At 50.5% G+C, this 136,992-nt stretch overlaps 5 protein-coding genes and 2 pseudogenes across 14 annotated transcripts; 4 read left to right on the forward strand and 3 right to left on the reverse strand.

The window, feature by feature from the left end:
• The first annotated feature begins 13,832 nt into the window (after positions 1 to 13,832).
• DUSP9 (dual specificity phosphatase 9) lies at positions 13,833 to 22,221 on the forward strand. 2 transcript variants are annotated; one of them, XM_045845453.1, is made up of 5 exons: positions 13,833 to 13,988; positions 18,580 to 18,784; positions 19,387 to 19,794; positions 21,130 to 21,579; positions 21,888 to 22,221. In XM_045845453.1, exons 3-5 carry the CDS (start codon positions 19,422 to 19,424, stop codon positions 22,211 to 22,213), a joined length of 1,149 nt encoding a protein of 382 aa, XP_045701409.1. In that variant the 5' UTR covers positions 13,833 to 13,988; positions 18,580 to 18,784; positions 19,387 to 19,421; the 3' UTR covers positions 22,214 to 22,221. The 2 variants fall into 2 exon arrangements, with proteins under 2 accessions (XP_045701409.1, XP_045701408.1); XM_045845452.1 differs by having other exon boundaries at positions 18,583 to 18,784.
• Positions 22,222 to 38,195: 15,974 nt separating this feature from the next.
• Positions 38,196 to 52,871, reverse strand: PNCK (pregnancy up-regulated nonubiquitous CaM kinase). 7 transcript variants are annotated; one of them, XM_045845426.1, is made up of 18 exons: positions 52,793 to 52,871; positions 52,024 to 52,074; positions 51,712 to 51,743; positions 50,727 to 50,966; positions 50,241 to 50,297; positions 45,975 to 46,010; positions 45,753 to 45,841; positions 41,216 to 41,285; positions 40,875 to 41,006; positions 40,560 to 40,634; positions 40,337 to 40,475; positions 40,059 to 40,182; positions 39,797 to 39,872; positions 39,588 to 39,700; positions 39,416 to 39,494; positions 39,231 to 39,318; positions 38,912 to 39,056; positions 38,196 to 38,555 (listed from the first exon to the last, which is right to left on the reverse strand). In XM_045845426.1, the coding sequence occupies exons 8-17, from the start codon at positions 41,281 to 41,283 to the stop codon at positions 38,919 to 38,921; spliced, it is 1,032 nt and encodes a 343-aa protein (XP_045701382.1). In that variant the 5' UTR covers positions 41,284 to 41,285; positions 45,753 to 45,841; positions 45,975 to 46,010; positions 50,241 to 50,297; positions 50,727 to 50,966; positions 51,712 to 51,743; positions 52,024 to 52,074; positions 52,793 to 52,871; the 3' UTR covers positions 38,196 to 38,555; positions 38,912 to 38,918. The 7 variants fall into 7 exon arrangements, with proteins under 7 accessions (XP_045701382.1, XP_045701381.1, XP_045701384.1 ...); XM_045845425.1 differs by having other exon boundaries at positions 52,024 to 52,158; XM_045845428.1 differs by having other exon boundaries at positions 45,765 to 45,841; positions 52,024 to 52,871.
• Positions 52,872 to 53,025: 154 nt separating this feature from the next.
• SLC6A8 (solute carrier family 6 member 8) lies at positions 53,026 to 62,447 on the forward strand. The gene is made up of 13 exons (XM_045845432.1): positions 53,026 to 53,908; positions 55,521 to 55,652; positions 56,690 to 56,939; positions 57,397 to 57,529; positions 58,540 to 58,674; positions 58,757 to 58,860; positions 58,952 to 59,076; positions 59,656 to 59,768; positions 59,856 to 59,993; positions 60,072 to 60,174; positions 60,265 to 60,365; positions 60,441 to 60,611; positions 60,966 to 62,447. The coding sequence occupies exons 1-13, from the start codon at positions 53,647 to 53,649 to the stop codon at positions 61,104 to 61,106; spliced, it is 1,908 nt and encodes a 635-aa protein (XP_045701388.1). The 5' UTR covers positions 53,026 to 53,646; the 3' UTR covers positions 61,107 to 62,447.
• Positions 62,448 to 66,587: 4,140 nt separating this feature from the next.
• BCAP31 (B cell receptor associated protein 31) lies at positions 66,588 to 98,406 on the reverse strand. 3 transcript variants are annotated; one of them, XM_045845422.1, is made up of 8 exons: positions 98,264 to 98,406; positions 97,047 to 97,182; positions 95,276 to 95,376; positions 85,324 to 85,471; positions 69,889 to 70,024; positions 68,893 to 69,001; positions 68,002 to 68,102; positions 66,588 to 66,988 (listed from the first exon to the last, which is right to left on the reverse strand). In XM_045845422.1, exons 2-8 carry the CDS (start codon positions 97,136 to 97,138, stop codon positions 66,950 to 66,952), a joined length of 726 nt encoding a protein of 241 aa, XP_045701378.1. In that variant the 5' UTR covers positions 97,139 to 97,182; positions 98,264 to 98,406; the 3' UTR covers positions 66,588 to 66,949. The 3 variants fall into 3 exon arrangements, with proteins under 3 accessions (XP_045701378.1, XP_045701376.1, XP_045701377.1); XM_045845420.1 differs by having other exon boundaries at positions 98,215 to 98,369; XM_045845421.1 differs by lacking the exon at positions 98,264 to 98,406 and adding an exon at positions 97,741 to 97,891.
• Positions 98,407 to 98,676: 270 nt separating this feature from the next.
• ABCD1 (ATP binding cassette subfamily D member 1) lies at positions 98,677 to 120,904 on the forward strand. Its single transcript, XM_045845490.1, has 10 exons — positions 98,677 to 99,978; positions 102,814 to 102,994; positions 111,888 to 112,030; positions 112,123 to 112,297; positions 112,903 to 112,997; positions 115,695 to 115,840; positions 116,350 to 116,495; positions 118,962 to 119,046; positions 119,297 to 119,422; positions 119,613 to 120,904. Exons 1-10 carry the CDS (start codon positions 99,070 to 99,072, stop codon positions 119,818 to 119,820), a joined length of 2,214 nt encoding a protein of 737 aa, XP_045701446.1. The 5' UTR covers positions 98,677 to 99,069; the 3' UTR covers positions 119,821 to 120,904.
• LOC123823130 lies at positions 106,914 to 107,521 on the reverse strand (annotated as a pseudogene).
• Positions 120,905 to 132,618: 11,714 nt separating the features above from the next.
• On the forward strand, positions 132,619 to 134,723 carry LOC123823084 (annotated as a pseudogene).
• Positions 134,724 to 136,992: the final 2,269 nt, after the last annotated feature.

Genomic DNA, 136,992 nt, shown 5'->3' on the forward strand with positions numbered 1-136,992 from the left:
CCAAGGCTACCAGCTAAAGGGGCCCCTGTCAGGAGTGAGAGGAGCACTGAGGGGAACCTCCAAGGACAAACGTGTCTGGTTTCTACTTGACTGGCCTGCAGAAGCAAAGAGCTGTGTGTGCATGCCTCTGTGTGTATGTCCCAGAGATGAGATGAGCTGGTATTCAGGAAGCATCTTAAGGCTCTTGAACAAAGGGGACAGCCTCTATTGTCTCCCTCCCCAAAGTGTTCTCCTCTGATGTAATAGCTGTATGGCCATGTATGGCCAGCTCTCCTATGCCTCCAGCCTCATTTTTTTTACCCCAAATACACGCACATTCATACGTGCCATAGGGAAAGTCCCTGAACAGATTAAGCATTTTATGCCTCCGTGCTCTTACCCATGCTGTCCCCCCATCCAGTATGACTTTCTTCCCTGCTCCACCCGGTGAACTATTTCAACACTCAGTTGCAGGGCTCTTTCTCTGCAGAGCTTTTCCTGGTCCCCTTATCTGTGGAGTTTGTGGAACACTTGTTGAAGGCAGTCCTCTTCCTCCCAGGTCCTCAGCTACCATGTCAGTAATAACGCCCAGACTTAGATTATTCCTGGAAACCAATCGAGTTAGTTAATTCATTCATCCCACAGGCATGTATTGGATGCCAATTATATTATGCTTCTTCCGTAATGATAAGCTCTTAGTTAACATAACTAATTATCCATTACTAGGTCACAATGCATATTTTTTTAAAAGCTGTCATTTAGAACAGGGTTGAAAGAACTGCCACCAAGTAAGAATAAACTAAGGACCTTGTTTCATTGTCAACTATGAACAGCTGTTGCTTGTTAAACCTGGCTCTGTCTTTGAGGTGGAATAAGCAAACACCTCTTCATGGAACTCTAAGTTTCCCATCAAAACCTCCAGCCCCATCCGTGCCTCTCTCATGTTGGAGTTCCCCAGCAGATGGGAACAGTCACTGGTGGCTTTCTCCCTGTGCCATGGTGGGGGACAGAGGAGAATGCAGGCTTCCTTGCCTTTTCCTTAATCTGGATCTAGACTAGCCAAAGAAAGCAAAAACCATCTCTTCTGAGTTGAGTTCCCTTTCCCTCCAAGACCCTTTTCTGCTGCTGGCCCCTACATTATGAAAACTAAAACTGCTCAAAAGAAAATTCATCTGCATAAAAATCAAAAAATCCACTTCAGTAACAATGAAAACATCATGATAAAGGCCATTCCACCAAAAAGACATAACACTCCTAATGTGTATTTACCCAACAGAGATGCAAAATATGTGAAGCAAAAATGAGTAGAACTAAAAGGAGAAAAGAACAAATCTACAATTATAGTATTTGGAGACTTCAACACTCCACCCTCAGCAACTGACAAAACAACTACATAGAGAGAAAAATCAGCAAAGATATAGAAAAACTCAACAACACTATCAACAAACAAGCTCTAATGGACATTTATAGGACACTCTACTCAGCAACAGAAGATACCTGTTGTTTACAAGTACCCATGCTACACATGCCAATATAGACCATATCCCAGACCGTAAAACAAGCCTTAACACACTGAAAACAACTGGAATCATCAGACTGTGTTCTCCTGCCACAATAGAATCAAACTAGAAATCAATAACAAAATAGTAACAGAAAAATCTCCAGACACTAAACAACACAGTTCTTTTTTTAAGACTTATTTATTTATTTTTAGAGAGAGGGGAAGGGAAGGAGAAAGAGAGAGAGAGAAACATCCATGTGTGAGAGATACATTGATTGGTTGCCTCTCATGCACTCCCTTCTGGGGACCTGACCCACAACCCAGGCTTGTGCCCTGACTGGGAATTGAACTGGTAACCTTTTGGTTCGCAAGCCAGCACTCAATCCACTGAGCCATACCAGCCAGGGCAACAACACACTTCTAAATTAACCATGGCACAAAGAAGAAGTCTGAAGAAAAAATTTTAAATACACCAAAATAAAAGAAAATAAAACTATAACATAACAAATTTTGTGACATTCAGCTAAAGCAGTGCTGAGGAGGGACATTTATAGTAAAAAAAAATGAAATAAAATAAAGATTGTTTCAATCTTAGAAAGGAACTCTAGCAAGGAATCACTTTATCAGAAGTAAGACAGTGTATAAGATAAGGGTGGGCAATTTGCCTTGACTTAATCAACAGTATCTGTCAGGCTCAAAGCTTGAGAAGTATGCACTTTAAAATAGAATTAAAACCTGTTGATATCAGAAAGCCAGGAAACTTTCGAGCTCTTACATTTCATCGGGTCTAGATTTAAAATCAGAAGAGTTGCCTGAAATCCTGGGCCTACCTCAAACTGACTGAGTTAGTCTGAGCTAGTCATTCAAATGTTCTGAATCATAGCAAAATGCTAAGACCATCTACCTCATAGGGATATTTTGTCATTAAAGAGTCCAACAGATGAGAAAGAAAACAGTAAAGCTCTATATGAGCTTCCTGGGGCTGCTGTAACAAACTAGGTGGCTTAGAACAACAGGCATGTATGGTCTCCCAGATCTAGAGCCTGGAAATCTGGGGTGAAGTTGGCAGCAAGGCAGTGCTCCTTCTGAAGGCACATGGGAAGGATCTGCTCAAGGTGTCCCCGAGCTTCCGGTGGTGTGGTGGTGATCTGTGCTGTTCCTTGGCTTATGCAGGTCTGCTTCCGCCTTCACATGCTGTTCTCCCTCTGTGCATTTGTGTCCACATGTCTCCTTTTCATCTTTTCAAAAGGACACCGGTCAGATTAGATTAGAGGCCCACAGCAATCCGGGATGACCTCATCTCAATTACATCTGCAATGATCCTATATCCAAATAAGGTCATATTCATAGGTACAAGGAGGTTAGGGCTTCAAAGTATGAATTTTGGAGGAGGGGGGAAGGGACATGATTCAAACCATAACAAGCTGTATACTAATGTTATATTAGAATATTTGAGTCTTTTTATTGTTGTCTCTTGTTAGCTACAGTTTATGTGGTCCATTAAATTAAATTATTATATATATAATATATATATAAATTAAATTATATATACAATTTAATAATTAAATAATTTAATAATTATAATAATTAAATTATTATATATAATAATAATATATAAACATACTTCAGCATGGGTGCTTGTGTCTCAACTGTCATAGGCGGCCCCCTGCCAGTCTTCCTGGATGGCTCGGGCAGTGTATTTACACCCCGTGAAGGTGTGTGCGCACCCGAGTTTAGACACTATATCGCTGCCCTGGTTCCATCTCTGTGCTGCCACAGCGGTGCTGGTAGTTCAAACCAGCAAGTGCATCTAGCCTTCCCCCTTAGGTAGGCAGCATGCACAGGCCTGTCCCACCCTGGGGCCTCTGCAGCCCTGGAAGCCAGCCAGGCTCCCAGAGCACACGTTTGTGTCCATCCAGTGGAATTCTGAGCAGTCACATGGACACTCTGTCCCTTGTCTTTGGCAGAGGTGTGCTCTCTTTGTCTTCTTATTCCCAGATGATAAGCACTCACAGGAAGTTTTGGTTTCCGCAGTAACCAAGGCCTGTGGCTGACTGGTCACAGAACCTGCAGCAGAGGTGGCCTGGGGACCACCAATGGGATGACATAGCAGCTTGTTCTTCCCCTTCCCTGTCTACCTTTCTTCCTCAGCATATGTCCAGTAAGCACCACAGGGCTAGGCAGGAGACAACCAGCCTCGTCCTTGGAAAGTACACACTCAGCCCTCTGAGCAAAAACAAAGGTGAGGACAGGAGTAGCCACAGACCCCAGCTGACTACCTGGTGTGGAATCAGGATGTTGTGGGCAAGTAAAGGGCAGGAGAGAAGGCTGAAGAATACCTCAGGCCAGCAGGGGATCAAGGCCACCTGACACTGCCTGCAGGCTCCAGAGTACACCAGAGCATGAAGGAAGGGCTCAAAGACAGCTAGCTATCTGGGTGCTACCCCAGGAATTCAGAATCCTCACCTAGAGGCAGGATAGGACCACAGGAATGAGGAGGCTACATTACATGTGCCAAGAGTGAGGGAAGAGGAGGAAGGCAGCCCCAAAGCAGGGGAAGGACCTGGCAAGTGGCAGGAGCCACAGGAGCCAACCAGGTGACCAGATAACTCTGGGCCAGTGCTGGGATAGTGGAATGTGCCACTAGACCTACACATGGGCATCTCCCAGAGGCAGTCCAGGATCCCAATCTTCTCTGTACCACAAAGGGCTAGCTCAGGGCCAGGCACACAGTAGGGCACTGTGCAGGTCTATGAACTGTCCGAACTCAATGTCATTCATTCAGGAGACATTTGTGGAGTACTTGTGGTGCCCAAGCCCGATGCCAGGTGCGCTGGAGCACAGAGGCACCCGCAGTGTCTCTGGGCTCGCCAGCTGGCTGGGCACAAAAGGATATGTCAGGGAAGCCCCATAACACATGAGAGAAGAGCAGGGTGACACCTGAAACATGTGCTTTGAGCTGTGAGGCCAAGGGGAGGAGGGGAGGGCTCTGAAGGCAGGGACACCCTTTGTGCCAGGGCCCCAAGCCAGGAAGCAGCCTGGTGAGGGTAAGGACCAGGGGTTCTAAGAGGGAGTGGGGGGAATTGTACAGAGGCAGGAGGGCCTTTCTCACATCAGGACACCTCAATTCAATGATAAAATATGGGGTCTGAGTTCCCCCTTCAGGGTGCACCTCCTGAGGTCCCTGACCCCTCTGCTCATGGCCAGGTGCCCACTGAGGCCAGATGCTGAGAGAGGGGTGGCACACGGTAAGGGAGAAGATGGGGCAAGTGGAGCTGGGCTATACAGCCAGGGAGTTCTGCCCTCAAGCTTATCCTTGTGATCCCCCTCTGGGGGCCAACTTAACACTGCCTGGAAACTGGGGCAGGGGGTCTTGGTATGAATCTTCGTGAGAGGGCTGTCCCTAGCTCTGAGGAGAGAGGACCAAGAGCCCTGACACTGCCACCTTTGTCCTGCCCACAGGCCCCTCCCTGTTGCCCTACTGCAGGTGCTGAGCCACAGCGGGTGGGAGCCTCCCTCTGATGGCAGGGGCCGCCCCCTCACAGGGCAGGGCTCAGGGACCCCAGCAGCCTGAGGAACCCAGACCGCCTGGCCCTGGGCCACCTGCACCCTTCCCAGGCGCAGGGCTGCCAACCAACACGGGACATTTCACCCCAGGTTCTTCCAGGAAGAATGGAGCAGAGGCCCGTGGTGGGGGGTATCAGGGAAGACCCCCGGGACCTGGTGTGGCAGCTGGGTCCCAAATTCGACCCAGGAGGCAGGGGCCCGGACCATTCCCCACACTGGGCAAGGAGAGCTCTGAGCACTTTCCACAGGGCTGCTCCACTGTGGAGAAGGGTCCTCCCCAAGTGGTCACGCTCCGTGCCACCATCCTGGCCTGTGTCAGGGATCACGTGGATGGCGGTTCAGCAGAGCCCGCTGCTCCACGAGCCTCCACCCCGGTTCAAAACTCGGGCATGTAGGATGCCCGATGTCAGGATAGTCCAGGGACTGATGACGTTGCCAGGCCAGGTGAACAAAGGTGATCACGATGGCTCTTTAGAATGTGCTTTAATCCCAAGCAAGCCAGAGATGTGACTCTCAAGGGGAAGCAAAAGGACCAAAGCCCTGTCCTCTGGGTCCCCAGCAGCTAGAATGGAGCTGGCCAGCAGTGGCTCCACATCTCCCTGTCCCTCCTTCTGGCTGCCAGCTTTGTTTTCTGGTGATCCTATTGAAGTCATATAGCAATTCAAGCCAAACTTTTGGATTCATTTGCTCCTGCGTCTACACACATGGCTTGAGCCCCATCCCAGAACCAGGCTGGGTGCAAAGTGCTGGAGACAGATGCCAATGTGACATGGCCCCTCTCCTCCAAATGTTCTGTCAACTCAAAGAGGTGGCTCCCCAGCCAAGGGCTGCAGTGATCCAGGGCTAGAAGGACACTGCCAACCTGTGCCAGGTGGTCCCAGGAAAGGGAAGAAAGTAATATGCCAGGCAGACAGGGCTATGATGGTAAGAGGCAAACAGGAATGTACTCTACACGTGGGCTGGACATGAGCTGGGGGCAGAGGGCAGTCTGTAGTGGGCTGCAGAGAAGCCCCGCAAAACATATGTCTACCTCGAACCTCACAGTGTGAGCTTATTTAGAATAAGGCAAAGGGACATGAGACATCCTGGTACATTCTGGCAGCCACCTACAGCAACCTGGGGCTGGAGGGGTGATCTGGGAGAAAAGGACAGGAGAAGAGACAGGAGCTGGTCACACAAGGCCATGTGAGCTGGCCACAACTCTTGGATTTTTGTTCTCAAAGCCACTCAGAACCATTGGAGGGTGTTGAGGAGGAGAGTGCCTGATGGCCTCTGCTTTAGGACAATCACTGTGTCCACCATGTGGGGGATGGGTGACAGGGCTGAGCTGGAAGGCTTCAGAGAGTGAAGGGGGTGGGCCTGGCCAGGGACAGGAGTTAATGAACTTGCAAGCTCTTTAGCTGGTAAATCCAGCAGAGATCAGCAATGTGAGGGGGTGTTGGAGAGAGAGGGGATCTGAATGTGATCCCCAAGGTTAGAATGACTGGGGGAAGAGACAGTGAGTTCCCTGTGGGTCACGATTCATCTGAAGGGCCATGGGAACCCAGGTGGCAATGGCCAGCTGGCAGTTGGCACTATAGGCATGCCCCCCGCCAAGAGACACTGATGTCACAGTCATCATCCAAGAGAACAGCTGAGGTCATCCAGTGAGATCATGTAAGGGAGATGAGGGCTGTGGAACCCAAGAGAGATGGGACAACTGGCCAGAATGATGGGAAGAAAACTGGCACGTGGGAGGGCAGAAGGGCTAAGTGTTTCAAAAGGAGGGCACTGAAGCTCTGAGAGAGCAGGACTGAAGTAGGCACCTGGGCAGCAGCACCTGACCAGTGGTTGAGGCACAAGCGGAGAGGCCTACTCAGCACAGGACCAGGACTACAATTGCTGGGGGTTTGGGGTGAGGAGGGACATGAAGTCCAGGGAGCTCTCACCTGACTGGCCTGAAGTTTCTTTTTTTTTTAATCCTCACCCAAGGATATGTTAATTGGAGAGAGAGAGAGAGAGAGAGAGAGAGAGAGAGAGAGAGAGAGAGGGAGGGAGGGAGGGAGAAAGAAACATCCACGTGAGAGAGAAACAGATTGGTTGCCTCCCATATGCCCTCCTGACTGGGGACCAAACCCACAACCTAGGTATGTGTCCTGACTGGAGATCAAACCCTCAAGCTTTTGGTGTACAGGACGACACCACAACCAACTGAGCCACCTGGCCAGGGCTGGCCTGAATGTTCTTGATGATGTGGGTAGCAAAGGCACCTACTGGGAGAGATTGGCCTGAACTGGGCTCTGGGAGATTGATAGAGTTTGGGAGTGGCTGCTGAGGATTGCGGAAAGGAAGGTAGCCAAGAGAAAATAAGAGGTTCTACAGGCAGAGATCGAGGTCCCAAGTGGAGATGGGGCTGGCACCAGAGAAGCAATGAGAAGCAAGAGCTCAGGTGAGCCATAACAAGGATGAGGGCTGACATGGAAGGAGGGAGGCTGTGAACCCAGAGCAAAGGCCCTAGGAGTGGACCTACAACTGGGGGAGTGAAGGGGTGGCTGGGAGGAAGAGCCTCCAAGACCCTGGAGTTTGACAGGAAGGTGGACAAGTCAACTGGAGAAGCTAGGTGATACTAACTAGCATTGGGCTCTGGGTGGTGGGTGTGGGAAAACATGCAGCGCCCAGAGCTTAGGAGAGAGCTGGCCACAGGGGTATCTCCACTCCAAAGGCACAGATGTCATGGGAGGATTTTGAGAGCCATTTAGGGACTTGGGTGGAGGCAAGGCTGGTGCTGGAAGGACAAAGGCCAGAGGTGGTGGGGGGACATGATGATGAAAGCCATGGGGGACAGGTAGGCTTGGCTAAGGAGACAACATTCCAGCCACCACAAGGCCCCCTACTTGAAGACAACTTCTGGTTACTTCTCTCCCTTGTAACCTGCAGAGCCTGTCCAGGCCAGCCACGGTGGACGGGACCAGGACTGAGACCTGAGGCACAGGAGATTTGCTCCTGGAGCTTGGCAACTTTGCTCTAGTGATTGGCAAGCCCTCCTAGGAGTATAGCCTTGAGGACCTTGATGATCCTCAACCCCACCCCCATTTCCGTTCTGGACTGCAGAGCACAGGCAGCACAGGCCAGAATGCCACAGGGAAGCTGAGGTCACAATCACAGTCCCTGTGGCTCTGGCCAGCTCTTCAAGGACAGGTTGACAAATTGAGCCCTGTGTTACCCTCATGGTCCCCACCCATGCTGGCCCAAAGTGGGGATGCTGTGAAGAGAGGCTTCCACTGCTAGAAGACCAGTCTCAGTCCACTGCTCCAGGCTGGTGACAGCAGAGTCAAACAAGACCCTAGAGCAGCTTGGGCTGAGCTATGACTCTCAGAGACCCCCAGGGGCTCTGTGATAATGAAATGGTAGTGGCAATGGGGGAGGCAGGACCCAGAAGGCAGGTACTGAGCCGCCTCCTGAGTGTCGGGATGAGCCAGGAGACAGTGAGGAGCTGACTCTCCACACTGCCCAGGCACATAGTGACTAAGGACTTACAGTCATCTACACGCAGAACTGAGGACCCCTGCAAGAGGCTCAGTGACTCATTACAGCCCCACACTGGGACGGCCAGTGTAGAAACCAGGCTCTATGCCTGACCCTGAGTGAGGGGCCTTGACTGTCTCCTTCCCACTCATGGAATCTCTTGAGTCATTCTATTGATCCCTCCGGCTTTGCTGCCACAGGGTCCTAACGTCCTTTTCCCTCTTCCCGATCTCTCTCTGCCCAGAGGCTGGCCCGTAGGGGCAGGAGGCCACATCTGTGCTGGGTGCTCTCAGGATGCAAATGAGTCACCAATGTGGGAAGCAGGTACTGTGGCAGGGTAATAGCTACTCTAAATTTAGACACAAAATCCCCACAGAGTTGACACAAATATCCCAAGCCTTCCTGGTGGCAAGATTCTCAAGCAAGAAAGTGGGGAGAGGGCATTAAGAGCTGGGGGGCTCCATAGAGGACAGGGGGAAGGGCCAAGAAAGAGTGACAGAGGAGAAGGCCCTCATCTGGGCTGGGCTACATCTGCTCCAGAGGCCCATCTGTCACCCCAGACCACAGGCTAGGTCTCCGCCCTGGTGGGGTTGGCCTGGCCTCAAAGATGAGCCAGGCCCTCTCTCTCCACAGTCCATTCAGACTTCACGGACAGCTCACCAGGGCCCCTCGTGCAATCAGGAGCTGCCTTCTTCCTTGCTCTTACTAGGTCTTTGGACCCCCTCCTACTAGCCCCCAAACTCCCAAGGGCAGAGGCAGTCCCCACTATGGAGGCTGCAGCCTAGCTAGGTCTTAGACCCTGTCTCTCTGTGCCTCAGTTTCTTCATCTCAAAGGTTCAAGTGCTGCCAGAATGGTTTAGTAACAACATGGCTGTGCTCATTGTCCTCTTTACTGGAATGGTGTCCAGGAGCTTCCATTCTGGTCATCCAAGGGCCCCACCTGAATCTCCCTCCCAGTGACCAAGCAGCTCTGTGAGCTGGCCCTGCACAGCACCCTCCTGAGACCTGGGACCTGAGGGCTCAGCCACAGTACCTGGTTTGGTCACATCTCACTCCTGCCCTAGAAAGTGGTCCCTGTCCCCTGCAGCTCTGGACTTGAGCTCCAACTTCACCAACTAAGCTGCAGGGCTTCCGACAAGTCACTGTCTGGGGCCTCGGCGCCCTCCTGCACTCAGTTATTTCAGTCTCTGTGAGAGACTGACTAGGACTTCCAGGCCCAGGGCTGGGGTCACAGAAGTGATCCCAGACCAGACCCCAGGATGGAGACCTCCCCCGTACTCCGAGATGGCTCCAGCACTTGGGGAAAAGGTACAGAGAGGTGCTAGTACACCCTAACCCCAGAGCAGCACATGACCCATCCTGACGACCAGCCTTGGTCCAGGTGCAGGGAGCCAAAGGGGGCCCAGGCTGGGCCTTGCAGTGTTGGGAGGGGCACAGGGAACCGGTGAGGGAAGAGCCAGATGGGATGTTCAGTGATGTGATAAAGGAGGGTAGAGCCCCTGAGGTAAGAAAAACCTGAAGCATCCCTAGAAGTTGCCCCCCCACCTCCCCTGGCACACATCTGAGCATCAGCCAGGGCAAGGAGTCAGAATGACCCTCGCCTGGACCCAGCCTCACTGCCTGTTTTATGTATTGTTTCCGGTGACGAGATGGCCTAAGTGGAGAAGCACGTTGCTGGAGGAGGAATGGAGAGAGGTGGCCAGAAAGGCAGGTAGGCCACTCTCAGAGGCCTTCCTTTCAGCAACTGGGGGTCCGTAGCAATTCCAGCCTTCCACCCTCAGCGGCTCCCCTCTTGTCTGCTCCCATTTAGCCCTCAGTTTCCTTTGGACAAGCCAGAGAAGTCGTCTGCTTCCTTCTCTTCTCCCCTTCCACCATGTGGGGGCTGGAGGGGCTCCTCAGTCTCTCCCCTCTTCCCTCTCACCTTCTTTCACCTGTCCAGCCAATGGACATGGGTGTCTGGCTCTCTCCTTATAGAAGTATTATATCAACTGTAATATATACCCAGACACACGCACTGCTGCTTGGGAGGACAAGACAAGGAGACGGAGCTTGCGCAGCTGGTCAGAGGGGCTTTATAACCAGGTTATTGAACCTGAACCTGAGCCCTCCTGGAATAGGGGTGTTAATGGCTCCCAAAGAACCAGCCCCTCAGAAATCAATTGTGGTATGGCTGGCTGTTGGTCTCCCTCCCTCCTCTCTTACTCCCTCCTGCTCCTGCCTGGCACTGCATCTCACCCTTTTACCTCAGCTGCAAGTGCAGATCTGGGAGCTGCCACAGGGCCATTGGTTTAAAATGTCCTGATGTAGCTCCTTTGGGAGCTGCCACAGGCAGGTGGGGCACTCTGGAACAGGGTCTAGAATGTGCTTCTGAAGGCATGGCAACTGGTAACACTCTACAAAATGCTGGCTAAGGAGCCCCTCAGATAGGGGAGGGGCAGAATGAAGTTTGTTACCCAGTGGTGGAGCGATGGCAGCCTGGGGGCCAGTTGTCATATGAGCAAATGTCTTCAGCTGCAGATACTGCTTTCAGTAGGACCAAACGTTTGCCCAGAAATAAAGCCTCAGGTGTGCATGCACCCTAGTGCCATGGCCCCCCAGATGGAAGCAGGATCTCCATGCAGGGGCCAGATAGGGTGATGGACCTCTCCTCAAAGCTTCACTCACTTGTCAAGTGGCCCAGAATCAGAACCAGGAAAAGGTGCGTCTGAACAGGGACTGCGCTTCCAGTGAAACGCCCACTGGAGCAGCATGTGAAAGCAGGGCCAGCAGTTGGGTCGGCCATGTTAAAGACTTCTCCATCCCAAGCAAGGCTCAGCTCTCTGCACCCCCTCCACCTGTCAAAGGACTGGCTGAGAGCCTTGCGGGAGGGGTTTCTCCTGGGAAAGGGGGCAGGACCTCAGAGAAGAGGGTGAGAGCTGGAGCTGCCCAATCACCCTACTCTGAGATTTCTGTGATGGAAGACAGGACCCCAGCGCCTGGGCTTGGCTGCTTCCAAGAAGGAGGCCCAGCTGTGCCTTTAGAACAACCTCAATTCTGACATGGTTGGCCTCGCACTCAAGACCTGTTCAAGAAGGTTCTCCAATTTTTTCCTCAACAGGGCACAGGCCAGGCCTTGTTAGCCAAGAAAAGTCTCTGGGGATGAGAAGGGAGGTCCCATTTCCTGAGGTGGAGCAGGCTTGTGCCTTTAGAGCTCCTAGGCCTGGGCTGGCCATTGTGTTAGCATTCTTTTCCTCCAGCACTGGTGGGTCTTGTTGCCTGGAGAGCAGCGACACTGTGGGAGGGCTATAGTGGGAGCTTTGCGGGGGGGGCAGCATCATTCAATCCAAATGTTCCTCTTCCAGCCGTTCAGCCCTGAGTCACTAAAGCACAAGATGGGGTGGGGGGTTATCCAATCTTTCCAGAAACTCCTCTGTGAGTCAGCTCACCAAGCCTTCGCCAGAGGCCAAGTGAGTGTCCAGGGCCATGGGCACAGCCACCAGACACGTCTTCCCTGAATGTGAGGGTCACCAAAGGGTGAAAGCCAGTTTCATCTTTTTTGATCTCCATGTAGTTTCATGTTTTTGCTGACAAAATGGCCCTACTGCCGTATAGCACAGCTTTTAGCGTGTGATTTCTTAGCAAAGGCTCCCAAACTTCAGGACAACCGGCAGCACTGTCAAAGCAGAGTCCAGTGGCAGAACCCACACACAGTTCTGTTTGCTCACTGGAGTGGTGTCATTTTGACGGTTGGGTTCCACACTGGACCCCAGAGCCCTGATGCAGAAGGGGGTGAGAAATAACAGTCTGGGGGGTCGGGGTGCACGGGGCCTCTACCTGGCAGATGCACCAACCAACAGGTACAGCCCCAAAGGCCCCAGGCCCAAGTGTGAGTGGGCATCTGCTGAGGCCAGAAGGGGACAAAGAGCAGGGCAGGCATGCTGGCTAGTGGCAGCAGAACCCTGCCCTGGCTCACACATTACAGATTAAAACTGCCATGAAGCTAGGAGGGCCCTTGAAGATCAAGGCCCCTCTCCCTCCCCAAATGTACAGATGAGGAAACTGAGGCACCAGAAACAAAGCTGTCTCTCTCCTCTCTTTTCCAGGGGTAATGACTCAGGGGAATCCAGTGCTGCAGTAGACGCAAGCCAGGCAGCCAGGCCTCCCTTGGCTGCCCCTCATCCATGGAGTGGCTGGCAACCCAGCTCTGCCCATCTCCTTTGAGATGTCATCTCAGCCTGGCCTCACCTCATTCTGATCTCCCTGGGCTGAGAAGGGAACCCCTCCCCAGCAGGAAGCCTGCCCTTGAGGGCCCAAGGCCTCGTGCATCCCTCATGACTCATTCCAGGGCTGAGCCCCAGCTCAACTGGCTACTGGGCTACTGGCTTGGAAGTCTCTGTGTGCTCCCGGCTGCCCCACAGAAGTGACCCATCCAGGAACCAGTGGGCCTCCATGTCCACACTCAACTGTGGTTCTGGAACTCAGCCAATCTGAGCCCACTCAGGCTCTGCCACAACATTATTGCGTGACAACCGGGAAACTACTGCCTCAGTTTCCATAGCTATCACATGGAAACAGACTGGTGTAAGGACAAAACGAGTTCCTTGATGGGAATGCTGTGGCCTTTAGTGCAGAGGAAAGCACCCTGGGCCTAATGACCCCCTCCCCAGCCCTTCCCCTACGTCTTGGCTCCATCCTTTCCAGACACCCAAGCTCAAATGCTATTACTATTAGAACCTAATATGTGAGAATTGGGAGAAGACAGTGCAGGAGGACCTAGGAGTTGGGGACACTTGCAGTGCTGTCAGGGGGACCTTAAGCCCTCTCCCCTGTGGCGGCAGGAGGTGGCCCAGGAGGCCAAGCTGTACTCGGTCCTCGATGAGCCCCTCCGCTTCTCTTTAAAGAAGCAGGGGTGCCATCGGAGATTCTTTGGTGCAACCCGACCCCAGCCCAGGCTCAGCATAGGTCAGGGCCCTTCACCTCAGGGGGCCCTGAGACTGCTCCCCAGTCTCAGGGCCCCCACGCAGCAGGGCTGTTGGGGGCCAGGGGATGCAGTGGGTATCCAGACAGGGGCCTCGGCAAGAGGAGTGGGCAAAGGCTTGCAGGTGGGAGGAAGACGGAAGGAGGTGGGAGAGGTGGAGGGAGACGCCGGGCAGGCCGCGGCCCCTCCCCGCTCCCTCCCTGCGCGCCGCCGGCGACAGTGCCCCTCCTGGGCAGGGGGCGGAGAAGACGGCGACGGGAGGGGAGGAGGCGGCGGCGGAGGCGGGATTTGGAGTTTCCCTCCGCAGCGGCGGCGGCGGCGGCGGCGGCCCCTCGGCTCCAGGCGAGGCCGCCGCCCGAGGCTCCAGTGGCGCTCGGCGGCAGTGGCGGTGGCGCTCCCCGCCGCCCGGGCCTTGGAAACTTCCCGGCCGCCACGCGCGGAGCCGGCGCAGGAAGCCGAGCGGAACAGAGGTGAACAGAGGTGAGCGGAGCACGCGGCGCCAGGGCACCCACCCCACCCCACCCCCACCCGGCCTGGCCGCCGTCCGACGTGCGCTCCTCCACCCTGCACCCCCAAAGTCTTGCCAATGCACATCCTGCGGAGCCAACCACGCGCCCCTGCGAGACCCGCTTGGTCCTGCCACCACATACCCCCGCATCCCACCCATGCACCTACCGTGTCCTCCGCCACGCACACCCCCTGCCACTTAAGGCGAGCGCACAAACCGTGCACCGCGGGCCCAGGTCCCTACAGTGCAAACAGCTGCCCCTAATCTACCACTCACCACTGTCCCCAACTCAGGCCAGCACCCATCCCAGACCCTGCCACACCTCGAAAACACACCCAGGCACACGTATTCCCAAAACATCTCTGCACTCTCTGCACTAACATAGCTCCCCTCACTGTGCCCCCACCATCTCTGACTCCCCATATGCTCATTACAGACACTCCACCCACATTCCCAGCCCAGAGACACTGCAATCCACCCACCCCAAGTGAAGCCCCAACACTAACCCACACCCCAGTGGCCGACACTCCCCACTTTCTGCAGCTAGGCCCACTCCCCAACATGTAATCTCAGACACCCCAATATGTATGCACACCTGCTGGATTCCCGCTCTCCAGCACCCTGCACCGCCCCCATCACAAATAGCCCTCAGCAGCCCCCAGCACATCCCTGAGTCCCTCCTACCACCACCCCCAACACCTGGCACGCGGGCTCTAGAGGCTGCAGCATTTGGTGACATCCCTGCCAGGTGCCTGTGGCTCGCCTCCGGCAGCGACTTGCCATCCTGAGGGCCACCAGGTGACTTCCTAAACAGACCTTGAGTCTCCCCAGCGACTGGTTTGGCCTCTTCCCTAAGAGATAAAGAAGGCTCTTGGGGAGCAAGGTACCATACTTAGATATGGGGGCGCTGGTGGGGGACGGGAGGAAGCCTAGAGGCAGGCACTGAAATGGAGGCAGAACACTTAGTAGGTGGGTTCCACAAGCACAGGAATTCACACAATGTGTGTGTCTGTGTGTGTGTTGGGGGCAGAATGTGTGTGCTTGTGTGCTTGTGTGGGAGGGGCATTGTGCAACACGCTGAGAGAAAAAGCAAAAGCAGCACCCTCCTAGGCTCCCTGGGTGCAACAATTGGTTTCATTCATTCATATCTTCGTTGTAAACGAGCATTTCTTCCGTGAGCTCCCAGCTGTTGCCAGGCCCCACACTGGGGGCTGAGGCCAGCTTGGGGCCGGGCAGACACCCGCTCCTGCCTTGGAGGAACTCCCAGTCCCACGAGGAGACCGACCAGGAAAAGCAGAAAGCCATCCCCAGCAAAAAGTGAATTTGGTGGAAAAGACACAGGATTTGGCAGAAACGCTGTCGCTGGGAGTTGTGCTCCCGGCCATGTGACCGGGCCGCGACAGCCGAAATCCTGCCACTCGGCCCGGCGGGAACCGTACATTTCGGAATGGGGGGATGGCGGGAGAGGCGGGGCGCCGCTCTCCGGAGGCTCTAGAGACAAGAGGACACACGCGACGCGCAAGGGGCCTAGGGCTGCAACATCCCCGCGGGCTCCTAGAGGCAGTGGCGAGGTTGAGGAGGAGGCCAGGGGTGCCCCGCGTGGGCTGGGGTAGCGGACGCAACGCCCACCCTGCGGAGAGCCTTGCTCCGCCCGCCCGCCAGAGGGGGCCTAGAGAGGCCCAGGCGCGCAGCCCGCCTCCCCCTGCCCAGCCTGCCGGAGAACAGGCGCGGGGCGGGGTGGGCGCCCCGAGTGGGCTCCCAGAGCAGGCGCTGCCGGGGGCCCGAGTGCGGGCGGGCCGGCGAGGGTCGGGGGAGGGGGGTTTGGCTGCGCTCAGCCCTGCAGTGCGGAGGTGGCAACAGGTTCCAGTTCGTCCTGCTGCTGGCGCAGCGGGCGCTGCTGGCGCCCGGCACAGAGCACTCGCTTTTCTGGTTGGAGGGCTTGCCAGCAGGATTGGGAGAAGATGCAGGGGAGCCACTTTTCAGGCGTTGGGAGACAAAGGCCCCAACACAATCCCACTCTGGGTTGTTTCTTGGAGCCTAGCTTCCTCTCCCTTCACTACGGCAGAAGTTGCCTCCCTCTCCATCATCTTCCCAGCCAGCTTCCCATCACCTCCTCCAGGAAGCCCTCTCAAGAAAGCATACCTGGGCATCTCAGGAGCTCCTACCTCTCTGGGGGTCCAAGACCTTCTCTTCAGCCACACTGAACCCCCGTGACAGCGTGGGTGGGGGTATGTGACTCTCCACCTTCCTGTCAGATGACCTTTCCACCTCACTGCCTACAACACAGCCAAGCCAGGAACCCCAGGCTGGCACGTTGCAGAACCACTTGGTGCCTGCAACCCCTGGCCACCCCAGGGTCCCACTCACAGGTGCAATGGGCCTGGAGGGAGCCCCCAGTCTTGGGGCCCATAGCCAGGTGGCAGCCTACTTCTGCCTGTGGCAGCGAGGATGGAGGGATAGGAAACACTGGAAGACAGAGTCCCTGCCTAAGAGCACGTGGGACAGAGGGAAATGGGCCCTGCTCTGACCTCCACCCTCATCCCCAGCTTCCCAAACTTCAGTTCTTAGGCAGTGCAGCCTCAAAGAACTGAGGTCTAGAGCACACAGGAGGGAGACCACAAAGTCCAGGAGACAGAGAAAGGCTGCCTGGTGGAGAGCACCTTGGCGGGGGGCGGAGGCGGAGCTGAAAAAGGAACAGAATCTCTACAGCATGCAAAGGAGGGAGGCCTGGGCTGAGGGAAGAGGGACACAACCTAGCTGCCCAAGGCCCCTGGGTGCTAGCAGTGGGACTCATCCCAGAGGCCAGGAAATGGTGGGCTATGGCCAGAGACTAGACCCAAGCTAGTGACCCAGTGCACCAGGGATGAAGAGAAGATGGGGTGACTGGAGGCCCCTTTGAGGAGGCCTGGCTCTGCCCAGCATTACCTCCTGAGTTTTCTCATCTTACTCTGGTCTGAGAGGAGTCTTCAGTAGCCACACTAGACTTAACTAGCCTAAAGCTGGGGCTTCCGGTGGCTTTGAGCCCTGTTCTCCTTTGTCACACGGCTTGTAATGCCGCATCCTATGTGCATAGCTCTGCCTTCTTTTGCTTAACTCCTTAGGGTTAGGGTACATTCCCAGAAGTGGACATAGGATGTGCATTTCTTCCTAGCCCTAGATGCATATTACCAAATTCATTTCCAAAAGAGCCAATAGAGAATCCCCCAACAACCAGCAGTAGAACAGCAGGCCAGTTTCACAGCACCCTCACCATCACTGGGTGTTCTCATTTTGAAAACATTTTACTAATATAATAGGTGGGAAGCGTTATCTTGTTTTCTGTTGCTGTTACCTTGGTTTTTAAATTTGTTTTCCTCCCATGTCTGAGGTTGAACCTCCCCCTTCTCCTGTTTCCTCCTTCATGCAGTCTTTTCTGGTTCCTTGCCTATTTATCTATCAGAGTCTTAACCTTTCAGTTAATTTGTATCAGCTTTGTCTTATCTGTTGTACATTTTCTTTCACTCTGCTATTTGCTTCAGATGAGTTTTAAATAGAAGGGACATAGAACCAGACTTTTCAGAAAACTTCCCCACCTCATTTCAATGTCTCGGCACTTATCACACCTGGTGTCTGGTCCCCTGTTGGTGACAGGCTTGTCCTACTAGCCTGGGAGCTGTGTGCAAGCAGAGACCCTGTGTGTCTTGCCGGTTCATAAGCCTGTGTCCATGGAAGGTATGGAGGCCACCAGCCTTTGCTGAACAAATGTTCTGGTGCAGGGCGGGGCAGAAGGTAGTTGAGGCAGACAAACCTGGAGTCAGGGAGAGAGAGCTCTGGAAACTCTGTCAGCGACCTGGTCAAGAGCTGGCAAGAGCAGGGCAGAGGAGAGAGTACAGATGTGGGACTTAAGTAGAAACTACTTGGCTCTTGACTAGACAGGAGGCAGAGGGAGAAGCTGGGGTGACTCCCAAGATCAGTAACGTGATAAGAGCAGAGTACCAAAGTTTGGTACCGGGAGCTCAGGGCTCCTGGGTGTTTTTGGCCAGGCCTGCTCCAGTGAAGCCAGTGGGGGGGTCCAGAAACTGCCCTCTAGCCTAGTCCTCTAGCCAGCCTTGGGTAGAGTTATGGACCAGAAAGCAGCAGTGGATTTCTGTTCCTGTTTCCTCCTCCCCTCCATGATTTCAGTGATTTCAGTGACAGACACCCCACTGTAACCCAAGGTGGTGGCCATGATGAGCCACTAGATAGATGGGGCCACTGAAGTCTACTGCTGGGACATGAGAGTCCAGGGTCACCAAGCGAGTAGGGCTGGAAGCAGCCTCTGGGGCAGGGGCACTGGGCTCTTGTCCCCACCCCTCCCCCTGCCTCCGGGGCCTGACTGGCGCCGGCCAGGGGAGCTGTGGCTGGTCCCCTGCTGGGCCCCTGACCTGCCCTTGGCCTCTGCCCCGGCCCTGTCCCGCTTGGGTGGAAACCTAGGCTGGAGGGAGGGGGCACCCGAGTGCTTTCGCTGGCACCCGTTGGCTCGCTGGACCCCTGACCCCGCCCACATTGCCCCGCCCCTCTAAACGGTAACTCCTTGTCCAAAAGCAGCCGCTTCCCAGGTGGAAATCAGTTCCCTCTGCTAGGGAGCAACCAGCAAGTGGTCAGCGAAGGACTCAGGACTTTGCTTCCACGTGCCCGTCTGCTCGGCAGCACAGCCCTCTTCCCTTCGTCCGAACCCAGGAACATCCTGCCCGGAGACCGCGCCCGTGTCCCATCCTGGCTACCGCGGAGACTTCGGATCAAGCCTCAGGTCTCTCTTCTTTTCATTTTCGAGAACGGGGTAGGGACTATAGCTGGGTCAGATCCGAGAGGGCTAGCCAAGGTCCATCACCTCAGTTTCACCTTTATTCTCCGGGCCCAATTGGCCGTGGAGAAGATCTCAGCCTTGAACCCCTCTCGCACGCACATGCTCCCAAATTCGGAAGCGCGAACGTGGGGAGTGATTTCGGGCAGGCCAAGGGATAGAAATCTAGAAACAAGGTATGTAAGGAGGAAGGTGGCCGTGGCCTTGGAATGTCCCGGGAGAGGCTGGAAAGTAACCCACAGCTCTCAAAGGGGCCGTTGGATGCCCAGCCTCCCTCTTCTTCCTTTCCCGGGGCAGTGAGCAGCGACCAGGAACCCAGGTGGCTGCTTTGGGTGTTTTTCCTGGGGCGCTGGAGCGCCTTCGGAGTGTCCTCACTGTGGGAGGGGCGCGAGAAGAGAATCGGGAGGTGGAGAGTGTCCCTGCGGGACCCTGGGAGCTTGTTTTCAGGGCACGGGGGTTGGCTTCACATCTTGACTCCCGAGCCCGCGCCCTGTGGCAGCCAGGTCGGAGGACGCAGGCTCACGACGCATGCTTCCCTCTCTCCGCAGCACCAGCGGCCCGACGTGCTGAGAGCTGCGAACCCATGGAGTGTCTAGGTCGCTCGAGCTTGTGGCTGCGCCGGGAGCTATCACCCCCGCAGCCGCGGCTGATGCTCCTGGACTGCCGCAGCCGCGAGCTGTTCGAGTCGGCGCGCATCCGCGGGGCGCTGAGTGTGGCCCTGCCCGCGCTGCTGCTGCGTCGCCTTCGGCGGGGGAGCCTGTCGGTGCGCGCGCTCCTGCCGGGACCGCCACTGCAGCCGCCCCCACCCGCCCCAGTGCTCCTGTATGACCAGGGTGGGAGCCGGCATCGGCGCGGGGAGACTGAGGCCGAGGTCGAGGAATGGGAGCCGGAGTCAGTGCTGGGCACCCTGCTCCAGAAGCTTCGGGACGAAGGCTACCTGGCCTACTACCTACAGGGTAGGTGCAAGCAGCTGTGGCTTGGTGGCTTGGTTGGGCACTGGCCTTGGGAGGATCCTAGCCCAAGAGTCAGGGCCCCCCCCCCACCTTCCGAGGGGATTGACAATTCATTTGATTTTGAGCAAGCCCCCTTTTTGTGTGTAAAGTGCAAGAGAGATACCCTCCCCTGAGTATGACCTTGGGCAAGTCCTTTACCTTTGGGAGACTCAATTTCTGAGTCTGGAAAATGGGGAGAATCTTGCTGACCTGACTTAGCTCACAAGATTTTCAGGAATGTAGTACCACATGCGGGCTCCCGGCATTTCTGAGATAGTGATAGCACCTCCTCCAGCTTCTCAGCCTTGGGCAAAGGAGGCAGGGGACACAAGAGGACAAATCCTGCTCTGCAAAGGCTCTAGTGGGGGGAGGGGAGAGAGAGAAGCAGCGAAGACAGAAGGAGCTTGTGGAAGCAGAGACCTGCCCTCTTACAGTCATGACAAGGCTGGGGGGTGGAGGAGAGACAGGCTGATACAAGCCTGTTGGCTCCTTGCCGACACACACACACACACACACACACACACACACACACCCTCCAGAAGTCCAGGGTAAGGACAGGGTTCCCATGAATCTACAGAGCCAGTCGTCCCCACCACCCCATCAAAGAGGGTCTTTGGTCTTTGTTCCCTTGCTCCATTCTGAATGCCCGAGGATATAGAAATATCCATGTTGGGTTTCCCGGCCCCCACCCCAGCCCAGGGAAATAAAAGTTATCTGTAGACCAAGGAAATGCTCGCTTCTTGGGACTTTGGAACCATCCAGGTGGAATGCTGCACACTCTCCCAGGCTCCCCTTCTCTTGGGGTCCCATTTCATCCCTGAAGAGAGCACAGAGATGGCTGTGACCTGACCCCTGCATCGGGTGCTCCCAGTTGAGCTGGATAAGGAGACACTCAGGCAGAGAAGTCACATCTGTATCTTTCCTCTTCTTTAACTGATGGCCTCCATCCTCCCCCAAACTAGCAGTACACCTAGACTCTGTTGAGCCCTCATGCTTGCCTCAGCTTGACCCTGGAGGTTTAAGATCCTTTTGGGGTGGCTTTGCCTGGGCCCAGCAGCCACAGTGGGCACTTGCTATCCAGAAAAGTAGCCAATAGTACTAAGTGAGGGTGGCTGGGCTGCCCATAGCACACCACACAGTGACACCAGTCTAAAACATTTGGCTTTCAAGTTCTTTTTGGGGACATCTGCAAGCCCCCTCAGGTGTCGGGACTGTCTAAGGTCAGTTCCCTATTCCCAGCCAGGGGCACTTAGCTGCCCAGGAGTCCAAATCAGCAGGACACCCCCTCTCTTCCCTCAGGTGGCTTCAGTAGATTCCAGGCTGAGTGCCCTGACCTGTGTGAGACCAGCCTCAGCAGCCGTGGTGGCTCGAGCCTGGCCATGGCACCCAGCCCTGTAGTGGGGCTGGGTGGCCTGTGCCTGAGTTCTGAGTGCTCTGATGCAGAATCTGAGGCCGACCGAGACACCATGAGCTACGGCCTGGATTTGGAGGCTACCACACCCCCGCCAGGGGGTCTGCTGCCATCCTTCCCTGTCCAGATTCTGCACAACCTCTACCTGGGCAGTGCCCGAGATTCAGCCAATGTGGAGAGCTTGGCCAAGCTCGGCATCCGATACATCCTCAATGTCACCCCCAACCTCCCTAACCTGTTTGAGAAGAACGGTGACTTTCACTACAAGCAGATCCCCATCTCGGACCACTGGAGCCAGAACTTGTCCCAGTTCTTTCCGGAGGCCATTGCATTCATTGGTGAGTCCACCTCGCCCTCCCCTTTCTCCCTCCTCCCCCCAGGTAGACTCCTGGCCTCTCCCATTTCTTCTTCCTCTCCCTCATGATGGCTCCTCCCCAGCTTAGCTGCCATCCCCAGAGCCCAAAGCCAAGGTGGTACTTCTGGGGTTGGGCACTGCTGGGGCCAGGAGTCCTCAGCCCAAGCAGGGCTCCCAGGCAAACCTGGCCAGGGCCATCTGGCTTGGAGGGTGGGGCAGGGGCTACAAGGATCCCTCCAAAAGGCCACTAGCCTGCACCTCATGCTGGACCCCACTTTGCCCCCCACCTAGATGAGGCCTTGTCCCAGAACTGCGGGGTGCTTGTCCACTGCCTGGCGGGTGTCAGCCGCTCCGTCACCGTCACTGTGGCCTACCTCATGCAGAAGCTCCACCTCTCCCTCAATGATGCCTACGACCTGGTCAAGCGGAAGAAGTCTAACATCTCGCCCAACTTCAACTTCATGGGGCAGCTGCTAGACTTCGAGCGCAGTCTGCGGCTGGAGGAGAGGCGTGCCCGGGAGCGGGGGAGTGGGGGGCAGGAGTCTACCACCTCTGACCCACCCTCCTTCTTTACCACCCCCACCAGCGATGGTGTCTTTGAGCTGGACCCCACATAGGTCCCTGCCTTGCCCCCCCATGGGTGGTGCTCCCAGCCACCCATGTGCTATGGGGGAGATGGAGGGAGGGGGCTCAGCTATAAGCGGGGGGTGGGGGGAGGGTTGGTCGGGAAGCACAATACCTCATTTAGGGGCTGTGGGAAGAGGCAGGAGCTAGGAGTCCCTCCAGGGTAGCCACCAGGAGAGACCTGTCCTGCCCACTTGAAACATCCTCGGGAATCCTATTAAATGTGCCTATGGGCCGGCCAGGGACCACCGGCCTGACCCTTGCCGCTTTGGGGCGGAACCATGCTCCAGAAACTGCCTCTTCTGCGACTGTTACTTTTTTCTTTTGGGGAGGGTTCCCATTCTGAGGGACCATTCCAGGTGGCTGCCTGTTCCCAGGCCTAGGCCCTGCGTGCTCTGCCAATTCAGCTGGGCCCTGAGCTGCCCTGTGGTTTCCCCCTTCAGGAAGGGCGTGTGCCTGCTCCAGCCACCTCATTTGCCACAGGGACCTGCTCCCAGTCCCATCCCCGTCCCCAGATGTCTGTTTTTGGGGAAGGGTTCACCACTACCACCAGTGCAGTCACCTCCCTGCTTCTCTTCCAAGAGCTTCCCAGGGGATGTGGACTCAGAGGTGCAGTGGCCACCCAGCGCCCATGGGGACAGGCCCTCTCTGGGTGGCTTCTTGCTGGGCAGCACCACTGGGGAGAGTGCTAGCCTGAGAGCCTTTGGGAGGGTTCCCAGCCACACATCTGGCGCCCTGACTGTTTATCCACTTGACATTTAAAAAGATGCTTTTTTTTCCTCTTTCCCAGATGTCTTGACAGGATCACTGGGGCTCTTTGTGACTGAGGGTGGTCAAACTGCCACCGAAGGAGACGGGGTCTCAGAGCAAGAACTGGGGGTAGGGGAGGGGAAGAAGAAGGCCTGAATTTTGATGCTGCGGATCCCACACAGCCACACACACACACAATCATTCATTGCAGTACACGCCCCTGGCGGGTGGTGGGCAGCAGCACTTACACACCTACCCTAGCCTGCTTACGTGCCCGGCCCAGTGACCATCTCACCCTTGGGAACCCACCCCACAGTTCCTTTCTTTCTTTGTTCCTGAATAAACGGTTTATGCAAGATACTGAACTGAGGGAAGCTGCTTACTGAGCACCTTGGAGGGTTGGGTGGAAGGTGGGGAGGGAGGCCTAGGAAGTGGGTGGTAAGCTGGGCTGCTGCGGGACTCAAGCACTGCCCCACCCCCATGTCGTCACTTCCCACCTGGTGCCTGGACTGCCTGTTGGCCCAGCCTCTGGCCAAGTCCCCCATTTACTCACAACCCATTGAGCCTCTATCTGTCACACACAGCTAATGACTAGGACAAGGCAGTGAACCAAAGGGGCCTGCCACTTGGAGCAAACTTCCTGGGAGGGAAGACACTAAACAACAGACCACATAAAGCATAAATGACATTGAGTGTCTGAAGTGACAGATCACGGGAGCAGGGACCCGGAAATGACCAAGGAGTTTGACGGTTGCACCCCAAGACTTGGTGTGGAATCAGACCCAAGCCTCAGTATGAGGCAATGGAAGCCACCAGAAGGATGCAAGCTGGGAAGGGACAAGGACAGACTCACATGTCCCAACACCTGTCCCTCTGGTTGATAAAGTGTAGAATTGGACCAAAAGCCCCAGGCCAGAGGCAAGGAGAGCTTGCAGAGGCCACAAAGCCACCTCAAGTGACAGATGGGGTTTGCTCCTCCCTGGCCTCCTGGCCTCGGCTCTAAATACTTCCAGTGCCTTCCACACTTAGTAGCTGGAGTGGGCCCTCAGAATTCCCAACCACAGAGACATGACAGGAAGTGGAAAGTAAGCTGCAGGGTGGGTAGGAACAAGTGCAGGATGAGAACGCAGCAGTGACTTTGAGCATATCTGGGAAAATCTTCCCAGTGCAGAATCCCTAAAACATATGACAAAAACCCCTAAAACAAAATCTAAAAACATGTTGGAATGAATGGTTTGCCTGGTAGGAAAATAAGAGAAAACCTCCGAAGTCAGAAACTATGAGGATACTTGTGTCAAGAGGAGTGAGCCAGCCCTGGGGCTAGCACCTGTCTGTGGGGAATCTACACCCAGGAGCCCAGGGCCACCCCCTTTCCCTTGAATGCCCACTTCCTGTACCCTTCTGGACACCACCCATGGTAACCTAGAGAAAACACCTGGGCCCCGCATATGGCCCATACTCTGGAAAGCTGATGCTCACAATAGGTGTGGATGGCAGAAAACTGGCCCCCTCAAGATGGCCACATCCTGATTCTGGGACCCTGTGAATATGGTGCATTACATGGCAGAAGGGACTTTGCCAATGTGATTAAGTCAAGGATCTTGAGATGGGGAGACTATCCTGGATTTTCCGAGTGGGCCCTGAATGCCATCAAATGCATCTTTGCGAAGGAAGGAGGAGGCATGAAGGTGAGAGAAGGAGGCGTGAGGATAGAAACATGGGTCAGAGCCAGAGAGAGATTAGACGATGCTACACTGTTGGTTTTGAAGATGGATGAAGGTGCCACAAACCAAGGAATGTGGGTAGCCTCTAGAAGCTGAAAAAGGAAAAAAAAAAATGCTTTCTTCCCTTGAGCCTCCTCAAAAAAAAAAAAAAAATGCAGCCCTACTGACACCTCGATTTCAACTCAGTGATATCTATTTTAGATTGCCATAACTGTCACATGATAAATTTGTGCCGTCTTAAGCTACTAAGTTTGTGATAATTTGATATAGCAGCAACAGAAAACTAATACAACCGGTGACCTAGGAAAAAATACCCCACCAAAAGAGGTGAAGATGTCTGCCTATCTGGACCTTGGATCTAAGTAGAAGTGGAACAAAAGGAAAATGTTGACCTGAGAATTGATAGTCACAAGCTGAAATTTTAGCTTAGAATGGTCTCGGCATAGAGGAGTGGATTCCCCAGAATTTCTCTTTCAGGGACTTAGGGAGAGTAATCTAGTTGGGGGGACAGCTCCTAAATTTGTCTTGAAGCTGATCTGATTAGCTTGCACACAGATTTTACTTAGACTGTGACAGCCCAATAAAAATAGAAAAGTTTAAAACATTTTTTAAAAGTTCTAAATTGGTTGGTCCAAAGGGAGTATTGCCCAGCAGTATGTGGCAGAGGCAAGCGTAGGTCCTCTGTGCAGGGGTGTTCTTCAAATACAGGCCTCAAGGGATTCCTATAGAACATTCTAAAAAAAATATAATAAAAAACACAAAATGTACAAGGAAACAATTCACCATGCATTACAAAAACATATACATTTAAGTACCAATCCTGCAAAAATAGATTTTTAAATTATATGACATAAATGAAAAATACACATGACCAATATAGTTTTAAAAAATGAAGTATCGCCCTGGCTGGTGTGGCTCAGTAGATTGAGCGGCAGCCTGCAAACCAAAGGTTCACAGGTTTGATTCCCAGTCAGGGCACATGCCTGGGTTGTGGGCCAGGTCCCCAGTTAGGGGTGCGTGAGAGGCAACCACACATTGATGTTTCCCTCCTTCTTTTTCTCCCTCCCTTCCTCTCTCTAAAAATAAACAAAATCTTTTTTTAATGAAGTATCAAAAGTATAACAAAAGAACAAGAGACTACAAAATGACCAAGTACTATTGAAAGATGACCAAATAAAACTTCTAGAAATCAAAAATATAATAATTAACATTAGAAATTCAAGATATGGGTTAAATAGCATATTAAATACAGCTGAAACTGGTGAAGTGGAAGATGGATTTAAATAAATTATCCAGCCCTGGCTGGCATAGCTCAGTGGATTGAGCGCGGGCTGCCAACCAAAGTGTCGCAGGTTCGATTCCCAGTCAGGGCACATGCCTGGGTTGCAGGCCATGACCCCCAGCAACCGCACATTGATGTTTCTCTCTCTATATATATATATATCTCCCTCCCTTCCCTCTCTAAAAATAAATAAATAAAATCTTTAAAAAAATAAAAAAATAAATTATCCAGAATGCACAACAGAGACACTGAAGTCACACAAATACTTACTTGAACTTGTAGAAGAAGAAAAATGAGAATAGGGACTATGCAATAGTAAAAAAGACAATGGCTTTTTCCAAAACTGATGAAAAGACACTGTGGAAAAGAATATTAAGTATCCCCCAGTATGCATCTTCCCCTTCTTGCTTTTACAAATAAAATCCCCAAAGGTTAACAGCACATCTGGCTTCCCAGCTAGAAACCTTATTTCACATTCTCCCTGGTGGCTAACTGTGGCCATGTTCTTACATGTTGTCTACTTTCTCCATTAGAGCCATTAGTATATTAATCATAGTATTTCAAATTGCTGGTCTGATAATTCCAGTATCTCCACCATATCTGAGTCTGGTTCTGATGTTTGCTCTTTCTCTTCAGAGTGAGTTTTGTTTTCTGGGTTTTTTGGGGGGGTTTTGTTTGTTTGTTTGTTTGTTTGTTTGTTTGCTTTCAGTATGCTTTTGCTTTTTTGTTGAAAGCCAGACATGATGAACTAGGTAAAAGGACCTGCAGGAAATAGGCCTTTAGTAATGTGGTGATGCAGTGTGAGGGCAGAGGAAGCATTCTGTAGACCTGTGTCAGGTCTGTCTTTATGTGAGCCTGTGCCTCTGCACTGTGAACATCACAGTGTTTCTCAGCTTTCCCCTCCTAAGGTGAGATAGGACGGGCAGAGGGGATGGGTGTAGGGGATTTATTTCCCTTCTCCCAGGTCTGTGAGACTCTGATAAAACCTCCATAGGTCAGGCTTTGATATAATAATTTATCTTGAGGGTGGGCCTTGTTAAGAAGAACAGAGTACTCTGGTATATTTCAAAATATCTACTTTCCCCTCTCCCCCTGCCAGAACCATGAGATTCTTCTCCAATCTTCACTGTGAGAACATGGTGAGGCTCCTGGAGGTAAAACCCACAAAAGTGCAAAAGCTTCCCTAAGACTGTCCCCCTCCCCCCACCTGGAGTGTTTAACTCTCAGACTTGTCTGCAAGGAGCCTCCAGAAATTCATCCATTACAGTTCAGGTTTTCCTGCCCCAGCACTGTTCCCAGCTGTGGGTTTCACTCTGGTAAATTGCAATTCTCTGTATTCACCTGTCTCTCCAGTTTTGAGGGCAGCAGTTTGCCCCACAACCTCAATTCTCTGATGGATCTAAGAAGAGCTGTTGATTTTTCAGGTTGTTCCATTTTTACTCATTATTAGCATGGAGTAATGACCTCTAAGCTCTTTGCATGCCAGGCCATAAACGGGAACTGCCCTGAGTCCGTTTTGATTGACTGATTTTTATCATTACCGGTTACATTCTTATGTTTCTTCAACATCGGTAAGAAAGTCTGGGTGGTGGAGTTTGCCTACTTGTTTCCTCTCTTTCAGGCAGCACGGGGTCCTCACTGACGGTTGTCCACCATCTAAAAACAGTTGATTCATACTTTTTGCCAAGTATTCCAGTTGTGTATGATGGCAAGATAATTCTGGATCTTGTTACTCCCTCGTGTCCATATCAGTATTAAATAACTTTAAACTTTGTTAAGATAAATATGCATGCTAAACCTTCCAGAGTAACTCCTGAAAGAACACAGAGTGTACTACTTCTAAATTAGTAGAGGAAAAATAGCAAATAATGAGAAAAAAATCTCAATCCAAAAGAAGTCAAAAGAGAAAAATGAAGAAACAGAAACACTGGAATAAGTAGAAAGTATAAAATAAGATTATAGAAATTAATCCAAATATCACTAAGCAAAATAAATAAATTGACTTTTCAACTTAAAAACAGGATTTTTTAGCTCTGGCCAACTAGCTCAGTTGGTTAGAGGATCATCTAGATATGCCAAGGTTGTGGGTTTGATCCCCAGTCAGGGTACATGCAAGAATCAACCGGTGAATAGGTGAAACAAAAAAACCAACGTTTTTTTCTCTCTCACTCTCTCTTGCTCTCTTTCCTTTCCTCTCTCTCTAAAATCAATAAATAAAACGTTCAATAACCTCATAAGCATATATTTATTTTAAAAAGACAGGATTTTTAAAAAATCTACCTATAATCTATTTATAAGAGATACATCTAAATGATAGGACAAAAAAAAAAACAGATAGAAAGGGCAGGACTTCCAGCTATGGTCAAGTAGGTATTGACAAAAACAACCTTTATGACCTGCAAATCAACCAAAGGTATATAATAAACTGAGAAACTGAACTTTGGGAATTTGAGTCATTCTGGCCTAGGCAACTCCCATCCCTCCCAGCTTTCTTTTTTTTTTTTTTAAGATTTTATTTATTTATTTATTTTTAGAAAGAGGGGAAGGGAGGGAGAAAGAGAGGGAGGGAAACATCAATGTGTGGTTGTCTCTTGTGCACCCCTTACTGGGGACCTGGCCTGCAACCCAGGTATGTGCCTTGACTGAGAATCAAACCAGCAATCCCTTGGTTTGCAGGTGCATGCTCAGTCCACTGAGCTACACCAGCCAGGGCCCATGCCTCCCAGCCTGATTGGCATGGAGGTTCTGCCCAGGCAAGGCAGCCTGTGAAGACCAGCAGTTTTCCTGCCTAGGTTTGAAGAGGACTTAACTCAATTTGAAGTGTTGGGCAATACCCACACCCAGGGGCATCGTCAGTAGGAGTGACTTCTCAGAGGCTGATCAGCAGGGAAGGACCAACAGTTTAGCTCTACTGGATTGAGGTGGTGAGTGTGGTTGGGGCAGCATAATCCTGGCTAACCAGAAAATGGAGAGGTCCCAGGCTATTCACACTCTCCTGGATTACCTCGGGGCTGTGCACATGTACACAGGAGATTCAAAAGGGCCCAGCAAAAAGAAAATCCACAGAAGACCTTAAAATAGCTTAACCATCAAAAGAACTCCCTTGCCCAAACATAGATCCACCAGCAGAGCACTACTATGTTTGAGCACAGTTTCTGTCCAATAACTGGCTGGCCACTGAGTTAGGCAGATACAGGGGTAGCCCCTAGGACACCAGGCTTAACAGTTCAAACTATAATTTTTTAAAACTAAGCACAGACACTAGTAACTGCATACTGCAGGAGGATGGATTTCAGAGATTCCATCCAGAAAAATTATACAACAAAGAAACAAACAAGTTACAAAACACATGCACAGCAAAAATAACAACTCCTAGGGGGAAGAGGAATATCAGAATCCAGAGTCACTAGAAAACATTATCTAAAATGTTCAATTTTTAACAAAAAAATTACATAACATGCAAAGAAACAGCAAAGTGTGACCCATATTCAGGGAAACAACCAGTCAATAGAAACTATGTCTACGTGTTCCCAGATGTTGAACTAGCAGGTGAAGACTTCAAAGTAGTTATTATAAGTATGTACAGTGTACTAAAGAAAATCACATTTAAAGAGTTAAAGGAAGGTATGAAAACAATGAACTAACAAGTACAGATTTTCAATAAGAATCTAGAAATTCAAAAAAGTAACTAAATGAAAATCATGGAGTTGAAGAATATGATAACTGAAATGAAAACTTCTCTAGACGTATTTAAGAGGAGGCTCAAGATGTTTAAAAAAATTAGGAAACTTGAAAACAGATCATCCAATCTGAAGAACAGAGAGAAAAATGATTGAGCTTCAGAGACCTGTGGTATAGCAACATGCATACTAAAACATGTGTAATGGGAGGCTTTGAAGAAGAGAAGAGAGAGGAGGGGATAGAATAAATATTTCAAGAAATAATGATGGAAATGTCCAAACTTTTATAAGAAACATTACTGAGATCCAAGAAGTTCAATGAACCCCAAGTGAGATAAACACAAAAGAGCTAGCTGTAGATGCTTCATAGTGATACTGTTGAAAGCCAAAGATAGACAATTTTGAAAGCAATAAGCCCATGCAGAGGGAACCACAGTAAAACTAAGTTAACTTTTCATCAGAAACAATGGAGGCCAAAAGACAGTAGGATGATGTAATTAAAGAGCTGAAAGGAAAAGAACATTATCAAAAATTCTGTATGTAAACCTATCCTTGAAAAATTAAAGGTTACAACAAACAAGTGTTGGAGAGGTAGTAGAGAAAAGGGAACCCTAATGCACTGTTGGTGGGAATTCAGACTGGTGCAGGCACTGTGGAAAACAGTATGGAATTTCCTCAGAAAACTAAAAATGAAACTGCCTTTTGACCCAGTAATTCCACTGCTGGGATTATACCGTAAGGATCCTGAAACATCAATCCAAAAGAACCCATGCACCCCAATGTTCATAGCAGCATTACTTACAATAGCCAAGTGCTGGAAACAGCCTAACTGCCCATCAATAAATGAGTGGATCAAAAAACTGTGGTACATTTACACAATGGAATACTATGCAGCAGAAAGAAAGAAGGAGCTCCCGCCCTTTGCGACAGCATGGGTGGACCTGGAGAGCATTATGCTAAGTGAAATAAGCCAGGCAGTGAAAAAAAAAATACCATATGATCTCACCCATAAGTAGAACCTAATCAATAAAACAAACAAGAAAGCAAAATAGAACCAGAGACATGGAAATAAAGAACAAACTGATAATAACAAGGGGGGAAGGGGATTACGGGGAAAGGAAGGAGAAGGGTCAAGTCAAGGAACACTAATAAGCAAGGACTCATGGACAAGGACAACAGGGTGGGGGAGGATTGAATGTGGGAGGGGTGTGGGCAGGACATGGGAGAGTAATGGGGGGGGGAATGGGGACAACTGTAATTGAACAATAAAAAAATTTAAACATTGAAGGTTAAAAACACATTCCCAGATAAATGACTGAGAAAATTTATTGCTAGTAGACTTCTTTACAAGAAATATTCAAATAAGTACTTCAAGCTAACAACAGTTAATAACTTGAATTCACAGGAAGAAATAAAGTGCATCAAAAATAATTAATATGTGGGTTAATATAAAAGTCTCTTCTAATACATTTTCCTCATTTCTTAATTTGTTGAAGACATACAATTGTATAAAGCATTAGGTAAAATACTGTATTTGGGGATTTATAACTTACATAGATGTAATGTACATGGTATTAATGGCACAAAAGAGGAGGGAAGGAATGAAGCAGTCTTGGAACCAAGTTTCTACATTTTACCAAAATTGAGTCAGTATCAATATGAAGTAGATTGTGAATAAGACACATAGTCGTGCAACTGCAATTAAATATATATTTTTTAAAGTCAACAGAGGAAATATTTAACAAAGAGAAAGCAGTCAAGGACAAAAAGAGGAACAAAAAAGACAGAAAATATATAAAAGACAAATAGCAAAATGGCAAACATTAATCCAACCATATCAATCATTCCATTAAATGTGGATGATCTAAAGACCCCCACCAAAAATCAGAGATTCAAAAAAGCAAGATTCAAGTAACTATATATTGCTTACAAGGGACAAATCTTTGATTCAAAGACACAAATAGACTGAAAGTAGAAGGACAGAAAAAGACATATCATGCAAACAGTAACCATATGAGAGCTGGAGTGGCTACATTAATATCAGATAAAATAGACTTCAAGACAAAAGCTATTATTAGAGAAAAAAGAAATTTTTCATCATGAGGAAAAGGTCAATTCATTAGGAGGACATAACAATTACAAACATGTACACATCTGACAGTACAACCCCAAAGCAGAAACTGACCATACTGAAGGAAAAAGAAACAATTCAGCTATGATAGTCAGAGATTTCAATATCCACTTTCAATAACTGATAAAAGTAGAAAGAAAAGCAGCAAGGATACAGAAAACTTCAACAACAATAACAACAAATTTGCATGACTGGAATCTATAAAACACTCCATTCAACAAATGCAATATACTCACTCTTTTCACAGACACATGGGACATTCTCCAGGACACGACATAGCCTACGTCATAAAACAAGTCTCAATACATCAAAAGAGACCAAAATAATACAAAATCTGTTCTCTGACCACTGTAAAATTAAATTAGAAATTTTTTTAAAAGAAAAAATCTAGGAGCTTTGGCTGGTGTGGCTCAGTGGATTGAGTGCCAGCCTGTGAACCAAAGGGTCGCTGATTCGTTTCCCAGTCTAGGGCATAGGCCTGGGTTGCGGGCCAGGTCCCCAATAGGGGGCACTCAGGAGGCAACCACACACTGATGTTTCTCTCCCTGTCTTTCTCCCTCCCTTCCCCTCTCTAAAAAATAAATAAGTAAAATCTTAAAAAAAAAGAAAATGAAAAAAATCTAGAAAATTCAAAAATATTTGGAAATTGAGCATCAATCTCCTAAACAGCACAGAGGTCAAAGGAAAAAATTACAAAAGAAATTGTAGGATACTTTGAACAGAATGAAATGAAAACACAACATGTCAAAATTATGGGATACGGCTAAAGCAGTTCTTAGAAGGAAATTTACAGCTTTAAAAGTCTATACCAGCAAAAAAGGAAAGGTCCCAAATCAACAACCTAATGATCCACCTTAATAAACTAGAAAAAGAAAAGCAAACTAAATACAAAGCCAGCAGAGGCCAGATTAGTACAGATACAAATGAAATAGAAAACAGGAAAACAATAGAGAACATCAGTTCAAACAAAAGTTGGTTCATTGATTTACCTAGAATGATCAAGAAAAAAGATTATCGAGATTAAGAATGAAAGAGGGGACATTACTATCGACCTAAAGAAATTAAAGGGATTATAAGACAAAGTTTTAAAGAATTTTATGCCAAGGAACTAGATAATTCAGATGAAATGGACAAATTCCTAGAAAGACACTAATGACCAAAATTGACATTGAAATAGAAAGTTTGAATAGACTTATAACAAGCAAATAAATTAAGTTATGAACTAAAACTCTTCCCACAAAGAAAACCCAAGACCAGAAGTCTTCACTGGTGGATTCCACCAAGAAACACAACTGAACATATATGTCCACACAAAACTTGCACAGAAATGATCACAGCAGAATGATTCATAGTAGCCAAAAGGTGGAAACAAGCAAATGTCCGTCAGTGGAGGCCTGGATAAACAAAGCGCGGTCTAGCTGTACTATGGGACATTATTCATCTATAAAAAGGAATGAAGTACTGACAACATGGATGAAAACATTATGCAAAGCATAAGAAACCAGACAGAAAAGGCCACATCTTGTATGATTCCATTTATGTGCAATATCAAAATAGGCAAACCCACAGAGACAGAAAGTAGATTAGTGATTGTCAGAGGCTGGGGGTGAGGTGTGGTGGGGATATTGTGGAGTGACCACTAAATGGGTACAGGGGCTTCTTTTGGGGTGATGAAAATATTCTGTGATTAGACTGGGGTGATGATTGCAAAACTTTGTAAATATACTAAAGAACAATAAGTTGTAGACTTTAAAGGGGGAATTTTATGGTATGTGAATTGTATCTCGATTAAAACAAAGTTTCAAGTTTGAAAGGAAAAGTATGGAACAAGATATAGCTGGCAAGTATCAACCAAAAGAAAGTTATAGTTGCCCTGTTACTGTTAAACGAAGTAACACAATAAGGCAAAGACATTACCAGTGCTAATGCATGTCACCACATTTGGGTTTTTGGGGTTTTTTCCTTTGTTATTTTTTTAATTTTAAAAAAATTTTAATTGTTGTTCAGGTACAGTTTGTCACCACATTTTGATCAAGTATATCACTTCTAAGCTCATCTGCACTTAGCAATGTCACTTGAAAATATATAAAGTGCTCTGGCCCAGTAGCTCAGTGGGTTAGAGCATCATCTGATACACCAGGATTGCAAGTTCAATTCCCTGGTGACAGCACATACAAGAATCAACCAATGAATGCATAAATAAGGGAAACAACAAATCAATATCTCCCTCTCTCTCCCTCCCTCTCTCTCTCCCTTCCTCTCTTTTTTAAAAGGTTTTGTTTATTTACTAGACAGAGGGCAAAGGATGGAGAGAGGGAAACGTCAATGTGTGGTTGTATCTCGAGCGCCCCCTACTGGGGACCTGGCCCACAGCCCAGGCATGTGCTCTGACTGGGAAACTAACTGGCGACCCTTTGGTTCGCAGGCCAGTGCTCAAGCCACTGAGCCACACCAGCCAGGGATCCCTTCCTCTCTTCAAAAACTCCATAATTTTTTAAAATCTTTAAAACAATACAAAAGCAATAGTTGAAAGAACTGAAAGGATAAACTGAGAAGAGCAATGAGGCCTCCTCTGGCATGAGGGGAGCCACTGAACTGTCCATGGGACCTGGGGAGAGGGCCTGGAGATGAGGTTTTTATATTTATCAAGAGAGGACAAATAGGTCTAGGAAATACAGAAAAACTCTTAACGTGAACATCTGACCCTGTGCCCTCTTGAGAAAGTTCACTTCCAGGCTGATCTCTAGTGACTTCTCACAGCAGGCCTCAGTCAACCAAACTGGATGGTTTGTTATTTTCCAAACATTCTACCTCAGAAGCCAGGAATGGAGAGAGCAGTGCCTGCACAAAGCTGGGGCTGGGCAGAGGACATGACTGCCACATGCCCACTGACCGGCTAGCAGGAAGGAACTTGGCTTAGAGTCGAGAGGGGCCTGGCTTGGCCCCTTCATGTCCTGAACAAGCCTGTTTCTCTCCTGAGTTCTGGGGCAATGGGGGTGGGCGACATCCTCAACTCTCTTATACCCTTGTGACCCATCTCCATCTTTCCAGTCCCACTTCAGCCACCCTGGCACAGCCTCTCTATATGTCCTGCCTTGCCCTTTACATGACCCACACACATGTACACCTGCCACCAGCCCTGCCCCACTTCTAGCCATCCCTCACACTGAACTCCAGAGGGGTTCTTTCTAGGGCCCAGATGCCATGCCCCACCTCTACCACTGTGGAATGACCTCCCCGGTTCTCATTTCACAGGGAATTTAAATAAATGAAATTGAGGCACAGAAGACTTTGAAGGTGACAAAACCACCTGCAAGGCTCAAACTCAAATCCAGGGCAGTTCCTCCAGCCTAGTGTTCTCTCTTTCATCCCTCACACTGAGTTCACTCCCTGGGAGAAGGCTGAAGAACTCCCTGATCATTTTCTCAAGTCCCTACACAGCCCTCACACGCACAGAGGCAGGCAGCATGATAGAGCACAAGGCTATGTGGCCTCGGCTCGGTTACTTGGCCTCACCATGCCTCAGCTTCCCCAGCTGTAAAGTGGGGCCAATGATAACAAGAACGGCTACTTCTCAGTCGAGATCTGAGAGACTACTGGCAAAGCTCTCCAGAACAGAGTCTGGTGCACAGTGAGTCCTCAATAAGAGCTCCCACTGAGCTGATGCTTGGGATCAGTGGCAAAGCCAATTGTAGATTTGCAGAGAGAACGGTGAGAAACAAGTCTCTTTTGCTCTACTTCCCCTTCAGGCACCTCCTGCTTGCCATGTCCAAAACCAATCCCATTGTCTCTCTACAAACCCACCCAGGTGAACCCCTCTTGCTGAACAGTGGCACAATCCACCCAGAAATGCACAGGCCACCCCACACCCCTCTCCTTCATTCTCCACCCCACTGTGGCCCCGGGCTGAGCTTTCGTAGATCCCCTACCACCCACAGGTCTGCTCGGAGACAGAGTGTGTGACCAACCCTGTGTGGTCCAGAATGAGGGAGAGAGCTTCCTCTCGGGACACCCACAAGGCTTCCCTCTCAATTCTGGTCTGGTCCCCGACACCCAAGGCCAGCCTACTGGACCCTGCTCCTGACTCATAGTACTGAGTTTTCTACCACAGCTCAGTACTTACCACAGACTGGATAAGAGCACTCCAGCGGTTGACCATTGCTCAGACTAAAGCCTGACTCTGGCCCTGCCAGGCTCTGATCCCTCCAGCCTCAGCGCTGAGAACCTGTCGTTCCCTGAGTGTGAAATGCTCTCATGGTACCCCTCCAGCTCCCTATCACACACCTCCCCCCATCTCTTGCCTTTGGCTGAACCAGTCCTTTCTCTCTCCCAGCTCTCAACTGACAACCTAGCTGGCCCAAACCTTTCTTCTTACAAACTGGCCCCTCAGATAGGAAGGGCTTGGAGGGATGAAGGAAAGGTCCTACTCTCTGCCTCACCCAGCTGGGCAGGGCAGGACCTCTCTTCCAAGTGAGGATTTTCCTGGGGCAGGATCTTGGGGGACAATAGATGCTGCCCCAGATGCTGAAGGAACAAGGATGGCTGATGAATGTGACCATGGTGCCGCCTTCTGGCCGGAGGCCAAACTGCAACCTGTGTTGGGGCAGTGGGAGCTGCTGCCCCAACTCTGCAGCAGTGATCTGGCAGCCGGCCTAGGCTGGGAGAGCTGACCCTCTATGAACGACTGCGATTCCTTCTGGAAGGCTGGCTTGGACATTGCTGCTCCTGAGCAGCCAGCATGCTGCTTTCCCCACACAGATCATTCCTATCATCCGGGTAAGCCCACCCCTGCACCATAGGGCCTCCTCCATGAGGGCAGGCACCTTGTCTGGTAGGCTCAGCACCTGGCACAGAGCAGAGGCCTGAACAATATTTGACAGACAAAACAAGAATGAGTCGGTGTCGCAGGGTCTAATGGAAACAACTGGAAAGGGGGCGGGGGGGAGCCAGCAAAGGGACACTGGTGAAGATGTCTGAGGTAGCAGGAGAGCTGACAAGGTCCCAAGTAGGGAGATAAGGAGAGGCAAAACAGGTCGTTGTAGGTGAGAAGGCCAAGTTGTTGAGATCTGGCCATGGTGCTAGCTGCCTGAGGTCCCCTGGATTGCGTAACCCCAAAGCCTGGAGTGAAGGATGACCCAGAATTGGCCATGGGGACAGACAAGAAAGCTGCCCACCCACCTCTAGACTCCCCCAGGCTCAGGGACCTGTGGGGAGGTATGCACAGGGCAGTGTGGAGCAGGGAGGTGGTGGGAAGATGCTGGGAGCAGAGGACCCCAGAGGGTCTGGTGGGCCTGGGACCCAGCAGGTGGGCATGCCCACCCTGGGCTATGCCCATCTCCAGCTCAGCAGAGGCACACTGTGCAAAGGCTGCCCTCCTCAGTGGAAAGCAGGCCCCCTGTTTCTAACCCCAAACCCTGATCCAGTCCCCACCCTGGAGACCCAGGCCAGCCAAGCTTTGCCTCACTGCCCAGTTCAGGTCCCAAAGGTCGACAAGAAGGTTCTTCTCCATCATGCTCCATGATGGGGGCTGGCAGAGGGCAGCAGAGGCAGGGGATACAGTGGGGAGGGAGGAATGGCCAGCTCGCCCAAAACTCTGAAGGCTGCTTCCTCTGCTGTGGCAAGGCTGAGAAGTGGTCCTAGGGGGTCTTCCACTGATGGGCACAGGAGAAAGGCTTAGTAGGGCCAGTAGAGGCTTGGGTGTGAGAATCTGAGTGCGAGAGGCAGGGGCCATGCAGACCAGAGGACCAGCCACCACTCTTCACACAAGAAGTCATAACCAACCCAGCCTGTTCCTCCAGGACTGGAGCCCATCGGTTCTAAGCAGCAGCACAGCACAGGATTTGAAGCCAGTGGCGCCCTCTCCTGGCCAAAGGGCTCTGACACTGTGGGGAAATGCTGTATCTGGCCTCAGCCCAGGTAAGAGGAGTGGGGAGTGGGGAGAGGTTGGAGAAGGCAAGCTGGGACTCTGGTTGCTCTCCAGGCTGCAGGCCTCCGCTCACCTGTGAGCTCTTCCCGGCCTGGCCCTGAACAGCAGGGGCACTGCAGCCTATCCCCGCAGTCCCGGAGACTTGGACCTCCTTTGGGCCTCCCACCACCCCCCTCCACTAACAGCCCAGCAGGGAGCCAGGGCTACAAGCAGGTCCACCTCTAGGGCAGCAGAGCTGACCATTTGGCTGCCTCTTGCTGGCACTTTGGATGCGGGGCGAGGACAGGAAGTTCTTGGACAAGCAGGAGTTTGTCTGCTGCGATCCAAGGAAGAAGTTTGAGTGGTGGTGGGCTAGATCAGCAGTGTGGTCCCACAGGCAGTGGCCCTGCCTCCTTGGTTCCTTTCCCATAGTGGACCCCACAGTCACCCCCCAACCCTGTCCCTTACCCCTTCCTCCAGCTCACCACTGGCCCATTGCTCTGTCTGTCTTTATTGATTTGGGGAAAAGTGGAAGGGGAGCTGGAGGGCCACAACACAAGCAGGACCACCCACAGTCAGCAAAGCGCAGAACAGCGTGCAGGAAGGACTTTCCCTGGAGCGTCTCCAGGTTTCACAGGGGTTGTGGCGGTGACAGGGGAGGGGAGCCCTGTGGACATGCTCCACCAGCCCCTAGGTGAGGGCAGAGCCTGGGGGTGCCCCACTCTCACCCCAGTGCCATGTGCCACACTGACATGTCTCAAACTCTCCAGCAGAGGCCAGCCCCGGGGTACAGGGGATGGGGAAGAGGAGTGAACGAGTCCGTGGGAAGAGAATCTGGGGGTCAGTACACTCAGCTTCAGCATCTGCCAGGGGTGGAGGGAGAGAGAGAAGTTCACAAGGAAGGGGAATGGTCCGGAGGCATCCCTGGCCTATCCCATGCCCGTGCTCCCAGTCAAGGCTCTCAGCAGCAGTGCCCACTTGGTCTTCACACTGGGCGCTCTCAGATCTTCACGGTCTTGTAGTTGTCAGCCCCTGCCGGCCCCTCTCTCGTCCACTCCTCCCAGAACCCTAGATCCTGCCTTCCAAACTGTGCTCTCCGCCTTCAGCCCTCTGCTCTCTGAGGTCCACTCCACTTAACTCTTGGCCACATGGGGCTCAACACCCTCTAAGTTCACCAAGGAACCACCACCCAGGGAGTACAGGGCCCACTCCCACACACCTGGGCATCACCAGTTGGGGGACTGGCCAGCCCGGAGGCCTGGGTGGCTGTGGTGGGCCATCTTCTGCTCTGAGGCCTCCTCACCCTCTGGGCTGTGCCCCAGCTTTCGGATGTGGCGCAGGAAAGAGGTGGCATTGAATGCTCGCTGCAGGGAGAGGGGGGATATCAGGCCATGCCCTTGCCCTGGCCCCAAGACTTCAAGGACCACAGAGGTCACTGGCAGCCCAAGCCATCCCCCTGAGGCTGAGAGATGGGACAGACAGGGAAGGCAGGTGGTCTCCAGCCAAAAAAATGTCCACGGGCCCCATCCAATACTGACCTTCCAGTGGGTTCGGGCAAAATTCTTCTGGATCTGTTCACTGACTGAGCCCAGGATATCCTTGTCAAAGGCAGCATCCCCAGAGATCCTAGGGGGAGGCCAAGGGTCAGTGGGGCAGCAGAAGGTCTCTGAGGGTGTGGTCCTTCACTCTGATGCTGAGACAGCTTGGCAGGGGTTCCACTCACCAAAGATGCTGTAAGGCCTGCTGGCAGGTGAACCTCTTCTGGGGGTCTCGCTCCAGAAGGTGCCGGATGAAGTCTTTGGCTGGAGCAGGGAGGCCAGGTCAGCCCAACCCATCGCACTCCACATATCACTCCCCCCTCCCTTCCCTGAGCTTGGGGTCAGCCTCAAGTTCACCTGATTCTGAGATGTCATCCCAAAAGGGAGAGTCAAACTCGTAGCTGGCCCTCAGGATCTGGCTGAAGAGTTCGGGGTCGCTCTCGTCGTAGAAGGGGGGGTACCCACACAGCCTGGCACCCACAGATGAATCACCCAGCTGTCCAACCCTCCCCAACCCAGCAGGGAGCAGGCAGGCAGAAGAAGAGCCTTTCGCAGTGGTCACTCACAGAATGTAGGAGATGACACCCAGGGCCCACACATCTACGGCCTTTCCATAGGGTTTCTGCTCCAAGAGCTCCGGGGCTGGGGGCCAGAGACAGACAGACAGACACACACCACGCACGTGCACACCAGCCTTCAGTACTTCCTGGCTCAGCCTAGACAACCCCAGGAACAGCCCACCACCTACCCTGCCCCTGGCGTCATAGCTCCCGCAGGGTCCCCCAGCCCTCTAGCCCCCAAGGAACCTCAGGGCACCCCCTCACTTACCCACATATCCTGGGGTCCCACAGGCAGTGCCCAGCATGTTGCCAGCCTGGATTTTGGAGAGGCCGAAGTCAGAGACCATGATCTTAGAGTCTTCGAATGGTGTGGCATAGAGGAGGTTTTCAGGCTGTGGCACACAGGTGACCAGAGGAAGTGCCAAGTCAGCCCTGGCATGGCCCCTGGGGGCTGGGACAAGGGGCTGAGACTCCTCAAATCTCCCAGACCCTTGGTGCACAGGGAGGCTGGGTCCGGCCTGGGGAGGTGGGTAAGAGGACAGGCACCTTGAGGTCACGGTGCACGATGCCCAAGCTGTGCAGGTAGGAGACAGCGCCAAGAACCTGGCCCACCAAGTGGCTGGCATCCTTCTCTGTGTAGGAGCCACGCTCCATGATGCGGTCGAACAGCTCACCCCCTGTCACCCTGTGAGGAGAGGGGGCTCAGTTGACCCAGGCCCCTTGGCCTCCACTCACCACCCAGCTCCCAGCCTGTCCCTGGCCTCCTCACAGCTCCATGGCCAAGTAGAGGTGGGAGGGGCTCTCGTGGACGTCCTCCAGAGCCACGATGTTGGGGTGGCTGACCCTGGAACAGCAAGAAAAAGCCCTTGTAGGCCATGCAGCCCCTTCTAGGCCTCAGGGCCTAAGAGCACTTTCTTCCACTTCTGCCCCCTTCCCTACTGCAGGCCACCCCTGCCCAGTCCAGCAAGGCAGAACCCCATTCCAGGCCTTCCAAGGGACACAGACGAAGCAGGGCACTCCAATACAGGACACACTGCCCACAAGCCTTAAGCAATAGCAGCCTGGCCAGGCGTCAGGCACGTACCTGCGGAGCACCGCAATCTCATTCTCCACCAGGGCCTCCTTGCCTTGAAGGGCCTTCTTGGAGATGCACTTGAGAGCAACAAGGTGTGAGGAGCCCCGCTCCTGGGCCAACACCACCTCAGAGAAGGCACCCCTGCCGTAGAGACAGCGGAGGCAGGAAGGGAGGGGAAAAGTTGAAGAGGAGGAAGAGAGGAGAGGGAGGGGAGAGAGAGCAGAGGTGGGGAGAGGGAAGGGTCCCCCTAGCTGAAGCAGAAGAGGAGGCCCTCTCCATCCCGTGCCACCCATCCCCCCACACACTTACACATTCACTGACACACATCACATTCACTGACACACACTCACGAGCCCAGCTTCTCCCGGATCTCATAGACACTGCTAATGTCCTCCGTCTGTTTCTTGAGCAGCAGCATGTCTGGGGGGCAAAGGAGAGATGGAGGGAAGTGCTCTGGGTGAGGGGCAGCCCCATCCCCCACCCCAGTCTCAGCAGTGCTTCAGCCTCCCTCCGAGGCAACCCCCCACTCAGGAACACATGTCTCATAAGGTCCCAGAACCCTCCCCTAGCCCAGGTACCTCTCGCCCCTCCCCCACCGCCCAGGTCAGCACTCTCAGGTGGGACGCCTCCCTGGTAGGCCACCAAATACACTCCTTCCATCCCCTCCCCAGATACACCTCCGCGATCCGGAAACCCCCACCCTGATGGCGACCAACGGTCAGCGCCCAGACACCTGCTCTCTGCTGCCACACAACCTGCAGCGCAATCAGCGGTCTTCCAGAAGGCTCCATGCACCCCCACTCTGGCCCCTCCGAGCCCACCCCCACCCACAGCGCCCAAAGGGCCCTCCCTTTCCCCCAGGCCTAGACTTGCCACTCATTGCCCAGCGCCCACAGGCACAGGCCACCAATCCGCCTGAGATGCACCTGGCGAGCCCAGTGCACAGCCGCCTGCCACTGCCGCGGCCACCCACGCGGCCGCCCAGGCACACTGGGCCCTCAGAACCGCGGGCGGGAGAAACTCCGCAGCTTGTGCCTCCAGCGTCCAGAGCTGCGTGGGCAGCGCGCGTGCTGGCCAGGGGCGCTCCGGGCATGACAGGTGTGCGCACGGACACAGGGGGACTACGGTGGCCACAGACAGGGACCCTGAACGCCCCTGCCAGGGTGGGTGAGCCTCTAGGAGTGCTCAGTACGGACCTGAATTGGAAGCTGCAGTGTCAACTCACGCAGTGACAGCCGCGCAGAACCCACAGCCGGCGCCCTGTCGGCCCCGCCCCCTCCGCGTGCGTTCCTGCCGAATGCTGGGGGCCGAGCTGGTGGTGGCTGAGTGTGGCCACTACGCTGCAGGGCGCCTTGTAAGGCAATCTGCCGGCAGAAGCTGCCACCTCCCTCCTTGGTTATTCATTCAGGTTCCCACTGGCTTCAGCCCCCTGGCGGCCAGGTTGGACCGGCCCCAGGGCCTTTGCACCACTGGTGTCCTCCATCCCCAAGTCTCTTTGCCTGCATGTTAACATGGCTGTGAGCCTTCTTCGGGTCTCTGCTGCATCCAGGTAGTTTGATCTGAAACAGTCTCCTTCCCTAGCCCAGCCCAGCCCTGCCACTGCCACATCTGCCCCCCTGGCCTGAGCCCCAACAGCAGTGAGTTGGATGACAGCCAAGGCCTCCTCACTGGACTTTCTCTGCCCTCTGAACCCAGCCTTAATCTCTCTTCCCTACTCAGAAGCCTGAACATCCCCTTTATTGAGATCATGTCATCCCTGGGCTATAACCAGCCCCCCCCCATGGCTTTTCATGTTACTCCAAGTCAAAGCGTGAGTCTTCACAGTGGCTGAAAGACTCTGTATGGTTGGCCCCCCTTTCCCATCACTACTCTGGCCTCTCTCTACCTACTGCCCCCTTGCTGAAGCACCTCCAGCCAACTCCAGCCACAATGGCTTCCTAACTGGCCTTCAAACACACCATGCATGGGGTATGTACCATACATGGCTCTCAAACATACAAACATGCACCTGCTCCAGGGCCTTTGCACTTTCTGCCTCTCTGCCTGGAATGCTGTTCACTCAGATATATGCTTGATTTGCTCCCTCACTCCATCAGGTTTCCATTCCAATGTTACCTCTTCAAACACACCTCCCCTGCTCCCTCCCCTGGCCCTATCTTCAGAACATCCATCACTGCAAAATCACTTTCTGTGTCTTCCTCACCAGAATGTGCACTCCTCAAAAGTGTCTCTGCTGATCTGGGGTAGTACTCAGAAAATAAGCCCTGGATGACCAAATTCAACCCTCCAACAATTAGTAGATTCCTTTTACTCAGTCCCATCAATTTGGGTGCCCCCTCCCAGGGGTCCAGGCCTCACCGGGGATGGAGGGGTGGGTTTCCTGGCTGTTGACAAGAGCATGTGCACACAGGACAGATCTGCAGGGGCTCCATGGAGTCACAGGGTCCCCTAGTGACCTGCTAAATCTGTCTTCACAGGGGTCTACAGGCCCCTGGCATGACACAAAGTCTTTAAGAGGGTCCACAGAGCAGGCAGAGATTTTTAAAAATCGTCTTTCCAGATCTCACCCCCTACATGTACTCTGTCCAAAAATCAGTAAGTTTGAGAAGCCCCCCCCCCAGCCCTCCCCCCTCCCTTTCCCAATTGCCCCTCCTAGTTCGCTCAAGTGGGCTCCGGAGCCCCCAGCCCTCAGCAGCATGGGCCTCACTCCCAACTACTCATCTCTGTACACAGGGTTTCCTTGAGCTTACACCTAAAACAGAAGAGAGGAATGGGACTGACGGTGAGTCCATGTCATGCTGGCAGTAAGTCTTATTTGACACAGATTGGAGCCAATCTTCCTTGTTTATTTGGTGATTATGCCAGAAGAAACATGATCAGAGCCCCGTGGTCACAGGTTATAACAAGAAATATAACTTATACACATTTGTGTTTTGGAGAAGTACGGTGGAGGAATAGCAAAAAACTGCCAACATGGAGAAAGATGGCACATGGAGACCTCTTTGAGAGGCAGCAAATGAAAAGTGGAGGCAGGAATGAAAGGGCCCACTTCCAATGGGAGCCTGAGAAAGAAGAGCCAGTGTGCAGAATTTGAGATGGACACAGGTATCAGTTCACCAGGTGATTTTGATGTCATTGGCCTTGTGTAAAAAGTGATATCATGCCCTTACTGGTGTGGCTCAGTTGGCTGGGCATCGTCCCGCAAAGCGAAAGGTCGATGGTTCTATTCCCGGTTGGGGCACGTGCCTGGGTTGTGGATTCGGTCAGTCAGGCACGTGAAAGGCAACTGATTGACGTTTCTCTCTCAGATCAATGTTTCTCACCCTGTCTTTGTCCCTCCCTTCCCCATTCTCTAAAAATAAATAAATAAAATATTTTCTGTTTAAAAGTTATATCACAATTTTTATCTCAACTCAGTCTTTACAACACACCAGGAATTATACCCTTCACAGTTATTTAAAAAGCTGTTGAAATATTGTCAATGTGAACTTCAAAATGCATGTGTGTTGGGTGGTGGTAGATAAAGAAGTTTTGAAAATCCTTTCAGGGACCTCTTACTGAAAAATTAACTCGAAGCACCTCATAGACCTAAATGTAAAATGTCAAGCCTCTAAAAGAAAACACAGGAGAAATTCTGTCTTACCTTGGCTTGAGGATGAATTTTTAAATACAATGTGAAAAGCATGGTTCTTAAAGGAAAACAACGATCAATTGGACTGTATCTAAAGTTTCTATGCCTGCTCTGGAAACAGCACTGGTGCGAGAAAGAGAAGACAAGCCACAGGCTGGGGGAAAATCTTTGCAAAACACATATCTAATAAAGGACTGGTGCTCTTAAAAGCCAACTAGAAGAGAATGAGCAACTCCATTAAAAATGGGCAGCCTGGCTGGCATGACTCAACTGGTTGAAGCGTTGTCCCTTAACCAAAGGGTCAAGGTTTGATTACAGGTCAGCGTGCATGCCCAAGTTGGGGGTTTAATTCCCGTTGGTGTGCATGAAGGAGGCAGTTGATTGATGTTTCTCTCCCATCGATGTTTGTCTCTCTCCTTTCCTCACTCTCTTATGTAAGAATAAAATAACCTTTAAAAAGTGGGCAAAAGATGTGAACAGACGTGTCACCAAAGAAAAAATACAAGGGCAAATAAGCATATGAAAAGATGCTCCATGTCATTTGTCATTAGGGAATAGCAAATTAAAACAAGATACCACTACAGCCCTAGCTGGTGTGGCTCAGTGGACTGAGTGCTGGCCTATGAATCGAAAGGTCACTGGTTTGATTCTCATACAGGGCACATGCCTGGGTTGCAGGCCAGGTCCCTAGTTGGCAGTGGGTGAAAGGCAACTGATTGATATACCTCTTGCACATTGATGTTTCTCTCCCTCTTTCTCCCTCCCTCCCTCCCTTCTCTCTAAAATAAATAAATAAAAATCACACACACAAAAAAACAAGATACCACTACATATCTATGAGAATGTCCAAAATCCCAACACTGATAACATCAAATGCTAGCAAGGATGTGGAGAACAAGAACCCTTATTTCTTTTGTTTTATTTTATTTTTAATCGTCACCTGACGATATGTTCATTGATTTGAGAGAGAAAGAGAGGGATGTGAGAAACATTGATCAGTTGCCTCCCATACATGCCACGATCCAGGGCCAAAGCCACAACCATTCTAGTGTATGGGATGATGCTCCAACCAAGCAACCAGGCCAGGGTGGAACCTTCACTTATTGCTGGTGGGAATGCAAAATAATGGGAATACAGTCACTTTAGAAGACAGTTTGGTGCTTTCTTACAAAACTAAACATATATGATTTAACTATTGTGCTCCTTGGTATTTACCCAAAGGATTTGAAAACTTACATCCACACAAAAACCTGTACCTGGACATTTACCACAGCTTTATTCATAATCAGCAAAAAGTGGCAGCAACTGAGATGTCTGTCCTTCTGTAGGTCAATGGATAAATACACTGTGGAACATCCAGACAATAATGTATTATTCAATTATAAAGAGAAAAGAGCTTTGAAGCCATGAAAAGACATTAATTAATATTAAATATATATTGCTAAATGAAAGAAGCCAGTCTGAAAAAGGTTACATACTGTATGAGGTCTGTCCAGAAGGTATCCAGCCAGGTACTATGAAAAAGAGAGGCATTTATTGAAGAAGATACAAAATACAAGAAACATTATACACAGAAAAATGATGCTTAGTCCCCTTCAAAGTAGGCACCTTGGGACCTCACACAGTTCTCCCAATCGCCATCACCTGCCCCATTGTTTTTCTGAATCTCATCGATGGTCTAAAATCTATTCCCTTTCAAAGATAATTTCAGTTTTAGAAAAGCCAGAAGTCACGGGGTGCCAAATCAGGGCTATAGGGGGACTGAGTCACCCGGGTGATTTGATGTTTTGCCAAAAAAACTGTGCATGAGATGTGATGTATGAGCAGGCACATTGTCCTAATGAATCTGCAAATCACCAGTTGCCCATAGCTGCAGCCTTCTAAATCATCCAAATAGTTTCCATGGAGGAATGTTCAAGCTTCATGCAAAACCTGATGCAGATTCACTGCCTGACTTGCTCAATCATTTTGAATGCAACACCACACAGTACACATGCTCACTCAATGGCGTCTACTGCTCCCACTGAAGAGTGAAGTCATCACTGTTCACACATGCGCATTCCTGTCCACTCTCCTTGGCTGCCAGGTTACATCAATGTTGTGCAGTAACAGATTGATGGTTGCCAGGGTTTTGAGGAGGGAAATAGTGTTTGACTAAGGGAAGCCCAAGGGTGATTAGGGCAATGAAACTACTCTGTATGATGTTGTAATGGTGGATACGTGACTCTCTGTATATGTCAAAACCCAGAGAACTGTACAGCAGAAAGAGTGAATATGCAAAATTAAAAATAACACTTCAGGAAGTTGGAGGATCCTAACAAGAACTGTGGACTATGATCTAAGAGTCTAGTGTACTACAAATGTACAAAAGTGAAGATGGCAGCACAGGTAAACAGTTTGTATTCTTGCACAACCACATCAAAATTACAACTAAACTATTGAACAACCATCACTCAGAACCATCAAAAATCAAGCTGAATGGATATTTGACAACTACAGAATTAAAGAAACCACATCTATCCAGACTGGTAGGAAGGGCAGACACATGGAATGGACTAGTCTTACATCCACGAGGGGCAGATAAAAATTCATGATGGATAAAAATTTAGGAGGATTATCTTGAGAGCAAGGCATCCCAGACCCATACCAGGCCCCTCAACCCAGGGTTCCAGTGCCAGAAAGATAAGTCCCCATAACTTCTAGCTGCAAAAATCAGCAGGGACTAAGTGAGAAGAAAATTCTGGAGTCCCAAGCAGTTCCTGTTAAAGATCCCACACATGGACTTACTCAGACTCACTCCCTCTGAGCTCTGGCATCGGGGTAGTAGAGCTTTAAAGACAAGCAAACTGAAAGGTAGCAGTGGTATACAGGGAGGAACTGAAGTGTCTGGCATCGAGGCAAGAGCTGGGGGACAGTTTTCTCCCAGGCAGAAAGGTGGGCAGAGGCCATTGTCCCTTTTCTGAACCCTCCCCTAATAGAGCCACAGAGCAGGCAAGTGGGTGCCATATCTGACTCAATCAACCTAGCTAAATAACACTGCTCGGCCCAGAAATCCCCTGAGGATCTTCCCTCCCAACTGACAGGCCCACCCAAGCTGTTAACAGTGGCTTTTCTATATGAATGACTGGTCTTGGCTCATGCTTCACAACTTCCTAAATCCTCTCAGACAAACAACAACTAGCCTCAGTGAGTCCCCATTCCCCGTACCTCTTACTAAGTGGCCCCAGGCCTGGCATTATCAGCAGCCAGCCTAGATTCACAGCTTGGCTTCATCTGGGAATCTCCAAGCCCAAGACAAGTAACAGCCATCTCAGACTGCTTTATAACTCAGGCAGGGTGGCTCCAGGTGAAACACAGGTGGGGGCTGACCTTGGCCTGCACCACCTGGGAAACCCCAGGGCCAGGGCACCCAGTGGACAGCTACAGACCACGTCAGAGCACCATTACCCTGCCCCTGCACAGCTGATCTTCCATGGAGGGCAGAGTTTGGTGGTCAGTGGTCACAAACAATCCTTGCAGCTGACTGGCCTGGGTAAGTCCCTCCCACTGACCTGCCAACAGCAATCAAGGCTCCACTACAAGAGAAGGGTGTACTCAGCCCACACAATGGGTGCACCTCGAGTACCCAGCCTGGGTGACAGAAGAGGCTGTGTGCTACAGGACACCTACCGCATCAGGCCATGCGACCAAGATAGGGAGTCAGAGCAGCTCTACTTAATACATAGAAAAAAACACAGGGAGGCTGCCAAAATGAGGAGACAAAGAAACATGGCCCAAATGAAAGAACAGATCAAAACTACAGAAAAAGAGCTAAATGAAATGAAGATAAGCAATCTATCAGATGCAGAGTTCAAAACACTGGTTATAAGGATGCTCAAGGAACTTAGTGAGGACCTCAACAGCATAAAGAAGATCCAGTCAGAAACGAAGGGTACACTAACTGAAAGAAAGAACAATTTACAGGGAAACAACAGTAGAGTGGATGAAGCTGATAATCAAATCAATGATTTGGAACATATGGAAGGAAAAAACAAGCAATCAGAACAAGAAGAAAAAAGAAGCCAAAAAGTGAGGACAGTGTAAGCAACCTCTGGGACAACATCAAGAGTTCCAACATTTGCATCATAGGAGTCCCAGAAGGAGAAGAGAAAGAGCAAGAAACTGGAAATCTATTTGAAAAAACAATGAAGGAAAACTTCCCTAACTTGGTGAAGGAAATAGACATGCAAGTCCAGGAAACACAGAGAATCCCAAACAAGATGGATGCAAAGAGGCCCACTCCAAGACTCATCATAATTAAAATGCCAAAGGTTAAGATAAAGAGAGAGTCTTAAAAGCAGGAAGAGAAAAGAAGTTAGTTACCTACAGGGGAGTTCCCATAAGACTGTCAGCTGATTTCTCCAAAGAAGCCTTACAGGCAAGAAGGGATTGGCATAAAGAGCAGGGTCTTACAGCCAAGATTGCTCTACCCAGTAAGAAATAATTTAGAAATGAAGGGCAGATAAAGTGCTTCCCAGACAAGAAGAAACTAAAGGAGCTCATCATCACCAAACCATTATATTTTTAAAATTTTATTTATTTATTTTTAGAGAGAGGGGAATGGAAGGAGAAAGACAGGGAGAGAAACATCAATGTGGAAGAGATACATTGATCAGTTGCCCCTCACATGCTCCCAACTGGGAACCTGGCCCACAACCCAGACATGTGCCCTGACTGGGAATTGAACTGGCGACCTTTCAGCTCACAGGCCAGTACTCATTCCACTGAGCCACCCCAGCCAGGGCCCAAACCATTATCATATGAAATGTTAAAGGGACTTATTTAATAAAAAGGAGATCAAAACTATGAATAATAAAATGGCAATAAACATATCTATCAACAACTGAATCTAAAAAAGCAAACTAAGCAAACAAGCAGAACAGAGACAGAATCATGGATATTGAGAGCGTTTTGATGATGGCCAGATGGGGGGTGGCAGTGAGGGAATAGGTAAAGAGGTGAGGGGATTAAGAAATACAAACAGTAGTTACAGAATAGCCATGGGAACAAAGCACAGTAAGGAAATGGAGTAGCCAAAAAACCCATACACAAGACCCATGGACATGAACAATGGTGAGGGGACTGCCTTAGGGAATGGGGGTTGCTGGGTGGAGGGGGGCAAAGGAGGAAAAATCAGCACAACTGTAATAGTATAATCAATAAAATGTGATTAAAAAGAAAAAATAATAAAACTATTCAGAAATTAAAAATGTGTTTAAAACAAAAACAAATTTACAAATCTTTTTAGGGGTCTATGTGGATAAGCACAGCTGGTGAACAAGGAGTGCTGTGCAGGGGTGGGGGACAGGTCATCCCCTCTTACACCCCAGCCTCGGTAGGTGGCCTAGCGCCATCTTCGTCTCCCCAGCTATTGAAAACACAAACTCCTTCAAGGTGGACTCCAGCCTTCCCTCTGTTCCCAGCACATTCTACTTGCACCGCTTCTTGTACTCGCAGCCTGAGCAGAGGAGTGCCTCCCTCACCCCACCAGCCCGCCCTCTAGCTGTCCTGGGGCAATGGGTTAACTCCTACTCCACCTCCACCCCACTGGCCTCTGAAAGGTTGGCCACCATGGCTGCTGCCTGGAGAACACTTTGCTTCTCACTCAAGAGTGAGAAGCTTCTCACTCAGTACACACCCCACACTTAAGAACAGTGGGTTACGCTCTCCCTTTGGAGTTGGGCAAGTACCTACAAGTATCTCACCTGCTCCTGCACGTGCTCCAGAACCAGCCTCACAGACAGAGCCATGAATATAAAGACCTGGCAAGACAGGCAGAGGCTTAGTGCAGGCTGGCAGGGACAGCCTCCCAGCCCTTAGCTAGGGTCCTGGGGCGTCTACCCCACTCCTCCTCAGCAACTGGTGCTGGGGTGGGGGGTTGGCAAGATACACCTTCCCAAAGCCCTGAGAACACCTGAGGACCCAAGGGCTGAAAATCCCTCTGCCTTTGTTTTGCTCTGATGCCCAGCACCCCACGGGAACTACCCCAGGAACACTGTAGCTTGGCCGTTCCCACGGGCTGTGCGGGTCAGCACACCAGAAGCCAGTTTATGGCCCCCAGCTCCCACTTTGGGAAACTCTGGCCTAATCATCTGACCTGAGAGGATGGGTTCTTGAACTTCGAGTACCACACAAGCCCAGCTGCCCTGGCTGGGCACCAGTGGAGGCTTGGGTCAGAGGATCCCCCTCACCTTCCTCTCTCGCCTTCTGGAACAGGTGGCAGCTGAGCTGAGTCTTACAGGATCAGAGGGAGGTCAACAAAGAAGAGACACCCCAGGCAGTGGGCTCTTGCAAGGGCCGAGGGCAAAGGGCAGGGAAGGCAGCTTAGGGGGTGGCTGCTCTTCAGTGCTGGGGAGCCCGAGGGTCAGCTGGTGCCCCATCTTGTAGCCGTGAAGAAGAATTGAACTTGATTTCCAATGTGAAGAAAAGTCCTAGAAAGAGTAGATGAGGAGGGACTGGTCAGACCTGTGCTGCTAGGAAAACTATGCAGTACATGGGCCTCGAGGAGGCCCCTGCAAGGTCCAAGAAAGCCAGGGGCATGGTGTCATTGCCTGCTTGAGGAAGACTGAGGGAGCAGCAGGGAGGGAAGGTCTGGCAGTCTGTGCACCCCACCCTCAGATGAGGAGACTCCTGCTCCAGAATCTGGAGATACCCTTTGAAGGCAGCAGCCCCTGAAGCAGTGGGAGCCTCGTCCACAGGAGTCCCAGAGCTCACACAAGACATTGTCAGCAGCCACTGCCACCAAGCCACTTCCCTCCTGGCCTCTGACCCCACAGAGTGGCAGCTCCCTCCCATTCCTGCCACTAGCCTTGCAGCCTGCCTCCGCTCCCAAGTAGAATGGAGGAGGCCCCCCATTTTTGGCTTCCTTGGCCCTTCTCAGGTTCCCTCCACCTTGCTCTTCTTTTACCTAGAGAACTCCTGGAAGCTGTGGCCACTTCCCCAAAGGGCCATCAGCTGGCCCATGTCCTTCTCCAGGCACTGCTCTCTCTCCCCACCACGCTTTTTGGACAAGCGTGATCTTCAATTTTTGAGTCACCTGCACCCAGACACATCCTCACTTCCCCCTGCTTCTCCCTGTGCTGTCTGGCCTCTGCCCTGGCGTTTCCATCGAAGCAGCCCTCCCTCAGGGGGCCAGTTTCTCCAGGTTATCTATGGATAATGTACTTCTTTACCAACCTCTTTGTCTCCAGACGAGCTTCGGTCCTAGGCTGAAGAAGATTCATGTTAGGGTCTTCTGATCAAGCAGTGTGACCCTGCCAACTCAAGGGTATCCAAGCCCCCCTCAATCCAACCCCTCCTCCAGCCAGCCTGGGTGGGGATGTTGCCCCTCCCTCACCTAGCAGGCTTAATCTGGCTCCAGCCAGAACTGCTTTTCTTCTTAAAGCCAGAGGTTGGCTGAGGGTTTAGCTTAACAGGATGAACCATCTGGGGACTGCAGTTTGGCAATCAGGGAACCTGGGACTTGGGGAGGGGGCACACTTCACATACCCGGCCATAACAATGATCCCTTCCTTCCACACCCCATGGCTGCTCTTGGCCCTGGAAAATTCCAAACAGGCTGCTCCGCTGCCAGTGCAGAGGCAGCTGAACAACCTTGCTCTTGCTGAGGAGGCCTGGAGGTCCCTGGGGAAAGGAGTGCCAAGAATGGGGAGCTGGGACCTCCCAGCTGAGGCCTTTGAGTAAGGGTCTGTGTACCCACTAGGCCCCAGGGGGTGGCCTTAGTGGATTCCTGCCTGAGGCTCCAGCAGCTCTGACAGGGTTGGGGAGCAGCAGGGGTCCCTACCACCCCCTACCTTGGTGACAAAATGTAGCCTAGTACTTCAACCAGGCACGCTCCATTCTGCCCCCTTAAAATACTCACAGAGACCTGTCACCCCAAACAATGGGACCCTGACCTCCAGCTTCTAGGGCTGCTCCCCTGGGGAAGGGGTGAATTCCAGGAGAAGGCAGCATGGTGCCTGTGGCAAAACCCTGCAGCACACCTAGAGGTAGACATGCCCACCCCCCAGCCTTTCCCTTGTTGCCAGCTGAGCCCAGCGCTTCAGGAGACCAGGCACCGTGCACCCCTTCTAGTGCTCAACACTGCCCCAGCCCCAGATGGGAGTCAGACAGGGGCCACAGATGGGACAGGCTGGAAGGAGGGGGAGAAAAAAAAAGGGCTAAGGATGGCTGGAAGGCTGCCAGAGAGGCGGCTCTCCTACAGCCGGGAAGGGCAGGTTAGGATAGGCAATCTGGGCAGGGGTAGGCCCAGGTGAACCTGGGGTCAGGGGCGATTTAGCCTCTGGGGAGGAGGTGCTGATGAGTTCCCTAGGTAGCAGCCATCCTGCTTCCCGCTGGAGCGGCGTCTCCTCCTCGGGAGGAGGGCGAGAGGAGGTGGGCGGAGTGACGGGGAGAACCGGAGGGAGGGACGCAGGAGGGGGAAGGAGAGGAGCTCGGGCGTGGGGGTGGGGCGACAGTGACGTCACCCCGGAGTCGGTTCTTAAGCGGCAGCCGGTCAAGCGGAGGAGAAGAGGGACGGTCTTAGCGCGGTGGCAAGTCGGTGAGCCCGCCGCGGCCCGGAGAGCGGCTGGAGCCGCCGCCGCCGGGAAAAGGGGGTGAGCGCGCCCGGGCCGCCACTGCCGCCTGAGCCGGAGGCGCCTGAGCCGGAGCCGCAGGAGAGCTAGGCAGTCGTGCGGGCCCGGGCCGGGGCGGGGGGCGCGGGGCGCGGGCCGCAAGCCCATGCTCCGGCCGGCGCTTACAGACAGTGGGCTCCCGATGCCGCCCGCGTCCCGCTAGGCTGAGCGTCGGGCCGGCGAGCCGCCGCCGCCGCCCGTATCGCGGGTAGGAGCCTCCGGAGCCGCAGCCGCCGCCGCCCGGCCGGGCCCCGCCGCCGCCGCCCGCGCGCCCCCGGGCCCCCGACACACATGAGATTCTTCAGGCTCACTTTCAAGTGCTTCGTGGACTGCTTCTGACCGCGCCGCCTGTCCGCCCCGCACCCCGCCCGCCGCCCGCCCGCCCGCCGCCCCGACTCCGGCCCGGCCGCCCCCGGCCGGCCCGCGCCTTCGGGGTCCCCAAACAGCCGGCGCCCCTCGCCGCCCGTCCCCCGGCCCGGCTGCGCCGCCCTCTGGGACTATGGCGAAGAAGAGCGCCGAGAACGGCATCTACAGCGTGTCTGGAGACGACAAGAAGGGTCCGCTGATTGAGCCCGTGCCCGACGGGGCCCCGGCCAAGGGCGATGGCCCCGCGGGCCTGGGGGTGCCTGGCGGCCGCCTAGCCGTACCTCCGCGTGAGACCTGGACGCGCCAGATGGACTTCATCATGTCGTGCGTGGGCTTCGCCGTGGGCTTGGGCAACGTGTGGCGCTTCCCCTACCTGTGCTACAAGAACGGCGGAGGTGAGCGCCCCCGCTCCTTCGCACCATGGACCCTCCCCCCGCCCGCTGCCCGCCCCATCGGGGTGCACGGGCGAAGTCCAGGGAGTGGGGAGGGCCTCCAGGACAGTCAGGGGCCAGAGGCTGCCCCTCGCCGGCCGTTGCCACTCGGTGGCCCAGCCTGGCAGCGTCCACCCAAGGCCAGTCATGTGCCTGGCAGTGTGTGGGGGGAGGGGGCGAGCGAGTCTCCGGCCCTAGCCGCGGGGCTGCCCCCTCATACTCCCTGCGCTCGGGGATTGGCCACTGAGGTGGGAAGGCGAGGCCTGCCCCCTGGGCGGGGGCTCCCAGAGGTGAGGAGCCCTGGCTGCCTCAGCTGGTCAGGCACACAAGTGGCACATTGTGTGGGCCCCCCACGTGTGCACACACGAACACACACACACACACAATGGGCCACTCTGTCCCTCCCACTCCCTTCCCCTCTTTCCTTCCCCTCTCTTCTCTTCCCCTCTCCCCCCTGCCCTCCCCTCCTCACCCTCCCCTCTAGCCTGGGCCTGGAACACTGGGTGCCTGAGCCAGGCTTGGGAAGCCTGCGGCCTGGGCTGCCTGGCGCCGCTGCTGGACACACTGCACGCACATCCCATGCCCGCTTGCCGGCCCCGGCCCAGCTTAGCAACAGTGATGGACGGGCATGTCCTGCGTGCAACTGCAAAGCAGCGCCGGGGTTGGTGGGAAGCCATGGTGACTGGGTGATAGGTGGGAAACTGAGGCCCAGAGTGAAGGCCTTTGCCCAAGGTCACACACAACAAGGATGCTGGGACCAAGAGCGACGCAAGCCGCAGTGAAGCCCATCTTCTCAGTAGTGGAGAGGGCTGGGCCAGGGGCAAGAGTAGCAGGCCTGTGAAGGAGGGGGGAGTGCACAGGAGCTACTGGGGCCCAGCTCCCCCGACTCCTGGCCTGTGGTCTCTGACCCTGCCCTGCATACTGCCTCCAGAGCTGGGTGGCCTCCACCAGGATGTCTCTCTGTCCTTGCTCACTGACATTTTAAGACACCCACACACACACCCGCTGTCAGAAGACTGCCACCCACCCACCCTCTTCCCTGGACCTTCCCACTCATAGGCCAGTGTGTGGGTACAGAGAAGGCAGGTCTCCCTGCCTCCACCCAAGCTGGGCAGGCCCTCAGGCCTAAGCGCCAGCCATGGCACACGCATGCACATGCACGCACACACCCTCGCTGCCTTTCCTTCCTGTACTGCCTGGCAGGCAGGGACTGTGACACGAGAGATGGCTTGTATGTGCAAGCATGTGTGTCTTCCATGCCCGTTAGGTCACCCTAGGTGACTGGAGGCAGAAGCCTATGGACATAGGGCACCTCCTCCCTAGCTCAGGGAGCTGGACCACAGCACCCCCAATACTCCAACCCCCCACTGACGCCGTTCAGCTGGGGCCTCTGAGTCAGTGACCACCTCCTGCACTGATTCACCCAGTGGGAACTTATGATGGGGTTGGGGTGGAGTCCAGAGCTGGGGCTACACCCTGGCCTCCCAGGGCCTCTTGAAAGCTGTGCTGGCTACAAGCCTGCACAGCCTGGTTGTGGAATTTGGGTTAAGTCCCTGGCATGTGTGTCCTCCCTCAGGTGTGTTCCTTATTCCCTACATCCTGATCGCCCTGATCGGAGGAATCCCCATTTTCTTCTTGGAGATCTCACTGGGCCAGTTCATGAAGGCCGGCAGCATCAATGTCTGGAACATCTGCCCCCTGTTCAAAGGTGAGCAGCCCCAGGCCAGCCCCTCCCTGCCCTCTCCCTCAGGGACCCTTTCCCTTTACCACTGCTGGGGCAAGACTGGCACCTACCTGAGAAATTTCATCATGTCCAAACACCAGGCCTGGGGTCCACCAATGGCCCCCAAGTTATAAGGGGGAAGCTGGAGACCATGCAGACCACCCAGTGACCTTGGGCAGGCTGGGGCTAGCATGGGGGATCCAGCCTCTCCACCAGGGTGATCAGGTCCAGTAAGGCTGGAAACAGACTCTGCTAAGCCCACTTGGCTCAGCAGAGTGAAGGGTGGCTGCATACAAAAGACAGTGGTGAGAGAAGCTGTCTGTGGCCAGCTCTCCCAAGGCCAGAGAGCCAGACCAAGGAGCTTGGGTAGGAGCCACTGAAAGTTCAGGGTCCGAATGGAAGAACTAATAATGGCAAAGTTCACCTTAGAGACTCTTCTGTGTGGACAGTGTTCCCCATCATCTCTCACAGCCCCAGGGGGTGGGTTTTACTTCTACTGTCCTGGAGGAGGCTGGGGCATAGAGGTAAAGTAACTGGCTAAGGTTGCGCACCAAGAGAGTGACTGTCTCCCACACTGCCCGAGGTCACCAGAAAGCCCTCCAAGCTGCTGAGTACTGGAGGCCACCGAGGGGCCAGGTGGATGGTTGGCCCTCCCTCAACTGCTGTGGTGATAGTGGGGCCCAGGAGAAGGGGCAGGTGTGTGCGGTTAGGTAATCAATCGGACTCCGTGCTCAGATGGGGCAGGGTGGGAGAGGCTCTGCCTTGGGTCTGGGGAGGATGCAGGAGGTGAGCCCATGAGCTAGGGCTGATTTTTGGCCAGGGACCGACTCGCGAGTTAACCCAGCATTGGGATACTTGTGCAAGGGATACTCCGGGGGACTCCGGCCAGAGCAGAACAGAGAAGGACCTAGTAGGATGTATGGTGAGGAGGGACAGGACAGCAGATACAGGGAGCAGAATGTTAGGGGGGCAGTGGAAAGCTGGCCAGAGAAGAGCCTGCACAGAAACTGCCCTCCTCCTAGGCCTGGGCTACGCCTCCATGGTGATCGTCTTCTACTGCAACACCTACTACATCATGGTGCTGGCCTGGGGCTTCTACTACCTGGTGAAATCCTTCACCACCACGCTGCCCTGGGCCACGTGTGGCCATACCTGGAACACTCCTGACTGTGTGGAGATCTTCCACCACGAAGACTGTGCCAATGCCAGCCTGGCCAACCTCACATGTGACCAGCTTGCTGACCGCCGGTCCCCTGTCATCGAGTTCTGGGAGTGAGTCAGGCACCTCTGAGCCAGGCCCAGCCTATCCCTTTCTGGGCTCCACCCAAGTTCGCATGGGTTGGTTGGGGCCCAGCCATGGGGCTGATTCCCAGCAAGAGTACTCCTGGGCCCTGCCTGCCCTCAGGGACCCCCAGCCCCAGTGCCTAGGGGAGCCAGGATGGATGAGCCTTGCTCCTTCAGCACCATTTGTCACTCTGGGCCCTGTCAATTCAGGTGCCTACTAGCCTTGGGGAGTGGGGTAGCCACCAGACCACTCCCTGTGGCTCCTGGGGCCCAGGAACACACACTGTGATGTGTCCAGGCCTCAGGCTTGGGGCTGCCTGGCCCAGGGGCTCAGAAGTGACCAGCTGGTCACGGGGGCTGCAGGAGTGGGAGGACCACCCCTGGGACAGCTCCCAGCTCCTTTAGCCTCTGCCGACACAGCCCTCATGGGCTCTCCCTCCCCCAGGAACAAAGTCTTGCGGCTCTCCAAGGGGCTGGAGGTACCAGGGGATCTCAACTGGGAGGTGACCCTGTGTCTGCTGGCCTGCTGGGTGCTGGTCTACTTCTGTGTCTGGAAGGGGGTCAAGTCAACAGGAAAGGTACAGCTGGGGGTGACAGCAGGGCTGGGGGGCAGCAATGCCTGGGGGAGTCTCTGATGGGAACTACTGTTGCAACAGGAGGTGGCTGGGTTAGGGCCAGGGCCTGAGCCTGTGGAGGGGGCAAATACTTCAATCTAGGCCACTTGATTCCCCACCCCATGGCTTCGTAGTCCTCTCCACCCTCCAAATCCAAGTCTAGCAAGGCTTCGGTCCTGAGCGGGAGAGGCCCAGGCAGCAGCTGCCCCTTCTCTGTGTTGGGCATCCCTGTTCCCTCCCTCCCTCACAGCTCCTCCCCATTCCTCACTCACCTTCTGAGTCTATTTGATCTGAGTGGACCTGCTCTATAGCTCTATCTTCTGCCTGCCTGTCTGACCCAGGGTCAAGGCTAGACACATGCCTTCCCCAGAAGCTCTCTGTCAGGTTTGGGAGACAGATGCATGAACAGATGCATAATAAGACAGTGTGCCGAGGGCTGTAGGGCACAGCCAGGTCCCTGGAGGGCTGGCTGATTCCCCAGCAGGGCCTGAAGAGCAGCCACTTCCCGTGCTGGCAGCCCTGCCTGGATGGAAGGCAGAGGCCCTTGCTGTCTGCCTCATTGTTGCCTCTGTCTCTGGCTAGCCCACTTCTAATCCCAGCTACCAAGGACCCCACCTCTCTGCAGAGGATGACCTGGAGTCAGGCACACAGGACGCATAGGACCTGCCTCCAGGCTGCTCTCCCACTCTCTGCCCAGAGAGGGCCCTGCCCGTCCCCTCCCTATGCAGCTGACCTGTGCTTGCCATGGGGCTACTAATGCCCCAGCCAAGCACCTGGCTTCCTTTGGATGGAGCCATGGCCCTGAGGAGGACAAGGGGGGCTGCTGGCCAGCCATATTCCTTACCTCTGAACACACTCTCCAGTGTCAGGGGACCGTGGCCTGACCTGCTCAGGCTGCTCAGGCTGGGGGCCTCTAAGGGGGAGGTGGGTGCTATAGGGCCTGTCTGAGCAGCCTGGTGCCACCCCGCCCCCAGATTGTGTATTTCACCGCTACGTTCCCCTACGTGGTCCTTGTTGTGCTGCTGGTGCGCGGAGTACTGCTGCCTGGCGCCTTGGATGGCATCGTCTACTATCTCAAGCCTGACTGGTCAAAGCTGGGGTCCCCTCAGGTGAGGTAGAGGTGGTGGGGGGTAGACCGGGGACCAGCCCAACAGAGCCCCTCACATCTACTCTTTCCTGGCCCATCTCCAGGTATGGATAGATGCTGGGACCCAGATTTTCTTCTCTTATGCCATTGGCCTAGGGGCCCTCACAGCCCTCGGCAGCTACAATCGCTTCAACAACAACTGCTACAAGTAAGCACCCCTGCCCTGCCCTCCTGCTCTGTCTGCCCATGGGCAGCAAGCGGGCAGCCTAACCAGCCCCTGTGGTCCCATGCACCCCTAGGGACGCCATCATCCTTGCGCTCATCAACAGCGGGACCAGCTTCTTTGCTGGCTTCGTGGTCTTCTCCATCCTGGGCTTCATGGCTACGGAGCAGGGCGTGCATATCTCCAAGGTAGCAGAGTCAGGTAAAGATCCCTGGGCCCCAGCCCAGTCTCCAGAACAGCAAGTGCTGTCCTAACGTACCATGTATATGAACACACGTGCAAATTGACATTCTAAGAAATAAAAAAGAATCAAAATCCACTTGTCATACTGCTCTGGGCCAGAGGCAGGCCTGGATGAGCAACTGCAAGGCACAGCTGTTCCAGCCAGCTTAGGGCTGAAGCCTCGTGGGCCAGGCCATGTGGAGCCTTGAGCCCCAGGTCATCCATTCCAAGGGGCTTCAGGGTGTGGTCTCATATTTTCCAGTGTTGCAAAGGGAAAGAAAGGCCTTTCCAAGGTCAATGGTAACCGGAACTCTGAACCAGACACCCCACTCCTGTGGGCAGAGGTCTGCTGAGGGCCTGCAGGAGCTTTCTATCCCCTGGTATGGCACACCCACACAGGGCTGGAGCTGCTCAGCAGTGCCTTCACATGAGGGGAAGGGCCCTTGGCTACAGGGTGCTCTGGTGCCGTCCACTGTTCTAGCACCAAGCAGCAGGGGTAGGGGGACAGGAAGTGGGCATAGCCTGCAGGTGTCCACATCCTGCCCCTTTCCCTCTTAGGGCCCGGCCTGGCCTTCATCGCTTACCCCCGGGCAGTCACGCTGATGCCTGTGGCCCCACTTTGGGCTGCCCTGTTCTTCTTCATGCTGCTGCTGCTGGGCCTTGACAGCCAGGTTTGCAAGGGGGGTAAGACGGTGGGGCCAAGAGGGCAAAGGGGCTGGTGGGTGGCCAAGGGGCATGGCCTGAGCACCTGGCCACAGTTTGTAGGTGTGGAAGGCTTCATCACAGGCCTGCTGGACCTCCTCCCGGCCTCCTACTACTTCCGTTTCCAAAGGGAGATCTCCGTGGCCCTCTGCTGTGCTCTCTGCTTTGTCATCGACCTCTCCATGGTGACAGATGTGAGTGGGGGCAGGGTGGGGGCTGCCTCTGGCCCCTGGCCGCCACCTGCACCTGCTCTGACCTGGCTCTGTCCCCAGGGCGGGATGTATGTCTTCCAGCTGTTTGACTACTACTCGGCCAGTGGCACAACCCTGCTCTGGCAGGCCTTCTGGGAGTGTGTGGTGGTCGCCTGGGTATATGGTAGGTCTGGGTCGAGGGGCAAGTGGGGCTATGGTGTGGAGCAAGGGTGGTGGGTCTCCAGCTCTGGCCCTCCTGCCTCATCTCACCCAGGAGCTGACCGCTTCATGGACGATGTGGCCTGCATGATTGGGTACCGGCCTTGCCCCTGGATGAAATGGTGCTGGTCCTTCTTCACTCCACTAGTCTGCATGGTAAGGGCGAGGAAGGCTGGACTGGGTGGGGTGGGGCACCTTGGGCCACTGGCCAATCACAGATTCTCTCTGTAGGGTATCTTTGTCTTCAACGCTGTGTACTCCGAGCCACTGGTCTACAACAACACCTACGTGTACCCATGGTGGGGCGAGGCCATGGGCTGGGGCCTCGCGCTCTCCTCCATGCTGTGTGTACCCCTCCACTTGCTGGGCCGCCTCCTCACGGCCAAGGGGACCATGGCTGAGGTCAGTTCCCCAACACTGTCCCTCCCTTCCATTGGGTCAAAGTCTTACCTCTAGACTATCCGTTCCACTCATCAGGATGGGCCATTGTACCAGAAGCCTCCAGGTCAGCTGTAGGAAAGGAAAGCTGGCCCTCCAGGGCCTCGGGCCGTGGCCGGGGGAGGAGAAGCCTGTTGTTAGCTTCCACTCTCGCAGTCACCCAACCTTGTCTCCCTGATCCAGGGAGTAGGGCCAGGCCAGTGTCCTGGGAGGAACAGCCCTGGGCCCTGAGTCTGGTGGTAGGTGGTGGTAGTGGAAGGAGGCAGAGGACAAGCAGGTGTCCCTCTTAGGGGCTCACCATGTCCCTTTCTCCTGCAGCGCTGGCAGCACCTGACACAGCCTGTCTGGGGCCTCCACCACTTGGAGTACAGAGCTCAGGACTTGGAGGTCAGGGGCCTGACCACCCTGACCCCAGTGGCCGAGAGCAGCAAGGTGGTGGTGGTAGAGAGCGTCATGTGACAGGCAGCCGGCTCCCAGTGCCAGCTCTCCCTCTTGTAGCCATAGCAGCCCCTGCTTTAGAGCCCCCAACCCCTCCAGGGGGCTTGCCTTTCCCTGACACTTTTGGGGTCTGCCTGGGGGGAGGGGAGGAAGCACCATGAGTGCTTATAACTAAAATAACTTTTTCCATTTTTAATAAAATGCCAAAAATACCACAACCCACCAAAAATAGATGCCTCCCCCCACCAACCAAGCTGGTGCCCACACTGCTTCCCAGGCCCTGCCGCCTGCCCTCCCCCTAGTGCCTGCTGCCTCTCTGGGCTCTGCCCAGCACACCCTTGGGCGGCCTCTCATCCCAGAGGCAGCTTGGGGAATAGAACAGGAGAGGGGGGGAAGGTGTGGGAGGGGCAGCAGAACCAAGGTGAGTATTTCAACTGGGCTAGACCCCTCTCCCTATCCCTACTCTAGAAGCTTAGAGAGCCAGCCAGCAATGGAACCTTCTGGTTCCTGCGCCAATTGCCACCAATATCAATTGTGTGAGCCTGTGTATGAGTGCATGTGTGCGTGAATACGTAGGGCATATATAGAGCTCTATCTCTTAGCAAAGGTGAATACCAGGTGTAAACTGTGCCTGTGGGCAAATGAGGCTTGTATTTTGCACATTTTATAAAAATTTGAGGAGAGAGATTTCTGCTTGTATATTTCTAAAGAGAAAACAGCCCCAAGGTCCCTCTCCTTGCCACACCCCAGTCCCTTTTAGCCCCTCCTCATTCCTCTGCCCCAGCCAAGGAGTGTGACTTTATAGATCTAATTTTCATAGGCAAAACAAGAGCTTCAAGCCGTCGAGTTTGCGAGTCTGTTGTGTGGGTATGCATGTGTAGTCCCTGGCCACAGACTGAGGTGGAAAAGTGCATGGTAGGGGCGAGCCTTGACGGATGTCCCCATTCTGTCCCTCTGCCCACAAGTCGTGGGGGGTGAGTATGTGCGGTGTTCTGTCCCAGGGATCTGGGGCTGCTTACCTGGCATGCTCAAGCTTACCCACACCCTGCCCCTGGGCTGGGCAGACTGCAGGGATCTGAGGTGGGCACCAGCCAGGGAAGGGATCCAGGCTTGGCTCCCAGCTTAAAGCTGATGCACTTTTCATGTCAAGTCTTCCATGTAGCAGCTGTACTTAACCCACATCTGTGTCACATGTAATCCCAAGACGAGACAGCCAAGTGGACCCTACCTAGAAAGACTTATCCCACACCCTGACGCCAGCTGGAGGGGAGGGGCTGGGTGAGGGCCGGGGGCCAGCGGGGACATTCTTACTGTGCTAAAAGCCACTGCAAACATAGCAATAAAAACATGTCATTTTCCAAAGCTGGCTCCTGTTCTGCTTCTGCTTGTCTGGGGGTGGAGGGTGGGACTGGAGGGAGGTGCAGGAGGCCTCCCCACCTTGAGCTGTTTCCTTGGGCAGGTATTTGTTCTGGGGGCCTCCATGCCCAACAGTGTTCCAGAAACTGGGAATAGAGCAGGAAAGGACACTGGCAGAAAGCCTTTTCCCTAAGGAGCTGACATGCTTGGGGAGAAAGAATAACAGTATGCTAAAGAGGAACACACCAAGCAGTGCAAATGGGTGTGAGGTCATGGAAGGTGGGTGGGAAGTCACGGGTGCAGATTTTCCAAAGGTTGCCCAAATGCCACACTGAACAGGTGACTTTCCAAGATGTAGACGGTGAGGGGCAGGCAAGGTGGAGAGGTGAGGCTGCAGCTGAGCCTGGGGAAGGTGGAGGTCACTGAGACCAGGGCGCTAGTAGTGCAGGGGAGAGGTCCAGAATGGAGGCCAGTTTACAAGGCAGAAACAACAGGGCTTGTGGACAGCTGGGATGCAGGGTTGAGAGGAGTCAGGGAGGCCCCAGAGGATAGCCTGAGCACAACAAAGGGTGCCATTGCCACAGAGACGAGGTTTGGAGGGGATGGCCATGTGATCTGGGTGGAGACCCCCAGGCAGCACCTGGATGAGGAGTCTGGAGTTCTGGAAGGGTCTGAATTGAAGAAAGAACTTAGGAAGTTCTCAGCACATAAAGATGGCCCCGAAAGCCCTGAGCCTGGACGAGCTCAGCAAGGGCAGCAGAGTGGGTGTAGAGGGAGAGGGGGCCTAAGTAAGCACTGAGTCCTGGGGCTCTGGGACACTCAGATGTGGCAGAGAAGATGGGGAGCAGCAGTGGAGACAGAGTGGCCAGTGGGGTTGGAAGGACCCCAAGAGTACAGAGCTGATCCTGGAACAAGCGTGAGGAACCCCCAACCTGTGGGGGTCAAGGAGGGGAGAGTGATCAGCTGTCAGGTGCCGCTGATGGTCAAGGGGGTGGGGGCCCAAGAACGCTGGCTGGGTTTAGTGACAAAACCATGGAGACCTGGCCAAGAGAGGTTTGGGTTGTGGGGTGTGCAGAAGCCTGACTGAAGTGGGATTAAGGGAGGAGGAGTGGAACAATCCCAGTGTCCATTGATGGAGTAAATGAACAAAATGTAGCCTAGTCATACAGTGGAGTATTATTCAGCATTAAAAAGGAAAATATGATCCAGGCCACAAGGATGAACCTTGAAGACACTATGCTAAGTGGAAGAAGCCAGATGCAAAGAGGCAATCACTGTATGATTGCATTGTCTGAGTCCCCTAGTGGAGTTAGATGCAGAGAGACAGAGAGGGGGATGGCTGGTGCCAGGGGCTGGGGGAGGAGGATAAGGGTGAGTGCTTTGTGAAGGCAGTCTCAGTTTTGCAAGATGAAAGTTCTGGGGATGGATGGTAGTGATGCAAAACGATATCCTTGATGCCACTGAACTGTAATCTTAAAACGTGATTAAAATGGAAGTTTTAGGTTACATATATTTTACCACAACTTAAAAGAATGGGTGGGAAAGAACTGGAGACAATGACTCCATTCAGGTCCTTGTGGGCAGGACCTCAAGCACAGGAGGCTTCAGCCACAGGTGAGAGCAGGGCTCTCCATCCAGTATCATAGGAGGGAGGTCAGGATAAGGCATGGGCACAGGGGGTGGCCAGGGCCAGCCCAGTCCTCAGCTAAGGCAGGCCTGGGATGGGGGTCAAGGGTTAAGAGCCTGTAGCTATCTCTGGATACCAGTCTGGGAAGAAGGGAAGGGGTGGCCCCTCAGAGAAAAGTGACTGTTTACTCTTTGGGTCCTCCCAGGCTAATCCCTGCTCTTTCTATAGCAAGAAATGGTTCCCTTAGCAAGGAGGGACTTTAGCCATCAACTGTACAGCCAGCGCAGGCTCTGTCATGTGATATTGCCATCAGCCACACTCTGTCCAGGCCACCAAGAACCTGAACAAGGGGCAGTTCCTGCCAGAGCTTGGGGAGGTCTTTATAGAGCCTGTGCTAGCACATAGGGAGGCACCTCCCCAGCAGGCCCAGCCCTGTAGGACACCTGACAACCTGCTCTTCCAACCCAACCCTCGCCACACCCTTCTCTTAAATACTTCTCACTCCACAAACCCTCAGCTCTCGCCACACCTGCAACTTCCAGAACCCTGAGTGCTGGCAACTCCCGAACCCCCAGCCTCCTAAGGTGAAAAAGCCCCTCACACTGGGCCTGGCATCCACCCCGCCTCCCCCCCCCAGCAGTTCTTCCCTGCCGGCTGGGCAGATCCTGGAGTTGCCATCAGGCCTGCTCCACTCCCTACCCCACCCCAGGCTCACACCAACTCCTTAACTTCACTCCCCCAACGGTGGCATGCCTTGGTTCAGCTCTTTGTCACTTCTTGCCAAATGGCCTCTAAGCCACCTGCCGCAACACCACCAAAGACTCAGAAAACATCAACATCACAAAAAGAAAACTAGAGCCCTGACGGGTGTGGCTCGGTTGGTTGGATGTCGTCCTACAAAGCAAAAAATCCTCACCACTTCTATTCCCAGTTAGGACACACGCCTGAGTTGCCGGTTCGGTCTCCAGTCGGGATGCATACAAGTGGCAACCAATAGACTGTTTCTCTGTCACATCAATGTTTCTCTCCCTCTTTCTCCCTCCCCATCTCTCTAAAAATCAATAGATTTTTTTAAATTAAACTAAAAATAAAGAGAACTTGACAGATTGGACTGCTTTGCCTGGGCTAGGAGAACTATGGGCAGGCGCCATTTACTCAGGAAGCTGCTCCCTGTGGTAGGAGCTTATGACACAGGGATGACACAGGGACAATCTAAGGGGGAGACAGGGAGGAAATGGATTAGCCAGGAGGCCAGCGAGGCAGGGATGCTGGCATACAGACCCACTCAGAGAGGAAGGGTGCTAAAGGAAACACTCAGGATCAGCCAGAGGGGCTGCTTACCAAGGCTGGGCCTCCAGCCTAGACTGGGTGGGCACCTCGCTTTCCATCTCTAATGTCTGTCGCCGCCAGCTAGGCAGCCTGCTCCTCTCTGTTAGACCCAGGGCCAGACACTAAGGGGGCTCAGAGGCTGCCTGGGGCTGGCCAGGGAAGAACTCAAAGCCGCGCTGTCTGGACTCTGGCCTCTGGAAGTCTAAGGAGGGGTGAGGCTGAGACCATCAAGGAACACTGTCCTAGGACCAGTTTTCAGCCTTGGCATAACAACCAGAGGGTGTCACCTGGGGGCCCCTCCCCGGCAGGCACCACCTCAAAAGAAGAAGGAAGAAATAAAAGTTGGAAAAGGGAGCACTGGCCCAGGCCTGGCTGAGGCAGGAGGAGAATGAGTACAAGACTGGCCATCAGCATCCCCATCTTGAGGGAACTCCTTAATTCCAAAAGAGAACACCCTCCAACCTGCTCCCCTGTCTCCCCTCCCAGTGCTCAGGGCCAGCAGCCCTGGGCACCTCTGCCCCAGCTTGGTGGAGGCCACCTGTGGAAGCCAGCCTAGGGGGATGCTGAGGGGCAGTCAGCTGGAAGAACGGGCTCTCCGGGAAAACTGGCATGCTTGATATGTACTCGGAGCTGTACCCAACCAATCCAGAACCACCACCGCCACACCCTAGCTCTGCCCTTGGCCAGTCATAAGTCACCACCAAGGGTGAGTCTCCTCTCTCAGCTGGCATTACTCAGAGGTCATCCTGCAAAGCTTGGGGGGGGGGGCACGGGCCGGGCAGGGAGTGACTGGTGGCACTCTGCCATGTTCTATCTGTCCTAAATGTGATGAACAGGACCCAGAGGAGGCAGGCAAATCTGCCACCAGGAAAGACGCACTGGTTCCTGAGTCTAAGAATCTCCCCTGGGCTCAGTGGCCAACCCCCAGGGTGACAAAAGGACAGACACGCCCCGTGTGGCCATAAAGTGGAGCCTGGCCTGGGCAACAGGAGGCGGAATGGCACAGAAGCAAGTATGAGCCTAGGCCGAGCCTGGGCCTTGCCTGGGATGCGGAACCTTTTAGAGTTAGAGCAAAGTGAAAGAAAGTACCGGGAAGGGCAGAGACTGGGGGTCTCTGTCAGAGCTATCACTTCGGGCAGGGGGAGAAAAGAGGCCTCCTCGTAGCCTCAGTTATACACATGCACCACAGAGACATCATAACAACCTTTATTGCCAAGAGAAACTCTACTCCGCCTGCTCCACCCACCCTCCTGCAGGACCAGAGAAAAGGGGCCTTGGAACCCCGAACATCAATGAGCAACAAAAAAGGGGGCTCAACCCAGTGGGAAGCAAGCCCCACTGCAAGGGTTCCGGGTGCCTGCCTTGCGCCTGGTCAGCCAGGCAAGCAGCAAGCTCGTCCTGAGCGGGTGGAAATCTGGTCCCCTGTGCAGTGCTGGGAGAACAAGAACTATAAGCAGTGTGGGGGACAGTAAGTGCCGAGGGAAGCCTGGCTCTCAGGAAGCGGGGGAGGGGCTTGGGCCAGGCCACAGCCACATGTGGGAAGGAGAGGCCCTCACTCCTCCTTCTTGTCCGTGGGACCGTCTATCTCCTCCTAAAAAGGGACAAAAATCACAAAGTACTGGGGTGATACACTTCTCCCCTTCACTCTCTAGCCCCTCCACCCCAGAGGTCCAGCATGGCACTCATTTTCCCCAAATGACAGATATCCAGGTGAACAAAGGACCCCTCTCAGCAGTACCCAAAGGCCGACAAGGGTGGGAGTAGCCTCACTCTAGTGAAGGCCGCGACCCTAACGCCAGCTGACCCCAAACTGACACCCCGTCTTGGGCCCCACCCTACCCCTGCCCCCATGCCCACGGCAGCCTCAGCTTTCCAGTCCCTTCCCAGCCCTAGGCGAGGCTCTCCCCAACTCTGCACACCTTTTATAGTTCCTGCCAGTGATTCTGCCCTACACTGAGGCTGTTGGCTCCCTCTGGGAGCTGGGTCCTCCCCTTCGACTACTGTGGTGCCCAAACTTGGGCCGCCAAGTGCTGAGACAAGCTATCAGAACTCAGGGGTGTTTACCTGGCCCTCAGGCCCAATTTCCGGGCCACCTGTGCTTCCAGATGCAGCCAGTCTGAGGCTCAGACCAGGCTTGAGGGCACAGGTAATGGCAATGTCTAGCACCTGCTGGGGCAAGGGGCGCTGCAATGCCCCAAGCTTTTTGCACCGTGCAGCCCCTACAGAGGGAAGGTCGGCAGCTAGTCCTGGAGCATCGCCTGTATGCTTCTGTCTGCTTCTTGATGAGGCCCCTTCAGTGGACTTGGACTGGAGTCAGGGGCCCCACAGCACAGGCTGAAGTGGGGGTTCACATAAAGGAAAGAGCTCCTCTCAAGAACACTGATTCTGGGCACAAGGCCAACCCCACTGCGGAGACCACCTTAGCAGCAACGGAGAAAGAAAGGGGGAGTGAGAAAGGGAGCAGCCCCCACTGCCAATGCCTCCTTAAAAAGCCTACAGCAGGAGAGCGGAGGCCTCCCCCAGTGGCCTCCCCAGAGCATAGGGACAAGCTGGCAGGGGAAAAGGGGGCCTTGTATCCAACAGAGCAGGCCAAGGCATGCTGACCTGCAGTCTCGTGTGCTCCTCCAACAGGCGGTCATACTCCTTGGCCAGGCCCTCAGACTGCTTCCGCATGGCCAGAGCCTCGTTTTCAGCTTTCTCTTGTTCTGGGGATGTAAGTGATAAAGAAAGGAAAATAAAAAGACCGGGACTAAGGACAAAAACCCTGCTTGCTGCTGACACCAAATATGGGTCCTTGATCTGTCCCTGGTGGGGTCTAGACCACCTCCTCTCAAGACAGCTGCTCTGCCGGCTGCCTTGAAAATCTCCTGAATGGGGAAGCCAGACAACAAAGCTGGGGGGAGTGGGAAAATACCAAGGACCTCCCTAGTCCCTTTAATGAAGGTACCCCAAGTGGCTTTTGGAAGCAGTGATTTTGCAAAGTGTGAAGGCATGGGACAAACATTCTGAGAATATGGGGATGAGCTTAAGAAGCAGGGTGTGTGTGCATTCCCAGCCTGGAAGCTGAGAACAGGAGAGGTATGTGGGGAGAGGCCTTCAGGAAGGGAGCGTCTGGGAACTCGCAGTGGGGTTTTTGGGAACATCTCAACCAGCTGTCATGCAGCCTCCTGAGTTCTTTCCTTCCCTACCCACAAGCCCCTGCTGACAATGATGCCAATACGCCATACCTGGCTGGTCCTAGGTGAGGTGCTCTGGAATTAGTTTGCAGGCCTCTGGGATTCCCAGGGCCGTCCTCAAAGGAACCCTGCACACACCGCTGAACCACTGAGCCTCATGAGCTGTCTGCGCTGGGTGAGTGGGGTGCCATTTGTTTGTTTTCACCCAACTCCTAAGCCCGCATGTTTGTCATTAATACTCTGGCATGAGAGCAGTGGCAGCCACCACAGGAGGCTCCAGGCTTCTGGGGCCCAGGGGACACCTGAGGACAATGCTCACTTTGCTTGGTGATGGCCAGCTCATCCTTCAGCTTTTGCAGATCAGCCTCCAACTCTCTGTTCGCTAACTCCAACTTCACCTCCTTGGCAGTCACCCCGCCTGCAGCTTCCTAGGAAGAGTGCCAAGGGTCTGGTTACTTGGGAGGGAGAGAGGGAGGAACAGAGGGGGGGGAAGGAGGTGGTGGGGGGCAGGGAGGGAGGAAGGGAGGCACTCCAGCACCATCCTTCCCACTGAGCTGTGATTCCTCAAGCTGCCTGGGCACTTGCCCCTTCGGAAATGTCAGCATGGAATCAGGCCACCACTTCTCCCCAGCCACTCGGCAAAGGCCAGAGCCAGCAGGGCCACCTGTTACAGCTCACAGGCCACATGCCCTGCCCACCCTGGCCCCCAGCCCTGCCTCCTTTTCTCAGCAGCTCCTCAGAGTTTACCAGCCCATCCAATGACTCAATTTGCTGTCATGTGGGGATTGCTGCCAGTCACTCCCAAGCGACCAATGCTCCTCCTTCCTTCCCCCAAGCTCTACAGCTCACTCTGGCCAAGGAGCCCCAAACTCGCCCCGGCTTGTCCAACTCTATCCTGCCTCGGAATCCAAGCCCATCAGCCTCCTTCCCAGGTTGGCTCACACCTCACCTCTTCTCACAGGCCTTCTAGGACTGGTCACACCTCATCCCTGCCTTGCCTCCGGCTGACAGCAATGTTCTTCTGTGCTAACTCACCCGTGGGTCACAGCACAGGGCTCAGTTCCCTAGGACTCAGTTTTATCAGAAAAGAATCTGGCCTGAACGTAGCAGGTGGAGGTGAGAGAGCAGCAAGAGCACCCCCGCCTCTCTCCCAGTCCTCCAGGCCCCTCCTACACATACCCCCATTAAAAACTGCCCCTCTGCCTGTCCACCCAATTCCTCAGCTTTTCTAACAACCAGTGTCACTGATAGGCTCCACTGGCCACTGTGGCCCATAAAGAATGTCACATGGTAGGGTCAGGCAGGCAGAACTCACCTTCTTCAGCTCAGCATTCTCTTCCATGTACTTCTTGGCCGCCTCACTAGCACTCTCTGCCTGCTTTTTAAAGGCTTCATTGGAGGCCAGCAGCGTGGCCTGCTGGGAGATGAGAGTCACCAGGCGTCTAAGTAGGCTGTGATTGTTTACAAAAAGGGAGAAGTGAGCAAAAGGGAGAAACAGCTGACATGAATTGGATGGTCCTGGTCCTGCCCCATGCCTGCCTCCAGCCTAGACTTGCCTTCTTGGGTTGCCAGGGCAGCCAAGTGAGACACTAGAGGCCTGAATCTGGCAACATGAGGGAAAAGGTGAACCAGGAGCTGTCCTCTGCACCAGAATGATTAACACTGCCCCCAAATGGCAGGCACAGGAAGTGTGACAGGACACCCAGGACGAGTGAGCTACAGGCTGAGGGCCCGGAACTGGGCATTTCCCAGTTCAGGGCCTGGAGGTACAGAGCCAGAGCAGTGCCATTTTCCTCACTGGGAGGCCAGGGTCACCCTGCAAAATAAGAGCAGCTAGTACCTGGGGCGCTTCCAAAAGGCCAGCTAAATCCTCATACCTACCTTGTGAGGTAGGGGTGATCATCACTCCCATTTCACAGAGGGGAAACTGAGGCTCAACAGACAGAAGCAACTGGTCAAGGTCAAGAGCTAGAAATGGGTATGGCTGAAATTCCCCACTTCTGTCTGACCCTAAGACCTGACCTGGGAATAACTACACATCCTAAATTTCCAGGGACCTGCTTCCAGGAAAAACTGAGATGGAAATGACTCCTCTCTCTCCACCCACTTCCCAAACACATTCTGCAGGCAGCTGCCAGAACACATCTGTTAGATAACATTGCCACACGGAGATCCTCCAGGGCTAGGGGAACAGAAACAAAGCATCAGGGCCAGACCAGCCATGAGAGGCAATCAGGCAGCAGCTAGGGCACGTGCCTCTCCACTTCCTTAAGTTACCATCCAATGGTCAAAACTGAGGAGTGGGGATGGACAAGACAACTTTCCCCACACACCTGGGGCAGGGACCCAGCCCAGCCATAGCTTAGAGCAAGTGATGGTATGTGCAAGAGCTCTGGGGAAGAAGGAAACACTCTGTTTTGTCCAGGCCCATTCCCAGGCCAAGTCATTGTCTCCGGCCCCACCAGCCAACCTTCATGGGGTTCTCATGGATACCTGCTGCTCAGAGAACCAGAGGGAAGAGGCAAGCTCTGGCTGACAGGACACCCAGGCCAGAGGGCACAGAACCTAACACTTTCCAGGTCAGGACCTGGACATGCCAGAGCAACCTGGGCCCTGGCGGAACCGCTATCAGAAACAAGTACTTAGCGAGGAGCATGCTCCATGAGACATGAGACGCCCACTGTGCTTCCTGGTTTGGGAATAGGTTCTAGGGGCCCCTGGCAGTACTGGGAGATCCAGGCCGCTGGCTCCTGGCAGGAGGGCAGAGTTTCCAGTGACATGTGCTCTCTAAAATTAGCAGCCGGGACCTCGTGGCCCAGGGCTCATGTTTCCCTGTCTCAGCCCCTGACTGCCCACCAGCCTGCCCCGCACTGAGCTGGAGCCCTTGAGGTAGAGAGAGCTTTCAGGTACCTCAGAAGCCACAGAGAAGCAACATGCGTGACTCACAGAGGCAGTGAAAGTCATTGGAGGGGCCCAAAAAGAAAGGCAAGTCTGACTAAGCCCCAATCTCCCAATGCAGAGTGCCCAAGCCAATCCCCAGCTGGAGCAGGGAGGGGGCAGGGCATGTGTGCCACCTGGTGGACCCAGTAAGCAAAGCTGGAGAGGTAAGTCCAAGGGTGACACTTTCCCTTAGGCCCGCCCCCAACAAAGCTGGGCAGGCAGCTGACTTGGGCAGAACTCCAGCAGTGTTATGTGTGACCATGGGTGTCACTCTAGTTACCCAGGGAGGTTGGACTCAGGGTGGTGGTGGCAGCGATGACAGCAGCAGCACAGCAGGTACCCGGCTCTCTTTGGTGCCGTCCCAGCCCATCGCCAGCTATGAAGCACCTTTGTTGCCAAAAGGAGTCTGGGCACACACACAGAACCCAGCACAAGAGCTATCCAGGGCCCTCCCTAAGCCTTAGCCTGCTAGGTTCCCCGCTTTAGCTTGCAGCCCTCAGGGTCTCTCTGTCAGTGCAGGGCAGGAGCCACCCCCAGCCTTCACGTGTGTTTCGTGCCATCTTTTGTACCATCCATGTCCTCTCCCTCCCTTCCTGTTAGACCTGTTCCTCCAACCTGGCCCAGGAAGTTTCTGGGTAATTCTTCCCTCCAGGAGCCCCACTCCTCACTGTTCTCCCTCCTGCCAACCTAAGCCGCTCCCCTCTCCCCTCCCTCCATCGCTAAAGCTATGCCAACCCAGGCTACAGTCTGGCCAAGCCACCAGCAGTCCCACCAGTGCCATAGCTGCCCAACCCAAGGAATGCCCTAGAGTCCCGGAGGTGTGCTCACTCTGCAGTACTTAGAGCAACCAACAAGTCTGCCTTGCAGAATCTTCCCCTGCCCTTGATTCAAGCAGCCCTGGCAGCCTGCCAATCTCTTCCCTGACAGGGTTTGTCTCAGCCCAGGCCCTTGTGCCCAAATACCTATTAGACCAAGGCTCCTGAGTATACCCAAGACGCCCCACACAGCCTGTCCGTGAGGGCTGGACCACTCCTGTACCTCCCAAGCTCTCAGACCTGTACCCCACCTTAGGCTCCACCCCTCATCTAGTTCTATCCATGTCACCCCCATCAGCAATGGGGAGGGCCTTCGCCAATTCTGTCCCAGTTTAAACAGCGACCAACTGGCCTCCCTACCAGACTCTATGTGTTGTGATCCATGTTCTGAGGGTAGCCAGAGTAATCTTTCCCCAAGATGACCTGATCGTGTCATCCCTGTGCTTCCATCCCTCCAGCGCCTGTCCTTAGCCTCGGGCCTATGCCTGGCACACAGCTCTCTTCTCTAGTAACACCAAACCACTGGCGCTTCTTGGAACATGTGGGGTTCGCACTGGTCTTATCTCCCTGACACTGCACTCAGCCCTCCAGTCTGCAGTGGCTCCTCCCCTTCTGTTTGGGAACTCTTGCTGACGACCTAGCTTGACTAAGCTCAGTCACTACCTGCCCCCAAAATTCCTCTCCAAACCACCCAGTGGGACTCCCACCTGGCTGCATTGCCCTCCTTATTTCTCTGCATCACTTGTCCTGTATGGCTGCCCAGCTAAAATGCCTTCAGGCCAGGGACTGCACCTCTGATCTCTAAAAGGGCCCCCCAAAACCTTAAAGATAACCTCCCCACTCTCAGGTGTATGAGGCTGTACCTCGTGGCAGGGCTGGGTACCGGTCTGGGGCCCTAGCTCTCCCCTAACCTAGCTGCACTGAGGGGGACACAAGAGCCATAGCTTGCCAGTGCAGCAACAAGGTGACAGAAAACAGCAGCAAGAAGGCAACAAGTCAGACTTGTGTGGATGAGCAAGCCAGGCTTGTGACTGCAGTGGTAGCTGAGAAGGCACTCAGGGAAGTATTTATCACCACAGCTGGGGGAAGAGCCCAGTGCCCTGGACAGAGTCCACAGTATTCCCACTGGGCCCCGGACTAAGCCAAGAACAGTACTTCCTAGCAGGCCAACTAGACCTGCCCAAGAGCTGGCCTTCTAGAACTCTCGCTGCCCCTCCACCATGTTCTTGCACCTGCCCTACACTTGCCAATCAAGATCCAGCTCTGAAGGCCTCCCAAACACATCAATGAGCCTTTGTGTGTCCCCTCGGGACTGAGTCTCCACCAGGCCCACAATGGAAGGTGTTGAGCTTTAGACTGTTTAAGTCTCAACAGCCCAAGAGACATCAGCCTGGAGAAAAAGATGAGGTATGTATCTCCTGGTCCTGCTGGTTAGCCTCCACTGTTCTCAGCTTTACCACCCAAATACTGTTATGCGGTAACTGCTCTTAGGTAGCCATTTCCAGACAACAGGTCAGACAGAACTCAGGGGCCAAAGGGATGTCTCAAAGGCACAGGGCTGACAGAGGGGCCCAGGTTCCAGGTTAAACACATGCAGTGACAGAGGGAGAAGCCAGCACATGAACCTTGAGAGAATCCAGATGTGTCCTTGGCAGACAAATATCCCCAAACACCTGATTTCAACACAGGCTTCTTGGTAAGATGTTTTTGGGTGTTTCTGGACACTGAGTGGGGCTCTCACACTTTTATGAAAGGTTGAATAAACAAGAGAAGGCAAGACAAAGTCAATGTCTGTATGGACACTAGAGAAACAGGGCCAACCATATCAAGTGGGGGAGACGTGCTTCATATGCTCTTTGCACCAAACCTGTCTCCCTCCTGTGGGCAAACAGGAAATAGGACAAGAGCAAGGGGGAAGGTCCTTCCAAGTCCTGAATAGGATATTCTATGGCTTTGGTGGAACCCCATCCCTGTCGCTGATCCTGCCCACTTAGTATTTACCAGGCACTTCCTAGGTGCCACTTCCTCAGGTGAGTTGGGTCACTCAGTCCTTGGGACCCCACCACAGCACAGGTAGGCAGGAAGCTCCCCTTCACCCTGCTGCCCCTGTGAAGCTGATGTCACAGCACCACCTATTGACTCTCCAGGGCGACTACAGACCTGCCTCAGGTAGGGCTCCCCACGGCCGGTGGATTCTGGGTGAACCTGCCCTAGCTGTCCAGGAAAACACAGGAGGCTGCCCTGGCAAGGAACCAAAAGCCAGGTGATGCCCAGAGAAGGCTTTGGGCATAGAACTATAATAACAGGGCAGAAGCTGCTCCAGGAAACTCTTACCCTGAAGAGCCTAGGGTGGTGAAAATGAGGCAACAAATTAGAACTCAAAAAGATCCAGGGATAGTCCTGGCTGCTGTGGCTCAGTGGATCGAGCACTGGCCTGTGAACCAAGAGGTCACTGGTTCAATTCCCAGTCGAGATACATGCCTCGGTTGCAGGCCAGGTCCCCAGGAGAGGGTAAGCAAGAGACAACTGTTCTGTGTCTCTGTCATACGTTGCTGTTTCTCTCTTCCCTTTCCCTCTGTCTAAAAGTAAATAAATAAAACCTTAAAAAAGAAAAAGAAGACCCAGGGATAACCTTCCCACAGAGCTGCTGATTTAACATTTCAGCATACCCCTTTTAGTCTCCCTCTTAGCCCTGGAGCAGAAGCTATAGAAAATGAGGAGGGAGAAATGCCCCTGTGGCAACTCCAGCTGAAGACCCAGGTGGCTATCAGCCACCCTGAGGACAGCAAAGCCAGTTAGCTAGAGAGGGAGGGGGCAGGGGCATGCAGCCAGTCCTCCCAGCCTTTGCCTGTCCTGCATATTCTTGAGCTGAAGAGAGCCAGTGGACTAGGCTGTGTTTCTGGAATTTTTGTTGTATACCTTCTGGATTCTGTGTAAACTGGGGGATAGAGACCAGTTAAAAGAGGTCAGAGAACCTGGGCAAAAATATTCCAATACTAGCTGACTCCAACCAAAACATACTGTTAGCCTGCCTGGCTACTGGAGAAGTATCCCTGAAGGCATGGCAGGGAGGGGGCTATCACCCCTGTATGTGCCCTGCATGACCCTAGAGTCCAGAGCAAATTAAGGCAGTGCCTCCAGCAGGAGACTTAACTCGCTCAGAGCCTAAGGGCGAGGAACGGGGTAAAGGATAAGAGGTGGCTTCAGCTATTCTGTCCAATATGAAGGCCACCAAATTCAAATCTAGCTCCTCAATTACACAAGTCACACTCCTCACAGTTAAGAATGTTTCCATCTTGCAGTGATTGGTTTGGAGGAGCACCTTAATCCCTTCTCATCCAGAACCCTGCTCTACACTCCCCCACCCTCTGCCTTTATGCCTCAGAGGCTGGAGTCCTAAGGCTCTGAGAGAAAGGGGGCTTCCTAAAAGGGTAGGCTTTCGATGAACTTGCAGTCAAGAAGACAGAACTCCTGCTTACTTGGCATCTAGCCCCAAAGGTAATTCACTGTTTGTTCTTAGTGTGAGGAAGGGAATTCTTTGGCCAGAATCAAGTAGCTGAGCAGACAATCTGTATTTTTAAAAGCCAATGCTAGACTTCCAGGCAAGATGGGGGCACAGGTAGATACACTTTGCCTCCTTGCACAACCAAAAGAAGGACAACAACAAATTTAAAAACAAAAAATAACCAGAACTGCCAGAAAAATCGAACTGTTTGGAAGTCCGACAATCAATGAGTTAAAGAAGAAACATTCACCCAGAGTGGTAGGAGGGGTAGAGATGGGCAGCTGAGGTGGAGAGTACTCAAGGCAAGGCGGCAGCCAGAGGACTGGAGGACGAGGGCAGGTAAGGCTGCAGTTGGCAGATCGGGTGGTCCCACATTTGAGTGGGGATAAACCAGGAGAAACAACTGGGAAGAGAGACAGATTATGCAACCCAGGGTTCCAGTGCAGGGAAATAAAGCCTCAAAACCTCTGACTGAAAAACCCTGTGAGTGTTGGGACATCAGGAGAAATTCCCAGCCTCACAGGAGAGACTGCTGGAGAGACTCACAGGGTCCTAGGATATAAACAAACCCATCCATCCAGGAATCAGCACCAGAAGAGCCCAATTTGCTTGTGGGTAGTGGCAGAAGTAACTGAAAGCCTGCTGACAGCTGAACAAGCTGCTCTGTTCTTTCTCTGACCCCTCCCCAACATATAGCACCACAACAGAGCAACATGGGTTGCCCTGCCCTGGCAAATGCCTAAGGTTCCACCCCTTGCTATGTAACAGGCACAGAGACAAAAAAAAAAATATATATGGCCCAAATGAAAGAACAGATCAAAGCTCCAGAAAAAACACAACTAAGTGATGAAGAGATAGCCAACCTATCAGATGCAGAGTTCAAAATACTGGTAATCAGGATGTTCACAGAAATGGGTATGGTTGCAAAATAGAGGAAAAGGTGAAGGCTACACAAAGTGAAGTAAAGGAAAATGTACAGGGAAACAACAGTGATGGAAAGGAAACCAGGACTCATATCAATGGTTTGGACCAGAAGGAAGAAGTAAACATTCAACCAGAACAGAATGAAGAAACAAGAATTCAAAAAAATGAGGAGAGGTTTAGGAACCTCCAGGACAACTTTAAACATCCCAACATCCGAATCATAGGGGTACCAGAAGGAGAAGAGGAAGAGCAAGAAATTGAAAACTTATTTGAACAAATAATGAAGGAAAACTTCCCCAATCTGGCAAAGGAAGTAGACTTCCAGGAAGTCCAGGAAGCTCAGAGAGTCCCAAAGAAATTGGACCCCAGGAGGAACACACCAAGGCACATCATAATCAAATTACCCAAGAGTCAACAGATGGATGGATCAAGTGGAACTGCAGTCCAAAGGTCCCTCTGCTGGGCCTTCTACAGCAGTCTTCCTCCAATTAAATCACTGGGATTTTAAGAATACCTTAGTTACTTTTCCTAGATACCAATTTAAACAAATACATTGTAAAGAACAAAAACAAAACCCTGCAAGGTAATCAGGGAAATGTGAGCAGGCACTAATGAGTTTATGCTATAAAGAAGTTACTATAAAGTTCTTGTGAGATGCTAGCTCTTTTCAAAGCAATAAACCAAAATATTATTTTATCTGTAAACATAGCTGGGATTTGCTTCAAAATAATCCAGAGCCAGGGGATAGTGGGAGATGGGGATAGATAAAACAAGACTGGCCAGGCAAGAGTTATTGCTGAAGCTAGGTGACATTCACGGGGGACCATTCTATTCTGCTTCTACACGTGTTCGTGCTTTCTACATCAACTAAGCAAGCAGCTGGCCTCTGACTGAGAATCCCGTAGCACCATCCAACTGGATGCCCAGGGCCCCAAGGACACCTCAGCTTGCCTGCTTCCAACTGTTTTTCCTTTCTGTCCCCCCCACTTTTTTCTTTTTATGTCTCCAATCTTATTTAGCCTCTGCTTGGGGAAGCCCTTCTCCCAACCTGCTCTTGCTGCAGTACCTGTCTTCTCTGTCTCACTCTACTCTGCCACCACTCCATGCCCAGCCCAGAGCACAAGGCCCCTGAAAGCCAAGACCGGGCATTCTCTTCCATTCCCTCCTCAGGCTGGCATAGTCTACCACTCCAGTGGGAAAAAAACCCACAAAATTCTGTCACTACTGGGGGTGATACTGATAAAAACTATCATTTATTTCACACTCCCCAAGTGCCAAGCATGATGCTGCAACCATAACCTGAGTCACCTTGATCCTTACACTAATCACCTGAGAGAGGTATCCTCATCCCTTCTACAGGTAAGGGAAAGGCTCAGAGAGGTTAAGTGACTTACCCAAAGTCACACAGCTGGCCAGTAACAGACCCAGGATGCCAACCCAGGCCCAATTCCAAAACCCACTCTCATCACGCAGCATTCACATCCTCCAGGGTCCTAGACGTATGTTTTCACTAGCCCCCCCTGGGAGTCCTACCAACAGAGCTCAGACACAGAGAGGCTGAAACAGGGACTGTGGAGGGCCACAGGGAGTGGTCATGTCCTAAAGGATCTGAGCATCAGGCCTATATACCAAAGGTGCTATGAAGGCACTAGAATCAGGGGGTGGTGGGATCAGTTTGACATGACAAAAAAGTCACTTAGCTAGGGGAACAAGGCTGGTAGCGGGAAGCCCCACCATGACAGTGGTTCCCAGGACAATGAGGACAAAGCAGTCAGGAGGGGAGATACCTAGACTATGAAACAAGGGCAGTTTCAGTTTTACAAGATGAACTGGGTCCTGGAGGTTGGTTGTACAAAGTGTGCATAGACTCAACACTACTGACCGATCCATTTAGAAATGGTTCAGATGGTCAACTTGAGGTTATGTATATCTTGCCACAATTTCAAAAAACACCATAGGATCAGGGGAATCACATGTGATAAGACAGAGGGAAAGGCAGAGCACCCCCAGGCTTCTGGGCTGACAGTACGCCATCCTGCTGACCTTCCCCTCCTACCCTCTGGTTTCCTCATTCCTTCTGATGGACCTCGCTGGCTCCCCTCCCTCCCATCTACCCATGCACGCAGGTGGTCCTCCGACTTCTGCCACAGCTGCCACTCCGCAGATGCCCTCAGCACATCAGCTTCAGAAGCTTGGTGTCCCTGCCAGCTCCTCCTCCGCTGTCTCCCATCAAACCTCTCAAACCTGCTCCCCACTCTCAACTCACACTACCACACCCTGGTTCAGGCTGCCAGTATCTCTCACTCCAGCAACCCACAACTTGGTCTCCCTGCTCCCAGACTGCTCCACTCCATCCCATGCACTGTCGCCAAAATATGAACATACAACTCTGACCACGATGCAGCACCCCTGGAAAAACACAGCACTCTACCACATGGAGAATGAGTACAAGCTCATTCAAAACCCTCCAGCCTGTCTCCGGCCACTCCTGATCCAGCCACCCTGCTCTGCCTCCCTCCCCAACTTAGCCAGTACCTATGGACACTTAGGCACTGAGTCAATGCCTGCCAGCAATACATGTGCAAACAAAAGAGACAGTAAGGGGGACATGGACACTGGGAACAGAATCGGGAGGCCCACAGAACCTGGCCTGGCTGAGACACACACAAAATGACAATTGAGAGGGGTTTCCCACTGCTTCTGGTATCAGAAAAAAAACAGGGAAGGCAGGCTTGGTGTTGGCTAGTGGGGAATTAGTTAGACCGTAAGAATGCTGGAGAGACAGATCAGTTGTTCCAGAACAGTGTTCATGATAAACTCAGTGGAAAACGCAAGTTCCCACATGACAGTTACAGCCTGACCCAGTTTTTTTTAAATCCTTACTCGAGGATATGTTTATAGATTTCGGGGATAGAGAACTGGAGAGAGAGAGAGACAGAATGGGAAAGAGAGAGAGAGAAACATTGATCAGTTGCTTCCCATATGCACCCCAACCAGGGATAGGACCCGCAACTTTTTGGAGTACAGGATAATGCTCCAACCAACTGAGCGACCCGGCCAGGGCTTAACCCAAGTTTCCAAGAAACCCATGTAATCTGTAGGGAAAGTAGCCTGGTGCAACAGTCACACCTGAAATCCGAGTTCTCAGCTCTGCCAATAACTACCTCTGGGAACTCACAAGAGGCTCCTGAATGACTCTGAACTTCAGTTTTTTCTTCACAGAGCTACTGTAAAGACTAACACGTACCTAGCACATAAAATGCTTAACAAATGGTACCTGCTCTTAGGCATAGAAAAGTCTGGAAAGATATATAGCGCAAGTATGTAAGTCAGCAATGGTAACGGTAGCATTTCAGGTAACTTCTTTTCTTATTTATTTAAAACCTCATCTTCCAGCCCTGGATGGTGTGGCTCAGTGGATTGAGCACTGGCCTGTAAACCAAAGGGTCACTGGTTCCATTCCCAGTCAGGGCACATGGCTGGGTTGCAGGCCAGGTCCCCAGTAGCGGGTGTGCTACAGGCAACCACACATTGATGTTTCTCTCCCTCTCTTTCTCCCTCCCTTCCCCTTTGTCTAAAAATAAAATAAAAAATTTTTAAAAACCTCATCTTCCTCCAAAGGGTGTGCTGCCAAATGACTTAATCTTCAGATGTACAAAAAAGACTAAAAGATTATAGTCATCAGACTCTTAAAACTAAGACTAATAGGACATACAGGCAGGGAGATTTTAAGCTTACAGATTGTGCAGGCACCTTCCTACCAAAAGTCAGACAACAACTACTCCGGGAAAAAGCAGCCCACTATCTGGCCTCCGGCCAGAGGCAGGCTGAAAACCAACGACCTAGTGCTGAGAGATCACAGGCTAGGATTTGAACAGGGGCTCGGAACTAAACATGAGCTTGGGCTTGGCTACCTAGGACCTGGCTAACTCAGGCCACTCCACCTCTTTTGGACTGCCCTTTTTCCAATTATAAAGGCCCACAGAATTATGAAGTGTTATTCAAGTCCAGGCTTCGAGCAGAGCCACCAAAGGAACCACACAAACAGCTTACACACACATGGACAAGGCCATGAAGGCATCCAGTCTTGAAGATAAGCCCTTCTTTGAACAGATGAGAGCACTTAGTGGGAGAGGGAGGGGATGCTTATCCAAAGATACATAGCTGCTGAAGTGACAGCACTGGCCTGGCATCTCCAGTCTCCTGACTTCTGATTCCACATCCTTCTTCCTACCCTGCCCGCCCTCCTAAGTGCAAACATCCAGAGTGTGTGGGCGTGCACTGTTGATCTGTACCCCATGACACCAGGTACTCCAATATGGTGTGGTAAGGCTATTCACATGCTGGTCTCCCCGCAACTACTCTATCTTCTTTCTGTGGCAACAACCCAGCATTGTTTCATATAGAGTAATGGTCAATTTTTTGTTGAGCTAAGACCATTGCGTGGGACCGCACAAAACAATTCTCATAATACAACCAAGCTTGACCTGCCAAAGAGAAAGAGAGAAACCTCTTTCTCATTCTTTCACACAGGCTTATAGGCAGCTAATGAAAGTTAGTGGTTCATTTGAAAAAAAAAACAAAAAACAAAAAAACAACAATGTACAAAAGTTCACAGGGGCACTTAAGAGAGATTAGCCTGCCATACAGGGTAGTGTGTAATGACAGAGGAGAGCATTCTTCAAAGAGAAAGAGCTTCAAAAACTGCAGGGTGAGTGCACCATGGTTTCTGAGAGAACCAACCAGGTATGTGAGGAAAGCAAGAGTACGCCAAGGGTTTCAAATCTACATGACTGTGTCCAAGCCTAGATGAAGTCTACCCCAGGCAGTGGAACCCTGCAACACAGCCACAACCGCTGACTGCCGATGCCCGATAGGGTAGTGCACAGCGGGAGATGTGCCAGGCCAGTGCCAACCAAGTGCTAATGTGTGTGGTGGGGTCAGCTGACCAGGGATGGGTCTGAGGGTCTGCACTTCTAACAAGCCCCTGGGTCCTACCAAAGCTTCTGGGCCATGGGCCACACTTAGAGTAGGAAACCACCAATATGGGAGAGTGGGGTTTTTTTAAGAATAAAAATTTCAAACCAGCTCACACATCTGTTGAGCAGGGAATTGGTTAAACATGCGAGACTCCCTTCACATGACAGAACACTGCATAACTGTGAAGAACAAGAGAGGTTTGCATGAGTCATTTGGAAAAATCAGTAAGATATGTAGTTTGAATAAAAAAGGCAAATTAAAGCTAAGGGAAAAAATCTATAGCACTTGTAAGACAAAACTTATACATAATGACATTTCAATTATTACCTGTTGCTCTCTCTGGGGATGGGACTACAGGGAGCTCACTCTCTTGCCCAACATTTCTGTATTATTTGAAGTTTGGGGTGGGGGAGGGTGGCTTTTTTTTTTTTTACAATGACCAGTTGTAACTTTTGTAATCAGAATAACAAAGATGACAGTTTTGCTTTTAAAGTGTTTCCTGCAAGTGGCATATGGGTTGTATGGATATCAGGTTCGGATAAGAACATTTCCATGGCTAATGTGCAAAGAGAGAAATTCCTCAAGGGCCACCGCCACCTTATAAGATCTGACCCCTGGACTAGGGAGGAGTATATATGTCCTTTTTTGAATGGCTACTAGACAACAGAGAACAAAGCAGGATCACAAGAGCAAATAGGAACAGCGAGCCCAAAGTTCACTCTGTTCTCCCAACCTCTGTGCATCCCTTTGGGAATAGTGTAGGGACTGCTTTTCTTTTTTATTTTATTTACTTATTTTTAGAGACAGAAGAGAAAGAGAAAGAGAAGGAGAGAAACATCAATGTGTGATTACCTCACACTTGCCCTCCACTGGGGACCTGACCTGCAACCCAGACATGTGCCCTGACTAGGAATCGAACCAGTGACCCTTTGGTTCATAGGCCCATGCTCAATCCACTGAGCTACACCAGCCAGGGCAGAACTGCTTTTCTTTGAGGCAACCATTTAGGTTAGAATGGAAACTTCAAACTCTTCTGCATCCTGATTGTGGGGGTAGCACCTGACTCTACTCACTGGTCAAAGCACTGAGCTGAGCACACACTCATTTGCCTGGTACACCTGGCTAGTGATGCCCCCTGGTCCAGGTAATATCTTCCCTGGAAGATATCCCAAAAGCACAACAGTCAGGAGAGTGAGATTTCGAAGCCACAGTATATAGGGGAATAAGCACCATTCTATCTGCCACCATGGTGACTGCTTCAGAACTCACTTTCTGCACTTTTGCCAGCATTTCTCAAGTGGGGACCCACAGGCAACCCCACAGGTAGCACCGGCTGACTCCCTCCTGGTGGCCCCAGCCTTCACTAAAGGGCACTAAGGACTCACCAGCTTTTGCAGTAGCTCGGCCACTAACTCTCAGCTGCCATGACCACAAGTCTTTTAATATCCTGTTTGGCCCTACCTCCACGGCCCTTTATGAACCTACACACACTTTTACAGGTGTTTCCCTTTACAAACCTCAAGTCCTATTCAAATCAACCCCACCCAGACAGCCATGGATTCTGAAAGGTAGCTAACTACCTGCTGTTCACTTCCTCCTCGTTTCCATTATCTCCCTGCATGCACTCACTATGACAACTGTCCTCAGCAAAGAACACTAAGAAGGTCAGGGGTAGAGCACAAGCTCCTGAGACAGCCACTCAGGGGAGTTAAGACCGCCCCAACACAATGACAGTTATACCAGCATGGGACCCACACTATAGCACCTGGTCCATAAGAACTGAATTGGATCTTGGCAATCCTTCTGCTGAAAATCCACATATACCAGCTCAACAGAAGGCAGGCGCAGACTGAGAGAACTGGCTCTCTAGGAATTCAGAGTAGTCACCAGCGGTGCCTCCTTTCTTTTAAAGTGCACAAACTACTCTTTCTAGAACTTGGCTTGAGATCATAATCAGACCCTCCCATTCTATTTACTGTCTCATCTACCCTCTCCCTCCTTTGGAAATTGGTATGCTTGCCTGTCTGTGGTCTTCCAGAATCTCTCCTGCCACACAATCGCAAGAGCCTTTGGACATAATGCCATCAAGTCCAACTGTAATCTAAGTCGTTTTGAGTAGCTGGCCACTCCAGTGTACTTTGTCCTTCTGAGAGCTCAATCATCTTATCCAAATGCTTCCTTGACCCTTGACCTTCTGCCCACCATTCCTTACTTGACACAGAAACAACAAGGGGACTGTCTTCTCCCCATGTCCTACACCATGTTTCATGGTCCAGAGCTCACCACAGACTTCCGTCTTCCTGATACTATTCTTAAGCTCTGTGTGCTCTTCTACGGCAGCCCTTGCTTTTCTTCCTGTTCTTCCTATCCTTCAGATGAGATGTGAGCTGGCTGGGGAGCCCCAAGCACCTCTGTGGTCCCTGAGACTTAGGGTATCATCGTGTCCCATTTCCCCCACTCCCAGGTAGATGGACTCGGAATCCTGTTTTTGAGACCTGGTCTTCCAAACCTGCCTCCCTTTCAGTCTCAGCCTACAAGATCATCATCTTTTCAGAGTTTTCCTGAAACCCTGAAATCCTAGGGTGTCTGACTCCTTCCAGCCTTGGTACTTTCCAACTCTTGTGATCAGATGGCTCACCATGAAGAGCTGTCTGCTCTTTCCAGCGCCACCCTTGCCACTTTCCAACTTTGACCCAGAGAGGGCAGGCTTACCTGAGCAACTGACTTTTTTTCTGAAAAACTGAAACCCAGGTAAGTCATTCTAATGCCTAGTGAAAAAGAATGTCCAGGTGATGGGCACTGGGAGATCCCAGCCCAACTATCCACACACTCACCCTGCCTCTGAGTATCTGCACAGTGAGCGGCTTCCCAATACTTCTGGAAGCCCTTAGCCTAAGTGTTATGTCTACCCCCTGCCAGTCAGCATTCTTGAGAACAGCCAGGTCCCCGATCAGAACCCCTGTAAGCAAGAGGCAGTAAACCAGCCCCAAGCTCAAACGGATGCTTTCTATCAATCAGTCTAGTCTTGCCCAACTAGCCAACCCCATGGCCCTGCTCAAGGCATTCAATCTTACCAAAATAAAAAAAAAACCACCAGCAAAACTCAGACCACGGTCAAACACAATATGCTTTCACTGCTCCCACAAGGGTTACATCTGGAAAGACCCTCGGACACAGTTGGTCTCAGCCCCTTCAGGCCATTTCTGCCCACTCTTCCCAGGGCAGGACCCCATATACAAAAAGCCTGTTTAATTGGTCCCTTTTAAACTGGACTTCAAAGGGCCTCTCCCAGAGGAGGGAAACACCTCACTTACGTCATGCTATGTACAGAGAACAAGCTGTTAATGTGTTTGCCCTAAAAGAGCACATGGCAAGTTGCAGCACAGCCAGAACTTGAGTCTTCTGAACTTCCAGTCAGTCCTCTCTCACTCTTTACCTCTGGAGGTCGGAGGAAAAATTGGAGACCTCTGGGGAAACTGTGGCTCCTCTAACACAGATAGGCCTCTGGTTCAAGGACATGAACTGAGGAATCAGTCACAGGCTAGCTCAGGGGTCCCCTCATAGTCCCTTACCCCTCCCCACTCACAAGGACAGCAGCAGGGAAAAACCAGCAATGTAGAGATTCCTCTGGGCACGGAAAAGCTTCATGTGGAAGTGTTCCATGGCTCCGGGGTTGTTCTGGAGGTTCACCTTCTCTGTCACATCGTCATACTTCCTAATCTCACGTACGGCATCTGTGGTGGAACAGAGAGGAGACACAGGGTTTAACTCCCTCTGGACCAAGTCTGGGCTGTCCAGCTGAGACAGTGAGTCACGGAGGCCTTGATTCCCTCAAATCATCTCCCCTTACCGCCCCTTCTACAAGCACCTCGGGGGATGCCTGTCAGAGTGCTACCCTCAGACCCTCTCTCCTCCAGCTTCTCTCAGCTCCCTCCCTGGCCCCATTCTACCAGGGCCACAAGCTTTGCTCTCTGTCTCAAGAGGCTAGCCAAGTTTAAGGCATGGCTAGCTCAGAGCAGCTCCCTTTTCTCCACGGTTCCCCACAATGTCTGGTTCTGTTTATCTCAAGTCAGACAGGCCAGCAGCCACCCCAGATAAGCCAGGGTGGTCCTGCTTACGGAAATGTCTGCTAAGGAGACAGGAGCTGTCTAGGAGACAAGGACCAGAGGATGCCTGGTAAAGATTCAAGCATTTTTGTTTCTAAACTTTGTAATAACAGGTTTTATTTAAACCATTTTATTCAAATTAAAAAAGGAGTTCGTGCTCACCAAGAGTTCAAACATTCCAGAAATGGGGGAAAAGAAAGATTCCCATCACACAATCACCTCCAGTTGGGTATACAATATGTGGTCATCTTATCTAAAGCTGACACTTTCAGTCACATTACCTATGTTATTTTGATAATACACACCTGTATCTGAAATTATCCTAGTTACATGTTTACTGTCTGTCTCCCCCAAATTAAACTACCAACTCCACAAGGGCAGAAAACTTTTCTACTACATCCCAGGCCACAGCACAGTTCTAGGTTCCCAGGGGGCATGCAAATAACTACAGAATGCTGAAGAGCCTCCACTCCTTAGAGCTGTTAGACATGCAGTACTCTATAAATATGTTTATATCTACCTTTGTAAAGTAGAAATGGAAACATCCCATACCTACTGCTTTCTCCCCAAACCTGAGACACCTTTTTAAGTCAGTACATGAAGACCTACCTAAAGAGGGCCCTTAACAGACCCCCATGTAAGAGGGGAAAGGTACCACTGTATGGGTATTTGATTCTTAATTCCTGATTTGAGACTGCTTGGTGTTTTAGGTGATCTTACATTATAAAAATCTGCCTTCCCTCACTGGGAAGCAGATTTAACACAGTGCCTTGTGTTAAATCTGTATCGTAAGGCAAGCACTCTCCAACACTGTCAGCAGGTGTATAAAATGGACAACTCACCTATTTTCACAGGAGACTTCAAGTTCCTGTCTCCCCACTTTCCTTTGTGGAATCCTACCCCCAAAGGCATGGCATTAAGAGAGGGCACCTTTGGGAGGTATTAGGTCATGAGCGCAAGGCCCTCATGAATGGGATTAGTGCCCTTATGAAAGGGTCCCCAAAGAAATCCCTCACCCCCTTCTGCCACGTGAGGACACAGCAAGAAGGCAGTCATCTTCCAACTAGGAACAGAGCTCTCATGACACATCAGTTCTGCTGGCACCTTGGTCCTGGATTTCCAGCCTCCAGAACCATTAGAAATAAATGTGTTTTTTAAGCAAGTAATAAAGGTATTTTTAATACAGCAGCCCAAACTAAGACACAGAATTTACAGTAAAACATTCATATCCTTGGGTTTATCAATTTCACATCTATGAATTTATCCTACAGAAGCACTTACATAAATTTACAATGATATTAGAATACCTCTAAAGAAGGAATTAAATTAGAATATAACCTTGTGATAGAATACAAGCATACTGTATTTGATTGCACCTCACAGATACGGAGTTTTCATCAACACTGAAGCAAGACCCTCCACCAGCAAAGAGATTATAACTCACTGAAGGCTCAAATGGTTAGTATCTTTTAACAGTTAAGTATTTTTAATTAAGGTATACACATGATTTTTATAAACATAATTACACACAGGCTGCAGTATAGTAGAAACATAACTTTTATATGCCCTGGGAAAACAAAAAATGTGTGTGACTTGCTTTACGGTATGATATCCTCTTCACTGCAGTAGTCTGGAACTGAAACCACAGTATCTCTGAGGTTGCCTGTACCATCAGTCCTCCGTAGCTGTGGGTTCCACATCTGTGGATTCAACCAATGCAGATCAAAAATATTTGGAAAAAAATGTTACACTGTTGCTGATGTGTATTGTGTAGTAAGGCCTGTGGTGGTTGTGTCTGTATTGAACATGTACTGACTTTTTTTGGTCATTATTCTCTAAATGATATAGTATAACAGTTATATAGCATTGCATGTATTAGGTATTATAAATAATCTACAGATAATTTAAAGTATACAGGAGGATGTGCATAGGTTATATGCAAATACTACACCGTTTTACATAAGAAGCTTGAGTATCCACAGAATCTGGTAATCACAGGGATCTTGGAACCAATCCCACAGATACCAAAGGATATTTCTATTACACAATCTTTAAAAAGAGACTTCTATAAAAAGATGTTGTAAGATATAGTAAGTGGAAAAATGTACAATTCAAAACAGTGTGTAGTATATTAATAAAGACGTCAGCATAGAAAGTGCCTACAGAGATGTACAGTAAAGCATTAATGCTGGGAGGACTTCCGGTCAAGATGGCAGTGTAGGTACACATGGCTTGCCTCTTTGAACAACCACATCAAAATTACAACTAAAATATAGAACCATCACTTGGAACCACCAGAAATTTAGTAGAATAAGAAGTCTGACAACTACAGAATTAAAGAAACCACATCCATCCAGACTGGTAGGAGGGGTGGAGATATAGAATGGGCTGGTCCCACACCCACATGTGGTGGATAAAAATTTGGGAGGGATATCCCACCCAAGCTGCTTTTCCATATGAGTGGCTGGTCTTAGCTCATACTGCACAACTTCCTAAATCCTCTCAAACAAGCAACAGCTGGCCTCAGTGAGTCCCGGCACTGGCAGCAGCCAGCCTAGAATCACAGTTTCACTTCACCTGGGAATCTCCAAGCCCAGCACAAGTGACAACCACCTAAGATTCCTTTATACCTCAGGTAGGGTGGTCCAGAACAAAACACAGGTGGGGGCTGACCTTGGTCTGCACCACCTGGGAAATCTCAGGGCCAGAGCATCCACTGGACTGCTACAGACCATGTCAGAGCACCACCACCCTGCCCCTGCACAGCTGATCCTCCATGGAGGGCAGAGTTTGGTGGTCAGTGGTCACAAACAATCCTTGCAGCTGATTGGCCTGGCTAAGTCCCTCCCACTGACCTGCCAACAGCAATCAAGGCTCCACTACAAGAGAAGGGTGTACTCAGCCCACACAATGGGTGCACCTCGAGTACCCAGCCTGGGTGACAGAAGAGGCTGTGCGCTACAGGACACCTACCGCATCAGGCCATGCGACCAAGATAGGGAGTCAGAGCAGCTCTACTTAATACATAGAAACAAACACAGGGAGGCTGCCAAAATGAGGAGACAAAGAAACATGGCCCAAATGAAAGAACTGATCAAAACTACAGAAAAAGAGCTAAATGAAATGAAGATAAGCAATCCATCAGATGCAGAGTTCAAAACACTGGTTATAAGGATGCTCAAGGAACTTAGTGAGGACCTCAACAGCATAAAGAAGATCCAGTCAGAAACAAGGGATACACTAATAAAGAACAATTTACAGGGAAACACAGTAGAGTGGATGAAGCCGAGAATCAAATCAATGATTTGGAACATACAGAAGGAAAAAACAAGCAATCAGAACAAAAAGAAAAAAGAATCCAAAAAAAATGAAGATACTATAAGCAGCCTCTGGGACAACTTCCAGAGATCCACCAGTCACATCATAGGAGTACCAGAAGAAGAAGAGAAAGAGCAAGAAATTAGAAATCTATTTGAAAAAATAATGAAAAAAAAAAACTCCCCTAGTTTGGTGAAGGAAATAGACACGCAAGTCCAGGAAGCACAGAGTCCCAAACAAGATGGATGCAAAGAGGCCCACTCCAAGACACATCATAATTAAAACACCAAAGGTTAACGATAAAGAGAGATCTTAAAATTCAGCAAAACAAAAGAAGATAGTAACCTACAGAGGAGTTCTCATCAGACTGTCGGCTGATTTCTCAAAAGAAACTGCAGGCTAGAAGGGATTGTCAAGAAACAATCAAAGTCATGAAAAGCAGGCACCTACAGCCAAGATTGGTCTACCCAGCAAAGCTCTCATTTAGAATTGAAGGGCAGGTAAAAAGAGCTTCGCAGACAGGAAAAAAACTGAAGGAGTTCATCATCACCAAACCATTATTATATGAAATGTTAAAGAGACTTATTTAAGAAAAGAAAGATCAAAACTATGAATAAAATGGCAATAAACACATACTTATAACAACAGAATCTAAAAAACAAACTAAAGAAATAAGAACAGAGACAGAATCATGGATACTGAGAACATTTTGATGGTGGCCAGATGGGAGAGGGGTGTGGGCGAACAGGTGAAGAGGTGAGGGGATTAAAAAGTACAAATAGGTAGTTACAGAATAGCCATGGGGATGTCAAGTACAGTATAGGAAGTGGAGTAGCCAAAGAACTTATACGCATGACCCATGGACTTGAACAATGGTGTGGGGATTGCTTGAGGGAGTGGGGGGGTGCTGGGTAGATGGGCACAAAGAAGGAAAAATGAGGACAACTGTAATAGCATAATCAATAAAATAAAATTTTGTAAAAAAATCATGACCCTGGCTGGTGTGGCTCAGTGGAACTGAGTGCCGGCCTGTGAACCAAGAGGTAGCTGGTTCGATTCCCAGTTAGGGCACATGCCTGGGTGGTAGGTCAGGTCCCCAGTTGGGGGTGTATAAAAAGCAAGCAATAGATGTATCTATTGCACATCAATGTTTCTCTCCTCCTCTTTCTCCCTTCCTTCCCTTCTCTCTAAAAATAAATAAAATGGGCCCTGGCTGGTGTAGCTTAGTGGATTGAGCGCAGGCTGCGAACCAAAGTGTCGCAGGTTCGATTCCCAGTCAGGGTACATGCCTGGGTTGCAGGCCATGACCCCCAGCAACCGCACACTGATGTTTCTCTCTCTCTATCTCCCTCCCTTCCCTCTCTAAAAATAAATAAAATCTTTAAAAAAAATAAACTAAATAAAAATAAATAAATAACACCTTTTTAAAAAGAGCATTCATAGCCCTGGCTGGCGTAGCTCAGTGGATTGAGCGCAGGCTGCAAACCAAAGTGTCGCAGGTTCTATTCCCAGTCAGGGTACATGCCTGGGTTGCAGGCCGTGACCCCCAGCAACCGCACACTGATGTTTCTCTCTCTCTCTCTCTATCTCCCTTCCCTCTCTAAAAATAAATAAATAAAATCTTTAAAAAAAGAGCATTCATGATGGTTATCTGTGAGATATGAAATTATGGGGGACTTCAACTTTCTATGCTTTATTTCTGAATTTTTTGAAATGTTACTTTTTGTAATTAAAAAAACATGTTTCTCTACGCTGTCATCTGCATCTAGGAACCCACCACCTTAAAGACCACCTTGGCCAATGGCAAAGATCAGACCGAAGATGGCGATGTTAGGCCATACTAGCCCAAGTCATGCAACAGAGTGCTGCTCTCCCTATCTCAGGCCTCTAGCCCAGAGCAGTTAACCCTAGACCCTCATCAAGCCCACTCCCCAGCCAGATCTGCCCTAGGGCCCTCTCAGTGAAGACTTGAGGCCAGTCAGGACTGCAGCTATAGCTGGTATGCCTATTACCTTTCACTACTACTTGCTAGTAGCTAACACATATTTGCAGAAGCCGCTGTAGAGCTCTCTGAATTACGATTCTTAACATTAGGGTAGGAAGCAGCTTGTCATCCTAGCCAGATGTCTCTCTAGAACTTTCAAGCAATTTCCCAACTCCAAAAAAGAAAGGTGACTTTGCTAACTAATGGGTTCTCTTCAAAGGGCTTCCCTGGCCCACTCAGCTCAGTTAGGAAATGGAGAACTCCTAGAGCCTAGTTTGCAGAAGATAAGGCCCTGAGGAAAGACCCTCAGCAGGTCCCCACCTGCTCCAATTCTCACTCCAATCCCACATTCAAAACCAAAAACAGCCCTGGCTGGTATGGCTCAGTGGATTCAGCACCAGCCTGCAAATTGAAAGGTTGCTGATTCAATTCCCAGTCACGACACATACCTGGGTTGGGGGTCAGGTCCCCAGTTAGTGGTGCAAGAGGCAACCACACATTGATGTTTCTCTCCCTCTCTTTCTCCTTCCCTTTCCCTCTCTCTAAAAGTAAATAAATAAAACATTTCTTTAAAAAGCAAGCTTCCAGCCAACATGGAGGCATAGATAGATTCATTTTGCTTCCTCACCCAACCAAAAGAAGGATAACAACCAATTTAAAAACAAAAAACAACCCAAACCACCAGAAAACTGAACTATATGGAAGTCCGACAACAAGGGAGTTGAAGAAGAAACATTCGTCCAGACTGGTAGGAGGGGCAGAGATGGGCAGCCAGGGTGGTGAGGACAAGTGACAAGGCCATGGCTGGTGGGAACCAGGAGGGCGAGGCAGTGGCTGGAGGACCCAGCGGTCCCACATTCATGTGCAGGTAAGCCAGGAGGAACAACTCAGGAGCAAGACAGACTGCACAACCCAGGGTTCTAGTGCAGGAAACTAAAGCCTCAAAACCTCTGGCTGTAGAAACCTGTGGGGGTTGTGGAATGGGAGAAACTCCCAGCCTCACAGGAGAGAGTGTTAGAGGGGTCCACAGGACCCTAGAACACACACAAACCCACCCACTCAGAAATCAGCACCAGAAGGGCCCAATTTGCTTGTGTGAAGTGGGGGAAGTGCTGAAAGCAGGGCAAGAGCTGAGTAAGCGGCATTATTCCCTCTCTGACCCCTCCCTACATACAGCATCACAACACAGTGACATCAGTAGCCCCACCCTGGAGAATACCTAAGACTCCACCTCTTACTACATAACAAGCACACCGAAACAAAAAGATATGCCCCAAATAATAGAACAAATCAAAATTCCAGAAAAAGTACAACTAAGTGATGAAGAGATAGCCAACCTATCAGATGCAGAGTTCAAAACACTAGTAATCAGGATACTCACAGAAATGGTTGAGTATGGCCACAAAATAGAGGAAGTAGTAAAAGCTATTCAAAGTGAAATAAAGAAAAATATATAGGGAACCAACAGTGAAGGGAAGAAAACCGGGACTCAAATCAACAATTTGAAACAGAAGGAACAAATAAACATTTAATCAGAACAGAATGAAGAAACAAGAATTTAAAAAAAAAAAAAAAAAACACAAGGAAAGGCTTAGGAGCCTCTGGGACAACTTTAAATGTTCCAATATCCAAATCATAGAGGGACCAGAAAAAGAGGAAGAGCAAGAAATTGAAAACTTATTTGGACAAAAATAATGAAGGAGAACTTCCCCAATCTGCAAAGGAAACAGATTTCCAGGAAGTCCAGGAAGCCCAGAGAGTCCCAAAGAAGGTGGAACCAAGGACTCACACACCAAAGTACATCATAATTATCCAAGACGATAGATGAGAAGAATCTTAAAAGCAGCAAGAGAAAAGGAGACAGTTACCAACAAAGGAGTTTTCATAAGACTATCAGCTGATTTCTCAAAAGAAACCTTGCAGGCAAGAAGGGGCTGGAAAGTATTCCAAGTCATAAAAAGCAAGGACCCACAACCTAGATTACTCTATCCAGCAAAGCTATCATTTAGAATGGAAGGGCAGATAAAGTGCTTCCCAGATAAGGTCAAGTTAAAGGAGTTCATCATCACCAGGCCCTTATATATGAAACATTAAAGGGACTTATCTAAGAAAAAAGATGAAGATCAAAATTATGAACTATCCTGGCTCGTGTAGCTCAGTGGATTGAGCACCAGCTTGCAAACCAAAGGGTCGCCAGTTTGATTCCTAGTCAGGGGACATGCCTGGGTTGCAGGCCAGGTCCCCAACAAGGGGCACATGAGAGGCAACCACACACTGATGTTTCTCTCCTCCTTCTCCCTCCCTTCCTCTCTCTAAAATAAATAAAACAAACCTTAAAAAAAAAACCATGAACAGTAAAATGACAACAAACTCACAACTATCAACAACTGAACAGGAAAAAACAAAAGCAAACAACTAGAACAGGAAAAGAATCACCGAAATGGAGATCAGATGGAGGGTTATCAGTGGGGAGGGGGAGAATGGGGAAAAGTTACAGGGAATAAGAAACATAAACGGTAGGCACACAAGAGACAGGGGGAGATCAAGGATAGTATAGGAAATAGAGAGGCCAAAGAACCTGTATGTATAACCCATGGACATGAACTAAGGTGGGGAATGATGGTGTGAGGAGAGCTACAGGGGGAAGGGGAATAAAAGGGAGAAAAAATGGGATAACTATAATAGCATAACCAATACTATATACTTTAAAAAAAGTAAAAGCACATGGACCCCTGGCTGGCGTAGCTCAGTGGATTGAGCGCGGGCTGCGAACCAGGCATCGCAGGTTCGATTCCCAGTCAGGGCACATGCCTAGGTTGCAGGCCATGACCCCCAGCAACCACACATTGATGTTTCTTTCTTTCTTTCCCTCCCTCCCTCCCTCCCTCCCTCACCTCTCTAATAAAATAAATAAATAAAATCTTAAAAAAAAAAAGCACATGGAAAGCCTGGCTTTTAATGCTCAGGGGATGATATGCATATTCCCTACAGGAGAGAACCCTGATTGGAAAGAGCTATCTCTCTGAGGCTCACCAAACATTTCAACAGCAAGGTATGCAGGCAGCTGGCACCTACAGTACATGCCCAGGAACACACCTGGCCTGTTCAGAGGCAGTCCTGCCTGAACATATCCCGTCAGGCCCTGAGACATTAGGAAGAAATGTCCAAAACAGCAGCTAGTGGGTGGGGCCATGCAAGTTCCCCTAAACTCCGCCTCCCTGCCCTCCAGCCTCTCCTGCATTTCCACTGGGGACTAAAAACAGAGAAGTGCTCTGAGCTTAAGCAAACATCACATCTTGGAGACAGGACCACTTTCTGTAGCAGACCCAAGCCAATACTTTGGGAGTCCAAGCAGGGAGATGTACTGATCAGTAACCAGAGCAAAACATACATTTAACAGCCAGACGAGAGTTTCACTAATTCCTCTGGTCTCTGAATAATCATGCCACCAGCACACTGCAAAATGTTTGCTTTCCATCTTAGCACCACCGGCCCCAGGGCCCTATCCCTGAGCATGCCCTAGGACCAGTTTATCTTTCAAGCCCCTGCTGGTACTCACCTCAATGTGGGGTTTATAGAACTTCAGTGCTGGAAAAACATGGAAAGTCCTGAAGTTTGACCCAGATCCAGAAAGGTCTGGGATCTGCTCCCTAGATACACTGCCAGATCCCTTCGTCACCCCTATACTACAGGACACAGCAGCTCCCTTCCCAGTTAGGGTTCTTGTCTACTGGGTCACTCAGTCCCCTAATCGTGACCTATTCCAGGTTGGAGAGACTGATGGTACTAAGTGACTGGAGAACAGCACTACTTAAACCAGAGTCAGCATGGGCCAGTTAGTTTCTCTTGGTTTCAATTCTGGACCAACCCCAAGGAGCTGCCCCAGACACATGAGGTGGTCATCACAGGGTCCACAAAAACTGCTGGTTAAAGCAAAGGACCTATCAGCAGTACCCTCTTCATGGGTGAAGGGAGTCTCTTCCCCAAGAGAAAGACAGGAGCACTTAAGTGGTCTGTCTCTGAGAAGCCAAAGCTATAAAGTACATGTGGAACATGGCACAGGGCTTCACTGCCAAGGCCATGGCAAAGGGTCTAGGTCAGGTAGCTGCCCTCAGCCACAGCTCACTCACCAATGAACAGCAGCACAAGGATGACAATGAGGACCACAAAGAAGGTGTTACTATAGGTCACTACCAACTCCACCAGGCGGGACTTGAAAACCTTCTGCCATCTGTGAAGAAAACAAAAAAGACAGGGGCTGTAGAAAAAGAACACACTTGGGATCGGAGTCTTGAGAACAGCTCAGTTTTGCAGTCTTCTCCAATGGTCGAAAACCCCATAACAGACTCAGCCTCAACTGCTTGCATTTTTTTAATTTATGACATCCACTCAAGGATGTTTATTTTAAAGAGAGATACTTGTCCATAAATAGAAATTCCTAGAAAACCAGTTTTAAACAGTGGTAGTCTCTGGGAAAGAAAATGGGAACCTCACCTTTCACTGGATTCCTCTATGTAGTATTCAAAATGCTTGCCACATACACATTATTTAAGTTGTTTTTCCACATGACCAAGCATGGTTCATCTAGAATCCCACCACCCTGGATTATTATGAAGCAGACCCAACCTCCCTTCAGTTCCCTCCACAAGTATTTAGTATGTAGCTCTTTCAGAGAAGAGTTTTCGAAAATGGTTAATGTAAGCACAATGCCATCACCAAACCTCATGAAAATCAGTAAGTAGGCTAAAGAAATTTTTGAAAAACAAAAACACCACACACGCAAAAGAAGAAAATCAATAAGAATCCCTCATTATTAGACCCAGAATCCCAAAGTCTAATTGTTGCATTTCTTAATAGCTGGTTTGTTTGAATCCAGAGAGACCAGTTTTCAATTCTGCATTTAGTTGAGAAGTATCTTAAATCTCTTACTCTATGAGCCCTTCCCTTGCTCTCATTTGTTTTCTTTCCCAATTTACTTTATGTAGAAACTGGGTTGTTTATCCTACAAAGCTTCCTAGATTCCAGCTCCAAGGGGCCTCTGTCTCTGTATTTCCTCCAAGCTGAATGAGGTGTGAAGATTCAGATCAGGCTTTTCACAAGAATATTCCTTAGGCAGTGCTGTGTAATTTCTTTTACTTTTATTGATTGATTTTAGAGAGAGAGAGGAAGGGGGAGAGAGAGAAACATCAATTTGTTGTCCCACTTATTTATTCATGCATGTGCCCTGACCAAGGATCGAACCCACAACATTGGTGTATCAGGACACTCTAACCAATTAAGCTATCTGGCCAGAGCTATATACTTTCTATTGCATCACATCAGGTATTTTTCATTAAAAAGTTTTTAAAAATATCTGTGGAGACTCAGCCTTATTTGTAATGTTCTAATTTAAGTCAGAATGTGTCCATATGTTATGTGCAATTAAAAATTAATTTCCAACTAACTTTTAACAGGTCTTCTATTCACTGAAAGGGAATATGGCTTCACCCTGAATAGGCTGAGTAATGCTCATGAGGTTACTACACAATGCCAGTGAGACTAGTTAGTAGGACAGAAGTCACCAAGTCAGCAACAACGTGACCCTGTGGTGCAAGTCTTCTGGATCCCACATTGTCATCCTTCAAACCACAAAGACCCAAGGGAAGGCAGAAGGGCATCATTCCCAGAACCATAAGCAGAGCTAGGCCTTCTCCCCTCTGGTACATTCATAAGGCCAGAAGGCAGGATGCACAGGAACGGTGCAGAAGGTTGGCAATAGTAAACACAACCCCTGCCACCCCCCACCCCAGACGCAGTCTACCTATTTCTGTCTGACCCCAATTCCAGGGTCCACACATAAGCTACAGGTCTGGGCAACAGTCACCTTCTTACTTGCTTGTCTGCTTGCTCCATAGCTCATACCTTTTGGGTGAAATGAAGGGAATGCAAAGAAGCAGCACAACAAAAACCTCTGCATAGAGGAAGGTGGCAACCGCAGTCCACTGCAGACTCATCCTGTTGCTAGAAGGTTTCCAACAGGGAGGTGTGAGCTTGTTTCCTACAAGGCACAAAAGGAACAGGAGTCATAAAAGCTGGACAGCCATGCAAACCTGGGAAATGGGGCTCACTCAGCACGGAAACCTGAGCTTTAACGCACAAAGGCCTAACCAACTTCCACCTGCCGGGGCGGAGTTACTTTGCTGCCCTCCAGTTTGTGCGGTATCGCGTACAGAGACACCTTTCTGAACTCTTCCCCTTGGAGCCCAAGAGACTCCTTGTTTCTCTTTAAATGGGAATGCGGTTTTAATGAGAATTATATAGACAAGAGGAAATTCTCAACATCCACCAGGCCGCTCCCTCCCCAGCCACGGGGAGCTAGAGGCTCCCAGCTCCCAGCCAGACCCGCGGCGGCAGTGTGTCAGTAACACACTTTCTCCAAAAGCCAGGGCGCCCCCCCCCCCGACCCCCGTCCTAGGGAAACCAGGAGGCCCTTCCCTCTCCCACATTTCAAAGGGGCCGAGAGAAAACCAGCAGCTCCCTGAGGGGCTAGAGCGGGGGCTAACAGGATTTCCCACTGCCGCGCCTGCCTCCGATAGGGCTGGAATACTCGGAGTACCTAAAAAAAAAGCCCACAAGAGCGACTCCTACAGGACGGGAGTCAGGGCCAAGAGGAAACACAGTCTCGACTAGGAATCTCAGGGCTCCATCCAGAGAAACTTCTAGAAGCTATCCCCGCAGAAGCCAGAATATTCCCTCACGGCAGCCCTGGTCGGCCACAGCTCGAACCAGGGTTGGGAAACCCTGCACAGAACAGCCGGCGGCCCCCAAGCGTGGCCCTGGCGGAGAGCCGGCACGCCTTCCCCAAACCCCACCCCGGAGGCTCCTCCGGAGGGGCTTGGCCACCGCCCCCTTTGCCACCGCAGCCGGCCCTCACGCCCCCAGAGCCCAGCTCCACCCACCGCCGCCTAGACTTCCCTCTACCCAGCCCTGCCACTGCACTCCCCGTTCGGCCCTTGACCCTGGGGCCGCTTCACACTGCCCGCCGCTTCCCGTCGTTGAAGGCTGAAGGGACCTAGACAGCCCCGCTCACCGAGTTTCCCACAGATTCGAGGACGTTCCTCTGCTGCCGCCAAACTCACCTACGCTGGCCTTGGCCCCGCCCCCTCCCACGTAGGCGGAAACCGGAAGCGCAAGCAGGGCACTGCCTCTCCCCCAACCGAAATGAGGCCCTGTAGTCTCCGCCCAAGGTCGCCTTCCGCCCCGCCCCCCCAAGCCGAAAGCGCCGACGCTTAGGACTGAGACAGAAATGGAGCTTCGGGTGCGCAGGGAGGCGGGGCGAGTCCTTGGCGGGAAGACGAGGGGGCAGCTTGTCTAGCCCGCGAGGTCCTCCTACGTCTCTGTGGTCCAGGGAGGGGGCGGGGTCCGACCGTGGGGCGAGAACGGGGTGGGGCGCGGTGTGCCCGGGTTCCGCCTCCCGCCCCTCCTCCGCCTCCTCCCCTTCCACCGACTCGCCCCTGGGGAGGGGTGGGTGGGTGGGGATTCTGGGCGGGTGGCGGAGTCACTGTCGCTTCAGCAAGGCTGTGGAGAGGACGGACGCGCCTGGTGCCCCGGGGAGGGGCGCCACCAGGGTAAGAGGAGAAGGTGGAGAAGAAGAGACGCCCTGTCTGCCCGAGCCCTCTCGAGGTTCTGAACCCAGGGGCTAGGAGACTGCTAAGTTCCTCTACCTCCACTGCCTGAAGAGACCGTAACACTGGAGGGACCTGAGCCCATCGCACCAGGGGCCCCAACACCGGCCCAGTGGCCTAGAGCAACAGTCTCAGGGACCACTGCAAGGTTTCCAGTTGCCTAGACAACGAGCTGGGTCAGAGCAACAACCCTTCCAGCCACCTGCCTCGACTGCTGGCTGAGATACCCGTCCCAGCCCTGTGCATCTAGCCCAAGTGATATGCCGGTGCTCTCTACCCCCCGGCCTTCGCGGGTAACCACGTTGAAGCGCACAGCTGTGGTCCTGGCCCTCACGGCCTATGGAGCCCACAAAATCTACCCCCTGGTGCGGCAGTGCCTGGCTCCATCCAGAAGCCCTCAAGTGCCTTCAGGGGAGTCCACCCAGGATGCCTCTGGGGCCACTTCGGCCACGGCAGCCAAGGCAGGTGTGAACCGAGTGTTCTTGCAGCGACTCTTGTGGCTTCTACGGCTGCTCTTCCCCAGGATCCTGTGCCGGGAGACTGGGTTGCTGGCGCTGCACTCAGCTGCCCTGGTGAGCCGGACTTTCCTGTCAGTATACGTGGCCCGCCTGGATGGACGGCTGGCCCGCTGCATCGTGCGCAAGGACCCCCAGGCCTTTGGTTGGCAGCTTCTGCAGTGGCTCCTCATCGCCCTCCCAGCCACCTTTATCAACAGTGCCATCCGCTACCTGGAGGGCCAACTGGCCCTCTCTTTCCGAAGCCGTCTAGTGGCCCATGCCTACAGCCTCTATTTCTCCCAGCAGACCTACTACCGAGTCAGCAACATGGATGGCCGGCTTCGCAACCCCGACCAGTCCCTGACAGAGGATGTGGTGGCCTTTGCTGCCTCCGTGGCTCACCTCTACTCCAACCTGACCAAGCCACTCCTGGATGTGGCTGTGACTGCCTACACCCTTCTTCGAACAGCCCGCTCCCGTGGGGCTGGCACGGCCTGGCCCTCGGCCATTGCTGGCCTGGTGGTGTTTCTCACAGCTAACGTGCTTCGAGCCTTCTCACCCAAGTTTGGGGAGCTGGTGGCAGAGGAGGCACGGCGGAAGGGGGAGCTGCGCTACATGCACTCTCGCGTGGTGGCCAACTCAGAGGAGATTGCCTTCTATGGGGGCCATGAGGTGGGACAGGTTGAGGTGTTGAGCATGAAGGAAAGCTTGTAGCCCAGGAACAGGCAATTGTGAATGGTGGGGAAAGCCCAGGGCTGGCTGGGGTTGGTACCAGAGGCATGGGCAGGCCACAGGAGAGGGAGGCTGGGGACAGCCAGGGCCCTGGGCAGCCCAGACTTAGGCACAGAAATGGAGAAGCAGGAAGGCTGGGTGGGGACCGCCATGAGCTGGCTGCCTGCATGCTCCAGGCCACTTCTGCTTCCTCTCCTCAGTAAGGCTGTCTGGCCTTGGAGCTGCTTGGAGCTGAGGATCCTAGCGGTTTCAGATGCTAGAGCTCCTGGCTCACCCCATTCCTGCAGTCAGCTGGAAGGAGGCTCCTGCTGTCTGGGAGCAGGGAGTGGGATGTGGCCTGCTGCCTGGCTCCCCCTGGGCCCCAGGGCCCTTTGAAGGCCGGCGTCCAGCCGAGCTGGCTGGCCAGGCAGGCATTATGGCCATGACTCAGCCCAAGCGGAGGTTAACAAGCAGGACCCAGCGCGGCCGCAGCAGTGGCAGCACTCAGCACTCTGGGTCAGTGGCTTCTCTGCCTGAGCTTGAGGGCCGGCAAGGCTGCCTCCCTGAGGCCCTGAGCCAGGGAAGCTGGGCCCCTGCCGCCACCTTGTCGGGACGCACTTCCTGCCCGCCCAGAGGCCACCCTACCCCCTCTGGCCCCATGTGGCCGACCTTCCGCCTGGGTCCCAGGGCTCAGCTCCCCAGTGGGCCAGGGCATGGGTGGAGGTGGGGGCCGGGCCAGCCAGGGCCCAGAGCTTGGTGCTGGAGAAGGTTACTCCAGGCCAATGCTCCCTTTATCTCTCCCCAGCCCCTCCCCTTCCTCGTGCCTGGGGTTGCAGCTGCCTTCAGCCCGCTGCCTAGCTCCCTGCAACTTTGGTTTCAGTTCCGAGTACTTCTCCTGGGGAGGGGTGCATGGCCTCCACCTCCTGAAGGCCTATGTGTCCTCCATGGGTCAGGTGGCCTCTTGCCCCTGGACCTTGTCTCACTGGCTGTGCGTTGGACTCCAGATTAGGAAAAAAGCTGCTGGTCTGCAGCTGCAACCCCCTCTCCTCCTCTCGCGCACGCCGGGCTACAGGGCCTTGGCAGGCAGCCGTGGCCTTGGGTGAGGTGCTTGGCACATTACCCGCAGCTACATTGTCAGCCTCAGCCGGCACTCCTGCCAACTCCCAGCACGAGTCAGGATTGCCAGGGTGCTCAGAGGAGGCGTGCTCACTTCAGGAACAGGAGATTGGGTTTGAGGCAGAGCCACAGGATGCGGAGGACCTGTATGGTGAGAGCAGAAGAGATATCACTGGCTCTTTGAAGGACTTCCTCTGGGCTAACTTCCTCGGGAGGTGTTATGTTCACCAGGAGGGTTCAATGTGGGGGGCTGTGTGCATCCACAGCCTGTCTCTTTAGGCCTTGGCCGAAGGGCTAGAAAGCGGCATGGGATGACAGACCCCCATGGGTGGGTTGATTTTCCTTATTATGCAGGCGTGTGGCTCACCCCAGTCCCACTGGCTGGTGTCCCGGTGGACACTGGCCCAGGCTCAGACTAACAGGTTAGGGCAGAAGTGATTGGCTGGCTGGCAGACAGACAGCAGAGTATTCTCTTCAAACTGAGATTTCAACGAGGAGGGTCATTTAGACACATACATACACACAACCTCTTGTTGGCTTCAGAGCAACAGGTTTAAGAAAGGTAAACCTTTCTTAATAAGTCAAAGCATCATTTAGAAAAATTTGGTTCTCCTGATGGTTCTGCCAGTGTGGTCCAAATTCCACACCTCTTGCTGCCTTCAGGCTGTGTGAGCTTGGGCAGGTCACTGCCTCTCCGGGCTTCTGTAGTGTCCTATATACAATGGAAATGGGCACACAGGTGGGGTGGCATGGGGTGAGAATCAAGTGGAGAGTCAGGTGCAAAAGCAATTGGCAAAGGAAATGGTGCCTGGCTGGGCAGCTGTTGTCAGTCCGGGGCGGGAAGGCAGAGCTGGAATACACACTCGTGTAGTGAGCCAAGAAATCCATGACCTTGCCGTGACCACTTCCTGACACCTCCAGCCCCTCTGCCCATCTGGATGCTGCTGCCATGGGAGAGCCTCTTTCTCTCCCACTCCCTTTCCTGCTCTCTTCTCCAAGCCTGTACCCATTCTGAGATGGCAGGTGATGGCCAATGCAGGAAGGAGGAGGGGAGGTACATCCCACTGGAGTCAGCCAGCCCAAAGAGGCGAGAGCCAGGCTTGGGCACGGGTGCTGCCCATTAGGCTGGTTTGGGAACATGCCCTGCAAGTGTCAGGGGGAGAATGTAGTGGAAGTTTCTCAGCTAGAGGATCCCTGGGGAAGGTAACAGGAGGCAGGGCCCAAGTAGACTGTTGAACCAAGTTCTTCAAAATAAAATACTGCCTTTTGCTTTCCTGCACTGCCCTTTACTGAGTTCATGTTAGCCCCGCAGCAGTTGTCCAAAGAAACAAGCAAGGTGCCTGTCCTTGGCCAATGTTCAGAAGCTGCCCAGGGCAAAGAGAGGGCATGGTGAGCTTCCCAACAATAGAGGTAGTGGAAATGGGGGACCAGAATGAGTTCCTTCTTCACCACCCCTGTACCTCAGTGTCGTGACTTCAGACAATCCCATACTGCCCCCAACCCCAAGTTTGAGACTTGTCCACTGTAAACGTGACCCAGTCATAACCCCCATCTCTCAACCTTATCCTGGCCATCAGATGGCATGGCGTGAGTAGGTTTGGTGCTTAGGGCCTCTTGCTTTGCCCCCACATTAGTTACCACAAGGCCTCTCAGGCTTTCTCTGTCTCCCCTCCTTGGCAGGTGGAGCTGGCTCTACTGCAGCACTCCTACAAGGCCCTGGCTTCACAGATCAACCTCATCTTGCTGGAGCGCCTGTGGTATGTCATGCTGGAGCAATTCCTCATGAAGTACGTGTGGAGCGCCTCAGGACTGCTCATGGTGGCCGTCCCCATAATCACCGCCACCGGCTACTCAGAGTCAGGTGAGAGTCAGCACCCCCAGGGGCCAGGAGCAAGGCCCTGTCCTCCTGTCCCACTGGATGCTCAGCTCCAGAGGGCCCGATGCTTGGCTGGCCAATCTGCCCCTTCCATTGCTGAGGCCTTGAGGCCTGGCTGGCTTCCTAGAGATCACCACAGCTCACTCTCCCTCGCTGCCTTCCATTCTGCCTGAGTCTCCCCTTTACAGCATCTCACACTCTTGATGCCATTCAGCTGGGCCCAAGGACTTCAACTCAGGAACACCACATGTCCCCTCACCCAGCTGTGTCTGTCCTCAGCCCAGCTGTGACTCCAAGTGAGAGGATGAGGAAGTACCTTGAGTGAGCCTCTTTATCCCCAGGCCTTGGCTTTCCCAGACCTCAAACAACTCCTGTAGGTTGCAGAGGCTAGAGACTTCTGCCCTAAGGCCTGGGAGGATTGGGAAGCCTGTTCTGCCTGTTACTATAGTGATTGGATCATCAGCATTCCCATTTTGTTCTTCTACTGGCTTGCAACATATTCATTCTATTTGCAGTCTTTTCATGGTTGCCCTTTCAGAGGTTAACTTGCGTGCTCACTGACAACAGTCTAGGTCAGCGATTTTCAACCTGTGTGCCGGGGTACCCTGGTGTGCCGCCAGAGGCACACTGGTGTGCTGCAAGAGTTTTTCAAACACGCGGTACCTGACTATTTAGTCAGGGACACTGACCTCTTTTCCCTTAGACTGTCAAATTTAAAAAGATGACAATAGCCAACACAACCATAGCTGTACAGTATGAATGAGTCAAAGTTATACCAGATTTTTTGTCAGATCAGGAAAAAAATATATTATTTGGTGTGCCGCAGAATTTTAGTAATTAGTTTATGAGTGCCATGAGATGAAGAAGGTTGAAATCACTGGTCTAGGTTAATTGATGGCTCCTCCTCCTCCTGGCCCTTAGGACACTAACACAAGGACCAGCCCCAGCTGATGTCTTGGTGTAGCCCAGTGTCGCCTTTGCTTCCCCGTGTTTTCATACTTGCTTGTTGCTTTGTCAAGCCAGTGCATGTTTAAATTCATCCCCATGTTTACCGATTTCCCCGCTCACCAGTCCTTTCCTGCAGCCTAGTTACCTGCCTCCAGATAGACATCGTTCAGCAGTTCTTTCTGCAAGGCTTTCATCATGGGCACTTCACAATTATTTTGTTTACTTAAAATGTCTTCGTTTTACCCTTTTTCCTGAACTAAAATATAGTTGGATGTGGGAGTCCAGGTCATTTGCTGTCAGCCCTCTAACAATATTTCATTGTCTCTGCTGGAAAATCTGTTATCAGCTAACTCCCCTCAGCAGCCTGGATTGTCTCTCTGGTTACTTTTAGACTTTTCCTTTTTTTTTTTCTTTATATATATATATATATATTTTTTTTTTAAGATTTTTATTTATTTATTTTTAGAGAGGGAAGGGAGGGAGAGAGAGAGAGAGAGAGAGAAACATCAATGTGCGGTTGCTGGGGGTTATGGCCTGCAACCCAGGCATGTACCCTGGCTGGGAATCGAACCTGGGACACTTTTGGTTCCCAGCCCGCGCTCCATCCACTGAGCTACGCCAGCCAGGGCTTTTTTATATATATTTTATTGATTATGCTATTACAGTTGTCCCATTTTCTTCTCTCCTTTAGTCCCCTCTGCCCTGTACCCCACATCCCATCAGCAGTAACCCACCTTAGTTCATGTCCATGGGTCACACATATAAGTTCTTTGGCTTTTCCATTTCCCATATTATTCTTAACCTCCCCGTGTCTATTTTGTACCTACCATTTATGCTTCTTATTCCCTCTACCTTTTCCCCCATTCTCCCCCATCCCCCTCCCCACTGATAACCCTCCATGTGATCTCTATTTCTGTGAATCTGTTCCTGTTTTAGTTGTTTGCTTAGTTCATTGGGGGGGTTGTTTGTTTTTTAGGTTCAGTTGTTGATAGTTGTGAGTTTATTGTCACTTTGGTGTTCATAGTTTTGATCATCTTCTTTTTCTTCGGTAAGTTCCTTTAACATTTCCTGCAATAAGGGCTTGGTGATGATGAACTCCTTTAATTGGCCTTATCTGGGAAGCACTTAATCTGCCCTTCCATTCTAAATGATAGCTCTGCTGGATAGAGTAATCTTGGGTGTAGGTCCTTGCCTTTCATGACTTGGAATACTTCTTTCCAGACCCTTCTTGCCTGCAAGGTTTCTTTTGAGAAATCAGCTGATAGTCTTACGAAAACTCCTTTAGAGTTAACTGCCTCCTTTCCTCTTGCTGCTTTTAAGATTGTCTTCTTATCTATCATCTTGGGTAATGTAATTATGATGTACCTTAGTGTGTGCTTCCTTGGGTCCAACTTCTTCAGGACTCTGAGCTTCCTGGATTTCCTGGAAGTCTATTTCCTTTGCCAGATTGGGGGAGTTCTCCTTCATTATTTTTTCAAATAAGTTTTCAATTTCTTGCTCTTCCTCTTCTCCTTCTGGCACCCCTATGATTCAGATGTTGGAACATTTAAAGTTGTCTTGGAGGTTCCTAAGCCTCTCCTCACTTTTTTTAATTTTTGTTTCTTCATTGTGTTTTGATTGAATGCTTATTTCTTCCTCCTATTCCAAATCATTGATTTTCAGTCCCAGTTTTCTTCTCTTCACATTTTCCTTTATTTTACTTTGTATAGCCTTTGCTTCTTCCTTTATTTTGCTTCTGTACTCAATCATATCTGTGAGCATCTTTATTACCAGTGTTTTGAACTCTGCATCTGATAGGTTACCTATGTCCTAGTTGCTTAGTTATAATTCTTTCTGGAGCTTTGATCTGTTCTTTCATTTGGGCCATATTTCTTTGTCTCAGTGTGCCTGCTATGTAGTAAGTGGCAGAGCCTTTGGTATTTTCCAGGGTGGGGCACCCACATCATTGCGTTGTGGTGCTATATGTGGGGGAAGGGTCTGAGAGGAATGCAGCTTCCTTGGCACTCAGCCAGCTTTCACTCACTTCCCCCACTTCCTACAAGCAAATTGGGCCCTTCCGGTGCTGATTCCTGGGTGGGTGGTTTTGGGTACTTTCTGGGACCCTGTGGGTCTCTCCAATGAACTCTCCTGTGAGGCTGGGAGCTTCTCCTGCCACCACAACACCCACAGGATTTTTCAGTCAAAGGTTTTGAGGCTTTATTTCCCTCCATTGGAACCCTGGGTTGTGTGGTCTGTCTCACTCTCCAATTGTTCCTCCTGGTTTATCCGCATGCAAATGTGGGACCGCCTGCTCCGCCAGCCGCCTCCTTGCCCGCCCTGGTCCTCCAGCTCCTGCCTTGCCACTGTCCTCTCTGCCCCTCATACCCGTCTAAATGAGTGTTTCTTCTTTAACTCCTTGGTTGTCAGACTTCCATACAGTTTGATTTTCTGGCGTTTCTGGTTGTTTTTTGTTTTTAAATTTATTGTTACCCTTTTGGTTGTGCAAGGAGGCAAAAATGTATCTACCTATGCATCCATCTTGGCTGGAAGTCCTGCTTTTAGACTTGTCTTTCTCTGGTATTCTGCTGTTTCACCTGAAAATGTTAACTGGTGGGTTTTGTGTTTATTCTGCCTGAGACTTGTATGGCCTTCAAATATTCAAATTTTTTAATCGTTCAGAAAAATTCTCAGCTGTTATTTTTTCAAATATTGACTCACTCTTGTTCTTTCCTTCATTCCTTCTGGAATTCCTGCTGGATGTCTCACTCTCTCCTCTGTGGCTCTTCCACTCTTTTCACTATTTCCCATCTAGCACCATCTGTGCTGAATCCTGGGAGATTTCTTCAGGTCCTCATGCTTACTCATTCACCAGTTTTCTCTTCAGCTAAGTCTAATTTGAATTTTTTTAATTTAAAATGTTCGTTTATTTTTACAGTTTTATTTTTGTGTACAAACTTGCTTAACAATCACTGAATTCCTAGTGATTGTTACCTAGGCCATGCTCAGGTAACCAAAGAGCCTTTATAAGTAGTTTATATTGTCTAGAACAAAGGTACACTGCAAATCCAGTCTGGAGCAAAATAGCAAATAACATCTTTCTAAAGATAGGCTCAGAAATTCTGATCCCATAGGTTGATGTTTCCTTTCTCTGGTAGCAGGGCTAAGGCATACCTGGTGGCTGGGCCACCGTTCACAGGTATAGCGAAGAAAATGGTACAGGCCACCAAACGGAAGTCCCACCAATCCCCCTCGTGTTATGGTGCAGGTTTCACAGTTCAATTCACCTGTATTCAATGGTAAACTTATAAAACCCTTATAAGATATGTCTGCTGTCAAAGATGGGATCACTGCCATTGATAAAGCAGCTGCTATACAAGCCCATGTCACATTTAAGATGTGCCAAAAAAGACTGTTTGCTATTAGGCCACAGAGAGTAGCATTACATCCAATATATGTTGATCCATGCTCAGGTAGATTCCTTTCTGCTTCTGGAAGTTGATTCATTTTTCTGGTTATGATATCAAAAATTTCTTTTTCTTTGGCAGTATCAACTGGTTCATGATTTTCCATCTTGAGCCTTATGCTCTCCTCCCCGACTTTGTAAAAATTTTCAGTGGCTATTTCAAGTTCTATCTGATTCTCTTTCAAATAGAAATTTTCATTTTCAAATAGAAATTTCAAATTGTTTTGGCAGGTGTCTGATTTTCTTATCTTTTGACTGTTCCTTTCCTGCTGTGTGTCATAGGAATCATACTTATTCCACAGCCTCTGTCCTGCTGTTGGGCTCTCTGAATTCTTGGGGGTCTAAGCCAGCTTGATATTCCATCTGCCAGTCTTCACCCATGCTGAGTTCCTTCCTTGTGGGTTTCCCAACCAGACTTTCTTGGGAACCCTATCGGCCTAACAGGAGGATGCAATGCCCCAGTGCATACTGGCTTTTGCTTTGGCCAAGAACTCCTGGTAATTAATCCCCTTGGAGGCCATTTTCATGTTCACTTCTCAGTCTGTGAAGGAGGGGTTCCTGATCTTGGATGTAGTATTCACTTAAACCCCAGACACATAATTACCAATTCTTAGAGGTGACCTTTTGTTCCCTGCACCTAGAGCTCTGGCTATAAGACCTGTCTCCTCAGTCTCTAGGGACTTCACTGGTGTGCCTGGCTGCATGCTTCTCTGTGGGCTCCTGGGAATTTGCCTTGCTTTCCGACAAGCGCAGCTCTGCTTTCAAAGGTGTTCTACTTTATGCAGTTTGGTAGTAAGAGGGTTTTCAGTTATGTATAGAGAAAGAGCCTGACTTGTTTTGGAAGTCTCTCTGATTCTCTCCCTATTGGTGGCTCTACTTTGGGGCTTCCGTATCCTCAGCTGTCTGCCCCTCCCTGAGTGGCCCCCAAAAGGAAGGATCTGATTGGAGGGGGATAGTTACTTTCCACCAATGGACGTACAAAAAGAGTGGCTTTGATTTAGGCACAGGTGCCAGACATAGTCCGCGTACGTGGCCTAGAGCATGGGGACAGACCCATGAGGAAACAGACCTATGGATTCTGTGAGCAACTGCCTGCAGGCACTTCCCTCTGCTCCTAGCACTCAGTGCAGCTCACCCTGCCTAGTGCCTGAGGCCTCCCCCTCCTCTGAAGGCCTAGGACTTCCTGGATCCTCTGGGGTGCCAGATTTCATGGGTGATTTAAGAAGCATGAGCTCCTGTCCCCAGCCTCATAGCTTTTATAGTCAGTTACTGGTGAAAATGTGAAATTCTCCTATCTCCCTTGCTCATTCCACTTCCTTCTTACTGGCCTCCTTGTTATTTTTGTAATCATTTTTTATTTTTCAATTACAGTTGACATACAATGTTATATTAGTTGCAGGTGTACACCCCAGTGAGTAGACATTATATAACTTACTAAGTGGTCATCCTGATATGGCCTCCTGTTATCCCCCAGAACACCAGGCAGGCTTCTAACTCAGGGCTTTTGCACGTGCTGCCCCCACTGCCAGGAATGCTTTTTCCTCTGAGGTCCCACCCTCTTTCTATCAGACTTTTGCTCACAGGCACCCTCTAGATGAGGCCTGCCCTGCCCCTCACCCTGCCTCTCTCTCTCTTCCCCTTCTCCACCTCTCTGCTCTCCCAAGCACTGAACACCCTATCTATTCCACTTATCTCTCTGATTTATAGTGTCTCTGCCTCTTTAAACTGAGAGATCAATGAGGTCAGGGACTTTTGTCTCTGCTCTAGGTGCTTCAAGGAGGTTGAGATCACTGGGAGCCAATGGGAAGATGCAGGCATTTATAAACTGGGGAAGATTTAGATACCTTTGCGCTACTTGCCTGTTGGCCCTCAAAGCTGGAGGGCTCAGGGGAGGGGCGGCCTTGCTGCGAACAGCTGCTGTGAGTCCTACTCTGAAGCCCTGGTCTTGGCTGCCCAAGGGCAGTTTATCCTGTGTCCAGCGAGGTGCCAGCTGTTGCCAGGATACCCCAGGCACCTGCAGAACCTTTTATTTTATATGCAGTCACTGTCTAGCTCTCAAGACACCCTGGGAAGAGGGCTTGTGTCCCCCTTCTGTTATGGGCTGTGTCCCTGGGGACACAGTGGGAAAGAAGGCCCAGGACGTTAGACTGACAGGATCAATGACCCTCTCCCCAACCCAGTTCCCTGGATACCTGGGCCAGGCCCCAGAAGGTGATGTAAAGTGCACTAACCAGCCATCAAATCCCCTCTCTACCCCACATTGCATCCTTGCTGCTCTGGAGACCATCTGCCCTTAGAGGACCTCCCACCCCACCACTATCACCATATCCCTGAGGCTTCTCCCTCTGACCAACATATGCCTTTGGACAGAGCCCTGCCCACTACTTCAGCCTCAGGAGCCCTGGCTTCCCCTGGATAGCCCCAGTGCTCACTGCTCACTCGCCCATACCTAGTACCCTCAGAGTCAGCATTCCCCTTGCTCCTCATTGCCACTTCTGGAACATTCCTTGTGTAAAAGCCCTGCCCCTCTGGGTTTTCCAAGGGTCAAGGAAGTCAAGGCCATTGGCAAGAGAAGGTTGAAGTGAGCAATCACAGGGTCTAGACTGAGCCAGCAAAGCAAGTCAAGACAGGAGAATGCTCCAAGGAGAAGTTGGGACACCTAGAACGGCTGTTCTCATGGATGCCACCGAGGGAGGTGAGGGAAAAATGGAGGCTGTAGTACAGGTCCGAAAGGGGACAGTCATGCATGAGAGGCTTAGGGGTGCAATAGCTCTGGGCGTCCGAGGATGAGGTGCAGGTGTGGCCCCAAAGGGGGCGCTGTGAATAGTACAAGGCACAGGGCAAGGGCAGTCCAGGGAGAAGGAGCTGGGTGTGCCAGAAAAGAAAGCCAAATGCCGAGTGGCTCATTTTTTTATCCGTGTTATTGAGATGTAATTAACATACCATATAATTCAGCCTTTTAAAGTATTCAATTCAGTAGTTTTTAATATATTCGCAAAGTTGTGCAACTATCACCAGCATCTGAGTCCAGAACATTTTAATCATCCTAGAAAGAAAGCCTAGACCCATTAGCAGTCACTCCCCACCCCACCACCAGCTCCTGGCACCCACTAATCTGAATCACTATGGACTTGCCTCTTATGGACACCTCATATAAATGGAGTCACACAACATGTGGCCCTTTGTGTCTGGCTTCTTTCACTCAGGAGAATGTTTTCAAGGTTCATGCACGTTGTAGGATGAATCAGTGCTTCCTTTTAGTGGCTGAATAATAGTTCATTGTTTATGTGTGCCTCGATTTCTTTATCTATTCATTCATTGGTGGACATTTGGGCTGTTTGCACTTTTTGGCTGTTATGAAAATGGTGCTATGATCACTTGTGTGCAAATTTCTGTGTGGACATATACTTTGTTTCCCCTGGATGTATATCTAGGAGTGGAATTGTGGGGTCATATGGTAACTCTATTTTAAACTTTCTGAGAAACTGTCAAACTGTTTTCCCCAGAGGCTGGACCATTTTACATCCCCACCAGCAGTGTTTGAGGAGTCCAATTTCTTCACTTCCTCACCAACACTCGTTATCTCTTTAATTATAGTCCTTCTAGTGGGTGTGAGGTTGTATCTCATTGTGATTTTGATTTGCATTTCCCTGATTACTACTGATGCTGAACATCTTTTCATGAGCTTATTAGTCATTTGTATATCTTAGATATCCAATAAAAATGTCTACGAAGATATTTTGCCCATTGTTTAATTAGGTTGTTTGTCACTTTGTTGTTGAATTGAAAAAGTTCTTTATGCCCTGGCGGGGTGTCTCAATTGGTTGGAGCATTATCCTGTATACCAGAGAGGTTGCGGGTTTGATTCCCACTCAGGGCACATGCCTGGGTTGCAGATTTGATCCCAGGTCAGGGCGCATACGGGAGGCAACTGATCAATGTTTCTCTCTCACATTGATGTTTCTCTCCCTCTCTCCTTCTCCCTTCCTCTCTCTATAAAATCAATAAACATGTCCTTGGGTAAGGATTGAGGGGAAAAAAGTTAAAAAGTTCTTTATATATTCTGGATACTAGATCCTTGTCAGATATGTGATTTCCAGATATTTTCTCCTAATCTGTAAGTTGTTGTTTTGCTTTCTTGATGGTTTACTTTGGTGCCCCAAAGTTTTAAATTTTGGTGAAGATCATTTATCTGTTTTTATTTTGTTGCTTGTGTTTTTCATGTCATATTTAAGGGGCCATATCTAATCCCAGGTCATGAAGATTTACCCCTGCCTTCTCTAAGAGTTTTGTAGTCTTAGCCCTTGTATACAGGTCAGTGCTCCCCTTTGAATTTATTTTTGTGTGTGGTGTGAGGTAGGAGCCATTCTTTTGCATGTGGATACCCATTTGTCCCAGTACCATTTGCTGGAGAGACTCATCTTTCCCCTAGGGGGTCAGTTTTAATTTTCCATCATCCCCACCCCTCCCCTCCCTTGTGCTCCACAGATTCAGAGGCTGTGAAGAAGGCAGCCTTGGAGATGAAGGAGGAAGAGCTTGTGAGTGAACGTACAGAGGCCTTCACCATTGCCCGAAACCTCCTCACAGCTGCTGCAGATGCCATTGAGCGGATCATGTCATCCTACAAGGAGGTACCCTGCCCACCCACACGAATCCACCCCTGCCATGCCCTCCATCCCACCCCCAGATGGCAGGGGCTAAGCCAGGGTTGCCCTTCCCACAGGTGACAGAGCTGGCCGGCTACACAGCCCGGGTACATGAGATGTTCCAGGTATTTGAAGATGTCCAGCACTGCCGTTTCAAGAGGCCTGGGGAGCTAGAGCCAAAGGATGCTCAGACAGGGTCCGGAGCTGTGGTCAGGTCTGGTGTCCGTGTGGAGGGGCCCCTGCAGATCCGAGGTAAGGGCACCCTCCCTAGAGAGGCCCCACTGGTCCCTGTCCTGCCACCCAGAAGGCAGGATCTTTGAGCTGTTCCCCCAGAGAGGGCTTCCCAGGCAAGTTGTGGCTTCCACAGCCTTCCTTACCAGAGTAGTCACTGCTGGCGAACCTACTCACTTCCCAGTTCCTTCCAGGTACCCTGGTGGGAATTTCTCTTTGCAAAAGAAGGATCCCTGAGTAGAGGGAGTCACTTGCCTATACAGGCAGCAAGAGAAAGTTAAAGGCTACAGTAGGGGCCAGGATGCTATGGAGGGGGGGCCACAGTGTTTGAGCCACCCCTAAGATGGTGCCAGGAAGGGAGGGCTTCAGAGCAGGAGTGGACTCCATGCCTTGGATTCCAGAAGCCATATACATGGTTTTGCCCCTCCCCAGCCAGAACACAACACCAAATAGTGGGGGAAGGAGTCCACTTGTAGAAAGACCCACTATACTCCCAAGGGGCCTTGGACCACACACTGGCATGCTGTTGGGGGTAGGGTGGGGCGGGGGGGAGGGGTGTGGACCCTACCAGAAGGCAAAGGGAGTGTTGCTACTCCCTCCCTTCCTTCCTTGTGTTCTTTCTCCAGGCCAAGTGGTGGATGTAGAGCAGGGGATTATTTGTGACAACATCCCCATCATCACACCCACAGGAGAGGTGGTGGTGGCCAGCCTTAACATCAGGGTAGGTTGAGTGGCTCTGTGTCCAAACATCCCCTTTTTATAAATAAGGACCCCAGTCACTTTGGATTAGGGGTCATCATACTCCAGGATGACCTCATCCAAACTGAACTAATTACATCTGCAAAGTCTTTCCTTGGCATCCAATCTGGCTAGCCTGCGGAGGCTCGCACTGTCAGCAGCCATTGTCCAAGATCTACGTGGCAGGCGAGCTAAGGTCAAGCTGAAAGGGCAACGTATCTCTGCCTGTGAGTGGTGGGGCAATGGAGACAGAACTGATAAAAGAGACCTGAGATTACCAGGATTGGCCAAGGGTCACCCAAGGATTCCTGGCCCTATCATTGCCAGCCCCACCCCTACCCCACCCCAGTCCTACAGAAACCCACAGCTTGGGGACTCTGGTTCAAGTCCAACTGTGGTGGAAGAGACTGCCCTTCACTGACCTGGGCTTGGGGTCCCACCCACCTACTTCAAGAAGACTCCAGTGCACGTGTGTGTGCTGGGTGCAGTCTGGCCCCCAGAAGGGCTCTCAGCCACTACACAGGCCATCTGTGGGAAGGAAGCCCTGGCAGCTGACACCCACCAGTGAGCTGCATTCCCAACCAGGGCTCTGGTTGCAGAGTGATGGAGTGGAGGGGAGACTGGTGGGGGGAAGGTGGGAAAGAAGTGAGAGAGAGTCATTTGTTCATTCATTCATTTACTTATTCAACCAGTATTTTCTTAGCTCCAGGCTGGGCACTGGAACCCAGAGGTAAATCAGGGAGCCCCCTGCCCTCTGGGAGGCCCCACTCTAGAGGGCCCTAAAGTGTTACAAAGGTCTCCAGTTAGACAGCTACACAGGGTCCAGCAGGGGCCATAGGAGGGGTGTTCACCGTCCCTGGAGGGAGCAGAGGTCAGATGAAGCTTCATCCAGGAGCTTCCAGGCAGATGGACAACATGGTGAAGAAGGCTTCTCACAGAGGGCAGGCAGAGGAAAGGCAGTAGAATGGCAGAAAAGGCAGGTCAGCAGGAGCCATGGCCGGGCAGGGAGTAAGTGGAAGAGGTGAGCAGAGGGCCAGTGCCTGGGGCTCATTTCCTTGATCTGCTTAGATGGGCCCTGAGAGCCAGTTGGAGGCTGGGAACATGTCCTTACCTCAAGCTGCACAGGACAGTGGTATGATCCCCATTGTCCCTAACAGTGGTCGCTCTTGGGATGTAGGGGAAGTCACCAATGGCTGGTTTATCCAAGGTGGATAATTTCCAGGCAGGCTGGGAAACCCTGGTGAGCAGGGGCTCGGGTAGGTAGGAAGCAAGGCCAGGCCAGGAGGGGGTGCCTGAAGTGGAAGAGCAGGGATGGGGGGCTGAGCGAGGGTTCTGGCCTGGCGGAGCTGGTGGTGGAGCTAGGCTCTGGGACTGGGAGATGCTGGGGAAGGGGAGCAGTTCCCAGCCATGATAGGCCAGATGGTGGGGTGAGAAGGACAGCAGGAGAGACACAGGGAAGAAGACGAGGCAGGCAGCCATGGTGCCGGCTAAGGGCTGAGACAGCTCTCCTGGGGCCTGTCACCAGAAGAGCCCCCACACTCCTGGACAGAAGGAGCCCCAGGCCCCACCGAAGGGAGTTTATAGCCTAACAAAGGACCACAAAGCGAGGGGCTCAAAAGATGGAAGCAGAGTGTCTCCCAGTGCTGGAGGCTAGAAGTCCAGACCAGGGTGTCAACTAAGAGCAGTGAGGGAGAATCTGTCCCAGGCCATCCCACCTTCTGGCAGTTGCTGCCATCACTGGTGTTCCTTGGCTTCACTTCAATCCCAGCCCCTGCCTTCACATGGCGTTCTCCCTGTGTTCACGGGTCTGTGTCCAAATGTCCCTTTTTTATAAATAAGGACACCAGTCACTTTGGATTAGGGGTCATCACACTCCAGGAGGACCTCATCTAAATTGAATTAATTAGATCTGCAAAGGCTATTTCCAAATAAGATCACATGCTGAGGTCCTGGGGGTTAGGACTCCAACACATGAATTTGGGAGGACACAGGTCAACCCCTAACACTGACCGAAGTAAGCCAGGGAACTTGTCATGTGGGTGTCACTCGCAGACCTTCAAAGGACTTCAGAAGCTTGTAGGTGGCCCAAGGATAGCAGTGTCCCTACCCTCTGACCCCCTCCTTCCCACACACTTTCCACCAACCAGTGGATATCATGTGATCAGCCAATCAAGGAGCCTGAGGCCCTTGATGCTGAGCCTGGGGAGCACAGTGGGATCTCTGAAGCACCCTAGCATCCATGGGGGCAGGGGGAGGGCTTTGGAGGGCAGCTGAAGTTTGCTGTTCACCTAGAACTCTAAAGAAAGCACCTTTCCCAGGGCAGTCCCTAAAGGAAAAGCAGTTCTGCTGGGGGGACCAAACAACCTGGGTTGGCAGTGAAGTGGGATGGAGGGTGATGCTGACCACACAGCTGTAGCAAAACAGGCCCTCCTCCTGCTGGCCCCCTACTCTGGTGTGTGCTGGGGCCTTAAGGGACAGGCTAGAGACTGAAACATGCATTTGGTTAGGGCTCTGAATGTTGGACCTCATTGCTCAGACCCTTCCATCCCTTACCAAGAGACCAGGAGAGCTTACCCACCAGTCCCAGCATGCATCTGGGTGTAGGTAGCTGTCAGGAAGGCCACAGGTAAGAGGAAGAAGACCCTCGCCCCCCGGGTACCACATGGCACTGCCTCCACAGGTGGAAGATGGCATGCACCTGCTTATCACAGGCCCCAATGGCTGTGGCAAGAGTTCTCTGTTCCGGATCCTTGGCGGGCTCTGGCCCACGTATGGTGGTGTGCTCTACAAGCCCCCACCCCAGCGCATGTTCTACATCCCTCAGAGGTGAGTGTGACAGGAGAGGGAGGGAACCAGGGCCCCCAGCTCTGCCCCTGCCCCTTCCAACCTGTGGAACCTGACAGGTAGGAGATGGCAGAACTTGGGGCCTCGGAAGAGGACAGCAAAATGCTGCCCCCAGAATCAGAGGGGCTATGGAACCTCCGCCACCCCCCTCCTGTCCCCTCTCACCTGGTGACTTTATAGCTGTTTGGTACGCATGCATGAGGGTGCACACTGGGGGGGGGGCATGTGTCTGTGTATATGCTGTGAGTGTGTGTGCATGTGAACATGTGTCTGTGCATGTGTGCATGTCTATGCGTGCAGGGTGAGTATGTGCTGTGCACATGCAAGTGTACGGGTCTGGTGTGCATAGGCAGGTGTGAGCATTGCCTGGAGCACTTTGTAGCAGGGGTCCATGGGCTTCGAGTTGGCCCTACCTCTGGCAGCCAGGGCTCATGGCACAGGGCGTTGGCACCACCAGCCTTTCCCTTGGTGGACATGCAGCTTTCCCATAGGCCCTACATGTCCGTCGGCTCCTTGCGTGACCAGGTGATCTACCCTGACTCAGTGGAGGATATGCAAAGGAAGGGCTATTCAGAGCAGCACCTGGAAGCCATTCTGGACATCGTGCACCTGAATCACATCCTGCAGCGGGAAGGAGGTAGGGGGTGGGACATCTCACCTCTCAGCACCAATGAGTGAGCCATCTGTCCAGCAACCTGCTACCACCCCAGCCCCTGCCTCCCTCTTGGCCCCCAACATCCAGGAGGCTGATGTGCTAGGTGCCCCAAGAGTCCCCACCTAACAGGGAGGACTGACAGGAAGCAGGTGGCTCAGGTGGCCTGACTGTGCTAGGGAAGGGAGGCCAGGTTCGCAGGCAGGGGACATAGTCAGCTGAGATGCTCACAACAGGCTCTGGGGCTGGGAGAGCAGGTAGAGGGGAGGGAGGGCCCTGACAGGGAAGGAAGCCCTTAGAAGGCTTTAGGCAAGGAAGTTACAGGTCATTTTTGAATTTCAGCAAGAGGACTGACCTCAGGTAGACATGGCAGGGCAGCCGGGGAGGAATGAGCACAAGCTGTCAACGCAGCTGGCCTGGAGGGCAGGAGGCAGGAGCAAAGGTGAAGGGGACACCAGATCTCTGCCACGAGCCTGGGAGGTGTCATCCCATGGAAAGGAGAGGAGGGAGGGGCAGGCTGGTGACAAGAGAAGGCATTGGTCAGGGGCTTACCTGGTTTGTCTTCAAATGCCTGTTGGGCCTGAAAGTGAGGAGAGGGTAGAACCCAGGGCAGGGCTGAGCGGATTTTCTCAGTGAAATCCGGGTGGCAGGGTTCCGCCTGCTGCCTCTGCCACTTAGGGGCAGCTAGACTTTGAGCAAAGACCTCACCTCTTGAGCCTCCCTCCACCTGTAGAAGGGGACAGGTAGCAGTCCCTCCCTCAGCACCAGCATTAAGCAAAATCATTCCTGCAGACTCTTCCCAGGTGTTGCGGCCTGCACTGCAAGAGGGCTGCAGGCAGTGGAGTCCTGGTTGCCACAGCCACGGTCACACAGAGGCTTCATCCCCAGCTTCCTCCTGCCCTGGCCGGACCTCTTTTGCTTCAGCCACCCTCCCCCTGGAAGTGCACCCCTCCTGTCCTCCAGGCACCCCTGAGTGCCTGGGCCCCCTGAGGCTGACTATCACAACCTATTAGCATTGAGTTCGCTTGTGAATAACAGAACCCCCCACACACAGTGGCTCAAATCACTCGCAAGTTTATCTTACTGTGACATAAAAGTCCCAAGGAAGGCAGGCCACAATTGGTGGCCCTGCTCTGTGTGACCTCTATTCCCAAAGTCACCTCATGGTCCAAGATGGCTGTTCTGGCCATCACATCATATCCCAGGCCATAGGATGGAGGAAGTGAAGGGAAGGAGCAAAGAGTATGCCATCTCTCTTTCAAAGAAAATTCCAGAAGCTGCCACATGTGTAACACTTAAACCCCACTTGCCAGAATTCAGTCACATAGTTATATACCTTAAGACAAGCTAGGGAGTATAGTTTTTGGTGTTTTTTTTTTTTTTGAGGGTACCATGCACCTTACCAAAACTTCTAGTCCTATGGGAAAGCAGAGTGGCAGGAGGTAAGGAGCCATTTCTGGTGAATCATCCACACACCTGCTCATTCAAACAGCTGCCTGAGCCATGCCAAGGGTCTGGCACAAAGCAGTGACGCAAAGGCCTGGTGACTGGAGGTGAGAAGCCTTCTGGAGAGACCACTCCAACCTTCCTGGGGCTGGCTCTTCATTGGCACCCTGTCAGGTCCTGTATGAGTTTGCTGTGGCTGCTGTAACAACATACCACAGACTGAGCAGTTTAAACAACAGAAATGTATTAACCCCCAGCTCTGAAAGTCAAAGGTCCAAGATCTACATGCAGGCAGGGTTGGCGCCTTCTGAGGGCTATGAGGGAAAATCTGTCCCAGGCCTCCCTCCTTGTGTCTTCTTTTCCTTATATCTCTTCACGTCATCTTTCCTTTATGTATATCTTTGTGTCCAAATTTCCCCTTTTTATTTTTATTTTTTTTAAGATTTTATTTATTTATTTTTAGAGAGTGGGAAAGGGAGGGAGGAAAACATCAATCAGTTGCCTCCTGCACACCCCCTACTGGGGACCTGGGCTGCAATCCAGGCGCATGCCCTGACTGGGAATTGAACCAGTGACCCTTGGGTTCACAGGCCAGCACTCAACCCACTGAGCCACACCAGCCAGGGCAAATTTCCCCTTCTTATAAGGACACCCATTATATTGGATCAGGGCCCACACTAGTGACCTCACTTTAACTCAATCACCTCTGTGAAGACCATTTCTCCAAGTACAGTCACCTCCTGAAGTCCTAGAGGCTAGGGCTCCCACATTATCTTCCGGAGGGAATACAATTCTGGTCTCAACTTCTTTTTGACTATTAAACTGTCACCTACAGTCAGACAAGTACCCACAGCACACATAGCCAGCAGTTGACCTTCTCCAGAGTCAAATGTGCTGCCGTCTTCCACTGTCACTTGTTCCGCAGCCCCCACCCACCATGCCCATTATGCCCAGTGCCCCTGGGCCCTTGTTGAATTAAAAAGAATCCTCTTGTTCCCTCCCTAGGTTGGGAGGCCGTGTGTGACTGGAAGGATGTTTTGTCAGGGGGCGAGAAGCAGAGAATCGGCATGGCCCGCATGTTCTACCACAAGTGAGTGGGCTGTCCAGGGTGCTAGGGCTCCCTCAGGCACTGGTGGTTCTCCAAGCCAGAGGCAGAGACAGCACGGCAGCTCAGCATGCATGCTCCCTGGGGCCTCCTTAGGGGAAGGCAGTACCATTAGGAGGCCCCATCTGGGCCCCAGCAGGGACTGGGCCACACGGGGCAGGAGGGCTTGGGGGCCAGACCAGGTCCACAGCAATGGAGGGTCCACAGCTTTGTCCACTTGGTCCCTACTCTCAAGGCCCAAGTATGCCCTCCTGGATGAATGTACCAGCGCTGTAAGCATCGACGTGGAAGGCAAGATCTTCCAGGCAGCCAAAGATGCAGGCATCGCTCTGCTTTCCATCACCCACCGGCCTTCCCTGTGGTAGGTGCCCTCCCTTCCTGCCTGGAATCTGGGGGAGGGAGTGCCCTTCCCGCATTCTACACCCTTGTGGCTTTGCAGCTGGGAAGGAAATGGCACTGCCATCGCAGGGGCAGAGGACCCTGGGAGTCCCAGCATGCATCCCCTGATGAACAGCCTCTGCAGCTCTGTCCCTGTCCCTCTCCTGACCCAGGAAATACCACACACACTTGCTGCAGTTCGATGGGGAGGGCGGCTGGAAGTTCCAGAAGCTGGACTCTGCCACCCGCCTGAGCTTGACTGAGGAGAAGCAGCGGCTTGAGCAGCAACTGGCGGGCATTCCCAAGATGCAGCGGCGTCTGCAGGAGCTCTGCCAGATCCTGGGCCAAGGCCCCAAGGTCCTGCAGGGTGCTGCCACCTGACAGGGGGCCGTGGCTCTGGGCCCTCAGCCCCTGCCCCTCCTCAAGCCCTCGGATCATATGAAGGAAACAGCAGTGCCTGCCTACCACTCCCCCTCCACCCAGGCCCACCCTGCATGACTTGCCCTCCTCCCAGGCCTCCGTGCCATAGGCCCACCCTGCCTAGAGGACTGCTGGCAAAAGGGTGTGCCTGACCCTCATGCCCCAGCCCTTGAAAAAGTAGACATGGAAGGTCCTACCCTGCTGCCCACCCTGCCCTGCCCCATCATAACTGTGACCTAGGCAGGGTAGTTGAGTCCTTTCTTTTCTTCGGGGAGGGTAAGAGGGATAGGAGGGAAGCCCCAGCTCACAGCACTAGACAGTTTGTACTGAGCCTCAGCATTTGTGGGATACTGCCCTCCCGAGACTGAAGTACCCCCTTATTTCCTCCTTTTCAGTCCCTCAGAGACCTTGTGGTCTATCCTTCTATTGCCACCACCCAAGTGGCCACCAAGGCTCCCATCCCACTGGATGTCCTTCCTACTATAGAAATGGCCAAACAGGACCTATGGCCAGACTGGGGCCTTGTCCACACCCCTTCTCCCCTCCAGTTGTCCTGAAGAGCTCTCGGGAGAAGGAATTGCACAGCATTTCTTAGTAAGCGATAATAAGAATGTAGTCCCTTTCCCTCTTGGTCCCTACAAGCTAATTTATTGGATCCCTGTTTGTAGCCTTCTCAATTGCCAATATGAGGACCCCGCTAGCAGGGGAGGCAGCCCAGGCTGCAGTCCTTCCACAAGGTGACCCAGCATCTGAGCCAGCCCCAGCCAGCCTGTCACTCCACCAGCCTATACTGCCAGCTGCCACCAGGGGGGCCTAGGCCAGCCAGAAGGGTAGATGGATTCTGTGCTGCCAGGAGTGTGGGCACCAGCGTTCCCAGCTCAGTGCCAAAGAGGGGTCAGCCAGGGAAGCTGTCTCTGCAAAGCTAGCTCCTGCCCAAGAGGGAGACCCCACTGCCGCCGTGTGCCTTTCGGGGAAGGGAAGGCTCAGCCCTCAGGCTGGGGAGCCTCCCTCAGTCCCTCAGTAAAAACCTCCCATGAAAAGCGTGTTCTTGCTTCCTGGCCTCTTTGTCTGGAGTGGCATGGGGGTGAGACAGGGATGGGAAGCACTGTGCCTGGGAGGGGAGGAATAATCTCAGCCCCCACCCTCCACCTGAAGGCACAGCTCAGCACATTCTGTGGCTGGTGATGAGGTAGATTCAGCAACAGCATCTCAAGAAAATATTGGCTGAGCCCAAACAGGACTCTGGACCAAGCCTGGAACTGGTGCTGGGGTGGGGAGGAGAGGACCAATGCTGGGTCTCTGCACGAGGAGCTTCCAGAGAGATAGTATGGGAAACCCAGTGAACTGCAAAGTGGGCTGATTGAGGGAACATGGAGGAGGAAATGTCCTGACCCAGCCTGGCAAGGGGCAGCGGGGAAGAATTGCTTCTGGATCTTCTAAGAAGAGAAAATGCTTGTGCAAAGGACCAGGAGTAAATGGGAAGCAAGATGCAGGATATTGATGCTGAATGCAGTGGAAGGTAGGGGCCAGGGCCACCCTAAGGAACCTGATCTTACTCCAAAGGCAACAAGAAGCTATTGAAGAGTTTTCAGCAGGATGGAAACCACATGAAGTTGTGCTTAAAGCAGGCTGTGTGGAGAGTTGCTTGGAAGGAGGCACACCACTATAAAAAGAATGAGGTTCTGACCCTGCTATAATGTGGGTGAACTGAAAAAACATGATGCTGACTAAGTGGAAGGAGCCAGTCACAAAAGACATAATCATATGAACCCATTCCTCTGAAATGTCCAGAATAAGCAAATCCACAGAGAGAAAGGAGGTCAGTGGGGGCCAGGGGCCAGGGAGGTGGGCAATGGAGAATGGCCGCTGATGGGTACCAGATTTCCTTTTGGGATGATGAAAATGTTCTGGAACAATAGGGGTGATGGCTGCACTAAATGCCGCTGAATTGGGTGCTTTAAAGGAGTTAATTTTATATGAGTTTCACCTCAAAACATAGGTGGTCAATGATTGATTGATTGCTTGACGATGGAGGACAGATTGATGAGTAATAGAGCGGAAAGAGAGGGGGGCATAGGTGAGCGAACACACCACCTAAAACAGCCCAGACGAGATGTGCCAAGGCCTGAAATCTCTGACTGATTAGAGAGAGATTAGAAGAAAGTCAACAGGACTGGGGGTGGTCAGTCACTGGGGGGGGAGGGAGTAAAGTCAAGATGACCCTTGGGTTCTGGCTTGTGTGGCCTGGTGGGTGATGGCTCCCTTCACTGAAGGAGGGTCAGGTAGGAGAGAAGCTGTCAGCCAGTTAGCACTTGCTGGGCCTCAGCCCGCAGCCCCCTGGGAAATAATGACTAGGCAGTAGCCAGGAGAGTTTGCAGCCTGGATGAACTCCAACCCAGAGATCCTCCAAAGGGGCATCGGGCTAGCAGAGAGGCGGGTGCTGGTTGAAGATCTGTGTAGACAGCCTGGGAAAAGGCTTGGTCTCATGGCAGTTGTGGGATGTGGGGCAGATAGATTTCATTTTATCCAGATTTTGAAGTTAACATTTGTTCCTGATTCCAAGAGAGGCGGTGAATGGAAAGGTGGGGAGTTGCGCAGTTGTTCTTCCATCTCTTCCCAAGATTGTGTAAGTTATCCCTACCTGATCATAAATCTTTTTTTTTTTCAGAAAAAAAAAATGCTTAAATAGCTAGAGGTTCTGTGGTCTGCCACCAACCCCTAATTGATAGGTGTGGAAAGAGACAAACTGGCAAATACCATCCCAAAGGAAGTTAGTGAAGAGAAATTAATATAAGATAATGTAGACCTCAGGGCAAAAATTATTATTAGGAGTGAAAAAGGTTACTGCATAATGATTAAAGAAATAATTCATTTGGGGCATTAACCATTCTGAATGTGTGTGCACCCAATGACAGAGCCTCAAATGTATATCAAACAAAAAAAAAGTAGCAATAAAAGGAAAAAATAATAAATCAGTAAATTCAATGAAGTAAATTACACCACCTCTCACTACAATTGGCAGCTCAAATAGACAAAACTAGTAAGAAAATGGAGGGGGGAAATGAACAAGCTTGATTAATGGACATTCCAAAACTGGAGGCTATACACTCTTACCAAGTTCACCTCAAACATTTACTATAACTCACCATTTCCCAAGCCACAAAACAAATCTCAACAAATACTAAAAGAATTGGTATTGTACAGATCCTGAACCCAAGCTGTGATAGAATAAAATCTTATTTATCGATAATAAAACTAAAATTAAGTTCTCCCAAATGTTTGCAAATTTAAATTTACAAATACACTGCCAAATGATTGGTCCAAGAAGAATTATAGTGGAAATCTAAAAACAGAATTATAGTGGAAATCTAAAAACTGAACTGAACAGCAATGACAAAAACTATATGAAAACATATGGAATATAGCTCAAGTGATACTTATGGGGAACTGTATAACCTTTCTTTAAATATATTTCATTGATTATGCTATTGCAGTTGTCCCATTACCCCCTTCATTCCCCTCCACCCTGCACACCCTCTCCCACCCACATTTCCCCCTTTAGTTCATGTCCATGTGTCATAAGTTCTTTAGCTTCTACATTTTCCATACTATTCTTGCCCTTCCCCTATTTTCTACCTACCATCTATGCTACTTATTCTCTGCACCTCTTCCCCTTCTCTCCTCCTCCCACTCCCCTGTTGCTAACCCTCCATGTGATCTCCATTTCTGTGGTTCTGTTCCTCTTCTAGTTGTTTGCTTAGTTTGTTTTTGTTTTTGTTTTAGGTGTGGTTGTTAATAATTGTGAGTTTGTTGTCATTTTACTATACATGTTTTTTATCTTCTTTTTCTTACATAAGTCCCTTTAACATTTCATAAAATAAGGGTTTGGTGATAATGAACTCCTTTAACTAGACCTTATCTGAGAAGCACTTTATCTGCCCTTCCATTCTAAATGAAAGCTTTGCTGGATACAGCAATCTGGGATGTAGGTCCTTGCCTTTCATGACTTGGAATACTTCTTTCCAGCCACTTCTTGCCTGTAAGGTCTCTTTTGAGAAATCCGCTAACAGTCTGATGGGAACTCCTTTGTAGGTTACTGTCTCCTTATCTCTTGCTGCTTCTAGAATTCTCTCCTTCATTTTTACCTTAGCCAATGTAATTATGATGTGCCTTGGTGTGTTCCTTCTTGGGTCCAACTTCCTTGGGACTCTCTGAGCTTCCTGGACTTCCTAGAAGTCTATTTCCTTTGCCAGCTTGGGGAAGTTCTTCTTTATTATTTGTTCAAATAAGTTTTCCACTTGTTGCTCTTCCTCTTCTCCTTCTGGTACCCCTATAATTCGGGTGGTGGATTGTTTAAAGATGTCTTGGAGGTTCCTAAGCCTCTCCTCATTTTTTTTGAATTCTTATTTCTTTGTTCTTTTCTGATTGTATGTTTTTTTCTTCCTTCTGGTCCACTCCATTGTTGTGAGACCCAGCTTTCATTCCATCACTATTGGTTCCCTGTGCATTTTTCATTTCATTTATTGTAGCCTTCATTTTTTCATCTAATTTGCAACCAAAATCAACCAATTCCATGAACATCCTGATCACCAGTGCTTTGAACTGTGCATTTGATAGGTTGGCTATCTCTTAGTCACTCGAAAGTACTGGTTGTGAGGCTATCGATTCTGTTTGAGCCATCTTTTTTTTTCCCCCTTTGGTCTGGTCACACCTCTTACGTATGAGGGGCAGGGCACCCCAGTCGCTGGGTTGTGATGTTGTGTGTGGAGGCAGGGTCCGAGAGGGAACAATGGTGCTTGCTCTGCTCTCTGTTGGACCTCAGTCCCTTCCACCACTTCCCCAGAGCAAACTGGGCCCCTCTGGTGCCAATTCCCATGTGGTGGACTTGTGCACCCCGTGGGTCTTTCCAACAACCTCTCCTGTGAGGCCAGGAGTCTCCCTGCACCTCAACCCCCACAGGTGTTTTCAATCAGTGCCCCAAGGCTCTATTTCCCAGTGCTGGGATCCTGGGTTGCGTGCAGTGCCTTGCTTCATAATCACTGCCTTGCTGGGTCTGCTGGTTGCCACCCCTGGGCCGGGGTCTGCCAGCTGCTGCTTGTGCACTCAGGGTCCACCCGCTGCAGTCTTGCACACCCCGGATGCCTTACACGCCTGGTCCCAATGCTCTCTGCTCTCCGCACCACAACCCGCACACGGCTGCCCAACTCCGCCCCTCCTACCGGTCTGGATGCACGGGTCTATTTTAACTCCTTGGTTGTCCAACTTCCACACAGTTCAATTTTCTGTCAGTTCTGGTTGTTATTCTGTTTCTAAATTGTTGTTGTCCCTATCTTGGTTGTGCAAGGAGGCACAGTGTGTCTACCTACACCTCCATCTTGGCCGGAAGTCCCCAGGAACTGTATAACCTTAAAATGAGTAAGATGAGCACCAACTCAGGAAATTAGAAAAACCACAGTAGAATAAACCTAAAGAAAGTAGAAGGAAGGCCCTGGCCTGGTAGCTCAGTTCATTAGAGCATCATCCCAATTCACCAAAATGGTGGGTTCAATCCCCTGTCAGAGCACGTACAAGAATCAACCAATGAATGCATAAATAAGTAGAACAACAAATAGATCTCTCTCTCCCCCATCCTCCCTCTCTCTATAATCAATTTTTTTAAAAAAGAAAGTCGAAGGAAGGAAATCACAGAAAGCAGAAGTTATTGAAATGGAAAACACAAATATTGATAAAAGCAAACATTGATTCTTTGAAATTAATCAAATAGGCAAGTCTCTGGCAAGAATGAAAGGAGAGACTTGGCTGGTGTGGCTCAGTGCATTGAGCACTGGCCTGCAAACCAAAGGGTTGCTGGTTTGATTCCCAGTCAGGGCACATGCCTGGGTTGTGGGCCAAGTCCCTAGTAGGGGGCACGTGAGAGGCAACCACACATTGATGTTTCTCTCCACCTCTTTCTCCCTCCCTTCTGCCTAAAAATAAATAGAATTTTTTTAAGAATGAAAGGAGAGAATACACAAATAAACAATGTTCAAAAGGAAAAGCATTTTCCCAACAACCATTTCAAACATAATGGGAAACTTTGGGTTAAGCATGGGAGCTTGAACACCTGTGTGGTCCTTGCTTCTCAAATACCTTGAAAGTGACAGTAAGAGGGTGACAAATGTGAAAAGGAATAAATTCACCAAAGAAAGTGAGAGGAGTACCTACCAAGAAAATTTTGGGAGCTTGTGGAGGATAGAAGACTAGAACAACCTTTTAAAACAGTGGTGGGAGGCAGCCAGCAGCAGGGACTGGGTTTGCACAAGAATTGGAGGCACCAGATATCTCAGAAGAAAAAAAATGTGAATGTATGGTGGGTGTGGTGGAATGGGAGGATCAACTGAAAGTCTGTATTAGAAACTTCTAAAAATCTCACAAAGTGTAAAAACAAAAACCTTCTAGATCATGTGCGTGTGGGTGTATTATATATATATGATATGAACTGCCAGATGTTCACATCTTTGACCCACCTTGTGCAGAAGACCAGACTTGACTCTCTGGGGAGTTAAAACAGAAGATCTGTGCAAATGCAAATTAAAGCCAGAGTGAAGTATCCTTTTATTTCTACTAAGTGACAGAAATTTAAAGAGTCTGACAATACCAAGTGTAAGCAGTGCTATGGAGTAGCAGGAACTCACATACTTCTCCCTCCCTTGCCACTCTCTCTAAAAATTAATAAAATCTTTAAAAAAAAGACTTTATGCTAATAAATTTGAAACTTTGATGAAATGAGCATGTTCCTAAGAATATATTGTTTATGAAAAATTGACTCAAAGTAGAAAAATTCACCTAAAAATTCATATGGAATCTCAAGGGACCCCAAATAGCCAAAACAACTCTACAAAAGAAGAGGAAATTTGGAGAACTCACACTCCCTGATTTCAAAACACATAACAAAGCTACAGGAATTGAAACAATGTGGTACTGGCATGACGACAGGCAAAATAAACCAATGGAACAGAATACAGAGCTCAGAAATAAATCCTCACCTATATAGTTAAATGATCTTCAACAATGGTGCCAAGACTATTCAATGGAGAAAAAACAGTCTCTTCAACAAATGATGGTGGGGAAAAGTGAATATTCACATGCAAAAGAATGATGTTGGACCCTTATCTTACATCATACACAAAAATCAACTCAAAATGGATTAAAGAGTAATAACTAAAACTATAAAACTTCTAAAAAAAACATAGGAAAAAATCTTCATGACATTGGAATGGGCAGTGACTTCTTGCAAATAACACCAAAAGCATAGGAAACAGAAGCAAAAGTAGACAAATGGGACAACATCAAACTTAAAAACTTTTGTGCATCAAAGGATGCAATCAACAGAGTGAAAAGGACTCCTACAGAATGGGAGAAAATATTTGCAAATCATATATGTGATAAGGTGTTAATATCCAGAATATATAAAGAACTCCTACAATTTGACAACAAAAAATCACATTACCCAATTAAAAATGTGCAAAGGAGTTGAATAGACATTACTCTGAAGATGATATACAAATGCCCAACAAGCATATAAAAAGATGCTCAACATCACTAATTATCAAGAAATGTAAATCAAAACCACAATAAGATATCACGCCACATCCATTAGGATGGTTACTACAGCAAAAAGAAAATGTCAAGTGTTGGCGAGGATGGGGAGAAACTGGAAGTTTTGTACATTGTTGGTGGGATTGCAAAATGGTGAAACTGCCATGGGAAACAGTAAGGAGGTTCCTCAGAAAATTAAAAATAGAACTACTATAGGGTCCAGAAATCCCACTTCAGGGTATATATCCAAAAGAATTGAAAGCAGGTATTTGCATATCCATGTTCATGGTTGCACTATTCACAATAGCCAAGAGGTAGAAGCAACCTGAGTGTTCATCTGCTGGTGAATGGATAAGCAAAATGTAGTATATACATACAGTGAAATATTATTTCCACGTAAAAAGGAAGAAACCCCTGGCATATGCATGTATGAACCTGGTGGACATTATGCCAAGTGAAATAAGACAAATGTTGTATGATTCTACTTACATTAGATATCTAAAGTAGTCAATTCATAGAGACAGAAAGTAGAAGTGTGGGTGACAGAGGCTGGTTGAGGGGGAAAAGGAGGTTTTTAATGGGTATAGAGTTTCAGTTCTGCAAGATTGTGAGAAGTTTTGGAGACCTGTTTCACAACAATGGAAGTGTACTTAACACAATTGAACTGTACACCTAAAAACGGTTAAGATGAGCCCTGACTGGTGAGGCTCAGGTGGTTGGGTATTGTCCCAATTCCCAGTCAGGGCACATACCTGGGTTGTGGACCCAGTGCCCAACTGGGGGTGTGCAAGAGGCAACTGATTGATGTTTATCTTTCACACTGATATTTTTCCCCCTCTCTAAAAATAAATAAAAAAATGTTTTTTAAATAAAAATAATTAAGGTAATAAACTTTATGTTATGTATTTTATACCACAATAAAAATGGACTCAAGAAGAAACATCATATTCAATGGGCAAAAACTACAAGTGTTCCCCTTAAGATCAGTAACAAGACAGGGATGTCTGCTTTCATCTCTCTTATTCAACATAGTACTGGAAGTCATAGCCATAGCAATCAGAAAAGAAGAAGAAATAAAAGGCATCCAAATTGGAAAGGAAGTAGTAAAACAGTCTTTATTTGCAGATAGACAACTCCAAAGATTCCACCAAGGAACTACTAGAACTGATAAATGAATTTAGCATAGTAGCAGGATACAAAATTAATATCCAGAAATCAGTTGCATTTTTATATGCCAATAATAAACTTACAGAAAGGAAAATTAAGAAAACAATCCCATTCACAATTGCTTCAAAAAGTGTAAAATACCTAGGAATAAACCTAACCAAGGATGTAAAAGACCTGTACTCAGAAAAACTGTAAGACACTGAAGAAAGAAATTAAGGAAGGTACAAATGAGAAGCATGTACCATGTTCATGGATAGTAAGAATTAACATCATCAAAATGCCCATACTACCCAAAGCAATCTATAGATTCAACACAATTCCTATCAAGATTCCAATGCCATATTTCACAGAACTAGAACAACTATTTCAAAAATTTATATGGAACCACAAAAGCCCCCACATAGCTACAGAAATCCTGAGAAAAAAACAAAGTTGGAGGAATCATGTTGCCTAATATGAAGCTATACTATAAGGCCATAGTAATCAAATCAGCATGGTATTGGCATGTAAACAGACACATAGATCAATGGAACAGAATAGAGAGCCCAGAAACAGACCCACACCTTTATAGTCAATTAATATTCAACAGAGGAAGGAAGCACATACAATGAGCTAAAGATAGCTTATTCAATAAATGGTGTTGGGAAAACTGGACAGATACACGTGGAAAAATGAAACCAGACTACCTTCTTACACCACACACAAAAATGAATTCAAAATGGATCAAAAACTTAAATGTTAGACCTGAAACCATAAACATCCTAGAAGAAAACATAGGCAGCAAAATCTCAGACATTGCTTATAGCAATTTTTTCTCAGATATATCTTCCCAGGTAAGGGAAACAAAAGAAAAAATAAACAAATGGGACTATACCAAATTAAAAAGTTTTTGCACAACAAAGGAAACCATCCGCAAAATAAAAAGACAACCCACAGGGAGAACATATTCACCAATACATCTGATAAGGAGTTAATATCCAAAATTTATAAAGTACTTACAAAACTCAATGCCAAAAATAATGACCCAATTAAAAAATGGGCAAAGGACCATTTCTTCACCACTTGAAGAAGTGAATAGACACTTCTTCAAAAAGGACATGCAGATGGCCAATAGACATATGAAAAAATGCTCAATGTCACTAATCATCAGAGTAAAACCAAAGTGAGACACTATCTCACACCTGTCAGAATGGCCATCATCAATAAATCAACAAACAGCAAGTGCTGGCAAGGATGTGGATAGAGGGGAACCATTTTGCACTGTTGGGGGAATGTAGACTGGTGCAGCCACTGTGGAAAGCAGTGTGGAGATACCTCAAAAAATTAAAAATGGATCTGCCTTTTGACCCAGTGATCCCACTTCTGGGAACATACCCGAAGGACCTCAAAACACAATTCAAAAGTACATCAGCACACCTATGTTTATTGCAGTGTTATTTGCAATCACCAAGATATGGAAACAGCCCAAGTGTCCATCAATAGATGAGTGGATCAAACAACTATGGGACAGCCGCACAGCCCTGGCTGGTGTGGCTCAGTGGATTGAGTGCCAGCCTGTGAACCAAAAGGTCGCCAGTTTGATTCCCAGTCAGGGCACATGCCTGGGTTGTGGGCCAGGTCCCCAGTTGGGGGCATGTGAGAGGCAACCACACATTGATGTTTCTCTCCTCTTTTTCCCTCCCTTCTCCTCTCTCTAAAAGTAAATAAATAAAATCTTAGAAAAAACAACTATGGGATATTTACACCATGAAATACTACTCAGCCATCAAAAAAGAAGAAAAATTTTACCCTTTGCAACAGCATTGATGTACCTGGAGAGCATTATGCTAAGTGAAATCACTCAGTCAGAGAAAGACAAACCCCATATGGTTTCACTTATATGTGGAATCTAATGGACAAACTGACCTAACAAGCAAAACAGAGAAAGACTCATAGATGGAGAGCAGGATGACAGCTAGTGGGGAGGACGTTAGGAGGTGGAGGGATTGAGCAAAAAGGAAAATGGACTCATGGACATGGACAACAGTGTGGTGATTGCTGGGAGAGGGGGTATAAGGGCACTAGATGGTACGGGGAAAAATACAATACAGATTCTTAAAAAATAAACAAAACCTGAACTGTCCCATACTTATTAAATAAATTGAATCAGTAGTTTAAAATCTGTGGATAGAGGGGCAAGAGGCTGCAAAAACAAGGAAGGCCTAGATAGTTTTACAGATTAATTCTATTAAACCTTCAAGGAACTGATAACCCTTCTCTTAAATTGTTCCAGGAAATGGAAAAAAGAGGAAATGTTCCTCCAGTGCATTTCATGATGTCTTGATACCAAAACCCAACAAGGACTATAGAAGGCTAAAATAAAAAAACAAACAAACAAATCAAGCGAGTTCAGAACCACGCGGTCTTGAGGTTCAGGGCACCATGTGGTTTTGGGGGCTCCCTTCACCACACAGCTTAGGAAGCAGGAAAACAAGATGTAGCAGTCCTACAAAGCTCTCTCTTAGCAGGTTGGAAGAATGCAGGAGAGACCTTGCAGGGAAGAAAAGGGGTGAAAGGACTCTCACTGCCAAGCCAGGAGAAGGTGCCACTCGGGTTTGGATTAAGAACTGGAGATTCGGCGACACAGCTGATAGTGCTGGGAACTGCGGGAGGCCTGCCAGCCGAGCACAGTTTACTGGGGAGGACTGGGGGCTAGCTGAGCCACAGACTTCTATTCCTTTTCCTGAGATATGGTACCCTGGACTGGGCGAAGAGAAGAAAGGACTGTGTTTGTGGATGTTTTAAGGGATTTTAGGATTTTAATGAAGACATTAAGTCGTTACTCTAAGTCTGTGTGACTTTTGAATAAATAGTTCTTTTCCTTTTCTCTCTCTCTCTCTCTCATACACACACACACACACACACACACACACACACACACACACACACAAGCCAGGCCCTGGCTGGTTAGTGTGGCTCAGTGGATTGAGTGCAGGCCTGTAAACCAAAGGGTTACCAGTTTGATGCCCAGTCAGGGCACATGCCTGGGTTGCAGGCCAGGTCCCCAGTAGAGGGTGCACGAGAGGCAACCACAAGTTAATATTTCTCTCCCTCTTTCCCTTCCCCTCTCTCTAAAAATAAATAAATAAAATATTTCTTTAAAGAAGCCAAAACAGAATTGTATGTGAATAAAATACACCATGACAAAGTTCAGTTGAATCCAGAAAAAGCAAGAATGATTTAATATTAGAAAATCAATTGATATAGTTTACCACATTAACAGATGAGAGGAGGAAAATTTTGTCATCACTCCATAATACATTCAGAAAAATCATTTGATAAAAATTCAACATACAGCACAGTAGGACTACAAAAGAACATCCTCAATCTCATAGACGTATCTACCAAACACCTCCTACAAACATCATATTTCATGATGAAACGTGGAGAACATTGTCTTTGCATCCATTCAATGGTGTACTATTCAGGGAGGTAAAGTGAGAAAAAGAAGCCATAGTTACAAGGCTTGGGAAAAAGGAAACAAAATAGTCATTACTGGTTGATGACATGATTATTTAAGTAGAAAATCAAAAAAAAAGATTTACAAAGGGAATCCAGAAAGAATTATTAAACTTAATACAAGAGTTTACAAGGTTGCTTGACACAAAATCCATACACAAAGTCAATTGCACTTCTATATGCCAGCAACACAGTCAGAAGGCGAACTTAAAAGATAGCATTTATAATGGCTTGAAAAAAGTAAGCCTCTAGTAATAAATCTAACAAATGATGTTCAAGTCCTTTATGGGGAAATTATTGAAAGGATCTTAATAAATAGATATGCTATGCTCGTACATGAGGACTCAATATTTTAGATATGCCTAGTTTCCAGCGTGATTCAAAATTCAAAAAAAAATCTCACCAGAGATTTTCCTTGAACTTAACAGTCTGTTTCTTAAACTTCTAATGAAAACTAAAGGTTCTAGAATAAGTGTGATAATTGTGAAAGATTAGGAGGAGGAGGAGGAACAACAAATGAAGGGGAAGCACAAGGAGGACAAAAGGGAGAAAGAGAAAGAAGAGACTCGCAAGTATGAAGACTTGCTTTAAAGCTTTAGTAATACAACAGGGTAGTCAAGTAAACCCAGTGGACAGAAGAGAGAGCCATGCTCACACAGGCATGGGACGTGGCATACGACAAAGGGCTCACCCCACATCTGTGCAGGAGGATGGGTTGACTAACAAGATGGGGACGATAGATTCCCATGTGGAAAAATAGAAAACAAGATCCCTATCTCACACCATATACAAACAAACCCATTCGAGATAGATGAAGAACCTGAATATGAAAGCCTATAAACATATTTTTTTAAGATTTTATTTATTATTTTTAGAGAGAGGGAAAGGGAGGGAGAAAGAGAGGGAGAGAAACATCGATGTGTGAGAGAAATATTAATTGGTTGCCTCCCGAACGCCCCCAACTGGGCACCTGTCCCACAACCCAGGCATGTGTCCTGACTGGGAATCGAAGCAGAGACCTTTAGGTTCACAGGCTGGTGCTCTACCCACTGAGCCACACCATCCACGGCCCTATATATTTAGAAAATATATTTAGAAAAAAACACCTGAGTAGGGTAGGGGTAGGGGAAGATTTCTTAAAGAAGACAAAAATGACAAACCATAAAAGAGATCAATAGATGTGATTATATGCAAATTAAGACTTGTTCATCTAACAATGCTATAAGCAAACTGAGAAGACAAGAAATGGACAGGGAGAAGACATAACAGACCAAAGACTGGTATCTAAAATATATAAAGAATCTCTCAAAATAGTAAGGAAAAGAAACACATAGAAAAATTTGGCAAAGACACGATCAGGCAATTCACAGGAGAAGAAACACTAAGAAACTCAATATTACTAGAATTCAGGGAATGCCAATTAAAAGCCCAACAAGGCATAACTACTTCACACCCCTCATACTGACAGAAAGAACTACCCTGCCTGATGTGGCTCAGTGTGTTGGGTGTTGTCCCACAAACCGAAAGGTGTGGGGTTTGACTCTGGTCAAAGCACATGCCTGGGTTGCAGGCCAGGACCCCGGTTGGGGGCATGCCAGAAGCAACCATCAATGTTTGCCTCCCAACCTTCCCTTCTGCTCTCAATAAAAACAAACAAACAAACAAACAGTAGATAGATAAATAAATAATCTTTTTAAAAAGAAAGAACTAAGTACTAGGTAAAAGTACTAGGCACAGGGAGTTCAGTCAGTTGTGAGTCCTGCAGCTGCTGACCTAGCGGGCTGCCCACCAACCCAGTGACTTAGTGGCAGGTTCATCCAAACTGTTGCCCTTGTGCCCAGTCCCCAGCCTGCAGAGGGTGCATCCCCGCTCTGTGCTGTCTCTCCATTGGCCTCCGCCTCTGGGTCCATTGCGAAGCCCAAGCAGATCCTGGTCCTCCTCCCTCCCACAGACCTCAAATTCAAAGGCCTCTTCACAGTTGTAGTCACCACAAATCTAAAGTTGTGAAATCTATCAGATAGAAACGTATGTTTCAAAGTGAAGACTGCAGCACCTCGTAGGTACTGTGTGAGACCCAATGGTGGAATCCCTGAGCCGGGGTCACTGTGACTGCTTCAGTAATGCTGCCCCTTTTTGACTGTGCTCCCAGTGAAAAGAGTGAACACAGGTTTGTGGTACAATGTGTGCTCCACCAAACATTTCAGATATGGAAGCTGCGTGGAAACAGGCAAACCCACTGAATTAATGGATTCTAAATTCAGATGTGTTTTTGAAATGCCCAATGAAAATGATCAATTGAATGATATGGAACCTAGCAAAACTGTTCTGCTGAATGTATCTAAACAAGATGCAAAACCACACAGTGCTTCACTCAGTGACACTGAAACAAGGAAACTCATGGAAGGATGTAAAAGACTTCAGGGAGAAATTATGAAGCTATGGAAAAAAATCAACACCTGAGCGATGAAGGCTTAAGGCTCAGAAAGGTAGCATACTCAGATAAACCTGGATCAACCTCTGCTGCGTCCTTCAGAGAGAATGTTACCAGTCCTCTTCCTTCACTTCTTGTTGTAATTGCAGCCATTTTCACTGGATTCTTTCTAGGGAAATTCATCCTGTAGTGTGAAGCATGCAGAGTGCTGTTTCTTTCATTTTCTCTTGACCAGAAAAAGATTTGTTTACCTACCATTTCATTGGTAGTAGGGCCCATGATGACCGTTCCTTTTCCATGTACAGCATCATATAGGCTTTGCCTTTAATCTCTTATGATTAGAAAACACAATAAAAACAAACTGTTCAACTACTGGACAAATTGTATATTACCACATCATCACTAGTAGATGTCAGTTGCACATTCAGTCATTTATGAAGTTCAAAAATAAATAAGTGTTCTTTCTTTGTGATTTTAATGAGTTCAAGAATTTTTCACTCTTGTAATTGTTACTTTAATAATCCCTTTAAATTTTATCTGTTGCTGTTATCTTTTGAAATTATTTATTTAGATTGCCAAGCCCATTCATTCAGAAAATGCCAAGAGGTATTCTGTAGGGAAATGGTGCCTCTTACAGTGTAAATTTTCTCCTTTACCTTTGCTAACATCATGGCAGATTTTTTCTTATCCCTTGTGAGGCAGTTGTTGACTGAGTTTTTCATCCTTACAATCTTGACCCATGGTATTTAACATTAAACAAATAAAACCATTAACAGCCCTGGCTGGTGTGGCTCAGTAGATTGAGCACCAGCCTGCAAACCCAAAGGTTGCCGGTTCGATTCCCAGTCCGGGCACATGCCTGGGTTGCAGCCCAGGTCCCTAGTAGGGGCTGCATGAGAAGCAACCACACATTGATGTTTGTCTCCCTCTTTCTCTTTCCCTTCCCCTCTCTCTAAAAATAAATAAAATCTTTTTTTTAAACTGTTAACAGATTCTCAAAAAAAGTACTATGTACAAAGACATAAAGAAACATAAATGCCTGTCTACAGAGTGGCAGTGGAAGTATTGTAGGGATGATAGCTTGGAAAACGATTTCTCCATACCTGGGACCCAGAGTGCACATGCGCTGTGACCTGATGAGTCTTCTTCCAGCATCTAGAGAACCCGGCACTTGGCAAGGAGACAGCATCAAGTCACTCAACGTAGCACCACTGGTTGCTCAGAACGAAGAAGCTGCCTTCCCACTCCGCACAGGGCCAGTGATAACCAACCTCCTGTGCAGCTGGCCAAGTGGCCAATTCATGTGGATCAGCACCAATATATCTCCAAGGACAGCGGGGAGGTGAAGGAGCCTTGTGCAGAAGGAAACATATAGCCCAACTCCCTTTCTTAAGATGGGAAAGCTCACAAAACTCGCAAAGATTCTCCATGGGTGCCACCAATTTCAGACCAAGGACTACTTGTCATCTGCTTAGGAGGAATGGTGGCAGCCCTTGCAGGTCCTGTAACATACATAACTTATCAAAAATTGTGTTGCCTTAAGCACACAGATCAACAGATGGAACAGAGTAGACAGCCCAGAAATAAACTCAAGTCTCTACAGTCAATTAATATTCGACAAAGTGGACAAGTATAAAATGGAGTAAAAATGGCCTCTTCATCAAATGGTATTGGGAGATCTGGACAGCTACATGCAAAAAAAAAAAAAAAAAAGAAACTCGATCACCAACTTACACCATACACAAAAATAAATTCAAGGTGGATAAAAGACTTAAATGTAAGTTGTGACACCATAAAAATCCTTGAGGAGAACATAGGCAGGAAAATCTCAGATATTTCACACAGCAATATTTTCACCAATATGTCCCCTAGAGCAAGGGACATAAAGGAAAGGATAAACAAATGGGACTTCTTCAAAATAAAACCTCTGTACAGCTAAAGAAAACATTAGCAAAATGTAAAGGGAACCAAATGTATGTGAAAATATACTTGCCAATGATATCTTGGACAAGGGTTTGATCTCCAAAATATATAAAGAACTCACATGACTCTACACCAGGAAGACAAACAACCCAATTAAAAAATGGGCAAAGGACCTTTTTTTAGAGGTCCATAAAACAGACACTTCTCCAACAAGGACATACAGAGGGCCCAGAGACATATGAAAGGATGCTCAGCATCACTAGCCATCAGAGAGATGCAAAATAAAACTACAAGAAGATACCACTTCACACTGGTCAGAATGGCAATCATAAACAAATCAACAAACAATGAATGTTGGAGAGGATGTGGAGAAAAGGGAACCCTAGTGCACTGTTGGTGGGAATGCAGACTGGTGCAGCCCTTGTGGAAAATAGTATGGAATTTCCTCAGAAAACTAAAAATGGAACTGCCTTTTGACCCGACAATTCCACTCCTGGGATTATGCCCTAGGAAACCTGAAACACCATGAATTGAAT

This window comes from Phyllostomus hastatus, unplaced genomic scaffold, assembly GCF_019186645.2.
Source record: "Phyllostomus hastatus isolate PE091 unplaced genomic scaffold, TTU_PhHast_1.1 phas_contig_471, whole genome shotgun sequence".
NCBI classification, from domain to species: Eukaryota; Metazoa; Chordata; class Mammalia; order Chiroptera; family Phyllostomidae; genus Phyllostomus; species Phyllostomus hastatus.

Coding starts and splice junctions, on each gene's coding strand:
- BCAP31 (XM_045845422.1), bottom strand. CDS start 97,138: ATGAGTCTGCAGTGGACTGCGGTTGCCACCTTCCTCTATGCAGAGGTT. Junction 85,472..95,275: donor CCTTGTGCTGCTGTTCATTG/GTGAGTGAGCTG, acceptor GTTCCACCACAG/ATGCCGTACGTGAGATTAGG. Junction 69,002..69,888: donor AGAATGCTGAGCTGAAGAAG/GTGAGTTCTGCC, acceptor CACTCTTCCTAG/GAAGCTGCAGGCGGGGTGAC.
- PNCK (XM_045845426.1), bottom strand. CDS start 41,283: ATGCTGCTGCTCAAGAAACAGACGGAGGACATTAGCAGTGTCTATGAG. Junction 39,701..39,796: donor GGTGTCATCTCCTACATTCT/GTGAGTGACCAC, acceptor TGTGGGTGCCAG/GCTGTGTGGGTACCCCCCCT. Junction 39,319..39,415: donor CAGGCCTTACAGCATCTTTG/GTGAGTGGAACC, acceptor GCCTCCCCCTAG/GATCTCTGGGGATGCTGCCT.
- SLC6A8 (XM_045845432.1), top strand. CDS start 53,647: ATGGCGAAGAAGAGCGCCGAGAACGGCATCTACAGCGTGTCTGGAGAC. Junction 55,653..56,689: donor CATCTGCCCCCTGTTCAAAG/GTGAGCAGCCCC, acceptor CCCTCCTCCTAG/GCCTGGGCTACGCCTCCATG. Junction 57,530..58,539: donor GGGTCAAGTCAACAGGAAAG/GTACAGCTGGGG, acceptor CCCCGCCCCCAG/ATTGTGTATTTCACCGCTAC.
- DUSP9 (XM_045845453.1), top strand. CDS start 19,422: ATGGAGTGTCTAGGTCGCTCGAGCTTGTGGCTGCGCCGGGAGCTATCA. Junction 19,795..21,129: donor CCTGGCCTACTACCTACAGG/GTAGGTGCAAGC, acceptor CTCTTCCCTCAG/GTGGCTTCAGTAGATTCCAG. Junction 21,580..21,887: donor GGAGGCCATTGCATTCATTG/GTGAGTCCACCT, acceptor CCCCCCACCTAG/ATGAGGCCTTGTCCCAGAAC.
- ABCD1 (XM_045845490.1), top strand. CDS start 99,070: ATGCCGGTGCTCTCTACCCCCCGGCCTTCGCGGGTAACCACGTTGAAG. Junction 102,995..111,887: donor CACCGGCTACTCAGAGTCAG/GTGAGAGTCAGC, acceptor TGTGCTCCACAG/ATTCAGAGGCTGTGAAGAAG. Junction 119,047..119,296: donor GCCCGCATGTTCTACCACAA/GTGAGTGGGCTG, acceptor CCTACTCTCAAG/GCCCAAGTATGCCCTCCTGG.